Raw genomic sequence first — 144,179 nt, forward strand, 5'->3', positions numbered from 1 at the left:
AGTGTGGTAACATTCTCTTTACCCTTGCCTTCTATGCCTTAAACATGCTCTGGGTCCACCGAATGTCAAATTTTAAATCCTCATCATATCTTTCATACCCCCATTTATCCCTATTTCCATAACTTCTGACTTTCTAACAATCCAAGGCCTCTCTGTTCATTTAACACTTGTGCATCTTGGACTTGCCTCACTCAGTCATTGGTGACCTTGTCTTCTTCCAGTCAGCCATGTTAAGGAATCCTTCCCTAACCTCTCTGTATCTCTCTTCTCCTTTAAGACGCATGGTAGAAACTACTTATTTCACCAATATTTTATAATCAGTTGCCATATTAGCATCTTCTTTAGGTTTGGCCTCAATTTTCAGCTGATACTGTATTACACCTGTCATACTGGAAATGTGTTAATACATTATAGGTTGTAGATAATATTTACTGTTATTGCTGTTGCAGCTGGACTGTTTCCATATTTAATATCACCTTCTCTATGACTGCAGATGATGCCTATTAAACATACAAATGGTAGTTGTTGCCCCGCTAATGGGGAAACAGGCTTGCAGAGAGGACAGGCATGAGCTTTGGTTAAAGCATTGCAGATCTGCTTCAGTTCTGTATCCATGTAAGTGCAGCTATTCAGTGGGGAAAATGATTGCCATTGCCTTTTACCTCTTTCACATACTATGTTCAGAGGCACTTGGCTCCACAATGTGACCTTACCCTACATCCTCTTTCTGTTCAATGGCCTTTTCTTCAATACATTTTCTATTTGTTCAGCTGATGCCTTTTCAATTTCCTCCTCTTGCCCAGATGGTCTGTGACAATTCCCAATTATTAGTTTCCTTTTGCGTCACATTTTTCCACCAAAACTGACTCATATTTCCCAGCACCCCATGAAATATCACAACGTTTGATAACACTCCCTTTCTAGTACTGCTTCCTCTTTTCCATTTGATTTGTTGTACCACTTCCAATTTTTTTTAGTTTTATCATGTAAAACTTGTGATTGTTTTGCTGAAACTTGGAAAATGATAATTCCGATTCTATTCCTCTAATCCAAATAAAAAGTAAGGACCAAAGAAAGACACAAAATGCTGGAGTAACTCAGCCAGTCAGGCAGCATCTCTGGAGAAAAGGTGATGGTTCAGATCGAGACCCTTCTTCAGATTTTCAGTCTGAAGAAGGGTTTCGACCGAAAACGTCACCTTTTCCTTTTCTCCAGAGACCTGCTGAGTTACTCCAGCATTTTGTGTCTGTCTTTGGTGTAAACCAGCGTCTGCAGTTCCTTCCTACATAAAAAGTAAGGAATATTATTTCTGTCCTGTTTCTCACAACCTTGCGATATTCCAGCATGCGTTATAATAAAGTACTTCTAACGTTTGGGCACTGTTCTAACGTTGGAACTGTGACAGTCAAGTTACTCAGGACAGCGTCCTATAAACAGCATTGTGATAATTATCTTGTTCATCTAATTTAAAGATGTTGCTTGAGAGACAAATATTGGCCAAAGAACCAGGCGGTAGTTTAACGTTCTTCTTCAAAACAGCACCAAATGATCTTTTACATTCGCAGATATTTTTAAGGGTTTTCCACAAAAGGGTTATGTCCCGGCAGTGCTCAATGCTAACCCTCATTCTTTAAGATTGAGTCAGACATGGAAAGGCAGCAGTCCTTTTCATCACATTGGACATCTCAACTCATCATATTCTGTTTAATGTCCTAGACATAAGAACCATAGATCTTCTAATGGAAATCCATAGTGTGGATTATTTAAGTAAGAGGTTTCTTTGCATATTCCAGGTTTCTGAGGAATTTAACCTGCAAAATGATGAGCCGTGAGAAGGCCTACATCTGAATGGCATCACACAGCAAGATTACAGGCCCTTAGGTCCAACTCGTCCATGCCGACCAAAATGTCCATCTACGCTTGGCCCTATTGCCCAGGTTTGACCCATATCGCTCTAAACCTTTCCTATTCATGTACCTATCCAAATGTTTATTAATACTCGAGTCACTGCTGAATTTGTCAGGTTCTGAAATGAGCCCAAGTTTCATTTCCATATTATTTTGTGGCTCTCACAGCAGGTTCTGGACATATTAATCAGATTCATTTAAACTCATCAGAGTTTTTGTTGGGAAACTTCAACTATAATTCTTGGCTCCACAGCAGCCAGAACAGCAGTCCTAAAGAGCTGCTGGAGGTGGTGAAAGGTGCCCAGTTATGTGTTTTAAATTGCCCCTTAATATGGAACCTAGAGAAGCAAGGAGTATTCTCTTTGCTTCAGTGTGAAAGCTGCAGCTGCTGCTGGTTACTTCTCCTTCTTCCATGTTGATTGTTTCTTATCCTTTCCAAACCAACCTGTGAGAATTACCAGCAACCAATTATAAAGGGATGCATCCTCAGTATTGAGCTCTGTCTGGTGCTTGTCTGGTACATTCCAAGGCCTGAGGGTCAGTATAACAGGAACTTGGAAACTAGGAATGTGACCTGGAGTCTCTAATAATTTATCAAGATTATTGGTTCTCATGGGAGTTGTTGTGAACTCCTGAGCACCTGACATTGTAGTCGTACTAACGCCAATTGAAGCCTTTGACCAGCAGGTCAGAAGATAGTTTAAGAAGCACAACAATGTAGCATCATGTTGCACAGATTACTTGGATGCTAATAGACTTAGTTTAATCCAATAAATGGCCTGATGTTCATGTTCAGATCAGCTATTAGGTATAGAGCAGAACTTCAGCCATCTGCAAATAAATCACCAGGTTAGAATTATTGACAGACAACACCCTCTTGACCTGATGAGCTACTACAGATTGCTTTTTGGATAGAAAACTGTCAATTTACTCGGAGCATAGCATTTCTTAGAAGGAAAAGGAACATCTTGCAACTATGAGGGAAGTTATATATATATATAGTTAATGTGCATAAACCCAGCACAATAATCACCAAGTGATTAAAAGGGCAAGTACCTAATCATCTTCCCTGTGGATTGTTATAGCCTTAGTCCTACATGTGGCTCAAAAAATTCAATGAAATGCATTAAAAAAAAAATATTAAATATGTGATCTTATCCAGAAATTGTGAATTGGCTTTTATTTCCATTACCTAATATATTTGCCTCTGTTGTACAGGTATTTTTATTTTTGGAGGAAAAAATAATTAATGTCACAGGTCAATGACTTTTCAAGAGAACATTTTACACGAGTTCTGTTGCAAGATAACCCAGTTTTTTTCCCTACATAGTCGAGTCAAGTGGGGTTTATTGCCATAAGCACGTATGGTGAGGTTCACGTACAATAAAAATCTTGCTTGCAGCAGCATCACAGCCACATAGACCCTTTAACACACAAAACAAAAATTGTACGTAAATTCCACGAGAGTGAAACAAAAAAGATTGTGCAAAAAACAAGACATTAGAACAAAGCACAATTAGAAAACAAGTCCATATGAAGTTGTGTTGTGTTCCATTGCTGGGATAGGATCAGAATGGTTTAAGAACCTTAAGGTTGTTGGAAACTAGCTGTTCTTGTACCTCATGGTTTGGGACTTCTGACCTCCTGCCTGCAGGTGGCAGTGAGCAAAGGACATGCCCATATGTTGGGGGTCATTAATGATGGATGCAGCCTTCTTGAGGCAGCTCCTGATTGAGATACTTTCCATGGCGGACTGTGCCTTGATGAACCAGGGCGAGTCCACCACTCTCTGTGGCCTAAATGTGCAGGAAGGAATTGCAGATGCTGATTTGCAAAGATAGTCACAAAATGTTGGAGTAACTCAGTGGGTAAGGCAACATCTCTGGAGAAAAGGAATAGATGATGTTTCAGAAGAGTCTAATTCTGTGGTCTCTCTGTGGTCCCTTGCATTTTTGTTTATTGGAATTGCTACAGCTGGCCACGATGTAACTATTCAGCATACTTTCTACAGAGCACCAGTAAAAGTCTGAGTATTATGTTTAGTTTAGTTTAGAGATACAGCATGGAAACAGGCCCTTCAGCCCACCGATTCCGCACCGACCAGCGATCTTCATACATTAACACTGTCCTGCACACATTAGGGACAATATACACATACACCAAGCCAATTAACTTACAGACCTATACGTCTTTGGAGTGATTGGTGGAAACCGAAGATCTAGGAGAAAACCCACGCGGTCACGGGGAGAATGTACAAACTCCATACAGACAGCACCCGTAGTCGGGATCGAACCCGGGTCTCCGGCAAATCAAGCGCTGTAAGACAGCAACTCTACCGTTGCGTCAGCGTGGCCGCCCGCTTTGTACGTGCACAAAGGTACAGTGAGATTCATTTTTCGCATATAGATCAGTAACATTATTACCATACATAAGTACGATCCCTGGTTAAGCACATAATGCATAGAAAAAGCACACTGACTCTATGTGCAATAATTCACAAACCCAACTGCAACTGGCCATAAAGGCCTGTTTATTCATACCGTCCTTCGTCCAGCATCCGCCACCATCAGATTCAGATTCAACTTTAAATGTCATTGTCAGTGCACAGTACAGAGACAACGAAATACAGTTAGCATCTCCCTGGAAGAGCGACATAGAATATGATTTCAATAAATAAATCTATTTACATGCATACAGTCATAGTGTTTTTCCTGTGGGAGGAGTGTCCGGGGGGAGGGTGATTGGCAGTCACTGAGGTACATTGTTGAGTAGTGTGACAGCCGCAAGGAAGAAGCTGTTCCTGAACCTGCTGGTCCGGCAACGGAGAGACCTGTAGCGCCTCCCAGATGGTAGGAGGGTAAACAGTCCATGGTTGGGGTGAGAGCAGTCCTTGGCGATGCTGAGCGCCCTTCGCAGACAACGCTTGCTTTGGACGGACTCAATGGAGGGGAGCGAGGAACCGGTGATGCGTCGGGCAATTTTCACCACCCTCTGCAGTGCTTTCCGGTCGGAGACAGAGCAGTTGCCATACCATACTGTGATACAGTTGGTAAGGATGCTCTCGATGGTGCAGCGGTAGAAGTTCACCAGAATCTGAGGAGACAGATGGACCTTCTTCAGTCTTCTCAGGAAGAAGAGACGCTGGTGAGCCTTCTTGACCAGAGTTGAGGTATTGTGGGTCCAAGAGAGGTCATCGGAGATGTTGACCCCCAGGAACCTGAAGCTGGAAACACGTTCCACCTCCGTCCCGTTGATGGGGGTGTGCGTGCCGAGACTTCCTGAAGTCTACAATGAGCTCCTTGGTCTTCTTGGAGTTAAGGGCCAGGTTGTTGTCAGCGTACCATGCTGCTAGGAGCTGGACCTCCTCCCTATAGGCCGACTCATCGTTGTTGCTGATGAGGCCAATCACCGTTGTATCATCTGCATACTTGATGATGGTGTTAGTACCATGTACAGATGTGCAGTCGTAGGTGAAGAGGGAGTAGAGGAGGGGGCTCAGCACACAGCCCTGTGGAACACCGGTGTTCAGGGTGAGGGTTGAAGAGGTGTGCTTGTCTAACCTAACAGACTGGGGTCTGTTGGTTAGAAAGTCCAGTATCCAGTTGCAGAGGGAGGGGTCGATGCCCAGGTTACCGAGTTTGGTGATCAGTTTAGAGGGTATAATGGTGTTGAATGCTGAGCTGTAATCGATGAACAGCATTCTTACGTAAGTGTCTCTGTTGTCGAGGTGGGAGAGGGTGGAGTGAAGTGCCGTTGAGATGGCATCCTCCGTACTCCTGTTCTTGCGGTAGGCAAACTGATAGGGATCCAATGTGGGGGGTAGGCAGCCTTTGAGGTGTGCCAGGACCAGCCTCTCGAAGCACTTGGTGATGATGGGGGTAAGTGCAACTGGGTCGTTGAGGCTCGACGCAGTGGAGTGTTTTGGCACCGGCACGATGGAGGTGGTTTTAAGGTACGTGGGGACAACTGCTTGGGCAAGTGACAGGTTGAAGATGTCAGTCCAGACGTCTGTCAGCTGCGCAGCACAGGCCCTGAGGACGCGCCGGGGATGCCGTCAGGGCCAGCAGCCTTACGTGCATTAGTCCTACTCAGTGCCACGTACACGTCGTAGGGGGTGACTCCCTCCACTTCCTCTCTAGTTCCCTAGTCTTCGGGACAAGCAGTGGCTGGGCTTCGTGGCTTCACTCTACCTGGTTCCACAGCAGGTGGGTCAGGCCCGCTGTCGGGGAATCTCTGCTGCTCGCCAGGACCCTTCTGCCGCATGCAACAATCAGTTCCTCCATTTTTGTTGACATTGAGTAAGAGTTAGTTGTTGCGGCACCACTCGACTAGAAGTTCCACTCTCTCTTGTACGCTGACTCATCATGACCTGTGATTCAGCCAACAACAGTGGCGTCAACGGCAAATTTGCAGATGGCATTGGAGCTGTGCTTAGCCACACAAACATGGGTATAAAGAGAGTAAAGCCGCGGGCTTGGCTCACTGCTTTAAGGTACACCTGTGTTAATCAGTCAGTGAGGAGGCGACGTTATTATTCCACACTGATTGAGGTCTGCTGATGAGGAATACAAGTATCCAGTTGCAAAAGCAGGTACAATGACCCAGGTGTTGGATCTTGGTGATGAGTTTGGAGGGGATGATTGCGTTGAATGTTGAGCTTTAGTCGGTGACAGCACCCTGGCATATGTGTTCCTGGTATCCAAGTGGTCAAGAGCAGAATAGAGAGCCAGTGAGATGACATCTGCTGTTGACCCGTTGCGGCGAGAGGCAAATTTAAGCTGGTCATTTTTGAGGGAGGATGGATATAATCTGTGCCAACACTTCATTACGAGGAATGTAAGTGCTACAGGACCGTGGTCATTGAGGCAGATTTTGTGTCTATAATAGGAACACATACTCCAGGCTGCCTGGGCCCAATGTTTTGCATGGATTCTCTTGAAAGATGTTCTGATGTTGGCCTCAGAACATGAGATCATGGGACCGTGTGAGACTGCGGGGGCTCCAGAAGGTGTATGATCCTTGTCTCTTATACGATCCTTGTCCCTTATGCGATCCTTGACCCTTATGCAACATGTTATTGTTTTATTTTCAAGCTCCAGCACCTTTCTGTCCACTGTCAGAGTGAGGCCCAATGTAAATTGACGGAACAACACCTCATATTCCGTTCGTGTAGCTTACAACACAGTGGCATGAATTGGATTGCTCAAACTTTAAGTAAGCCTTACTTTCTCTCTGATTAGCTTCACTGTCCTGGTTGATCAGCTAATTTTGCTGATTGTATGCTTCGTTGTCACCATAAGTTAACAGCGATCCATTCTACATGAGCGGCACGGTTACCGTGAATAGAATCACCGCCTTACAGCACCAGGTTCGATCCTGACCACGGGAGCTGTCTGTATGGAGTTTGTACGTTCTCCCTGTGACCTGCGTGGGTTTTTCTCCGGGATCTCCGGTTTCCCCTCGCAGACATACAGGCTTGTCGGTTAATTGGCTTTGTTTAATTGTAAATTGTCTCTGGTGTGTGTGTGGGATTGTCTGCTTTGATCTGTGGTTTTCACATTTTACCCATCCACATACCTCCAGTTTCCCTCTCCCCTGACTCTCAGACTGAAGAAGGGTCTCAATTCCTGAAAGGTCTCAATTCCTGAAAGGTCTCAATTCCTGAAAGGTCTCAATTCCTTCTCTCCAGAGATGCTGCCTGTCCCTCTGAGTCATTCCAGCATTTTGTGTCTATCTTCGATGTAAACTAGCATTGCAGTTCCTTCCTACACTTTACATATTCTGTTGTGCTGCTGCAAGTAATAATTACATTGTCCTATCTGCGACATATGACAATAAACCACTCTTGACCTGACTGATGTAACAGGCTCCACGTTGGCACTTGAGGAGCCTCTCGGTGGGGAGGGGGCGGGAGCAGGTGATAGACCGTGAAGCAGCCGCTGAAGTGGCTGGTAGAATACGGCTCATCTCCCCGCCGTTACAACTCCGGGGAAGGGGGCGCCGAAGTGGAATAGTTAGCGAGAATTCAAAACTCAAATCAAACGGGCGCAGTTAGAATTATAAAGGTGTAGAGCGCGCGGGTTGTTTGCGGCGGGTGCTGACGTGTTGCAGCGTGAGGCCTAGTCCCGGGCCGGAGCCGCGGCCTCCGCTCGCCATGGAGACGCTCTATCACCAGACCAACAAGTAAGTGGCGGCCGCTGCCAGGGGAGGGGTGTGTGGGTGTGGGTGTGCTGGACGGGTCCGCTCGCTGCCCGGGGACGGCTGGACAGGCTGCATTTTTCCGGAGCCCGTCCATTCACTCTCCGGAGCTCGGCGATCTCGACCCCGGGGCCCGGCGCTCTCTACCCAAGTTTGCTGCCCCGGTGCTCGGCGGGCGGACAGCATTCACTCCCCGGGCCCGGCGGTGTCTACCTGGGCGCGCTGTCCAGGACCTGGCAGACTCTGCCCGGGCTTCCCAGAGTTATACAACATGAAAACAGGCCCCTCGGCCCATCTGGTCCATGCCGGCTCAGTTCTGGGCTGGGCCCACTTGGTTCATATCGCTGTAAACACTTCCCAATCTCAGCCTCTCCCTATCTCTCAAGCCCACAAGTCCCGGTACTCTCCTGGTTGGAGAGTCCTCTCAGCCCTGCCACAGATGGGAGCACGTAAACTGGTTGCACTAAACAATACTTGCAAGGCTGTAGGTCTGTAACCAATTCGAAATCTTGTAAGCACAGAACTGATGGGCAGAATGACTCAATTCTCCAGATTCAATGATATTGGGGCATTGTGTTATACAGTATGGAAACAGGCTCTTTGATTCAACTGGTCCAAGGTGACAAAGGTGCTTACCTGGTGGAGAAACTCAGCGGGTGAGGCAGCATCTATGGAGCGAAAGAATAGGTGACCTTTCTAGTCAAGACCCTTCTTCAGACGAAGGGTCTTCAGTTCTTCTGAAGAAGGGTCTCGACCTGAAACGTCACCTATTCCTTCGCTCCATAGATGCTGCCTCACCCGCTGAGTTTCTCCAGCATTTGGGAGCGGAGTTGGATACATGGGAGGTGGTCTGTGAGGGGAGGATGCGCCTCAAACTGCTGAGCATCCTGGACAATACAGCTCATCCCCTCCATGACACACTGATCAACCTGAGGTAGACAAAAATGCTGGAGAAACTCAGTGGGCGAGGGGAATCAACCAGAGGAGTACCTTCAGCAACAGACTGGTTCCAACAAAATGCAGGACAGAACACCACAGGAGATCCTTCTTCCCTGTGGCTATCAAACTGTACAAATCTTCCCCACCTTCTGTCATGGGGTAGACTGAGACTGACTCTCCTTCCCCCCCAATCTTTGCACATCCCACTCATCACTTTAATTTAATGTTTCATGCATGTTGTGTTTTTACGACTGTTGGCAGATCAATTTCCCACCTGAGATAAATAAAGTTCTATTGTATCGGGTCACCTCTCAGCCTCCTACTTTTCAGAAAGAAAATGTTGCAACCTATCAATCCTTTTCTTACAATTCAAGCCCTCAAGTCCCAGTAACATCCTTGTGACTATTTTCTGCACCCTTTCCAGCTTAATGGCGTCCTTCCTGCAGCTGCCGAACAAAATTGTGCAGAGTATTGCAAGTGCAGTCTCAGCACAACTTATACAGTTGCAATTAATGTGACATTCCAACTCCTGGACTCTGTGCCCTGAGTGATGAAGGCAAGTGTGCCAAATACTTTCTTCACCACTCTGTCTACTTGTGTCTCCACATCAAGGTGTTATGTACCTGTACTCCTTGGTCTCTCTGTACTACAATAATTTCCAGGTCCATTACATCTACTGTGTAAGTCCTGCCCTGGTTATGTTTACCTGTGTGCAGCAAGTTTCATTTGACCAAGTTAAATTCTTTGACCAACTTCACCAGCTGATTTAGATCCTATCGTATATTAGATAACCATCGTCACTAGCCATTATACCTCAATTTTGGTGTCGTCATCAAATTTACTAATCCTGTTAACTTTGCCATCCAGATCATTAATATAGGTGGCAGTGGGCCCAGCACTGTTCCCTGCAGCAGGCCACAAGTGACAGGCACCCAGTACCACTTCCTGACTACTACCACTAAGGCAATTTTGTATCCTATTGGATACAATTAGCTCACCCTGGGTCTCTTGTGATCTGATCTTTGGGACTGGCCCACCATGTGGTGCTTTGTCAAAGGCTTTGCAAAAGTACATTTCTGGGCTCTGCAATATTTTGTTAAGGGATACATGTTCCCAAAGGTTAAGTGAGAGAGTACAAATTGTGTCTCTTGGGTTACTACCTGTACCAACTTGTTTGGTCAGTGTTTGCTCGCAAAGGCACCCTCAATATGTGAGATTGTTGTGTTCTTTCTATTCAAATTTTTATAAAAGTTCATCTTTTTAGGGTGGTGCAGTAGTGTAGATGGTAAAGTTGCTGCCTCTCAGTGCCAGAGATCTGGTTTGATCCTGACCTCGGGTTAAGTCTGTATGGAGTTTACATGTTCTTCCTGTGGTTACGTGGGTTTCCTCTGGGTGCTCCAGTTTCCTTTCACATCCCAAAGACGTGCTGTTTTGTTGGTTAATTGGCCTCTGTAAATTGCCCATCTCCTGAGTGGATGCAAAAGTAAGTTTAACATATAACTAGTATGAATAGGTATGAAGGATGCTGCTTTAAACCAAAGATAGATATAAAAAGCTGGAGTAACTCAGCGGGCCAGGCAGCATCTGTGGAGAAAAGGAATAAGTGACATTTCGGGTCGTGACCCTTCTTCAGACGAGATCATCTGCAGAACGGTCTAGACCCAAAACGTCACCTATTTGGAAAGTGGTGAAATCATTGGACAAAGTCAGCATGGATTTACGAAAGGTAAATCATGTCTGACGAATCTGATAGAATTTTTCGAGAATGTAACTAGTAGAGTGGATAGGGGAGAACCAGTGGATGTGTTGTATCTGGACTTTCAGAAGGCTTTCGACAAGGTCCCACATAAGAGATTAGTATACAAACTTAAAGCACATGGTATTGGGGGTTCAGTATTGATGTGGATAGAGAACTGGCTGGCAAACAGGAAGCAAAGAGTAGGAGTAAACGGGTCCTTTTCACAATGGCAGGCAGTGACTAGTGGGGTACCGCAAGGCTCAGTGCTAGGACCCCAGCTATTTACAATTTATATTAATGATCTGGATGAGGGAATTGAAGGCAACATCTCCAAGTTTGCGGATGACACTAAGCTGGGGGGCAGTGTTAGCTGTGAGGAGGATGCTATGAGACTGCAAGGTGACTTGGATAGGCTGGGTGAGTGGGCAAATGTTTGGCAGATGCAGTATAATGTAAATAAATGTGAGATTATCCACTTTGGTGGCAAAAACAGGAAAGCAGACTATTATCTAAATGGTGGTCGATTAGGAAAAGGGGAGATGCAGCGAGACCTGGGTGTCATGGTACACCAGTCATTGAAAGTAGGCATGCAGGTGCAGCAGGCAGTGAAGAAAGCGAATGGTATGTTAGCTTTCATAGCAAAAGGATTTGAGTATAGGAGCAGGGAGGTTCTACTGCAGTTGTACAGGGTCTTGGTGAGACCACACCTGGAGTATTGCGTACAGTTTTGGTCTCCAAATCTGAGGAAGGACATTATAGCCATAGAGGGAGTGCAGAGAAGGTTCACCAGACTGATTCCTGGGATGTCAGGACTTTCATATGAAGAAAGACTGGATAGACTTGGCTTATACTCGCTAGAATTTAGGAGATTGAGAGGGGATCTTATAGAAACGTACAAAATTCTTAAGGGGTTGGACAGGCTAGATGCAGGAAGATTGTTCCCGATGTTGGGGAAGTCCAGGACAAGGGGTCACAGCTTAAGGATAAGGGGGAAATCCTTTAGGACCGAGATGAGAAGAAACTTTTTCACACAGAGAGTGGTGAATCTCTGGAACTCTCTGCCACAGAGGGTAGTTGAGGCCAGTTCATTGGCTATATTTAAGAGGGAGTTAGATGTGGCCCTTGTGGCTAAAGGGATCAGGGGGTATGGAGAGAAGGCAGGTACGGGATACTGAGTTGGATGATCAGCCATGATCATATTGAATGGCGGTGCAGGCTCGAAGGGCCGAATGGCCTACTTCTGCACCTATTTTCTATGTATGTATTCCTTTTCTCCAGAGATGCTGCCTGACCCGTTGAGTCACTCCATCTTTTTGTATCTATCTTTGGTATGGATGGGTGATGGAGGGTCAGATTGGAGTCGGTGGGCCAAAGGGCTTAATTCCATGTTGTACCTTTCAATTAATGCAGTCAAACACGCTCTGTACTTTATTATTGCGAGTCTTTAAATTAGTTTTTGAACTGTTGCAGGTAACTTATACTGTGTTGTTAAAAAGGACAGCAGAATGGAGCTGTTGGTAGTGCTGCTGTCCCTGGGTTTGGTTCTGAATGCTGGCTCTGTCCATGTGGAGTTTGCATGTTTTCTCTGTGACAACATTAATTTAACCCACATACATTGGTTTCCTTCCATATCCCAAATTTGTCACAGTGGGCAGATCACTGTATATTACCGCCAGCTAGGAGAATTAGGATGGTTTTGATGGGCATGTGAGAGAAAATAGGTAGACGGACATAAGCATGTGAGTGGGATTGCTATGTGTGCTGCCGTTGACTGTGAGTCTCGTGGCCTCCGATGTTGTTAAAAAAATTAAAATAAATAATATATGAGAAATAGCTTCAGTATTTCAGTAAAATTATAGGAGCAGCAGCAGAAAGATTCACAAGAGTAACACTGAAGTCTGTTGGAATTTTGAAATGCAGACTTGAAACCGTAATCTTGTGTGAAAATTGAATGTTAACCATGAAATTGAGAGTACCTTAACTTATTGTACGTTAGATATTCATAGTTTTCTCCTCTGTATGTGCTGTAATAAAGTGAATTATTGCAGCCATTCAGTAGTTGGAGTAAGGATTCTTCCAGACTGCCCAAACACATTTTTAACAACTTTCTTTTTACTGCACCTAACGACTCTTGGACCAAATCTTTGATTTAGCTAATTATCATATTTGACATAAAATAATTGAGATTAAAACATGAAAAAGCCTAAAAGTGCTGCACAAGGTGTATATAGAGATTGTTTTCTCAGGCTACCCCTAGGCTAGTTTCTAAAAGGATAGTCATTCATGGTTGAGATGAGATGACATTTCTTCACCCAGAGTGTAGTGAATCTTAGAAAGTACTGCTCGGTTGCTGATTGCATTTGAGATGGAGGTCAATAGAATTTTAGATGTTAAAGAGTCAAGACATGGGGTTTGTGTAGGAAAATGGGGCTAACAAACTATTTTATTTTAAGGTAGAGCGATCATGAGGATCTGAATGTCCAACTTCTGCTTGTCATACAGGACACAGGGTCTTTGGCCCAACTTGCCCATACTGGCCAACATGTCCCAGGTTCACTAATCCCACCTGCCCGTGTTTGGCTCATATCCCTCCAAACCTGTCGTATCCACGTACCTGTCTTACTTTCTAAAACATTGGGATAGCCCCTGCCTCAACTACTGGCAGTTCGTTCCATACATCTACCACCCTTTGTGTGAAAAAGTTACCCCTCAGATTCCTATTAAGTTGATTTAAGTTCAAATTCTATTTGTCAATTACCTTCCACAGACTCCCCCCCCCCCGCATCAGTCTGAAGAAGGGTCCCGACCCGAAAAGTCACCTATTCCTTCGCTCCATAGATGCTGCCTCACCCGCTGAGTTTCTCCAGCTTTTTTGTCTACCACAGATCGTTTAACGGTAACCAATAGAAATGCTTCTGGAGCCCTATGTTGATTTTATCAACCAAGTCAGAACCAATAGAACTGGAGCCAAATTAATTCTCAATCTTGAAGGTCTACCCAACAATAAGAATTATTGTACAGCAATAAGGAAATTATCAGCTGATAAAATGAAACAAAAGTTCTAAAAGTGGGCATTCTTTCTTCATTGAATACTTTTACCCAAATCGCTGCAATGACTAGTCACTAGTGATTAGCGTAAGTTATTAATTCAACTCATACTTATTATATGGCACTGATGATTATATTTCATTGGGCATAATTTGGATCTTGCACTTTTGGAGCAAAAGGGTTTCCAAAAAGATTGATTCTGTTTAGAGTTGGCTGATTTACGTAGTAATTGTATTTTGTTTTTCTGAGGAAGTAGTCATTCCACATCAGAAGTAGTTGTTTCCAGTAGCTGGATGGTCGTGAACCAGAGAGCATGGATTTAAGGTGGTTAGCAAAAGAATCGGGGAGGAGACAAGGTTAAAAAAATGTACACACTGAGTTGCAATGTAGAATTATATGTCTAAAGCAGTTTTACTCGTAATTCTCAGATTTTTTTAATATTGAGGGATTCAAGGAATATGGGAGTTAGAGCAGGAAAGTGGCGTTGAAGTACAAGATCTTATCCATTGGCAGATCAGGCACGTGAACGGGCTGCCTACTCCTATTTCTTCTATATAACTGGTTTGGAGGAATAGGGTAACTGTGGATGAGGAGAATGGAATTAATTAGATAGCTCTGATAGTGCAGACATCTGGATGCTGGACTGAATCAACTCCTCATCTGTGTGATTCTCCAATGTAACTCAGTAAATTAGGTAGACACAAAATGCTGGAGTAACTCAGCGGGACAGGTAGCATCTCTGGATGGGAGGACCGGGTGACATTTCGGGTCGAGACTCTTCTTCAGAACCTGAAACATCGCCCATTCCTTCTATCCAGAGATGCTGCCAGTCCCGCTGAGTTACTTCAGCATTTTGTGTCTATCTTCGATATAAACCAGTATCTGCAGTTTCTTCCTATTCAGTAATTTAAGTTGTGGTTTGCTCTTTCTTTTAAAACAGCAGGAACTTTGTAATTGAAAAGTAAGAACCCGGAAGTGTAAAAGCAGTGGCAAGTTCAGGCCACCAAATCACAGATTAAAATTGGGAAAGTACTTTAAGCCTCATTCTGGGTGTTTTGAGTTGATTTGTTTATAATGTCCTATCTTTAAAACTACAAATTGGTTGTGACGCAGTTAATAATTTGGCAGCACTGCGTTTCCTCTGCGATCTCTGATGTTCAGCTTTCCCACCTGTTTCCATGTAGGAAAACCTAGAAATTCCAAATGGTGTCCATTAACAGGAAAGATGTATGTCAACAGCTGGAGGAAATGCATGGTTAGGTGAGGAACAGTTAAAGAAGGTTAACTGACCTGTCAGTCCTGGGTCGTGTGATTCCTTTTTATTTATTCTTTTCATTTTTTCCCTTCATGAAGGTCTTACTTGGACTTAATTTACCATTTCCCCACCTTGCCCATATTTCCGTATGGCATAGAATGGGGCACGTTAACTGCAGGACCTCTGATGTCTATCAAAGTAATCCCGGCAGCCCATTCCCCCACTTATTTCCCTGTAACTTATTTTCTCCTACAGGTCCATCTCCCCACAATTCTCCTGCTGCTTCATTAAGGGTAATCTACATTTGTCGAGTAACCCACCAACTCGTACATCTTAGGAAGAAACCTGAGCACTTGGAACCCATAAGACGAACGTCGCACCCCACACAAGGAAGACCTAAGATCAGGATTAGACTCGGGTCACTGGAGCTGCGCATTAGCAGCTTTACGAGCTATGTTGCCATCTGTACTGCATTATGCATTATAGTACTCTGCAGCAGGTGTACATTTATTTGACAATGGGTAACATCAAGATTGAGCATGGTCAGATCTTCATAGATATCCAGCAGGCAACTGTGGATGGAGAATGAAAAATACACTGAATTTATTTTACAGCACCCATGCACACCACCCATCTCACCCATTGCTGAGATCAAATAATGTTATAAATCATAAGTGGAGCTTGTGGTCAACGTGATCTGTTTGGCAAAACCTCTCTTCAGGTTAACTAATTGAGATATCATTGGATCTCAAATTTGATTAAAAAAGGCATTTTGTATCAAATCTTTAACTTTTTCATTGGTGCACAACTATATATATAACTTATCTCTTAAAAAAATTGTACATGTTTCTGTTTTTGGAAACAAATATATAATGATGCAAGGGGATCCTTGGACTAATATTGCAACTTTTTGGTTTGATTGGGGTATGAAGAGTGATTAGGATGATTGGGAATTTATTTGCTTGGGTTTAGAAGAATAAGAGGGAATGTCTTTGAATTGAAACATATAATCCTGGCTGGACCGGGCAGACTGGATGCAAGAAGGATGTTCCTGATGGTATGAAGTCCAGAACGAGGGACCGCTCTCTCAGGATGCAAGATAGGCGATTTTAGGACTAAGATGAAAGAGTGGAGAACCTGTGGATTCGACACGACAGTTTGGTTACTTCATTAACTCTATTCAAGAAGGCATTGGATATAGTACTCATGACCAAAGAGATCTCGAGATATGGGGAGAAAGCAGGAAGAGGGATCGGAATGTTTCCACTAGGGCGGCACAGTGGCGCAGCAGTAGCGTTGCCTTTCTGTGCCAGAAACCCGGGTTTGGTCATGATTCCAGGTGCTGTCAGTGCGGAGAATCCGCGTTCTCCCTGTGATTACGTGGGTTTTCTGGGTGCTCCAGTTTCCTCCCACATTCCAAAGTTGTGCAGATTTGTAGATTAATTGGCTTCTGTAAAATTGTCCCCAGTGTGTAGGATGTGAAACTGCGATATCATAGAACCAGTGTATGGGTGAATGTTGGACGGTGTGGGCAAAAGTGCCTGCTTCCACGCTGTATTCCTTAAATAAAATTACTGTCATATAATTCCAATATTTTGTACGTGTTTTTGCCGTAGTATTTGCAGCCTTGTCATAACAATCTTTGGTACTCTTCCAATGTTCCCATTCAGCACTATCACCTTCAGCAGCTTAACATGTTTTAATAAAAACCTGCATGAATGTGCATTGGCTGTGAAAAAAGAAATTTAACCCTGCAGTTTTGGCATTCGAAAGTACGCATATTTTATTCCCAAAACACTGGAACAATTTTACTAAATTGCTTTAAATCCATTTTCTCCAAGAGTAGTCTTGGAGAAAATCTCCAAAATCTAATTCCTTGCTTGTCCTTGAGGCAACATGTTTCCTTGTAGTTTAATTATGAAAGAAGGCATTTTTTTTGCAGCAGTATCTGTTTTGAGAGATTTAATTCCGTTTTTTAATTGCTTTCATTCTTCAAAATTGTTAATTATGCCAAGAAGTATAATTAAAAAGTATGGGCATTGAGCAAGGATGGAAGGAATTCTTACAAGCACATCTGCCCATAGAACTGGTGCTAGAAACCTGGTGCAGGTACAGATGGAGAGTCGAGTTGCATTGGTTAAAGGGCCTGTCCCACTTGACGATTTTTTTTTCTGCGACTGCCGGAGTCATATCAATGTCGCCAAAAGATTTTGAACATTTCAAAATCCAGCGGCGACAAAAAAAATGTTGCGACACTTGAAAAAACTGAACTTGTCACAGACATACAGAGCTCTTCGGCTTACTATGTCCACACCAATTTACCCATCAATACTAGTCCATTTGCCCACATTGGGTTGTATGCCGTGCCTATATAAGTGCATGTTTAAATACCTCTTAAACATCGTAGTATCTGATTAGTATTTGATTTGATTACTACCACTTGGGTTTTTTTATTGCAAGTTACTGACTGCATCTTCCTTTTCCTGTAACTGCCGCGGGCCCCATTTGACGGACCTTCTCGCTTTCCCCATTAATGTCTGTTTTCACAGAGGCTAAGATCTATATGGGTATAATTTATTCAGGAAGAATTAGAGATTCGTCACTGTTTCAGACCATTTCTTTTTTTTGCAGTGCACGTATCCCGTCTCCAACTATCTTTCTCACCAATTGTGCTGTGAAAACTGAACCACTCCTTTGGCTTTTGTCATGTTTTTTTCCCAGGGCTGATACGGAGTCCTTGTACAACACAGTGCAAAAAATAAGTCTTTCCTTTCACTGGCCTTGCCCAGATGTTTGTAGATAGATGCTAATCCACCCATTTCCTTTGCGTCTCCTCAACAGGCAGATCCATGAGGTGCAAACCCACATGGGGCGGCTGGAGAAGGTGGACGCACAGTCTGTTCACTGTGAGTATTCGTAATTAAGAGAAGTAAACAGAGTCTGCCTGGTGCCAAGTCAGGGGATGGGGAGTGGTGTGGGCATAAACCTTTGCCAAAAGAAATAATGATAATGTTTTCCTCCTGGTGGGGTTCCTTATTACGTTGCATTTTACGAGGTGACGCATCCAACAACAATAACTTGTATTTGAATAGCGCATTTAATGTACTGAAATTTTCCGAGGCGCCTCACAGGAGCGTAGTCAAATCTTGTTTGATAAAGAGCCACAAGGAGGTATTTGGCTAGATGTGTGGCAGAGTTTAAATGCCTTTAAGGAAGGAAAAGAGGTGCAAACATTTAGCAAACAAAATCTGTGCTTGGGATTTTGGGGGGGGGGGGGGGGGGGCAAATACGTTCAGCATTGATTGGGAGGCCAAATTGGAGGAACACAGGAAATTGTGGAGCTTGCTAATTGTGCAGCAGGGGGTCTAAATTGGATAATTTCGAATCAAATTAAGATTTAACATAATTGGGGATGATGAGTAAAATGTACAGCGAGTTAGGGCGAGTACAGCAGCATTCTGATATCAATTTCGTAATGAGCAGAATGAAGGTGTGGACTGTGTACCCTTGTTATAGTGGACCATATGGGGTGGGTGGGGGGGGGGGATGGTGTCCTTTATTGCTGATTGTCCGCTGTAGCCAAGTAAGGGATAACCATTGTATCAGTTGTAGAAACAGCCAAAGGCAGGTGCTGGTTAATACACAAAAGGACACAAAGTGTTGGGTAACTGAATGGGTCATGCAGCATCCCTGGAGAATAGGGATAGGTGACGTTTTGGGTTGAGATTCCTCTTCAGACTCTCAGTCTAGAACTGGGCCCGGAATCCAGGTGAGTTGATGATCCTGGCTTGGTGGCAGCCGGGGAGAGGTGTGGGCGGCGGGGTCATTGGTCGTGGCCTGCGCGCAGAGTGCAGGCAAGGGTCGGCGGCAGCAGGCATGACCTAGAAGCGGCCAAGGAAGCTGTGAGGGCCGACGGTGGCGGTAGTAGATCTGCCTTCGCGGCAGCCAGGGAGGCGTCAGCAGCCCAGCCTGGTGGCAAAGGTCGGTAGCCTAGCCTGGAAGCGGCGTCAGCAGCCCGGCTTGGTGGTGAAGGTCGTTAGGTCCGATCACTTTATTGGATTCACGGACGGTCCTTGTTCCAGTATTATTCAGGCCCACTCGCTCAACTCTTCTGATGCATTGGTAACCATATTGGTGTTGCTTCCTGGACTCGTACAACACTTGAAAATGTCATTACTTTTGCTGCCAATTTGCACCCAGCTCTCACTTTCACATGGTCCAGATCCACAGTAGAAGCAAACCTGCCCATTTTCTCTTCCCACCATCAGGGACCCAAACATCTCTTTTAGGTGAAGCAACTACTCGCTTGCACTTCTTCCAATTTAGTGTGTTGCATTTGGTTGTCTCCTCAACATTGGAGAACCATATACCGATCAATTGTCCAGTTTGCTGAATATCTTCTTCAGTCAGTCTTTAAGGAGACTATCACAGGTATTCATTCTGTTCTGTCCACCCCTCACTCTCACTGCAACCTGACATGCTTGCTTGCTCGCATTTCTAGTTCTGATGAAGACCTTAACCCATTCTTTTCCCACTTATGCGACGTCAGTATTTCCAGGACTCCCCATCTTTGCTTATTGTAACTTGTAGAAGAAGTGGGACTGAACTGATATTATCCTTGGGTTTCCGGGCTCTGAAGAAAAAGCTTTTGTAACTGAAATTCGTGTACCTCAGTCTTATTTCACTATATAGACTTAAAAGAAAATATTACAAAGGAAGGTAATGGAATATTGAGGATGATGATTCTTTCTTCTTGGCAGGATACATGTTTTGATCTAGATTAAGATGAGTCTACATAGCCTGATATTCCAGCTGGACTCTGGAATAAACATCACTGACTGCACCAGTGTGAAATTTCCATTTGGAAGCAGAATATTGCAAATGCTGGAAATGGACAAAGGGTCATCAGCCTGAAATGTTAACTCTGCTTATCTTTCAACAGATGTTGCCTGACCTGCTTCTGAGTGTTTCCAGCATTTTTTTTCTCTCCTTTCATACTTGTGCTCAGAGTAAAATGCCAGTTTCTCCACTGCACATTTGTAGCTGAAAGGAAACCTCTTATCCTTGGAAGAATTCTTTCCCATATACTCTCCAGAACATTCAAATACATAGTGTGGTGAGCAGAATTGAGTGCAGCACTCCAACTTTGGCCTCGTCAATCTTTTATACCTCTTCAACATAACATGTTTTTCTATTCTAGAATTTATTTGATTCACCAATTTCTTCCTCAAAGTATCAAAGTGGTCTTCTCATTGTTCTTGGGTATCCCCACTGTCCACTATCCTGCTTACGTCTTATATCTGTTATTGCTTATGAGCCAATTTCTCATCCCTGCAATTGTTTTAATTCCATGTGCCTTATTATTCTTTAACAGCCTTTTAAGAGGGACTTTGTCAAGTGTCTCCCGATAATCCATGGAGATTCATTTGTTTTCCTCCTTCATCATCTGTTCAGATCATCAAACCAGATTGGTGTGACATGATTTTCCTTTATCAAATTGTGAATTAGTAACTCAGATTTCTACCAGATGCCTAATTGTGCCCACATTATTGGTTTTAAAAAATTCTACAACATTGAAATTAAATGGACCTAGTGATTAGGAGGCTTTTTTCCTGTAGGGATCATTTTCATGACTTTAAGGTTTATCTTGGACCTTTACAGCCACTGAAGTATTTTTCTTTAAGTGTAGTTCATTTTTCAGTTAGAAATATAGCAGTCAATATGTACAAAGTAAGCTCATTTGTTCAAACTTATTTGTAATGACTGGATAAATTACAGAGGAATTGGCAGAGGAATAAATAATGATGGGCAATAACGTCCCTATTTTTGAAGATAGTGGCGTAAAGTCCTTTGTGTCCACCTGAAGCATATGATATTGTTAAGTCTTATCAAAAGACTGCACCTCTGAATACAGGATCTCTTTCAACACTTGATTAGGAACGTAAATCTTCGGTTTTATGCTCAAATTTAACTTGTATCCATAACCTAACCTGAATATTACCAGTGATCAGCTACTATCATAAGATGTATACACTATTTTGCATTGCAGGTATACAGCTGGGTTGACATGGTGCTTACCTATAATATTAATTGAGGAGCTTGTGTAAATATCCCATTATTTCTTTCATTGTTTTAATAAACTGACAATTCTGATGCTTCTACAGTGGTGGAAAACGAAATCCAAGCCAGAATAGATCAAATATTTAGCAGTTTGGAGCGACTAGAAATATTGACAAGCAAAGAGCCACCAAACAGACGGCAGAATGCCAAGCTGTAAGTGCGAAAGTTATTTTATATTCTTACTTATTCAGAATAATTTTGAATATTTCCAACAAAAAAATCCTAGTCCTAAAAAAGCTGAATAAGTTGGTGAATTTTGTGGAGTTGTTTGAGTTTCTAGTGCATAATTTAGATTAAAAAATTATGTCAAAATTGGACCAAAATAAATCAATTTTATTTGTCTGGAAAACAAGGTTATTTTGAATGTTAGTTGTAATAATGGTGAAACAATCGACTTTACCTCCACAATGCAGTCACAACTGCATAACATATGTAATTGGATGCTGGATTACATCATTTTGTATGTGTGCAGCTTCCAACCATCTTGTGTTTTTGCTGAGTCCAAAGTGTTGTCTGAAATCTCCCTGATCAATGGGCCCTCCACAATAACTTTTGCACTGATGTTTTCACAATATCTGTTAACTTTGGGTTTTAAATGGCATTCAGTGCTTCCCTTCTCTCTTCTAGCCGAGTGGATCAACTGAAATATGACTGCCAGCACTTACAAACGGCTTTGAAAAATTTCCAGCACCACCGCTATTCACGTGAACAACTGGATCGAGAGCGCGAGGAATTGTTGCAACGCACGTTCACAACCAATGTAAGGATTAATTAATGCTGCTTTATCCTATGTGAAAGTGGTTGCTACTATTCATAATAGGAAAATTAGGTGGTACCCTACATTCGAATAACAATGTTTTCCATGTGGGATGGTGTAGATTTGCACCTCTGTTAGAGTTGGTGAGGCCTTCTGATGTTGCCCAAAAAGGAAGGAGGTACATCCAGCTTGGTTTGCCACATCTGTGGTGGCATGATTATCTCTGGTGATCGTCCCCTGCACTGGAGCGGATAGTGGGTAAACACAAGAAGAAGGGAAACTTACATGCAAGAGAATAAAACTCCCCATTCATCTAGTGAATGATTCTGCCTCTTTATTTTGGAAAGTAACCGCAGGTGTAAACATTTGTATGCCCTGAAATCAATGGGAGGAATGCATAGAGTAAACTTACAACCTGCAGCAAGTTTTCTGTCAAAAGGTGTTTATGAGCTGAGTGCTTGCCTTCAGATAGAAAGTTATCAGTTTTATAAAATTAGAGTACCTAATTAATCACATATTTTCTCCATTAGGTTGTGAGGAAGATAAGCGAGTCGTGTTAAAATAATCCCTTTATGGTATCTTGTATTATGAAGATATTTGTATGGATTGCTGCTTGATTCAGGAATTCACCTCTGCTTGTGCCTCTAAAATGTCTTCCTCCTCTTGAACACTTCGCTCTGCTATAGTGGACAGAACCCATGACTGCGTCTCGTCTTTCTCTGCACCTCTGCTCTCAACCCCTCCTTCAGTGCAGAGCAAGAAGCAAAGTTTTCTTGGTCCTCATTTTCTACCATGCCAACCTCCATGTTCAATGGATCATCCTTTGCGAGATTTCACTACTATGGGCACATTCCCGTCCCCTCCTCTTCCAGAACTTTGAATGGATTGTGATTCCCTGGCCTGATCTTCTATTTGCTACTTTGCATCATCTTTCATATGAACCATCCTCCTATCACCTCTTTTCCCACTGCCCTGGGACTCTTGCAGTCCTTCCAGGTAAAGCAGTGATTCACTTCTACTTCTGGCAATCTAGTGTACTGCATTTAGTGTTCACAATGTGGTCTTTGCAATAGAAAAAAAAAAAAACATGCATTGGGTGATCAGGTGTTGTTGAGCAGCTGAATTTAGTCCAACAGGAGTGTCTTGCTTCTGGTTGCCTGGCACTTTAATTCTCCACCCCGCTCTGATCTTGTGCCTATGCCCTCCTGCAGTGTTATGGTGATGCCCGATGCAAGCTTGAGGAACACCACCTCATCTTTTGTCTGCACGTTGCAGTCTTCCAGATTCAATATTGAATTCTCCAACTTTAGGTAACTCGCTGTTTCTATCTGTATCAGAGTTGCAATTTCTGCCTGTCATCATTTTGGCTTATTTTTTCTTATTCAATTAATATAATCTGGCCTTCACAGCCTTGCTGTTAACAACCAATTGCACAGACAAGGCAGCATAATCTGATTTTGTAATTGCTATATTAACTCATTTGGTTTTGCTCCATTAGAGTTATTTCCCCTTTCTCCTTCTTTGATACTGAAAACCAACTTGCTTTCACTCTTTCCCTGTTCTGTCTCAGACCTTCAATGTTAACTATATTTCTTTCGACAGGTTTTGACATCGTGAGGATTCCAGCATTTTCTGCTTTGGGTGTGGAAATATTAAAACAAGAAATATGGGGAAACAATTGGAACTGGGAGAGTTTTAGTTGATAACGCCAATTTATTAGAGGCATATCCTGCATGACTAACCTATGAGTTTTTTGAGAAGGTCAAGAATAGGTTGGTGAAGAGAATGCAGTGGATGTTATCAGCACACTTTCAGAAGGCAGTCTCAAACATAAAAATAAAGTTGGTTAGCAAAATAGAGGTATAGAAAAATTAAGCATCATAGGATGAAAATTGCCTCGAGGCTAGAAAGCAGAAAAGTGATAAATGTTTTTTTATTTCTGAGAACAGGATAACAAGTAGGGTCTTTCCTAGGGGATCAGTGCTTAGATATGGATACAAGTAGAATGTCCTTGTCTGCGGATCACCCAAAGCTTGAACTATAAACACTAAATGGGCATAGTGTAAACTGCAGGAAGAGGTGCATAAATGATCAGATACATGGACGATGAAATTTAATATTGAGGTAGATGAAGTAATGCATATTGGCAGAATAGAAACAATGTACGCCCAATGATATGGGTATAGGGAATGTATGGCAACAGGGCATGTTGAGAGAATGATTAGTACAGCACTTTGGATTCATTAATAGAATGATAGGATTAATGTATACAAATGTGTGTCTGGTGGTCAGTGTGTAGTCAGTGGGCTAAGGGGCCTGTTTCCATGGCTCTATGATGTCTCTATGACTCTTTAACCTTTAATTTGTAGAAACTGTGCATAGACTAATCGGAGTCAAAAGTGCTTGGTAAATATTCTCTACAAAGGGCCTTTACCATATTGTTATACTTGGTTTGGCTGACCATCATCTCACCCTTGCTGTGAAATCTGCTGTTTGTTATTGAAGACCTCTAGTTACTTTCTAAAATGGTGCAGGTGTTCTTGTGTTTAGAACAGGATGAAATAGATAAAAAGTCTATCCAGATGGGAAAATTATGGTTATAGGCTTGATTTGTGGGAAGAGATTAGAAGAGTAGCTGTAGGGAAAATTCTATACTACAGTGAGGTCATTGTGGACATGGATGCTTAGGATCATAGGAAATACACATCTGGAATGTTTTCTTTCCACTTGGTGTGTTTTTTACTTTCACTGATGTTTCTCCCCTGCCTTTCCCAACCTCATCCAATTGTCAAACATGGTTATCTTGACAGTCCTTGCTACCTTGAATGCATGACCCATTAGTATTTGATTTTTTTTTTCCGGCTATTAAACTCAAGCCAAACAGTGAGGCGTACAGACAGTGCTGCTCCACTGTAAAAGTCACAGGGCCATCAATCATTTTTCAGTTGGAGCTATATTATTGCCCATTTAACGTCAGAGTTTCTTTGCTTATATATTTTACTGAAAACTAAACTTGGGAAATGTAATTATTTAGTTATTCTCTCTATGATAGGATGAGGACATTTGCTGTGAATTATGAGCATTATCTGTGCATGTCACAAAACTATAGTTGTCTATACATCCTGGTATTTATTTCACAAACTATCAAGTGACAAAATTTTAAAAATGTAAGAAAGACAAAATTGGGCAATGAAAATCAGTGCTAGACCTTTGATAACACTTTATGTCTTTATTCTCCACATTTGAATGTACTTTGTAATCCTGGTGGCAAAATAATTGTGTAATATAGTTTGGCTGCTCACCCTTTTTGAGTGTATTTTATTGTCACGTGTACCGAGGTACAGTGAAAAGCTTTTTACATGCAAACCTCTTGAGAAAGATTATAATTTCTGGAGCTTTGCTGATCAACTAAAACAAAACTATACGGTTAACTTGGAGTATTGGATAACGTACTGAGTTACACATGAAGTTACCAGTCATGAGCCAAAATCACCTAATTAGTTTGGTGAAGAAGGCAAGAGTTATTGCAGTCACAGCTTCAGACTGTGATCTTATTTTTCCAGAATAACTACCCGGATGATCTCCCATCTCAGTGAATCTAAAGAGTCCATTTGGCTTGTGTTCGTCCGTATTATATGGTCGAACTAATTGTTGTGCATGTGTGAGGAAAATACTCTCTTTTATAACCCTGAACATGTCTTTTTATTTTTAAGATCACCCAAGTAAATCAGAAAATATTGTTAGGTTTATTTTTCTGACCCTGTACATCTTTTGAAATATCTCTTCATTGTTGAAAAAGGCCAGCCTTATAACATTTTGGTTTTCTTTTCTTTTAAATACCAAAAAGATTCAATCTTGTTCTCTCAGCAGTTTGGTTTTCACATTTGAGAGGATTTCAACATATCTCCCCACCATTTCACTCCCTATTATTCCTTGGGCCCCGTGTTGCTTGAGTAAGCATTTTTCACGTGAGGCTCGATGGTGGTGTCGGGTAGCAGGAATGGGCCTGGTCTTTTCCTTGGCAATGCCAAAATATGTAAACTTCCCACAGCAAACTGGAATATTTAACCTTTTCTCTTCTCACACTAAATGTGTGACCAGGTTTAATATCCTCCTTACTGCCTTGAGTGAGACCCAACACCGCAGTATGGAAATTCAACATTTTGGGACTACAAACTGGCTGCCATTTCTAGTTGAACTATTTTGACTTATTTTAATAAGATCCAAATCACTGGATCACCAAATCTAAATTAGCGAAAATTGTTTTTACTTTATGCAAATATGAGATAATGACAATAAATTGAATACAATACAATACAAAAATGCTAAAATGTATTGGCTGAGGTTAAATCTGGTTCACTCCAATGTTGTAATTGTGGTGTAAATTGAACTTTAAACATCACACATGCACTTGTAGTGTAAATATATATACATCACCCTCAATATTTAATTCACTCTAATGAAATATGGGTGTCACTGGCAGGGCGAGCATAGATTATTTATACCCATTTAGCCCCCAAATAAGAAAACTTTTAGACTCCCACCTGTATTATGAGGTCACATTGGATAAGGATGGCAAACTTCCTTCCCTGAACCAGATTAGTGAACCAGATAATCTAGTCATTTCATGGTTACAGTAGCCAGCTTTTTGTCTCCCAAATTCCAGCTTTATTTAATTATTAAATGTAGTTTTCCCATTTGCTGAGGTGGGATTTTTAATCCATGGTCCAGAGGTCTGATTGCTAGCTCACTAACCTAACCACGATAGTATTGTACCAAGGTGCTCGAGTTCTTGTGATCGCAGAGATAGAGACAAACTTCCTTTCACAATGAGCATACGAAGCAAAATAAGAAATATTATAAGTTCAATGGGTTTGGGAATGAATGGGGTTACTAGAAATAGCACAATCACATGGGTCCAGATGATTGTAGATAGTTAATGTTCTAATCCAGGCACTTAATTTTTGTTCTTTCATTCATTTATTTCTGCACCAGTCCTGTTTATTAAAAAAAAGACAAATTAAGTGATAATCCTAACTGAAGTTGTAATAACCTGTAAGCAATATTTCCCAGTAAGTAAATGTTTCAAAAGTTCCTAGTAGTAAAAATGTACATTGATACTGAGAAGAATTTGAACGGGTAATAAGGACCTCCCATTTTTTGTGCAGGATGCTGACACATCAATAGCAATAGACGAGAGCTTGCAGTTTAAAACTTCTTTACACAATGCACACAAAGGAATGGATGATCTCCTGGGGAGCGGGTCCTCTATTCTCACTGGACTACGGGATCAGCGGATGACTCTCAAGGTGGGACATTACAACGCATGTAGAATCTCTAAAAGACATTGCTGTCTGTGATCCTTCTATTTTGATTTTCCCTTTGCCAACTTCTAAAACTTCTAAAAATTTATTTCATAACTAATATCTCTTTTTATTGAATAAGATTGCTCACATGATTATGAGTCAAACAGATAAATGGACTGGTTGTTTCTATCTTGTACTTTGATCCTCCTAGTACCCATTGGTGTTAATAATCCATAGCATCTAATTTTTTGGTGGCCTTCAGCTTCAATTATATATCGGTGAATGTCAACAAAATAAAGTAGCTGTGAAATAATGCTAGATAAGCCGTACTACAGTTGCCTTTTAAAAATTGTATAGAAACTTGTAAATAAGACACTTCACTGATGACTCAGCGGGACAGGCAGCATCTCTAGAGAGAAGGAATGGGTGACGTTTAAAATCCCGCTGAGTTACTCCAGGATTTTGTGTCTGCCTTTTATTTAAACCAGCATCTACAGTTCTTTCCTACACTTCACTGATGACAATTTTTTTTTTTTAAGTACATCATCAATGCAAAGTATAATATAGCCCGCTCTCTTATAAAACCCTCTGGTATGTAAGGAAGGCCCGCAACAATGTCGCTGCATTCTAAAAATGATTAAACAAACCCCAGATGAAGGGAACACTGTAGAAACTAGGATAAGAATAACATCTGAATAATCATCTGACATGAGTCTAGGTATTGGATTTGATAAAGACTAGACCATCTGGGTCCTGCTCCTCACGAACACATGGATACATGCAAACATTGGGAGGTGGTCATAAGTGATAGGAGCAGAATTAGGTCAGTCTACTCTGCCATTCAGTCATGGCTGATCTATCTCCCTCCTAACCCCATTCTCCTACCTTCTCCCCATAACCCCTGATACCTGTACTAATTAAGAATCTATCACTGCCTTAAAAATATCAATTGACTGCCTCTGCAGACTTATGTGGCAAAGCATTCCACAGATTCACCACCCACGCTGACTAAATAATTCCTCATCTCCTTCCAAATTCCTCCTCATCTCTGTCCTTGACTTCCATTAATGGAAACATCAGTTTGGAGAGTGGGTCCTTAGCATTGTCTCCAGACTGTATGATGGTAAATGGGGTAGATTTAGAACCAATCTAATACCTTCTTTGGGTCACCAGATGCAGTAGAAGTTTATTCTAACACAATCCATGACTTCATGGGCCAAGAGAACCCCACTCTATCATCACTCAAGCCAGGGAATCATTTCTTGTTCAAACAATGTAGCACAGCATGCCAAGGTAAGTAACTGGCTTGCCTTAGAATGAGATTCAAACTTGATTAACATGCTGTAGGTTGACCTGAACATCCTGCCATGAGTGGTCTTCATCAAAGATCCATGGTCTGTATCAGGAAGAGTGAACAGTTGAACAGTTAGTAGGAGGAGAATTGTGACTGGACATTCCAATTCTACTCCATTTAATCATGGCTGATCTATCTCTCCCTCCTAACCCCATTCTCCTGCCTCCATGTATTCAAGAGAAAGTTAGATATATCTTTTAGGGCTAACAGAATCAATGGATTTGGGGAGAAAGCAGGAACATGGTACTGACTTTGGATGATCAGACATGATCATATTGAGTTGCGGTGCTGGCTCGAAAGGTCAAATGGCCAAATAGCCTACTCTTACACCTATTTTCTATGTTTCCCCACAACCTCTGATACCCATACTATTCAAGAACGGGTCTCTGATCTATCTGCTTTCTTCATTACCCCCAAATCTCTTGCCTCAAGAAGCAAAAGTGTGCATTTCTGAATACTCAATATTCTAAACAGATGTTCTATCAGATCTGATTATACTTTGATAAACACTACTTTGTGTCGCACTGTGGAAGAAGAAAATGGCAAACCTAATCTTAGTGTTATTATTCACACACACGCTCACACACATGCTCACACACACGCACACGCGCGCGCACACACACACACACACACTACTTTCCCTTTAACAGAAGTACGTACCATTGTCTCACAAATAGAAAGTGCTCCATAGCACCACACCCATAGTCAGGATTGAACCTGGGTCTCGCGCTGTGAAGCTGCCACTGTGCTGCCCCCACCAGTTTTTCTGCTGCAGCTTGCTATTTCTTTATCAGGACTAGAATATCAATCACATATGATGTTACCGCAGCGTCAAGATCTTCCTCAAAGAAATATAAACCATCTCAGTAATTATTCTTTGTCCATGGGACAAGGGTCATTAGTAAGGGGAAAATTAAATCTGTCCTTGCCAATCTACCCATTAATGTTTGATAAAACCATACTAAAAAGAGCACATGTTTAGCAATTAATTTAAAGACGAAAAGGTGAGCAATCTAATTTTAATTGTTCAGTCCTCGCCCTATTTGTAACCTACAAATGTTTGCTATATTCGTGTTAATTGATGGGCAGTGCAGTTGTCAAGTTTCCAAATTGCAAGTGGCCTGGTGTTGTTACCTGCAGAGTGTTCAGTCATGGAGTCATCCATAAGGAAACAAGCCCTTTGGTCCAACGCATCTGATCTATCACATTTTTCCTCCAGCGTCTCTATCAGCTCTTTCTCAAGTCCCTGTATTTAAAATTTACAGCGGCTGATTAACCTGCCACCCAGTTATTTGTTGGCATACAGGGGTATACTGCAAACTCAAATGCAAACTCAAGGGCTGGTAGAAGAATGCTTCAGTTTGATCAAACTTGTGTTTGAGGCCAAGTAGCCGATCCCTGCCTTTTACCTGAGGGTAACTGCATGCCTTTGAGGGTAATTCCATGTTTTGCCTTGTATGTCTGAACAGTGGGTTATTGAGCTGACTGGTTTTAACATTAGCTTTTTTTGCAGCCTGTGAACTAGTTCATAATTTGCTGTAGTTTAAATTGAGCCCCCTCTCCTGTAATCTAGATGTTTCATTTTGCCATGCCTGGTATTGTTATCTTATGGGAAAGTGCGGAATTGTAGGAATGGAAAAATTCCTTGGCCAGATGAAACATAAACTCGCCAGTAGATAAAAGAGACAAAATAGGAAAGTTTCCTAATTAACAACACTCTGGGAGTAACTTAACTACGCATACTACAGGAGTTTAAGAAGATGTCTCATCAACATGTTCTTAATGACATTTACATGCATTCAATAAACGTCTTCCTCATGTCTCCCGCATCGTGCAAATGTTTTTTTCGTAGTAGAGGAAGTTGTGTTATTTGTTATATTTAAATCCTTGATTGAATCGGTAACTCACCCAGTAAGTGTGCTCTATCTCCATAACTATTTTTATTGCCATATAGATTTGTATGGGAAAGTCAGCTGGGCACCTGCCCTATGCTCTTTGCGTGTTCTCTTTGTAGCAGAATGGTACAAGGTGCACATGACTGGATCAGAATGGTTGCTTGCCTTCCTTTCTTCCTGTGTGAACTGTGCACAATCATTTTTGAATGCATGAGCAAAAGGAAGATAGCATCTCAGATTTTCACTCCGGCCTGCAGATATCACATTCAGAATTAATAATTGGATTTCCATAGCTGAAAGGATAAGATCTACCTTGATAATTGAATGAAAACTGACTGCAATTTGGAGCTAATCTATTACTTGAGGCGTTTTTATATAGCTGTTAACTTTAATCGAAAAGTTCAAGCTTGATTGATGAGACCTTGTACTTTTCAGTACAACATTTGTGTCTTACACTTTCTACTTTCCTAACAATTATCCTGTTTAATAATTAACTGTATACACTGACCTAATACTTAGCTTGATTTTAGAATGCCTCATATTTTAAAGATAAACATTTCACATGCCAAATAAAGCTAATAAAAGATATAGTTTACAATCAAATGTTGTGGACCTGTACAAAAATGGAAATTGCTAAAATAGTTAGATGCAATCCGCAGATGTTCATTTATCCTTTAGTCCTGTTGCATACCGTTTATACTAGCAATGGGACCTCATGGGTCTTGTGTGTTGCAGAGAAAATGATCTTTTGAATTATTGTTTCTTTAATCAAATAAAATTTAAATCGGGCATGCCACAGCTCTCATGTCTGAGCAATCGCCAGAAACCCAACTGGAAGTTCAAACTGACTGATATTCTTGTTTTATATATCATTTCCCTTGAAGAAATAGTTATTGTTTAATTATAATCAGTGCAACATTGACAGTTTTGGCATGTGACCGTACTGCAGATTAAGATAGAGTAACTTTTATATAATTAGATATAAATGTAATTGTTTTTAAATGATCACATGTAATTGAGATCAACAAATAGTAAGCATACTCTCTGGGATGACAACGCTCATTCAATAGCAGTTTAAAATTCCCTTGAAGTTTTGCTGCTGAGAATAATTTTTGAGCAATCAGTTTAAGTTTACACAACTTGAGTGGAATACATCTTAAATCTGAGTTTTTAATAATTTGAAATAATGATTAAACAATCTCAAGACAATACACATGCTATGATTTAATCTCAATTGTTACTGATAACCTGTTTTATAAAAATAAACTCAAAGACTGTCGTTTATGAGAGTCTGGATTAAAATTTGCATTAATTAAAAACAAAATGTTCTTTTTGTTAAAAAAAGACACACAGTTCTGGAGTAACTCAGCGGGTCAGACGGCATCTTTATAGAACATGGATGGGCAATGTTTTGGGTCTGGACCCTTCTTCAGACTGATTGGTTGGAGGGAGGGAGGGAGAGAGGAAGGGCAGGACGATGCCTGGCAAGTAATAAGTGGATACAGAGGCTTTTGATGGGCAGGTGGATGGACAAAGGCCAGAGATGAAAATCCATAAGACGTGACATCAAAGGATTGAAGAGTTGCGAATTGTGCAGCTGGAGGAAGGAATGTAGGTGCAAGGGGAGAAGTTGGTACGTGTCCAGGTGGGGCACGGGAGAGGAGGGAGGGGGAAGAACGATGTGGGATTTGCTGTTACCTAAAATTGGAGAATTCCTTTTGATAAACTTTGGTATTGTTCAATAATTATTCAAAACCCCTTAACTTGAGTTCAAAACTCATCTGCTGGAACATATCGAGGCTGTCCAATGTGACTCTACTGCATGATGTGCTGGGATATGTATGCACCTTGTTTCACCTTTCTTCTGAAGTGTTGCACCTTCCTGTTTCATATAGGTTCACAGCCTTAATGTGATTTACTTCCCCCACACTTCTCACCATCTGTTCATTTCACTCTTCCCCCTATGACTGACTCATGTGGGTGTGCAGTTGCATAGATGCTGGCACCTCTCCATTGCCTTACTAAAAAAAAATTGTACATGAGCCAAGCTACATGGTGTGCTCCCTAGATGCCACATGTTATGTAGTGGTCACAGTAATGTACCTGATCAGTATCCCCTGGCAGTAGTCATGCAGAATGTAGAATGATATTGCCATCCCTGCCGCTTTGATCAGTTAAAACTGTGCAGATCACTGGAATACAATCCCTTGATTATTATTGACAGTAATCCCAATCCTTGGCCACTGAACTAGATTAAATGTAACCTATTTCTTGGACTCTCAAGCTAAGACCCTAAATCCTTCTCCTTTGCATCACCTCTAATGTTTCTTTTATCTAGCTTCTCTGCTATTGAAATTATCATCCAGGTCTAGTCTTTTTCCATGCTAATTTTCTGAAGACTCTGTTACCATTCTTTTGCAGGGTTTCATTTTTCTCTATCTCTATGATACTATTCCCCAAACTCTTGCAGCTATTTGAGATCTATGCTCTCTTCAGCCTGATTAATTCTGAAATAGAGTGAATTAATGTGTTTTAATAATCTCAATGAATTTTATATTTAATTTATTGCACAGGTCTTCTTCCTGTGCGTCCAAGCTCTTTTTGAATTCAATGGACCCTGCCTCCTAGCTGCAGGGTACTTTATCCACCTTGATATCCCTCCTATTGTCTTTTTGGGAATTGTTGGCTATCTTGACTTGTACATTATGAAGTCACGATATTCTGTTTTATGTGGTCTAATCTTGGCATTGTTATGAAATGTGCTGATAGTTTTATTGTAGGATTTGAATTATGTTCACAAGGGCAATATATATATTGTCTATCTCTAATTGCCCTTGGAATTCCTTAGCCCCTTTGATGAAGGTACTCTCACAATCTGAGTATGAGTTCCAGGATTTAAATCCAACGAGTTAGGAGGAATGACAATAGATTTCCAAGTCAGAATGTTGTTGTAGGGAATCCTGTGAGTGGTGGTGTTCTGTGTGCTTGCTGCCCTTGTTGTTCTTGGTGGTAGAGAATAACACTTTTGGAGAGGAGTGCCACACAACATGATGAATGTTGTCTTCATTGCCAAGGTGCGACTTTAGACAGTGGTCACACTTGCAAATTGTGGTCATTGATAGATGAATCTGTGGCTGACAAGCTTCAGTGGCTTTTTTAATATACACTGCAGATACAGACTCTCAGATGGGTTTTTTCCAAGACCTATGAGGCACAGTGGTGCAGTTAGTAGAGCTGCTCCCTCACAGCACCAGTTAGCTGTGTTCAATCTTGACATTGGTGCTGTCTGTGTGGAGTTTGTAAGTCCTCCCTTTGACAGCATGGGTTACCTTCAGGTGCCTTAGTTCCTCACAAATTTGATTAATGATTAATGATCAACATGGACACATTGGGCTGATAGGCCCTTTTTTCCACATTACATCTCTCTCTAGACTCTCCACCCAGTTACTGGTGGTGCTGCTAAGCTATTTGTGATGAACATTGGGAGTACTATCTGGGTGGAACTTCAGTGCATCTAGGTGCTATTCGACATTGAAGAGTAAAATTTGGTTGACTGAGGAATGGCAGTCGATTGTAATCAACAGCAGGATTTCCTTGTAGGTATGAACTGATACCATGGAACTTCATGAGGTCTGGCGTCGATGTTGAGGGTGGGCACTCTTGGCTGGCCACCATGTGTCCCCTTCATATGTGTGAGCATACAAAGTTCTCTCTGACCTATGCCAAATCCCTTTAATATATAGGAAGGATGTTAAGGGTTATGGGGTGAAAGCAGGAGAAATGAATTGAGAGGGAAAGATAAGTCAGTCATGACTGAATGGCAGAGTAGACATGATGGGCCGAATGGCCCAACTCTGCGCCTAGAACTTATGAACATAACTTTTGACCTGTATTGGCTCCTGGTTTAAAAAATGCCTTATTTAAAAAAAATTGTATATTTGTTTACAAATGCTACCATTTTCTCGCCTCCTTATTTTTGTGACCACGCTCCGGCCCTATAATCTGCTGAGATGTTGCGTTGCACTGATTATGGTCTCTTGGTCATTCTTGGCTGCCATTGTTCTAGATGTGATGGCTGTGATTCAACTCCTAATTCCTTCCCTGAAAACCTCTCTCAGATTTGAAAAGCTTTATGAAACCTAGCAGTTTGACTGGATTTTTGATCATCTTCCCTGGTCTTTTCACCTTCATGTTATTTATTTTTGTTTTTTGGATATCTTTGCTCTAATCTAATAAATTTTGCTGCTTATCTAATAAAGGTGCTAGATAAATGGAATTTGTTGATCATCTACTTTGTTCTCACCTCCATAACGACACCCTGGAGGTCTTAATACAGCCCTGGCCAGTGGTAACCAAGAGAAACAATCTAGAGATTAACTTGGGATGTACATATTTGTGAAATTCATTGTTACTCATTCTTAGTGAATCTGTAGCCATTGGGTTGATATTAAATTAAGTGAACTTGTATCTAGATATTTGGAAAGTACTTGTTCTGGGTAACTTCCAGTTTAGCCAATAAATTAAATAGTTAGGACAGTTTTTATTTCCAAGAAATGCTTCCATAAATTTCTGTTAATAACACAGAACTGCACAAATAGTCTATCAGTTCTACACAACACATCACCAGTACTAATCTCAACATCCCATCACAGATGGCCATATATTATCAGAAAAAGATGCTTATGTAAAGTTCTTTCTGCCTCAAATAAAACATATGGCAGTGTTAACAGTATGTTCAACCGTCTGCTTCACTGAGATGTCAAGCAGCGACTAGTATGGTTGATTTTATGTAAATCATGTTTGGGGCATCTGAAGCAATTGCATAAATAGTTTCCAAATAAGAAAAATAGAACGTGTTGATGGCACTGATATGATCCTTCAGATGTAATCCTAAAACAGGATACCGCATTTCCTTTGTCTTGCCAAGAATCTGCAACTAATGCCAGATGCCCTACCTTAATTGTCATGATGTTCCTCATCATATATACCACAGTAGTGTATCGGTCTGTAAATATTGTGACCAAAATGCACACTGACCTTATAGAGTTATGTAGCAGAAACTGTTCCATTTCAACCCATAATACCTGTGCTGTCTCTTCAAGAGTTACTTAGTTTCATTCCCCTGTTGGTGTTTCAGAGTCCAACAATGGATTCCTTTGCAAGTGTATATCTGATTCCCTTTAAAAGCCATTGTTGAATCTGATTCACATCAAATTCCCATTGACAAGTGATTCACATCACTTTTTATGTAAATATTCAAGATCAAACTTGCCTTATTTTCAAAAATCTGTTCCCTCTTGTTTTTTTGCCAGTTATCTTAAATCTGTGCCCTCTGGTTACTGACCTTCCTGTAAGGTTAAATATTTTTTCTTTATTTGCTCTACAAAAAGCCTCCCTGGTTTTGAACACTTATGTTGGACAGGCACTAATTTCTCTGCTCTAAGGAAAACTGTTGCAGCTTCTCCAGTTTCTTTGTAAAACCAAATTTCAAGTTTAAGCAAGGTCAACATTGATTGCACATCCTCACATGCCCTTGGAATGGTGCCGCTGAACCATCTTAAGTTTTCACAGTTTTTCTAAGGAAGGTACTGCTGCAATCTTCATAAGTTCATACGTGATAGGAGCAGAATTAGGCTATTCAAGTCTACTCTGCCATTCAATCATGGCTGATCTATCTCTCCCTCCTAACCCCATTCTCCCGCCTTCTCCCCATAACCCCTGACACCCGTATTAATCCAGAATCTATCTATCTCTGCCTTAAAAATATCAATTGGCGGCCTTCACAAACTTCTGTGGCAATTAATTCCACAGATTCACCGCCCTCTGACAAAATAAATCCCTCTTCATCTCCTTCCTACAGGAACGTCCTTTAATTCTGAGGCTATGACCTCTGGTCCTAGACTATCCCACCAGTTGAATGTTGTTGAATGGGTAACTTCCGAATATAAATCCAGCAACAGTGAAAGTACAGTGATGCACTTCCAAGTCAGGAGGATATGATTTGGAGATAAACCTACTATTGGTGGGTTCATTCACACTTGCATGTTGTCCTTGCCATTCATGGTGGAGGTTGTATGCTTAAAGGCACTGTCAGCTAAATTCAAGTGCATTTTGTACGTGATGAACACTTTCGCAGCATGTGTTGGTGATGACAGAAATAACTCTGGGATGGTGGCTGGGCTATTAATTAAACACGCTGCTTTTTCCTGGGTGGTGTTGAATCTTGCTGAAGCTGAATTTTTAGGCAAGTAGATTGCCTTCATTCTTACTCTTCTTATATGTCCTGTAGATGGTAGAATGGTTGGGGTGTTAGAAGGTGAATGTGATTTTATAAAGTAAGGAAGGACAAAGATGAGGATGGTTAAGACATTCCTGGAGCTGGGATGACTGACCCAACAATCAAAACAATCTTTCTTCAAACACAGGTGGGTTTTTGTTTCTTAATGCCCAATTACTTTAATTTCGCCAGAATGATTTGATGACATATTTGTTTAAATGTTGCTTTGATGACAAGGGCAGTCATTCTCATCTTAAAGGGCCTGTCCCACTATACAAGTTTACCCAAGAGCTCTCCCGAGTTAAAAAAAAAAAATCAAACTCGTGGTAAATACGTAGCGGGTACGTCGGAGCTCGGGACGTTTCTTAGCGGCTCGTAACGCTAACGGCAGGTACTTGGGGAAACGCGGTAAGCTCGTGAAGTTTTTTCAACATATTGAAGAATGTCCATGAGAGCCCCGAGCTCTTCCATGTTAGAGCAAGGATGTTGTCTTAAGCACCAAACAAGCTCTCAATAATTATACAGTTGTAAATGAAAGGAAAGAAACTGCATATGATTTAAAGCCTGATTTTAAAAAGAGAAAATATTCAACCACAATTATGTTTCCAATTTTTCTGAACATTACAGCAGTATTTTCTCACAGATATTGTACTCTATTTATTTAACCAAAGAGTAATTTTAATAGTGCTAAATCTCCACAGTAGATCATGAATCACAGGCAACACATTCGGTTAGTTTGATTTTTTTTTTCTGTCTTCTCTGAAAATCCGCTTTCTGTAGAGAAGAGTTTCACATCTGATATATATTGTATAGCATTTGTAAATATGGTAATACGAATCATTTGGGTTTTGTTTATTGAAAAGTACATGACTTCCTACCATCCTTTTAATTAGAAAGCATTAAAAAAGAATTAACCTAAAATAAATGACTAAATACCTCAGACAAACTGACTGAACTAACTAATATTATTGTTTGAATTCTTACTAATTGGGATGATTACTCCGGGGAATGGGTTATTAAACGAATGAGCATTGTATTTGATAGAATCGAATAAGCCTGTTCTATGGAATGAATGGTTGATCCCACAATAACATTGTTTTCCCATGTATTTATATGTAAACACATGATAATAGAGATCTTCTCTGCTACTCCGCTTATTTTTGACACAGCCCTAGTCCTTTTGCTCTCTATAATCTATCTTCATTATCATCTTGTTCCCTCACTCTGCAGTTATAATCAGTTATTGAGGGTGTAACAAAGCACTTTACAGCCAATCATGTCTTTCTGAAATGTATTCACTGTTGTTAGGAAGGAAGTTACAGAGTGGCATGCACAATATTCTCTTTTGGAGAAGCATATTTCTAAAAATACACTCTTACTGCATGCTGTATTTCGAATCCAAATGATTTTCACACAATGGCTTCTTTCAGTTCAGATATGGTGTGAAATTGTTCACAGTCACAGAGCTCTACAGCACAGAAACAGGCCTAACTCATGCTTGCCAAACTCATGGTGCACATCCCTCCAGACCTTTCCACTCCATGTACCTGTCTAAGTGTCTTTTTCAATGTTGTAATTGTACCCACTCCTACCACTTCCTCTGGTAGCTCAATCCATCAACACACAACCCTTTTGTGTGATAAAATTGTCCCTGGGATCTCTTTTAAATCTTTCCCCTCTCCTATCCATATACCTGTCCAAATGTATTTTAAATGTTTTAGTAACTGCCTCGGCTTCCTCCTCTGGCAGCTCTTTCCACATTCCCACCCCACTGTGAGCAAAAGCTGCCCTCAGATTCCTATTAAATCTTTCTCCTCTCATCTTAAACCTATGACCTCATGGGTTTTCACTCTTCTACCCTGGGGGAAAGACTGGTGATTCACCCCACCTATGCCCCTTATGATTTGATAAACCTACAACATCACCCTCGGCCTCCTACAACTGCAGGGAATAAAGATCCAGCCTCTCCTTACGACTCAAACCCTCCAGACCCAGTAACAATCTCATTAAAAAAAAAATCACCATTTTCAGTTTCATTTGAAGCCGAGATGTCCCTTTTTTTTCTTATAGCGTATAATTCTGCTGTTTAGCTCACAAGTAATTCACTTTTAATTTTGTGTCATACAAGAACATAAGAATTTCATCCTCTTGTGTTTCAAGTACTTCTTGCACTTTGGTGCGGGCAGTAGGGCCACTGTCACACAGCACCAGGGACCCAAGTTCAATTTTAACTTTGGGTGCTTTGTGTGGGGAAGTTGTACCACCTTCTTGTGACTACGTTCTCCTGGTTTTCCTCCAGCATCCCAAAGACGTGTAGTTTGGCAGGTTGATTGGCCACTGTAACTTGCCTGGAGTGTATAGGTGGAGTCTGTGTGGAATCGATGAAAATGTGGAGAAAATTAAAAATTGGGATGGATTAGGGATTAGTATAAATGGGGTTATTGAAGGGCATGTGTCTGTGCTGTATCTCTGTGACTCTCCCTTCGCCTTACAAATCCTCAAAACGTCCACCTCCACTGCCATTTCAGGAAAAGAGTCCCCAATGCTCGCAAGCTTATGAGGAAAAAATGTAATCTTATCACTGTTTAAATTGCTGGCTCATATTTTTAAACAGTGAACCCTAGTTTTAGTTTCTCACAGAAGTGGAAACATCCTCTCCACATCAAGACCCACCATGATGTTGGTTCGATATTTTCAGTAGTACACAGCAGACCAGAAAGAAGTACTATTGGACAAATAGAAAAGATATAACATGTGTGGTTAATGTATGAATCTAGCTTCAAATTTCATAAATTGTACCAATTGAAAAACAAAAATAAGTCCTTTCTAAGCCTAATCACGTGTGGCGCGCTAATATTATAGCCTCACTGCATGGTACAGTGGCACACTATGAGATAGAGTTGCATCTCTGCCTCTCAACCTCATTTAAATTCTGATTCTCTGGTTGATAGACACAAAATGCTGGAGTAACTCAGCGGGACAGGCAGCATCTCTGGAGAGAAGGAATGGTGACGTTTCAGGTCGAGACCCATTCCTTCTCTCCAGAGATGCTGCCTGTCCCGCTGAGTTACTCCAGCATTTTGTGTCTATCTTCGGTTTAAACCAGCATCTGCAGTTCCTTCCTACACATTTCGTCTGATTCTCTGGTGATGTCTGTGTGGGAATTTGTGCGTTTTTCTTGTGACTGCCTGGGATTCCTGAGTGCTCCAGTTTCCTCCCATATCCCAAAGACGTGCAGACGGGGAAGCAAATTGCCCAAAGTGCACGCGTGCATGTGTAGGTGACTATTAAAGCTTAGCGTAGCTGATGCGAATATGAGATGACTTAAATGGGATTAGTGTAGGATCATTGCAAGTGATTGATAGTTTCTGCGGGACGAAAGGTCTGCTTCTGTGCTCTGTGACTCTATATCCTTCTGTTTCTTTGCAACTTCAATTCCAAAAACCTTGAAGGTTTGGCTTGCCATTACAGGCTCCCCTTTGTAGCACTACTTTTAATCACTGTGTGGGCAGCAGTCTATGTCAGGTGATTGGAGCCCTAAGCTCAAGAATCCCTTGCCCAAACACCTCAGCTGCGCTCCACTTTTTAAGGTACTCCTTAAAACCTACTTCTCTGATCAATCTTCTGACAGACTGTCTAAATAGCTCCTTGTGTGGCACCATGTCTAGTTTTATTTAATAATTTCATCCGTGAAGTGCCTTGGGTTGTTTTGCCTTGTTAAATGCCATGTTTTGTTGGTGTCATGTGTGGTCAGTGCTTACGGCACTTCAAAACAAAGTTTTCAACATTTAGAGAAGGTACTTTCGAAGGCAGTTAAGTTTTCCTAAGTAAGGCTTTGGGAATGGTTGTATATGAGCAAAGAAAGAATTGGCTTTTCAAAAATTTAACTGTAGAAATTCCTTGTCACTGAAACAATTGCAGATAGGGAATTAAATGCACAGTATGTAATAGAAACATAGAAAATAGGTGCAGGAGGAGGCCATTCGGCCCTTCAAGCCAGCACCGCCATTCATTGTGATCATGACTGATCATCCCCAATCAATAACCCGTGTCTGCCTTCTCCCCATATCCCTTGATTCCACTAGCCCCTAGAGCTCTATCTAACTCTCTTAAATCCACCCAATGACTTGGCCTCCACTGCCCTCTTTGGCAGGGAATTCCACAAATTCACAGCTCTCTGGGTGAAAAATTTTTTTCTCACCTCAGTCTTTAATGGCTTGCCCTTTATTCTAAGACTGTGGCCCCTGGTTCTGGACTCGCCCAACATTGGGAACATTATTCCTGCATCCAGCTTGTCTAGTCCTTTTATCATTTTATATGTTTCTCTAAGATCCCCCTCATCCTTTTAAACTCCAGTGAATACAAGCCTAGTCTTTTCAATCTTTCCTCGTATGACAGTCCCGCCATCCCAGGGATCAATCTCGTGAACCTACGCTACACTGCCTCAATCACAAGGATGTCCTTCCTCAAATTAGGAGACTAAAACCGTACACAATACTCCAAATGTGGTCTCACCACCAATATTGGAAGAACTTGTGAAAGTACCAAAAACTCACCATTACAGGTTCCACATAAATTAACATGTCTAGTAATTGGATTTCAAACATTTTTGGTGCATAGGTCTGTTGCACAGTGCTGACATCAAGTCGGGTTCTCCTCAAAAGATAGCAAAATTAGTGAAATTCAAAATGTCTGCAGATGCTAGAAATCTGTAGCGCTGAGACCTGGTGTCAGCTGTCCACCTATTACTCGCCAAGCTTTGACCTGCCACTGCTCTCGTCCAGCATTTTCCCCCTCCCACCACAATCAGTTTGAAGAAGGACCCTAACCCAAAATGTCATATATCCATGTTCTCCAGAGATACTGCCTGACCTGCTGAATTACTCCAGTATTTCGTTTTTTTTGTTGTAAACTAACATCTGCAGTTCCTTATGTCTACAATGCTAGAAACACTCAGTGGATGTTAATTTGTGTTTATTGTATGTTTTGTTATTTATTATTATATGTATGACTGCAGGCAACAAAATTTCGTTCAGACCGAAAGGTCTGAATGATAATAAAGGAATCAAATCAAAAAAAAAATCTAAGTCAGGCAATATCTGTGGACGGAGGAACTGAATTTATATTAAATTCGCGATCCTTTGTCCGAACTGTGAACTTCACAAGAACTTTTTAATAGTTCCGACGAATGATCTCTGACCTGAAGTCAGAGTCATAGAGCTGTACATCACGGAACCAGACCCCCAAGGCCCACTCGTCCATGTCAACAAAGATGTCCAATCTAAGCTAGTCCCATTTGCCCACTTTTGGCCCATATACCTCTTTCTTTCCTGTTCATGTACTTGCCCTTCGAATTTTGTTATAGTATCTGCTGCAATTACCTCTTCTAGCAGCTCATTCCATATACCCAGCACCCCCATCAAGTTCCTATTAAATCTTTCCCCTCTTACCTTAAATCACTGTTGCCAGATTCTGTAAATTTATCCTATGTATTCCCCTCATGATTTTATACATCTCTCCAAGATCGTATTTCAACCTCCTGCACTCACAAGGAATAATATCCTACCCTACACAACCTTTCCCTATAGCTCAGTACCTCTACAGGCAACACCTATGTAAATCTTCTCTGCATTCTTTCCAGCGTAAGGACACTGTAAGGGACGTTTGTGCATCATCTGAGCTCTACAGTGCAGTGTTATTTATATCTAGTGTAGCTGTGCATAATTGGAGTGTTGAACAGGCTTTTGTAACCTTTCTCATTAACCTACCCGATGGAAGAGGCCGTTGATAGCCTGCTCAGTGTTCCTAGTTTTGATTACATAGGTGTTCAGGTTACGGTTCATGGATCCCTGGCTCCTGGTCAGTATGATGCTCTTCCACCAGCAGGGCCTGTTTGTGATCTGCTTGGTTGTGCAGCCTGCAGAACACCGCGAGGAACACTGCGCCTGTGGTTGACATGGACTGCGTACGGAATCTTATCTTCAGGAGAGCAGAATCTTATCTTCAGGAGAGCAATGGTGTTTCTCACTCCGATGCTCATGGTTGCTGTATTGTCACAGCAATGCTCGCTATTCCATTTGACATGAGAAACCTTGGTAGTAGAGGATAAGCCTTGTTCAGACAGGATGTGATGTCCCTGAGGACCTCTCTGAGAATTGGCACATCACAGATGGATATCTCTTTGTCTTCTGGCACAAGGGCCCTGAATGGCCCATCATGCTGGTTCCGAGAATGGGATGCTACCAGTTGTGTCACTGTAAAGGTAGCCAGTGAATGAGCATCTTAGCGCTAAATGCTGCAAAAAGCATCTGCTGCTGGTTATTGACATAGGGGACTTAGTAAAGTCTTGTGTTCACAATTGAACTGCCCAGTCAGGTTTCCCAATGCTTGTCGTGTGTCCCTTTAAACTGAGAATAGCCGGTTCTGAGTGATCCCAGTTCTACCAAGGCGATTTCTAAATGATTATAATGTGGGGCTTTGATCTCCAATTATGTTGATGTGGGTGAGAATGTGCATTACCATAAACAATGTCAGCATCAGAAATGTTTGATCCAGTTTTGCACTTGCCGCAATTTCATCCGGAGGTAGTACAATTCACTCCAGGCAAAATTGGTTTTGGATTGTTTAGCGCTTAATAAAACAGTGCCACACAATCCAATTTCTACTACAGAAGCTGAGCTAGCTAATTAAGGAAACTTGAATAAAATGAAACTGAAGGAAAAAATGGAAATTGCTGTGGATGTAGGTCAACTGATCTGATACAAGAGGGATGCAGTCATTATAAAGGGCATTGAGTTTGCAGGGCTTTTTTAAAATAAATTGTTCCAGCTTACAAACAATAGGGAAGGTATATGAGCTGACAGACTCGAGACAAAGCAAGACTTCTGTATGTTATTAAATGCATTGAATACGTAGAATACAGTTTTAGCTCGGGGCTCTGTAAAGTGCTAAGATGCCATTTCTCTTTATTAGAAATCAAGACCAAAGGTGTGCCGTGTCAGTTGGGAGCAGGTTATTGTCTCGTTTAATTTCACTGCCCTAGATATATACTTGAAGATTTGTGAACTATTTGATACAGTGGAGCAGATTGGTGCACAGATATGCATGATGTTCAGCTTTCATAATGTCATAAGTGATGGGAGCAGAATTAGGCCATTCAACCCATCAGGTCTACTCCGCCATTCAATCATGGCTGATCTATCTCTCCCTCCTAACCCCATTCCCCTGCCTTCTCCCCATAACCCCTGACAATCATACTAATCAAGAATCTATCTATCTCTGCCTTAAAAATATTAATTGACTTCTCCTCCACAACCTTCTGTTGCAAAGAATTCCACAGATTCACCATCTGGCTAAAGAAATTCCTCCTCCTCTCCTTCCTAAAAGAATGCACTTTACCTCTGGTCCTAGACTTTCCCACTAGTGGAAACAATCTCTCCACATCCACTCTATCCAATCCTTTCACAATTCCGTACATTTCAATGTGGTCCCCCCTCATTCTTCTAAACTTCAGCGAGTACAGGCCCAGTGCCGTCAATCACTCATCTTTCACCTTTGCCGTATGTGTTAGTGACTGCAATGTTGCTGGAAGTTGCTTAAGATGTATTCTTATACACTGTATAGATTGCAAATGAATTGAATGATAAGAATTATTTTTTTGTATTTGTTGTTGGTGGATTATCTATTGTCTGAATCGGACGTTACGTGTTGAAGTCCCACACAGACACAACTACACATTTCAACTGACTTTTCAAATTGTGAATGAGGGAGTGCTGCATTGTTGGAGGTGCCATCTTTTAGATGCTAAAGTTAGGGGCGACCGGCTCTTCCAAATGGTCATAAAAATAATCCCATGGCACCGTCTTGAAGAGCAACAAATTGTTCCCAAATGTTATGGCTAGCTTTATCTTTGAGTTAGTAGGGGAATCAAGAACCAGAGGACATGGGTTTAAGGTGAGAGGGGAAAGATTTAATAGGAACCCGAGGGGCAACTTTTGCACATAATGTGGTGGGTATAAGGAATGAGTTGCCAGTGGAGGTAGTTGATGCAGGTAATATAACATTTAAAAGGCATTTGGACACATACATGGATAGGAACGTTTTAGAGGGATATGGGCCAAATGCGGGCAGCTGGAACTAGTATGGATGGGGCATCTTGGTCGGCAAGGGTAAGTTGAGCTGAAAGGCCTGCTTCCCTATGACTCGGATCACCTTCTCAGATAAATGGCCACTATTACTACTAAATTGCTTTGTACCATCGGCATATTGATTTGAATACCCCATGATTGTTGTGCTTTGTTCACACTGTTCATCTCCGAGTTCCTGATTTATGCTATACCCTACATTAATGCTGCTGGTTTAGCTGTCTCCAATCCCTATAGTTCTGCAGCAGTTATTTCTGAGCAGATTGTCCAGTGGTTCTGCTTGCTAACTGAACTTTGTGAGCTCGACAATGGTCCCTAATTGGTGCATTTTAGTAAAGTAAAGACGAGTAATGTTCAACAATTATACTAATCTGCTATGGATCCCGATAGGGATTTGGTTTATGCTTTCCCAATCGATGGATGGGACGATGTTCATTTTGTAAACCTTCTGTAACAGATCGTGATAATATATTGCTGGCATCAAAGCAAACTATGAACTGACGTACTGCTTGCTATTATTGCAGAATTTGCTTTTGGGAGCATTGCCCAAACAGAAGATTACTTATCAAATGGAGTGAATATTTCTTTGGATTAATACTTGTAGGGCAAGAGTCCCTGTAAAAGGTGTCACATGCGCGATGGTTACTTTTAGCCTGTTTTGACAGACTTGACATGAATCTTGAATGTCAAACTTTGAGCGGTGCGTTCCACCCATCAACCTCAGCGATAAGGGTCATTTTACGCCTATCTAAAAATGTTTGCGGTAATACTTATCAAGCAATGTAACTTTCACACTGGTTCTCAACAATGTACTACTCATTTGCAGTACTTATGTTGCAGGCATTTTGCCGATTATGAAGACAAAAGATTACCTGAAGTTTGACATTTTTTTCAAACTTTCTATTGTAGCGAATACCAAAAGCCTCCCCAGCTGTAAAGGTGGCTTCATGAAAGTGACTTGGCGGCTTTTTCTTTTGTTTGTTCCACGTTCAATTCAATTTGTTTCCCTATTTGCCATTGCCCTTTTCTCTATCTATGTTGGCTGCCAGTGGAAATCATGTCAGCCTCTTTATCTAAGGTGTGGTCGCTGGGAACTGAAGAGCAGAGCGTGGAGCTGCAAGAAATACAAGCCCTACCCGCTTCTGTCGGGAATTAAGTAAAATCAGAATCACTTGCACTGAAGCTTCCACAGCTGGTCAGGATATTCCTGCCAATTTATATGCCCCGACTGTTCTCAGTTGCATGGTCAGGGATATACAAATAAGATTATAACAATATGAAAACCAGAATGCATACTTTCTGTTCACCCCACCCTTCCTAAAAAATGATGTTTTGAATTTGATGCTAATTTGTAATTGGATGGGTCAGATCCAGGCTATCTACTGATCACCAGAGCTTGGTTCCCACACTGATGTTTTATGTATCCTATCCTCCAGATAGAAAACATCTGTGTCCTTGGACTACATACACAGATTCACAAATGATCTAAGCACTCAACATTTCAAGCAACGGATAGCATTTAATGACAATTGAATGGGTGCAACACAATGTTTGCATATGGTTCATTTTACATTGGTCAGATAATATTTGCCATGAAAGATTTTCTGATACTTATTCCCATTTGTATTCAGTTGGAAATTGGTCATGCAATTTTTGAATGCAGGCAATCATTTGTTGCCTTTATTTTATCTCCTTGCGTGGCTGTCAGTATAGCCAAGTTTTTGGGGAAAGCTACTTGATGAGTATGCACACTGACATGTTTGTCAGCATTGTAGAAAAACACAATGATGTCATCTTCCACTTCCTTCATTCTGAGAAACGGCAGCGGCGTCTTTGCATCGTCAAAGATTGGTCTGTTTGAGTTAATTGAGTTAACACGGCAATTAACCCCGTGTTTCAGTCAAATGGAACCGAGTGCAACCAGATTGGTGCCCATGTAGCAATTTGCTTTGTTCTGCATATAGATCCACAATTATCAGGCAACTGATAATCCGCCCCCTTTAACTCGGACAAAATTCCCCAAAATGTGGCCGAATGAGATGGTTAATCTCGACCTCTTCAGGGACTTCCGCAGCTAATCGGCGGGTCAAATATGCCACCTGCAGCTGTGGTTCTAGAACTCGTGCCGAAGCCGACAGAACGGCTCTCGTTGCCGATTTCTGTGGCTGACTCTGCGGGCTGATATCTCTGCCTCCCAAGAACATGACCTCTGTGGTCCAGCAAAACGGATAATCCAGAAAGGCTCTGGAACCAAGGGTGGCAGAAAATCAGTGATGTACCTGTGCTGGAAATGGATATTGCAAAATGATGGGTAAAATGGGAAACAATCAGGTGGCACTCACTTCCACACAGCTGAAATGTGAGGTTGACTATTATGTTTAGGTGACCTGAATACCTTCCTTTTGTAGAGCTTTGAAATAGTCCCTACCTCCTAACAAATCCATGCCAACCATCAACCACCCATTTTCTCATCAATCTACATTGAGCCTTTTTTATTATTCTCCCTATGTTCCCATCGACTCCCACCACATTCCACCGATCATCTACACAATACTGGCAATTTACAGTGGCCAACTAACCTACCAACCAGTACGTCTTTGGGGATATGGGAGCATCCTTTGCATTGTGCCTTGACAGCACATAGTATGGAGCAAATTGTTACATGGGGAATTCTGGGATTGCTGCTATTGATGTCACCTCATTGATGGGTTTAAAGCTAGAGGTGATCCAGCAAATCTTCAGGATTTCATTGCTCAAGGATACATATTTTTGGCACTATCTAGTCACCCAGCTCTTCTTGTAATCAGTGTTAGCGATCTTGTCAACCTCTTTCCACATGTATGAAACCTGATGCATTCCTTGTCCCAAGGTGATTCAAGTGTAGCATACATTACACTCAAAGTGTTGTGCTTCTGGTTCTGATATTAGTTAAACAGGCTTAACATTTTGGGGAAGTTAGCTGAGGTTCTATTTACTTTAGTCCAAATATAATTGCTTTGATGCTTTATAATTCCATATCTATGGATTTTTTTTTTATTCTGCTGTGTTCAGCACATTAATCTTTTGTATTTCAACAAAATGTAAGTATTAAATGTCATACTTTTTCATAAACATTGAAGATGTTAGAGTCATGAAGCTCTGAAACAGGCCCTTCAGCCCAACTAGCCCATGCCAACTAAGATGCCCATTTGCCTTAATTTGGCCCATATCCCACTAAACCTTTCCCATTCATGTACCTGTCCAAGTATCTTTTACGTACTGTTATGGTACCAGCCTCAAAATACCTTCTCTGGCACTCATTCTATATACCCACTACTTTCTGAGTGATTTTTTTTTTGATACCTTAGGGGCAACCTTTGATTAATGGATAAAAAGCAATCTATTTATTCTGTGCTCCCTTTCTTCTAGTTTCATTAGAACAATCTACACCAGATGATTTGTATTATAGTTAATTGAATATTTACTGATTAATACTGGGTTTTTTACACCACTCTAGAATAATGCTGTGTATAATGCTCTTAGACCGCTATCATGTTGTAAAACACATTGTTTAATGTTGTGAGGCTATGAATGCTTTGACTTTGCCTTGCACTGTTTTGAATGCTGACTCTACTCTTTACTCCCAGTTTTTATGAAACTTTTTTTGTGTGAACTCTTGCTTTTAGTTCTGGTGTTCGGTGTGGGAACCTTTGATAAGTTACCAAAAATTGTAAATTAAAATAAGAGGATTAACAGTTGTGGCTCCCCCTCAAGCCTGCCCTGCCATTCAATATATCATGGCCTATTTAGCTCCAATACTTTTCTGTGCCAGTTTCCCAAAATCCTCAATTTGTCGAACTTCCAAATATTCATCTCAGTCCACTGTAAGTATATCTGGCCTCCATCATCCTCGGGGGCAGAGAATTACAGACATTCACTGAGGGCGGCACGGTGGTGCAGTGGTAGAGTTACTGCCTTATAGCGCCAGAGACCCGGGTTCGATCCTGACTGCGGGTGCTGTCTGTACGAAGTTTGTACATTTTCCCCGTGATCACGTGGGTAATGCTAGAGTACAAGGATTGCTGATTGACGTGGACATGGTGGGCCAAAGAGCCTGTTTTCTTGCTGTATCTAAACTAAACTAAACACTGCCATCTGTGAGAAGAAATGTCTATGCTCCTCAGTTTGAAATGACTGGCCCCTTATTTTATGTTCCCTTGTTTGTGACACTCTACCTAGATGTCTTCACTTGGTGAAAACTCAATATCTTCCCTATCAAGTCAGCTCATATATGTTTGAATAAGTTCATCCCTCATTCTTCAAAAACCAAAGGAATGTCAAAATGTTCCAAGCCATCTAGCCTCTCCTGATAGGATAATCAATCCTCTTATCCCCTGATTTAACCTGGTGAATTTCCTTTGGACTGCCTCCAATGTTACTAACGCCTTTAAGAGGAGCAGAATAATGCGCAGTATACCAGATCTGGCCTCACTAATATTCTGTACAACTGCATAACACAATCTTCCTATTCTTAAAACTCCAAACTCTTTACAATAAAGGCCAACATGTTTGCCTCCTTAATTACTTGTTGGATCTGCCTGCTAACTTTTTGTGATTCGTGCACTAGAACACCTCGATCCCTAAAATCACTTAATTCACTTATTTGCATTCTTTGTACATTTTGGTAATAATCTGCCATCTCCCTCCTACTAAAGTTCATGACATTGCACCCCCCCTTCCTGCCTCCCCTATTAAACTCTATTTGCCAGCTTTTTGTCAATCTTTCTACAGTGTTTTGCAGAATCAATGTCCTCAATATAATATGCCTTTGCACTTATTTTTTTTTGTATCACAGAAAACTTGCATTTTGCTTTCTCTGCCAAGACCTGCTCCTTGGGGTATTCTCTCCAGCTTGTAGAGTTGAAATAAAAATGTATTCCAACTCTTTGCTTTCCATGTGACTGCCAGTTTTCAGTCCACTTCCTCCAACACCTCAGGTTCTTAATTTATACACTATCTTCTTATATGGGACCTTGTCAAATGCCGTTTGGAAATTTAAATACATTACATTTACAGGTTTCCTTCTATCAACTCTGTCACATCCTCAAACAAATTGAGCACATTTGTCAAACATGATTTAACTTCCATAAAACCATGTGACTAGGTTTGGTTATAATCAGCTTTCCTGAATGATTCGTTATTTCCTCTTTGATTCTTGACTCGAGCCTCTTGCCAACAATAGACGTTAAACCAACTGGCCTATAGTTCCACTGTTTCCATATTCCCTCGTTTCTAAGCAAGGGAGTTACATTGGCAGGTTTCCAATCTTCTGGCACCCTCCCATATTACTGCATTTCCCATTGACTGTTCATTGGTGTTTGTAAAACTGATAAGGTTTACTCATTATTGTCTCACAAATTGAGACAATTTGTGAGAAGCCATTATGTGTTCCATATCTGGTATTAGTTGAAATGCAACTCAATGAACCTCATCCATAATGGCCCTGAATGGTGTCAGTAAGAAGCTTTAGATACTTGGTACTGTTAAACCTGTTACCTACCTGGCAAATATCAGTTGTAATGTTTCAAATCCTGGAATGGTGTAGCTGCAAGTCATCAAAATTAGTCATCGACAGAAAAGGAACATGCGGGGAAACACTCGGCAGGTCAGGCAGCATCTGTGGGTAGAGAAACATTAATGTTTCAGGTCTGTCACCCTTTATCAGACTTGGTAATGTAAAAAAGAAAGCAAATTAGATCTAGGTAGCAGAAACGGTGTTGGAGGAATGGATAGAACAAAGAGAATATTTCTGACGGCCTAGATGGCCTAATATGGTGGGTAACTGTTGAAAGTTGGACCTGAAAAGTTAACATTTTCTCTTTCCACAGATGCTGCCTGACCTGTTGGGTGTTTCCAGCACTTGGTTTTTGTTTTGGACTTCCAGTATCTAGTTAGATTTCGATTTTCAAAATAACTCTCCCCTTTAGACAGATCACTGTAGTATACTACCTCTATAACTTGAGGAATTATTAATAGACTTAACGTACTGAATAGGAAGAGTTTTCAAAACTCAGTATGAGTTGCGCTGATAAAACTGAAATGCTGTCCCGATGCGCTCTGTGCAACATTATTGCCAAGACAATAGAATAAAATATGTGCTATTCTGTTGAAGGTTTTTTTTTTTTACCTGAGTGTTAACTCTGTTTCTCTTTCTACGGTTGCTGCCTGACCCACTGAGTGTTTCCAGCATTTGCAGTTTTCATCGGCTGTGTGGCATTACACAAAGATGAGATTATTAAGAACACAAAACTGTGTCTGTAAGTGCCTAGGGGTTTACCAGGCTAAAGAAGAATATGTATTTGGCGAGGGGGGCATATAGGAAGGATGGTGGTTTCTGTACAGGATCTTTTACAGAACACGAGTTGGAGTCATGGACACAGATACAATATGGAAACTGACTTCTCGACTCGCCAACCATCATTTACCCATTTATATTAATTCTACGTTAATCCAACAACCACCTACGCTCAAGGGGACATTTCCAATGGCCTTTTAACCTGTCAACCCACACGTCTTTGGGGTGTAGGAAGAAACTGAAGTACCTGGAGAAAAGCCATGTAGTTACAGGGAAAAAGTATAAGCTTTACGGTCAAGACTGAATGCAAATCTCTGGTGCTGCAAAGCACCAGTTCTATTTGCTGCAACTGTGTGTTACCCCAGTATGTAGGGGTTTGCCTGTTAATGACTGCTGTCAGAAGTAAGGATATTTTCATTTATGTTTGTACTTATTCATTTCTATGAATAGTTTTACTCCTGCAGGTCATTAGCATTTTACACTATTTTAATGAGAATGAGGGGAAACTGATTTATGTAAAACACCAAATGCCATTGAAATTTATTAATAAATGCTTCATATCAACAGGATATGGTCTGTAGAGTAAACCATTTGTTTCAGTAAGATATACCTGGCACAGGTTGATATGGTTGTTCAGTGCAATTTTGTTCAACAGTTTTCTAATTTCAATTGATAACCGTCAGTCTAGAGTGATCAATACTGAACACTTTCGCCATTATATATATATTCTTCTCTGTTCCTTTGTGCGCAGCCTTGCATTCATCCACATCTGGATCCTTGAGTGTTGCAGGTTATAATTTATGCCAACTCATGATTTGTACTTTTTGCTGTGGGAAAAATTGGCAGTTTTGTTTGCTTTAAATAAGTGCAGATTTGGAGATAATTTTATTTGATGGATATAGAGTTCCATAATTGAACCCCAGCAAGAACGAATGAAGATTTGCCAAAATTAGTTTTAACAGCAGGAAGTCAGCAAATTGATTTACTTAATGACCTTATAATATAATGTGATTCTGCTGATAACTGAAGCAATCTAATAGATGTGAAGGACCTACATTGCTGAGGCATTTCATGTACTGATACGCTAAATTGAATCTTGACTTTACAAACTAATGGAAACACATTGAACGTAGTTTTAGTTGCATGGGGAAATATGTTTTTGTCAAATCTAAATTCCAAATATATTAAATAGTTAAGCAGACAATCTTATTATTGGTCCATTCAAACTATTTGCAAATGCAGTTGAATTTTGCATGATTTATTTCCATCTCGTGGAATCATGGAGCTTAGATGATCCGTGTCTATCTTCGATCCTGTCCATGTTGTTTGAATTATCAGTCACAAGCAGAGCCTACTATCCCCATCACCTCTCTAGCCATCAGCTATCAGGGCTTTCTTTTCAGCCAGTTCCCTTGGAGAATCATTTCTGTAGAACTATTTCTGAATACCAATCATTGGATTTATCCATCAAGGTGATGTTCTATTTCCCTTGCATCCAAAACTACAATCAATTTACTTCTATTAGTTTGTAAAGTTGAGATACAATTTAACATATCAGTATAGTCGGGTGGTGCAGCGGTAGAGTTGCTGCCTTACAGCGTTTGAAGCACTGGAGACCAGGGATCGATCCTGACTACGGAGTTTGTATGTTCTCCCCGTGACCTTGTGGGCTTTCTCAGAGATCTTCGGTTTCCTCCCACACTCCAAAGACGTACAGGTTAATTAACTTGGTGTTTGTGTAAAATTGTCCCCAGTGTGTGTGTAGGATAGTGTTGAATCTCGCTGTATTTCTGCGCTGTATCTCTAAACAAAACTATAGTCATGAATCCAGCTCACTGAGTCCACATCAACCATCCACTTACACTAACCCTGCATTATTCCCATTTTCTATGGATTTTATCAACTCCCCACCCACCCTCTTCGTCTCATTCCCCCCTCATTCGATTCTACCCTTCACCTACCCAATAGGGAAATGTATACACACACGCATGCGTCAGATTGAACCCGACACTCTGGGTTCTACTAGCTGCGCCTGGTGTCACCCTGCAGACACTTTTTTGCACAATTAATTCAGTGCTTTGACAAATGCAAACTTGCCTATTAGTATATCCACCTATTGTACTCAATAGCTTATCACGTGGAAACATAACAGATGAGCTGATTCTTCCCAACAGTGTATTTTACTGTGTTATGCTTTGGTTTTTCAAAGTATGGAGCCATGCAAATGCAATATGTGTGGGTGTTATTTTGTTAATGGTTTCTCTTTTGTGATGCTGAGCTTCAGGGATCAAGATTAAATGTGCTCTTCAACTGGAATTGGGCTCTAAATGGTTGATCTGTTCCTGCCTTCTGTCCTTAATATACATATTATGTCTGCATTTATTATGAATACTTGTCTTACTGTTCGGCCACTGACAGCCAATTTCTCTTGGGAAGGATACACAGCCAACTCAGACATTTTCATTGTAGGTTGAAGAGTAAATATGAAGAATGGCAGGAGAAATTTGCCTGAGCTTTGAACCAAATGGTGCAAGACACACCTGAGCTGCTGATTTATGGGATTAAATTGATTGTAAGTATGTCTATTCATTGTGTTCTTTTGTTACAGGGAGCACAAAAGAAGATCCTCGATGTAGCAAATATGTTGGGAATGTCGAACACCGTGATGCGTCTGATTGAGAAACGGGCCTTCCAGGACAAGTTCATTATGATCGGTGGAATGGTCGTGACCTGCATCATCATGGTCTTGGCGTTCAAGTACTTGACATGAGCAGATGCCTTTGTGATGCAGTCTGCTACAGGAACCAATCAGTATTTCCTTGAGAAACTGACCAAGTCTCTGTCTGACTCATCGCTGTCTGATCTTGACCCCTCTCTTCAGCCCATCCATCTAAAATAATTTACAGAATGCCGATAAACTTGATGAACAATCCAGTGCACGCAATTAGCTACACAGCTTCCAATTGTTTCTGAGAGGAAGACTGATCAAAGACATGGTGAAGACTAATAATTCTGATTAGAAATAATAAAATATTGAATTCCAATGAACTTTATTTCCTTGTACCTGGAAGAGAAGAATGTATCGGTCTGCACATTGATAAAGATTTTTTTGAGGCAGGCAGCTACCTCTTTGCCCAACCATCCCCATATAATTGCAACTAGTGGCAGCTTCAAAAGCTGTACTTCTCAATAGAACCCTTTTGTCCTTGAATCTGTCAAAGGTAGAATTCTATGAATGCTGTGACACATGCTTCAGAAGCTGGCCAGGCACTAACTATGCAATGCTCTATTTTCTTGGAGTCCAAATTCCAAGGTGTAAAAAAGGTTCCTGTTCCAGAGTTCCTTTAGGATCCATTCCGAGTCTGACTTGTGCGGTTCATGTTATCTCACCTCTCAATTTTGAAGAAAGCGTGAGAGTTCCCTCCTGCCTTCTTGTGTCATGCCATTATTTATTTCTCCTTTAACATTGCTTTGAATACAATTGTTATGTGTGGGACCTCGCTTTAAGCAATTGGCCAGCAGTGGCAACACAGTGACACCACTGGCATCAGGCTGTAACTACAACATGAATAATTTTAAACAATACGAGTTGAGCCTCTGGTCTGGCACCCTTGGGACCTAACTGGTGCCTGACCACATCATTTGCTCCCAGATCATCTTCCTCCAAGTAGGAGAACTGTTTTTAAGTACAGACCGTCCCTGGGGAGTGGTTCTGTAAACCAAAGTTTCCATAAAGTGGAAACACTGTCAGCTGAGATTGCAAAAATTGCATTACAAGGTTCATCTAGCTACAGATTTAAACAGATTTTAGTTCACTTTTAGATTTTCATTAATTCATAGATAGAATTAGTTAATTAGTGCAGATCTGAACCACAGAATCGAAACATGCCAGACCACAGTTGCCGGACCATTGACCAGAGAGTTTCAACCATATCGCAAGATACTCTATAACTGTTACATCCATCCATCTGCCATAGCTCAAATGGGTTCCTAGCAATGCTGCTTGGCATGTGTGCAAGATATCCTAATCCCCACCTAATATAGTTCACTCAACAATTGTTCTCAAAGAAACGTTACAATGTATGAAATGGGACTGTAAATATACTTTAAATTTCTCCTTTAAAGATTTTTCATTGTTGCTGTTTGAGCCAGTATTTATTATAAAGCAGCAAATTGCCTTTTACAGTTTTAATGGTCTCCAGATGTCATCAATGTGGCTTTGGGAATGTTAAAAATGGTGTTGCGTTGTATATCTCCACCTACAGCCCACGCGGTTGATTTGGATCAAGTATGTGCTGTGATTGAAGCCCTGATTGAAGCAACCAGTTTGCTGACTGTGCATCAGACTGTGACCACTTCCAACAGGAACATCTCTTGCTTGGCCTGCAGAGTACTTTGAAAAGTGTCTGTTGTACTGTCAATTAAAAAGAGCCTAAATTGCATCTTTGCTCATTACTCCTTTGTCTCCAGTGAATATTTTATTACATTTAGTGAGCGAAGAGTGAGCACTTTCCTTTCTCATTGGAGAGAGGCCTCAAATTGCATTTTAAAAACATTAAAACCTCCACCGTATGGATGGATGTCCAGAGACTAATGTAAAGTTACTAAAGCCCAAATGTGCTTTAAATTCATCAACCATTAAAATATACCATGTAGTTTGTGTAGTTTGTGCTTTGGAATATATCAAGCAATGGCTAGACTGAATGGATGGATGTTTGTCTTAATCCTGCTACTACATTCAGTACAGTTTGTAATTTATGCTGATAATTCATCCATCAGACTGTGAATCCTGCCTTTTTACCATGATATTTTTTTAATGTAACCTGTAGATTTTAATCCAAATTTAATGAGGCAGATTTTCCTTTTCCTGTGCCTGGACCACTGAATCACCTGGGCTGAACGGAAGTGGAAATAGGTGAGTGCACACTCGTATGAGAGCTTGATCAAACTTGGGCCTGTTTTAAACTCGTTTTTAGGCAGACCCCCAGATCAAAGCTGATTAGCTTCCACTCCAGTTTTATGGAATCTATGATGGCTAAGGAGGCAAATGCGTGGCCTACAGACTTGCTGGTGGGTTGGGGCAGGAACTGCCTGATGCTGCGGCTGGCTGGGTTGTCCGTAACGTAGCTTGCTCTATCCAATGCATATACAGTGTCTTGCAAAAGTATTCATACCCCTTGAACTTTTCCACATTTTGTCACGTTACAACCACAAACGTAAATGTATTTTATTGGGATTTTATGTGATAGACCAACACAAAGTGGCGCATAATTGTGAAGTGGAAGGAAAATGATACATGGTTTTCAAATTTTTTTACAAATAAAAAACTGAAAAGTGTGGCGTGCAAAAGTATTCAGCCCCCCTGAGTCAATACTTTGTAGAACCACCTTTCGCTGCAATTACAGCTGCAAGTCTTTTGGGGTATGTCTCTACCAGCTTTGCACATCTAGAGACTGAAATTTTTGCCCATTCTTCTTTGCAAAATAGCTCAAGCTCAGTCAGATTGGATGGAGAGCGTCTGAACAGCAATTTTCAAGTCTTGCCAGAGATTCTCAATTGGATTTAGGTCTGGACTTTGACTGGGCCATTCTAACACATGAATATGCTTTGATCTAAACCATTCCATTGTAGCTCTGGCTGTATGTTTAGGGTCGTTGTCCTGCTGGAAGGTGAACCTCCGCCCCAGTCTCAAGTCTTTTGCAGACTCTAACAGGTTTTCTTCCAAGATTGCTCTGTATTTGGCTCCATCCATCTTCCCATCAACTCTGACCAGCTTCCCTGTCCCTGCTGAAGAAAAGCATCCCCACAGCATGCTGCTGCCACCACCATGTTTCACAGTGGGGATGGTGTGTTCAGGGTGATGTGCAGTGTTAGTTTTCCGCCACACATAGCGTTTTGCATTTAGACCAAAAACTTTAATTTTGGTCTCATCTGACCAGAGCACCTTCCTCCACATGTTTGCTGTGTCCCCCACATGGCTTGTGGCAAACTGCAAACAGGACTTCTTATGGCTTTTTTTCAACAATGGCTTTCTTCTTACCACTCTTCCATAAAGGCCCGATTTGTGGAGTGCACGACTAATAGTTGTCCTGTGGACAGATTCTCCCACCTGAGCTGTGGATCTCTGCAGCTCCTCCAGAGTTACCATGGGCCTCTTGGCTGCTTCTCTGATCAATGCTCTCCTTGCCCGGCCTGTCAGTTTAGGTGGACGGCCATGTCTTGGTAGGTTTGCAGTTGTGCCATACTCTTTCCATTTTCGGATGATGGATTGAACAGTGCTCCGTGAGATGTTCAAGGCTGCTTTATAACCTAACCCTGCTTTAAACTTCTCCACAACTTTATCCCTGACCTGCCTGGTGTGTTCTTTGGGCTTCATGATGCTGTTTGTTCACTAATGTTCTCTAACAAACCTCTGAGGCCTTCACAGAACAGCTGTATTTATACTGAGATTAGATTACACACAAGTGGACTCTATTTACTAATTGGGTGACTTCTGAAGGCAATTGGTTGCACTGGATTTTATTTAGGGGTATCAGAGTAAAGGGGGCTGAATACTTTTGCACGCCACACTTTTCAGTTTTTTATTTGTAAAATAATTTGAAAACCATGTATCATTTTCCTTCCACTTCACAATTATACACCACTTTGTGTTGGTCTATCACATAAAATCCCAATAAAATACATTTACGTTTGTGGTTGTAACGTGACAAATTGTGGAAAAGTTCAAGGGGTATGAATACTTTTGCAAGCCACTGTATGTGCCTCCCTTTTGCTCCCGGTGCATGGACTTGGGATTCTCAATACGATCCCAAATGCTGCTTCACCAGTTTAAGCAGTCTGAGATTCCTACGACTCCGTCAGGATATTCCACTTCATTAGTTCATTGGTGCACAGATATACTTGATGTTCAGCTTTCGTAAGTGATAGGAGCAGAATTAGGCCATTCGGCCCATCAAGTGTACTCTGCCATACATTCATGGCTGATCTAACACTCCCTCAACCCTATTCTCCTGTCTTTTCGCCATAACCCCTGTACTAATCAAGAATCTATCACTGCCTTAAAAATATAAATAGATGGCTTCCACAGCCTTATAAGGCAATTAATTCCACAGTTTCACCACACTCTGACTAAAGAAATTCCTCCTCATCTTCTTCCGAAAGGAACATCATTTTATTCTGAGGCTATGAACTCTGGTCCTGGACTCTCCCACTCGTGGAAACATCCTCTCCACATCCAACTAAGCCTTCTTAGTTCATGCGTTATAGGTGCAGAATTAGGCCCAATCATGGCTGATCTACCTTTCCCTCTCAACCCCATTCTCCTGCCTTATCCCCATCCTCCCATTCTTCAAAGAAGTTTTGAACACCTTGTGGCACTTTTTTCATTTCATCTGGAAATCTCTTCACATGACGGAACTCAGAGTGCAATTCCGACTGGAAACTGTTACACTGATGCTGCCTGACGTGCTGAGAAAAAAGTGCTGGAGTAACTCAGTTGGTCGGGCAGTGTCTACGTAGGACATGGATAAGTGACCCTTCTTCAGACTATGTAAGATGCAGATGTCAGCTGAATTTCAGGTAGGTGGTCTGTTTAAATCAAAGGCACTAGTGTGAAAAAGACCATTCATGGGTGGTGTCTCCCATGAAGTTATTGTGCGAAGAGCTGGGCTTCTGCTTTGATGGAATCCAGACTGATTTGTGGAACAGTCCTTCATGGCTGAGCGAAGCTGTTTTTTGGGGATCTTGGCAATGACCTTTGTTGGTGGAGAGCAGGGAGATCCATTGTAGTTCTTTGCATTTGTACCCATTGCAAAATTATGACCAGTTAAGCATAAAGCTGATAAGGAACCTTGTATTTAAATGAAAAGGAGAACACTTTCGCAAAATGGTGAGGCACAACTTTGGCCTACATTTAACAGGAAGGTGCTTGTTCTATCCTGGCGAGAGGGCCTCTGTTTTTTGGCATTGCTCTTTGAATATAATCTTTAATAGCTTTTCGAGTTATCTCAATTTGGTTTTCATTCTGCCTTGTAATCAGTCTTTAAGTGTTTGCTTTCAATATTTGGCTTGTGAAAATTGTAACTGAATGCACTGAGCAAACTGAATAAGGAAGATATATATTTTGATAAACTCATTCACATGCTTGAGCTTGCTACCATAGTTTCAAAATTTCAAGTGTCATCGAGCATGAGGACTGAAGAAACGTGGCTGATCTATCTCTCCCTCCTAACCCCATTCTTCTGCCTTCTCTCAATAACCCCTTACACCTGTACTAATCAAGAATCTATCTATCGCTGCCTTAAAAATATCCATTGACTTGGCCTCCACAGCACTTTGTGACAAAGAATTCCACGGATTCACTACCCTCTGGCTAAAGAAATTTCTGCTCATCTCCTTCCTAAAAGAACGTCCTTTAATTCTGAGGCTATGACTAGTCCTAGACTTTCCCACTAGTAGAAACATCCTCTCAACATCCACTCTATCCAAGCCTTTCACTATTCTGTATGTTTCAATTAGATCCCCCCTCATTCTTCTAAACTCCAGCGAGTACAGACCCAGTGCTGACAAACGCCCATCATAGGTTAACCTACTCATTCCTGGGATCATTCTTGTAAACCTCCTCTGGACCCTCTGCAGAGCCAGCACATCCTTGGATATGATTCCCAAAATTGCGCACAATATTCCAGATGCGGCCTTACCAGCGCCTTATAGAGTTCAACAATACATCCCTGTTTTTTGTATATGCCCTCTTTAAATAAATGCTAACATTGAGTTTGCTTTCTTTACTACCGATCCCATGCTTCACTCCAGTATATTGTGAATTGTAGGCACTTTTTACTCAGGTTTTAATCTCACGTCTAAATGTGGTTTTCACTTATCACCCTAAATTGCTTAATTCCCCCCTGACTGACGTTTTGGCCTGGTTGACTATTGATTTATAGAATTCCATAGTTAAATTGAAAAGGAACATATTGATAATTTCTTTATATAATAAAGTGCTGCAAAAATGTTAACAGCAGTGGTCGTGACCCCATCCACTTGATGGGTTTCAATGTGAGTCAATATACTTTAACTTTGTTGTTTTACTATGACTGAGAAAATATTGGGACCACATATTACTTGATAATTTCTGGTGGAGAATAAAAGCAGAGCAAGTTTAGGCAAGGTGGTGAATTGATAATAACCTGGGCAAACAGCGCACTCAGCACAGTGGCTCTATGGATGTGAAATTAGCTTATTGTTTGAAACTTTCCATTGGAAGCAAGTACCATTGAGTTCATGCATGCTGTTCTTCTTTAATTCCATCATTGAACTCTGGTATAGCTGAGAGATACAGGCCCTTCGGCCCACTATGTCTGTGCCGACTAGCGATCACCCGGTATGCTAGCGTTATCCTACAGGCTAGGGATAATTTACAATTTTACATTCTGCTACTTAGCCTCCATTTCTGGCATCATTGCTACTTGGGCAATTTATATATTGCACTCAGACAGAAGTTTCAGCTTGGAAACCAAAAACATTAGTACTCAATATACAAGCTGATGTCTATGGAGTAGCACATTTTGCAGAATAATATTGGGCAACGTAATCGTTTTTCAATTAAAACCTGGTTGGACACTTATCGAGGTTGGTCTGCTGACTTCTTATTGTATTAAACTTGTATAAATGTTTGTGACAAGACACTTATTCTAAAGAAGGTTCCTTCACTGAACCGTCGCCTGTCCATTCCCTCCACAGACGCTGCTTGACCTGCTGAGTTTCTCCAGCATTTTGTGTCTGCTCAAGATTCCAACAACTGAGACTCTTGTGTCTGCTACTTATTTTTTCAAAGGAGTTGGGAGACAGCAGGAAATTGCAGACCAGTTAGCTTAATATCTGTCAAAGGGAAATATGTTAGAAGCTGTTATTAAATATGTTACTGCAGGGCACTTAGAAAAACATCAAGGCAATCAGGCAAAGTCAACTTGATTTTATGAAAGGGAAATCATGTTTGACCAATTTATTAGATTCTTTGAAGAAATAATGTGCTGCACCTTAAGGCAAATAGATGGAAAGTTTTTCAGAAGGCATTGATAAGGTGCAACATCAAAGATCATTTGAAATAATATACGCTCATTGTGTAAGAGGAAATACAGATGGAATATGGGCTGGTAAATAGAAAACAGAGAATAGGCATTAACTAATTGTGTAACATTGTGTAGGGCTGGGACTCAAACTTTACAATTAAAATGTAGGGATGCTTTCAAATGGACAAACAACATGGTGACTGGAAAGCAAGACACTCGAATGTAGACATGGAAAGTGTCCACAAAAGCTTCCAACCAATCACACGTAGCTGGACTGTAAAACATGCACTTCTTTCGTCAATTAATTCACTGCATTCCTTGCACTCCTCTGTCTGGTTTGATCTGCACATTCTGTTATCTTGAAAGAAGTATTTTCCAATCGCTTTGAAATGATTTGAACCACCAAACGCTGCCTTTACTGGCTGGTGGTACTCCTGTTTACTGTTATACTTTGCCTGAATTGTCTTTGATGACAACTAATACTACCACAGCAGCTTTTGCCATTTATATGCGTACCCTAATTCACATAGCTCAACCTTGTAACATCCTCATCCTTAGAACCATGCGGTAGATCATAGATGCACACAAATTGCTGGAATAACTCAGCGCGACAGGCCGCATCTCTGGTGAAAATGGATACGTGATGTTTCGAGTCGGGACCTTTCTTCAGACTAACCCCGACCCGAAATGTCACCTATCCATTTTCTCCAGAGATGCTGCCTGACCCGCTGAGTTTCTCCAGCATGTTTATATCTTTGGTATACACCAGCATTTGCAGTTCCTCTACGTTACATGTGTAGATCATATTTGCTTAATGACTCTGCTGAACTCGTTAAGGGAATCAAGGATTATGGGGAGAAAAAGCAGGAATGGGATAGTGATTTTGGATGATCAGCCTTGAACATATTGAATGGCGGTGCTGGCTCGATGGGCCGAATGGCCTACTCCTGCACCTATTTTCTATGTGTCTCAGGAAATGTTCACCTCACCTAAAAGTATGCCGTTCAAATTTTTAAAGTAATTAGCTATCCCTTGTATCTCGCACAGCACAAACGGTCAGTTCAGCAGCTGTGTCATAATTCACCATGTTCTAGATACAATTCATTCATTTCTATTACTGACTGTCTTTTTAATGTCAAGCCATGTTCTTATTCAGTCCAGCAGAAGGCTTCTGATCTGAAACGCTGTCTGTCCATTTTCCTCCACAGCTGCTGCTTGACTTGTTGACTTTCTCCAGCAGTTTGTTTTACAGCTGTAGTCTCTTGTGTTTCCTTGTTCCAATTCAGGTTGCTATGGAATTAACAGAAAAATGCAGAGGTGTGCAATGAATATCATAAATTCCACTACTCAAAGCTCCCGTGTGCAATGCCTTATCTTATGATTAGTTTCAACCGAAATTCAAACCTTGCTCAATATCACTCAGACCTCTGTTTCAGTCACCTCAAACCTTGAACACTCCTCAACTGGAGTATTGTGTGTGGTTCTGGTCACCAAAGTAATAGAAGGATATGATAGTGTTGAAGAAGAGGGATATGCAGGATGTTGGTTGGGGTGGATTTGGTCAATTTGGTTATGTGGAGATACTTGAGAAGCTAGGTCTGCAGAGGAGGTTCAGGGGGGAGCTGATTGAGGTGATAACATTCGGAGGGGTGTATTCATGGATATCTTTAATCCCTCCCCACTCCCTTCTGAGATCCCCACATGCTTTAAGAAGACCACTATCATCCTGATGGCCAAATAAAGTATGTTAGCGTGCCTTAATTACCACAGCTCGGTGGCACTGAAGACCACCAGGTTTAGGGTAAGGGGGAAAAGATTAGAGGGGATATAAGGAGGGCTATCTCACCCAGAGAGTGTTAAGCATCTGGAATGCATTGCCTGGCAGAGTGATTGAAGCTGGGTAACTGAGAGCACTTACAATCAGTTTTATCATGTAATCAGTTTTATTCGTCACTTGCACATAAAATGCAAGTGAAATGAATTTGCCAGCAGCGGTACAATGAAAAAGAACACACAAAAATACAATACAAATTTAACACAAACATCCACCACAGCATTCATCACTGTGGTGGAAGGCACAAAATTTGGACAGTCGGGTCTTAACAAGTATCAAAACGACCGCTTGCTTCTCTTAACATGAAGAGCTATGGACCAGTGTTGGGCGTAAAGAGTACCCACTGGTCGGCATGGACAGGTAGGGCCGAATGGTCTGTTCTGTATTGCTCGGCTCTTTCATTCAATGCTGCTCCGCGGTCTCCCTCGCTCTGAGCTGAGGCCTTTGCTAGTTTTCTCCATAACTGCAAATATTTGCAGAGCCAATCCCTCCGTACTCTTTGATATAATATTCTTCAATATTTATTTTTGTGTTTTTTTCAAACTCTGGCTCCTGGTTGGCGCGCTGGCTTGGTTGGTTTACTGACTCTCCTGTCTGGGAATAGCTGTGTGATACTCCAGAATTTGAGCTTTCAGCCAATGCTTTATTGAGGAGTTCTGTGGATTCAGTAATGGGTGCCATCCCATGAATAAGGGATACATTGGTTATCATAGGTCGTACTTGCCTGTTGTTTGCGCATTGCGATCTCACTGCGATCTCTCCCCCAGTGTTTAGTTTAGAGATACAGCTTGGAAACGGGCTCTTCAGCCCACTGAGTTGGCATCGACCAGAAATCACCCATGCACTAGTTCTATCCTACACACTGTGGACAATTTACAGAAGCCAATTAACCTACAAACCTGCACATTTTTTGGAATATGGGAGGAAACTGGATTGTATTCAAAACAGGAACATCTCTGTGGGCTCTGGCCTTGTTCACAATGCTGGATGAGCTCCTGATGCACTTGGTGAGCTGTGAAATGTTCTATAGCACTGGTGGAAGCTATTCAGTCCATTGGCCCTTGCTAGCTTCCAACAAGACACTTTCATTAGTGCCATTCCCAACTCCCTGTTTCCTCTGATCACCACAACACATTCCTTTTCATGTGGCTATCGACATCCCTTTGATTCCTCTGCGACTCAGCTGCAGTAATGAAACTAACAGCATATCTCTGAGATGTGGAGCACGTGGAGGATATACTTATTGACAGCACCCAAGGTGTCACGTTTAAACCTGGGTCCCTGGAGCTACGAGGCAGCAGTTCTAGCTGTTATGCCCTCATGCCACTGTAGATGGATATTTGAAACATCGATGAAATTTTAGTTTAGTTTAAAGATACAGCACGGAAGCAGGTCCTTCAGCCCACTAGGTCCACGCTGACCAGCGATCCCCGCACATTAGCGTTACCCGACACACTAGGGCCAATTTACAATTTTACCAAGCGAATTAATCTGCAAACCTGTGTCTTTGGAGGTATTGTTGATTATGTGGGAACTGGCACAAAAGAGGAGTTGAGGCCAGCACAGATCAGCCTTGATCATATTGAATGGCGGGGCAGGCTGGAGGGGCCTGGCTAGACGACTCCTGCTCCTACTTATTTCAGCTCTTGTGACACATTCAATTCCCGAGATGGACATTTACAGTATCTTTAAGTGAATGTCTGGCTGAAAACTGCAGAAAATTCCTACCATTCGATGAGCAGGTTTACAGCCTCAGGGTTACTCTCTCAGACTGTTTATACCACCCCTCGAGATGAAAGATCAGACTGTCCTCCTTCTGACTGGAGAGGAATTTGTCTTTGATTTTAGGAATTAAAAACATCAGTTCTTGAGGATTACAAGTTTGTCATTGTCCTTCAGCTCACTGTTTAAATGTTCAGGTCAGCCCATTACTGGCCACGAGGGCAGTAAGCATTGAGAGGAAGAGGCTACCCCTTTACTCAATCACCAGCCCCAGTGTGAAATATTCAAATGTCCGATTATTTGCAGCTAATTATCCCCCCCAGATCCTGGCCTCTCCAGTAACTTGATATGAGGTATTGTCAGTGAAACGGCCCGGGGAAAGCTAAAAATCAAATTGCAAGTAGATGCTGGATTCAAGAGGTAGAGGGTTGTCAACATCAGACATAGGCAGAGCATGATGACACAGTGCAGGCACAGAACAGTACCACACCTGGCACAGGTAGAAGGCCATGCACGGTACAGGTACGCTACCGATTTTCCAGCACCCTTGGTTCCAGAGGCTTGCAGGATTGTCCCTTTTGCTGGACCTGCAGAGGTCACGGCCTCCGAGAGGAGTCGAACGGTACCGGGAGGGTTCGCTTAGGCCGTAAAGGGGGCGAGATACTGGCACGCAAATTCAGCTTCAGAAGTCGGCGATGAGAACGGCCGGGTCGGAGTTCCAGAGCCCCGGCTACAGGGGGCCAATTAGACTCAGATCGGCCGCAGAACTCCTGATGAGGTCGAGATCGGCCGCATCACCTGTCCTCGGCACCAGATTTTTGGGGGGACTTCCAGGGGGGATTTTTCTCCTAATTTCTCCTAATTTTCATAATTTTGTCTGGATTAAAGACTGGGCCACCAGTTGCCGGAAAATCGGTGATACTGGATACAAGCAGACTCGGGTGCAGTCCTGTTACAGGGGCAGTTACCTCGCACAGTGGGCCAGAAATATATTCAACAGTCCAGGAAAACACTGTGACATGCAGGTTGCATTAACCTGAACGAGATCTACTGTAGGTGGTGCTCTTTGCCATTATTACTGTTGTCTGGGATTCTTATTACCCATTTTTCGTGGGATTTTCTTTCTTCCAAGCACTTTAGTTTCCAGTGTAAAACACCTCAAATATCAATAACTGGAGCAGATTGAGATTAATTTATTGTCAAATACACCAGGACGTTCTTTTCGGAAGGAGATGAGACATTTCTTTAGTCAGAGGGGAATTCTTTGCCACAGAAGGCTGTGGAGGCCAAGTCAGTGGATATTTTTAAGGCAGAGATAGATATATTTTTGATTTGTACGGGTGTCAGATGTTATGGGGAGAAGGCAGGAGAATGGGGTTAGGAGGGAGAGATAGATCAGCCATGATCGAATGGCAGAGTAGACTTGTTGGACCGAAGGGCATAATTCTACTCCTCTCACTTTGACCTTATGAAGAGCTGCCAACTCTCACGCATTGAGCGTGAGATTCGCGCATTTTGCCCAATTCTCGCGCTCTCACGCTGATCACACAGTTTTTCACGCTCTTGTCGTGAGAAATTCTGTGATCAACGAGAATTTCAAAACTAATATCAACTGCATGGGCCGCGGCTTTTGGCGAGCTGGAGCGGAGGGAGGGATGGAAACAGAAGCAGCGGCGGGGGCAGATGCGGACGGGGAGCCGGGGCTGGCGAGTGTTTGCCGAGTAGACTTGATGGGCTGAATGGCCTAATTCTGCTCCTATCACTTATGACCTTATGAGACCCATTAGTGATGATGCCTCCTTGGTTTACAGTCAGGAAGGGGTGGTCCAGGAAGCCTCAACATTGGCTCCAGACCCCATGGAACTATTCGGCCCATCGGGTTCATGCTGTCTCCCAGGGAGAGCAATCCCATCCGTTTTAATCTTTCTTTTAATTTCCCTTTACTCCAGCATCTTATTCTTACCTGCAATGCTCATTAGCTCTTTAATTCCATTTGCTGTTTGGCTCCTCAGAGGGGTAAGTTACTGCGTGTATTTTGGGTGCAGGAGGAAGCTGGAAAACTCATGGGAAAAGCTACAAGGAAGTGAGAGTGGGGAACAGCAGAGCAGTAGGAACTTCAAGCAGCAATACCTCAATGCCTGACTGCACTGCTGGCACAGTGACTGGTGATGCAGATAGGGAATGATGCAAGAGGCTCGTGTCAGACAGACAGGGAAGCAATTATAAAAATACTTTGATGACATAGATCCAAAGTACTAGCAGGAAATTCTGGAGATAGACACAAAGTGCTTTAATTACTTAGCGGGTCAGGCAGCATCTTTGGAGAAAAAGGATTGATGACACTATGGGTCGGGACCCTTCTTCTGAATGAAAGGAGAGGGGAGGGATCTGGGGGTAAGAAAAGGCCAGGACAAAGCAGGACTGGCAACAGATGGCCAAGGAAGGGTGGAGCCCATAATGGCCCATTGTTGGCTGGGGAAGAGGTGATAACAAAGAGATACAAGGATGCGAACAGTGGAATTAGTAGAATGACTAGGGTGGCGGAGGAGCGAGGGAAGGAATTCACGGGTTACTTGCAGTTAGAGGAATCAACGTTCATATCGCTGGGTTGTAAGCTGCCCAATCAAAATATGAGGTGCTGTTTCTCCAATTTGCGTGTGGCCTGACTGACAGTGGAGGAAATACCCAGGAACTTAGGCAGTTTCTGTAAACAGATCAGTTTCAGATTTATAATGCCTGGTCAGTCCCCACTGACAATGTAACCTTGTCTTCCTCACTTTGTGGATGTGGCCAGACAGAGGAGTTCTGATGGAGGGACCTTAGGGCCTGAGGGGGTTACAGATGCGGAAGGGAGAAGGGTTGAGCAACAGTTTACGAGAACGATCACAGGAATGATTGGGTAACCATAAGATGAGCGTTGGACTGCACTGGGCTTGTACTCACTAGAATTTAGAAGGATGAGGGGATGGGGGTGAGGGGAGAGGGGCTCATTGAAACTTACAGAACAGTGAAAGGCCTGGATAGATTGAATGTGGAGAGGATGTTTCCACTGGGAGAGTCTAGGACCAGAGACCATAGCCTCAGAATAAAAGGATGTGCTTTTAGAACGGAGATGAGAAGTCAGACAGTAGTGAATCTGTGGAATTCATCGTCAGTTGATATTTTTAGGGCGGAGATTGACAGATTTTTGATTAGTAAGGGTGTCAATGATTATGGAGCGAATGCAGAAGAATGGGGTTGAGAGGGAAAGATAGATCAACCATGATTGAATGACGGACTAAACTTGATGGGCCGAATGGCTTTATTCTGCTCCTAGAAACTATGAACATGAAATTCAGCAATATATCGGTCAGTTCCATGATCAAAGATTTGTCTGCACCGAAGTGTTAGAACCCTAATGATCAGAGGCCAGTCTGCTCTGAAATTATATGCACACCTGGTGTAAAGATCGGGATAAATGTAACTTCGAAGAGAGATATCATATGTCTGGAGAAAACCAGACATCCTCTGGAGAGGGAGGAAATGGAAGCACAGAGAAACTGGGCCCAAGCCTTCCTGTTTATCGTGCTTTGTTTTGAGAATTACTTTATCTAGAAACCGCCTTGTTTTGAGAAAGGCTGATGATAACTAATTAGAAACTGATTGTGCGGCAGAAACACAAACCCTATCTCTCCATTCATGCAGATGGACTCACTGTAAAACCCAAACAATCATCAACAGCAGTCTGAAGCAGTGAGGCGTTTATCAGAGCTTTCCCAGCATTGGGCTTATTGTGGACATACAGGGGAAAGGCGCGGTAAACTAGCTGAACATATTTATAAGGGAAAGTTCAGGGGCAATGCTGATATCAGAAAGTGGTCAGTCATAGAGTCACACTGTGTGGAAACAGGCCCTTCAGCCCAACTTGCCAACATGTCCCAATTTAAGGGGTTGGACAGGCTAGATGCAGGAAGATTGTTTCCGATGTTGGGGAAGTCCAGAACAAGGGGTCACAGTTTAAGGATAAGGGGGAAATCTTTTAGGACCGAGATGAGGAAAACATTTTTCACACAGAGAGTGGTGAATCTCTGGAATTCTCTGCCACAGAAGGTAGTTGAGGCCAGTTCGTTGGCTATATTTAAGAGGGAGTTAGATGTGGCCCTTGTGGCTAAAGGGATCAGGGGGTATGGAGAGAAGGCAGGTACAGGATACTGAGTTGGATGATCAGCCATGAACATATTGAATGGCGGTGCAGGCTCGAAAGGCCGAATGGCCTACTCCTGCACCTATTTTCTAAGTTTCTATGTTTCTATCTACAACATGTCCCATCGACACTAGTCCCAGGCCCATATCCCTCTAAACCTCTCCTATCCATGTACTTATCTAAATGTTTCTTGAAAGTTGCATTAGTACCTGCCTCAATTACCTCCTCCATCGGCTTGTTCCGTACACCTACCACCCTTTGCGTGAAAAAGTTGCCCATCAAATTCCTCTTAAATCTTTCCCCCCTCACCATAAAGACTGTGCCCTCTGGTTCACGATACCTCTACTCTGGGCAGGAGACTCTGTGGGTCTATTCCTCTCACAGTTGTAAGACTTTCCTTGTGTTCAATATGTACAACAGGTGGTGTTGATAGCTCGTGACCAGAGTGACCCAGATTCGAGCCTGTTCTCAGGTGTTGCCTGTGTTGAGTTTCACTGTCACTGTTATGTTTCATCCGTGTAAAGCCCTGGCAACTCAACTGATGGAATGGCGGGGTAGGATTGTAGGTCTTACTCTTGTTCTTATTAACTTGCGTTCTTGTGCACAGGTGCTCCAGTTTCCTCTCGCATCCCAAAGACGTGCTGCCTGGTGGGTTAATTGCGGTCAGTAAATTGCCACTTGTGTGTGAGAGGTGAGAGGAGAACCAGGGGAGAGTTAGAACATAAAACATAGGGCGGCACAGTTGCGCAGCGGTAGAGTTACTGCCTTACAATGCCAGAGGCCCGGGTTCAATACTGACTACGGATGGAACCAGGGGCCCCAGTCTTAGAATAAAGGGGAGGTCATTTAAGACTGAGGTGAGAAAAAGCGTTTTCACCCAAAGAGTTGTGAATTTATGGAATTCCCTGCCACAGAGGGCAGTGGAGGCCAAGTCACTGGGTGGGTTTAACAGAGAGTTAGATAGTGCTCTAGGGGCTAACGGAGTCAAGGGATGTGGTGAGAAGGCAGGCACGGGTTATTGATAGGGGACGATCAGCCATGATCACAATGAATGGCGGTGCTGGCTCGAAGTGCCGAATGGCCTCCTCCTGCACCTGTTTTCTATGTTTCTATGGGTGCTGTCCATACAGAGTTTGTATATTCACCCTGTGACCACGTGGGTTTTCTCTGGGTGATCTGGTTTCTTCCCACATTCGTGTTTACATGGAACTTGCATGCTGTCCCGTAACCATTGCCTTCCCACTGGCCAGGGAAATGCCGATGGGTGATTTAGACACTGCAAATTGCCCCGAGAGTAAGTGCACGGAAGGAGAGTAGGGGGTGGTTATTAGGAGCGGATGGGCAGATGAGGAAAGTGATAGGGAAATGTGGGCATTGAGATTAATTTTTAGTTTAGGTTAGAGATAGAGCGAGGAAACAGGCCCTTCAGCCCACCGAGTCCACACCGACCAGCGATCCCCGCACATTAACACTCTCCTACACACACTAGAGACAGCTTACACATACACCAAGCCAATTTACCTACATACCTGTGCGTCTTTGGAGTGTGGGAGGAAACCGAAGATCTCGGAGGAAACCCAGAAGGTCACGGGGAGAACGTACAAACTCCGTACAGACAGCACCTGTGGTCTCCAGCGCTGTAAGTGCTGTAAGGCAGCAACTCTACCGCTGTGCCACCATGGCCGCCCATTAATGAAAGTGCTCTGCTGGATGTTTGCACAGACTCAAGACAAGTTGAGTTTATTGGCATATGCATAAATACAGACTGCCACAAATACAATTAAAATCTTGTTTGCAGCAGGATCACAGGTACACAGACTCAGAGAACAATGCATATACTCAGAGAACAGACAAAGGCATAAATTGTTAATAAATCGCAATTTTTTTGGTAAAAACAACAAAGGACTGAAAAAACAAAGCATTGGTGCTAAACATAATTTGGAATTGTGAAACCAGTCCTTGGTGGTGCTAGAGGTGATCTGTAGTGTTCCGTTGTCGAGCTAGAACTTGGGTTCAAGGACTCGATAGTTGTAGGCAGGTAGGTAGCGGTTCAGTAGTTGAGGCTGGCACTTTCACAGCGTTAAAAACACATTTGGACAAGTGCATGGATAGGATTGGTTTCGAGGCATTGGGGCCAAATGCAGAAAGGTGGGACGAGTTGGTGTGGGCAAGTTGGGCCGAAAGATACTAAAGCACTTGTTTAAGAAGGAACTGCAGATGCTGGAAAATCGAAGGTAGACAAAAATGCTGGAGAAACTCAGCGGGCGAGGTAGCATCTATGGAGCGAAGGAAATAGGCAAAGTTTCGGGTCAAAACCCTTCTTCAGACTAGATACTAAAGCACACAAAAATGCTGGGGAAACTCAGCGGGTGCAGCAGCATCTATGGAGCGAAGGAAATAGGCAACGTTTCGTCCCGAAACGTTGCCTATTTCCTTCGCTCCATAGATGCTGCTGCACCCGCTGAGTTTCTCCAGCATTTTTGTGTACCTTCGATTTTCCAGCATCTGCAGTTCCTTCTTAAACACCAGATACTAAAGCACTTTGTGTCTCTTTTCACAGCTGTGGCCTGAGCTGCTGAAGCTTTGCAACTTTATCTGTTTTCAGTACTAAACAATGCATTGGCGGAGGAACTCAGTGAGTCAGGCGACATCTGTGGAGGCGAAGGAATGGGAATGTTTTGGTGAATTCGGTTTGTGACTCTGTGCATCGGGGACACCTTTTAGTTGGGATTTGCAGCATCAACAATGTTTTTGATTGTCAGCTGGGATTCAGCAGCTCTCCACAAGAGGGGGCCCTTTACCGCACAAAGCATCTCGCCGCAGGACCCAGCTCCCGTGCGGAGAACCTCGGCCCGTAGAACATCGAAGATAGACACGGAAATGCTGGAGCAACTGACGTGGGGAGGAGAGAGGGGCTTTGTCTTGCAAAGCCTAAGTCCTCCCTCCACCACCTCCAGTTTAAATTCCATTTGGAATATTTTGGAGGACCAAGAAACCAAGAACCAGCAGGGAACAGAGCCTGTGACAGAATTGATTCAGGTAGCAAATTGTCTGATAACTTGGATCACAACACGAAGAAATGACTACACAGCATCCTCTAACATCAATGAATGTGAACCGTGAGTGGGCCTTTGCAACACTGTCGAGTCCTCCTGTTAAACTCTGATTAGCAGAACATTATAGAAGTTACTGTAACTTTAATGTAACGGGGAGGATTGATGAGAAGAGTTTTGTAACTCACCACATAATAAGTTGATCTGATATAATACTTATTTGATTAAACAGAAGGATTGGCATCTAACTAAATGTAGGGAGTTATGGTACAATTTGCTTTGCAGACTTGCAGGGAAATGTAAATTAAATTAAATTTCTTTATTTATATAGCACATTTTTAGTCAACTTGCATTGACCCCAAAGTGCTTCACATAATTACATCCACACACACAGGTAAAGGTGGGTGAAGTGTAGACTTGTATCACCACTGCAAACCTGTCCCCCACCCCACATACCACTCACTGCTGTGGCTTCTTCTCGGCACACCTGTATCCACATCTCAGTACATCATCTCCTCCTCAATAGATCTACAGGGACTTAGTACAGCAGCGGTTTCCCGAAATAAATCCAATTGATCTGTACATTTGCGGTTTCTCTGCATTGCTTTAATTTCTCGGTACAGCTACAGCTTCAAAAGCAGACACAAAGTGCTGGAGTAACTCAGAGGGTCAGGCAGCATCTCTGGAGAACACCAATAGGTGATGTTTCGGGTCGATACACTTCATCTATCCATGTTCTCCAGGGATGCTGCCTGCCCTGCTGAGTCACAAGTTCACAAGTTATAGGAGTAGAATTAGGCCATTCGGCCCATCGAGTCCACTCCACCATTCAATCATGGCTAATTTTTGCCTCCTAATCCAAATTTCCTGCCTTCTCCCCCTAACCCTTGGCACCCATTCTAATCAAGAATTTGTCGATCTCTGCCTTAAAGTATCCACTGACTTGGCCTCCACAGCCCTCTGTGGCATTGTTCTCCACAGATTAACTACCCTCTGACTAAAGAAGTTCCTCCTTACCTCCTTTCTACAAGAGTGCCCTTTAATTCTGAGGCTATGCCCTCTGGTCCTAGACACTCCCACCAGTGTAAACATCCTTTCCACATCCACTCTTATCTATGCCTTTCATTATTCTGTAAGTTTCAATGAGGTCCCCCCTCAACCTAAACTCCAGAGAGTACAGGCACAGTGTTGTCAAACCCGCATCACATGCTAACCCACTCTTTCCTGGAATCGTTCTTGTAAACCTCCTCTGGACCCTCTCCAGGGCCAGAATGGCCTGCCTCAGATATGGGGCCCAAATCTGCTCGCACTACTCCAAATGCAGTCTGACCATTGCCATTATAGAGCCTCAACATTACATCTGGAGTCATTCCAGGACTTTGTGTTTTTTTGTAAACCAGCATCTGCAGTTCCTGTTTCTACATTTCTCAGCACAGATGCAGTTTCTAAGGGCAGCTGCAGTATCTTGGTACTCTGGCTGTATCTGAGCATTGTATGAAATATATGCAATTCCATATATACAATTATGAGAGGCATAGATAAGACCGACAGTCAGAAGCTTTTTTCAGGGTGCAGATGTCAAAGACTAGAGGGCATGGCTTAAAGATGAAAGAGACAACGTTTATAGGATATGTGCGGGGCAAGTTCTTTACAAAGAGAATGCTGGGTGATGGTGGAGGAAGATATGGCGGTGGCACTTGAGGCTTGGATATGCAGGGAATGGAGGGAATGGATCATATGCTGGCAGAGGAGATTAATTTCAATTGGCATCATGTTCAGCATGGACATTGTGGGCTGAAGGGTCTGTACCAGTGCCGTACTGTTCTATATTTTAAGTTATGTAGTATGGCTTTAACTACTGCTGTTGGAAACAACTCACACTCCTACTGGCCCATTGTAGCCACTTGACCAGGCGATTAATCTGTAACTATGTAACTAGTTTAGTTTAGTTTGGTTTAGGGATACAGCACGAAAACAGACCCTTTGGCCCACCGAGTCGCGCCGACCACCGATCCCCACGCAATAACCCTGTCCTACACACACTAGGGACAATTTACAAATAGACCAACCTACCAACCTGTGCCTCTTTGGAATGTGGCAGGAAACCAGAGATCCTGGAGAAAACCCACAGAGGTCAAGCACCCTACAGACAGGATCAAACCCAGGTCTCTGGCGCTTGTAAGGCAACAACTCAACCGCTGCGCCACCGTGCTGCTCACTAAGCGATGGGATCTAGGGAGTTGTGTTGAATGTTGCTTTCCAGACTTCTGGGAAATGATCCATGCAGACCACACCATAGAAAATAATCATCTTTGTTTTTATTAATCAGAGTCTTTGGGTGAAAGTGAATTAATGAGGAGTGATTCAACTTGTGCTGTTGTTGGAAGGAGAACACTCGTGATTCCGGGAACAGACAATTGAAAAATGAAGCCATTACACTAAACCACGTGGAAATCCAGTGGTTGCTTGATTACTTGAGGAACGGGGACTAAATCAACATGCCAGCCCAGAACGGCCTCATTCTTCACTGAAATGTGAAAAGACAAATTGCCCTTTCCTTGCTTGCTTAGCTGGTGTAATTAATTCAGGTAACGCAATCACTCTCTGTACGAAAAGGACTGCTACATTCTTCAGCGACACTGCTCAATTCTATGAGCCTGACTGTGCAGCGTAATCGGTGGAATGAAACAATTCAACCATTGCTAAGACAAAGGCAAAACGCAGCAGATGCTGGGAATCTGACATCAAACCAAAATAATGGTGGAAATACTCAGAAGGTCGGGCAGCATCCGTGGAGAGAGAAACCGAGCCAATGTTAGACGCAAAGTGCTGGAGTAACTCAGCGGGTCAGACACCATCTCTGGAGACAAAGGTTGGGTGACAATTCGGGTCAGGCTGGAAGTATAGGGGAGGGAACAGGCCAGAACAAAGCAAAAACTGACTTGGTCAGTGATGCCCGTTTCCTTAGATCTCAAAGTGTTGAGTAGCCTGTTATTTTTAACATCTCTCGCAGCATTTGACTAAGTGTGGCATTGAGATGCCCTCAAATTGTGCAAGTGTCTGTCTGTATGTGTGTGTGAGTTCCTTCCTTTCATCTGGGGTCCTACTGTACACATGGGAGAGTGCAACAGAGAATTCCTTTAATGATTGAAATCATTGTTGTGAATGCTCAGATGGTCAGGCAGCAGGTGAGAGGAGAGAAACAGAAATAATGTTTCAGGTCATTGATATTTCAAGCTGCTTGAGGGAAAAGCATCTTCTGACTGAGGTTTTACAACTTCAACGATGTTACATAATAAGACATCCCAGTGTCCCATTCCACCTTCCCAATATTCAGTATTCCCCATCTCATCTTCTGCTATTTCAGGCTTCAGATATCACCCCTCTCACTTACAGACACCCCTTCTGATATCCACCCATCTTCGCCACTCTCTCCCAGTCATGCCACCCCCAGTCATACTCTCTCCCCATCTCCAATCTATCACACATCTTCCCCCTTGATCTCTCCATCTTCCTTTCTCTGCATTTGTAAACACATTCATTTCCAATTATTTCCATTTCTGACCATACATCAAAGATCTGGAACACTGGGTAGATTGTGGGGGTATCACGGGTAGACAGGGTGGTCAAGAAGGCTTTTGGTACCTTGATCTTCATCAGTCAGGCTATTGAGTGTAGAAGTTGGGATGTTATGTTACAGTTGTACTAAATGGTGCTAAGGAGCATTATGTCCAGGAGGGAGCTGCAGATGCTGGTTTATACCGAAGATAGACACAAAGTGCCGGAGTAACTCAGCGGGTCAAGCAGCATCTCTGGAGACAAAGGGTGTGTGATGTTTCAGAGAGGGACCCTTCTTCAGACACAAGGGTCCCGACCCGAAATGCTCCAGCATCTTGACTCAGGGATGCTGAATGAGCAATGATGTATTTCTAAGTCAGGATGGGATGCAACTTGAAGGGGAACCTGCAGGTGGTGGTGTTCTCATGCACCCACGGGGTTTTATCCTTCTTGGTGGAAATGGTTGTTGGTTTGGGACAATCACACTGCACCAGGAGTTGACAGTTCAGGATGATGAATGAGGTGCCATTTAAACAGGTAGCTTTGTCCTGGATGATGGTGATGAGATTATTGGCAAGTATTAGGACCATAATCATTTAGGCAATTGCAGAGTATTCCATCATATTCCTTTCATGACCTGACCCACATAAATAGTGGATAGGTAGAAAATGAAGTATGACCCTTCCTTTAAAACTCTGATTATCATATATGTTTGCTACACTGCATTGTAAGCATGTCCATTCTATTTAACTTTCTAAACTTCCCCTCATTTGTTTCCATTTACCTACATCCCCTCCGCCACTACAACCACTACCAGACCAACATTTGAGTTTAAAGTCCTATCTACAGACCAAACTATTCAACTGGCCAGGTTCCTGGTCACAGACCAAGTCAAGTAAAGGCCACGTCGTCCGAACTGTTGTCACATTCCTCCATTGCCACGGCAACTGCTGCATCAATCTAATTCCATTTATCCAACATCAATCTTTGACCCTCTGATATTCATGACCCAATGCCAGTTTTCACTTAGCTCGGTTATTACCTTTGTGGTCCTGCATTCTAACTTAGAGCTCATCCGCAGCTGAACCACTTCTTGGCCCCACTTAGAGTCATGGCATCATAGAGTCGTACAGCATGGAAACAGGCCCTTCGACCCAACTTGCCCACATGTCCCAATATGTCCCATCTACACTATTCTCACCTGCCTGCGTTTGGCTCATACCTGTCTTATCCATGTACTTGTCTAACTGTTTCTTAAACCTGTCTCAACTACATTCTCTGGCAGCTCGTTCCACACACCCACCACCCTTTGTGTGAAAAAGTTACCCCTCGGGTTCCTATTAAATCTTTCCCCCTCACCTTAAACCTATGTCCTCTGTTTCGCATTTTCGATGTTAAACCATTCAGACCTTTCCCCATCCATGCATATACAATTTACACCTGTATATAGTTCCTTTAAACTTCAGCTTTTGTCACCAAAGCACATTATCTGATTATTTTCACTTCCCTATTTCTTGCGAGAAATGTTATCATTTGTTGAATGGCAATTGACTGACACATTCATTATAGTTCAAATATAGACTCAAAAATACTTTTGCTCTACAGCGTTCTTTGGCTTGTCTGGAGGTTGTGAAGGACACTGCATACATGCACATTTATATCTCACCTTTATCTCTCATTTCCAGAACAAATTGCAAATGGATAATAATAAATTACCAGGAGCATTTTCTCTTCTGTATTTATTCTTAGTTTTTCTTAAAGGTACTTAACTGTAATAGAAATTTGCCATCTATAAAGCCTATCGATTCCAAGCAGCTAACTCCAGTGATTAGCTGCAGAATGTCCTGATCATAACTGTCCACTGTCCATTCCACTGTAGCTGCTGGAAACTTGAACAAAACTCATAGTCTGTGGAGGGAATGGATTAGGAGATGTTTTGGGTCAGGCCTGAAGAAGGCTCCAGACCTGAAATGTCACCTATCCATGTCCTCCACAGACACTGACTGAATTCCTCTCGCACTTTGTGTTTATCTCAAGAGTCCAGCATCTGCAGTTCCTTGAAATCCCAGTCGAGCCTCTTTAAAGGAGGGGAGGGGTGGGGGGGTGGGGGGGTGGGGGTTTGAGTGATACTTCCATTTTTTAACATTAACCCAGTGAAGGGCTCTCCTGATCCCTTAGCCAAGCAGGAGATTGCAAGATTACCTGGAAAACTGGCTGAGATGTCCCTTGCTCCATGGCATTAGACATTCTCTGCAGAAATGAAAAATAAACCTTGTTACTAAGGTTATTTTTATTTCTGTTCCAACCTGCAACTTCCAAAAAGGCCAGAATTTGTAAAAGCCTCTGATAAAAGGAACAATTAGCTTTGCAATGGCATTGTCCCATTTAATGAATAGGTTACAAAATGACATTAAAAATAAATCCTTAACTTCTTGTTCCCAGGGTGTGACCAGCAAGGTTAGTCTCCTGAAGGTGAAGTTAAGCAGCAATTATTAGCTGTCAGCATGATGCTGCACCCTGATTTACCACTCTTAAGAGTAAGGTATTTCTGAATGTCCACGCATGAGTTAGCTGATATTTATATCTGCAGATGGATTAATCCAGCTCGATGTTTTCCATGGCTTGACTGAGAACATTTAATTCCTCCGAGTTATCAAATCCAATTGCTTTTCAAATGATCAGATTTACGATCCCTGAAATCATAAACCAAAAGACTGCCACAAATATTGCCGTACAATTAGCCATGGTTCCAGTCTGCCTTTTCTCCTGAGATTAGACAAGAAGTGCTGGAGTAACTCAGCGGGTCAGGCAGCATCTCTGGAGAAAAAGGATGGGTGACGTTTCGGGTCGAGACCCTTCTCCAGACTAATTGAAGAGGGGGGAGAAAGATGGGAGCAGGGTACAGACCTGAAATGTAACCCATCCTTATTCTCCAGTGATGCTGCCTGACCCCATTGAGTTACTCCAGCACTTTGTGTCTATCTTTGGTGTAAACCAGCATCTTTGTTTCTACATTTTTCCACATTTACAGTGGTTTGATCAGTCTGCAAAGGAGCTCTGGACATTAAATGAGAAGGATGGAGAGAATGTGATTTCACAGGAATATGCTTCGATATTTTCCAAAATGTTACCATTGCCCTGAATTGCTTGCTCCTCGCTATTTCTCCTTCCTCACACATTGCAACCTTTGTGATTTTGTTAAAATACCCCTTTCAAGTAATCATGATATACACAACACATTAAGTGGGCTGTAGCTTGTTGTGGATACCAAATACACATCAGTTAAACTATGGATAGAACACTTTGTTTTTGTTATACTTAGATATGTTTCAGAACTATTAAATTAAAAACTTCTGTATTTTTCCTCTCACTGAATGTCCTCAACGCAGCCACGGTATTAATAATTGAGAGCATCGGGGCTGGCTGAGTTTTAATAAAGCGATGTTGCAGCAGTAATGCATTGCTGTCTGTTCTTTTATATTGAAACTCGCAAGTAAATGTCACTGAAGTGTTTGACCTTTTGACAAATCCAAGAAGGTTTCCAGCACAGGACAAAAACGGATTGAAAATGGACCATGTAAAACTGGATCTCCATCGGTGTTCAACAGAAGGAAGAGGTTCGATCCTTTGCAGAGCATCAACCGGTTCAATGGGCCCAGAGCAGAAGCGTCCACGTCGCGGGGCTGGAAACTGGAAGTATCCCGAGCTAAATCTGCTACCACCATCATCTACTGCGACAAGCGATGGCTTCCACTGATTAGAAACATAGAAACATAGAAAATAGGTGCAGGAGTAGGCCATTCGGCCCTTCGAGCCTGCACCGCCATTCAATATGATCATGGCTGATCATCCAACTCAGTATCCTGTACCTGCCTTCTCTCCATACCCCCTGATCCCTTTAGCCACAAGGGCCACATCTAACCCTCTTAAATATAGCCAACGAACTGGCCTCAACTACCTTCTGTGGCAGAGAATTCCAGAGATTCACCACTCTCTGCGTGAAAAATGTTTTCCTCATCTCGGTCCTAAAAGATTTCCCCCTTATCCTTAAACCGTGACCCCTTGTTCTGGACTTCCCCAACATCGGAAACAATCTTCCTGCATCTAGCCTGTCCAACCCCTTAAGAATTTTGTATGTTTCTATAAGATCCCCCCTCAATCTTCTAAATTCTAGCGAGTACAAACCGAGTCTATCCAGTCTTTCTTCATATGAAAGTCCTGACATCCCAGGAATCAGTCTGGTGAACCTTCTCTGTACTCCCTCTATGGCAAGAATGTCTTTCCTCAGATTAGGAGACCAAAACTGTACGCAATACTCCAGGTGTGGTCTCACCAAGACCCTGTACAACTGCAGTAGAACCTCCCTGCTCCTACACTCAAATCCTTTTGCTATGAATGCTAACATACCATTCGCCTTCTTCACTGCCTGCTGCACCTGCATGCCTACTTTTAATGACTGGTGTACCATGACACCCAGGTCTCGTTGCATATCCCCCTTTCCTAATCGGCCACCATTCAGATAATAGTCTACTTTCCTGTTTTTGCCACCAAAGTGGATAACCTCACATTTATCCACATTACACTGCATCTGCCATGCATTTGCCCACTCACCCAGCCTATCCAAGTCACCTTGCAGCCTCCTAGCATCCTCCTCACAGCTAACACTGCCCCCCAGCTTCGTGTCATCCGCAAACTTGGAGATGTTGCATTCAATTCCCTCGTCCAAATCATTAATATATATTGTAAATAGCTGGCGTCTCAGCACTGAGCCTTGTGGTACACCACTAGTCACTGCCTGCCATTGTGAAAAGGACCCGTTTACTCCTACTCTTTGCTTCCTGTCTGCCAGCCAGTTCTCTATCCACATCAATACTGAACCCCCAATACCGTGTGCTTTAAGTATGTATACTAATCTCTTATGTGGGACCTTGTCGAAAGGAATTGCGATTGTCGCTGGTAGCTTGCGTCCTTTTCAGGACGGATGTTGACAGCGAGGTCAACATTTGAACTGGTTCGATGATTCAATGAGATTTTATTGTCACATGTGCCTAGGTACAGACAAATGCTTTGATTTGCATACAACCCAGTAATGTCAAGTAGCAGACCTCCCCTAGGCTAGCTACGACTAACTTCGGGAAAATTGGACACCTAATAGTGAAGAATGAAGACGACCTCCTTCGACCTCCTTTCGACTATGATGAAGACTGTCTACGACTATCTTCGATTACCTTTGACTAACATGCCGACCTACTACGACTAAACCTACGAGTTAAAAAAAATTTCGACTTTTTTCCATGGCGACCTTTTTTTTGCACGTGGGAATTTTTCAACATGTTGCAAAACACGCCGCGACCTAGCTGAGGCCTGGAGTACACGGGGCCTGGAGTACACGGGGACTACTCTCGAGCATGAAGGAGAGTTAAAAAGACCTCCTACGACCTTGTGTCGATCATGCTGCGAGTATGAGTCTAGGGGAAACACGCCAGAACTCGCGGATTAGGTCGCCCAAGTGGGGCAGCCCCTTAAATTCTCCAATTTTAAGTAACTTCATCTTACACACCCTTCCCCTCCCCCCGCCCTCCTTGCCCCCTTTCCTCCACCCTAGTCATTTTACCAGTTCCACAGTTCTCCACATAGTTTCTCCTGAGATCACGCCTTCCTTAGCCAACAATGGACCTACTGGGTCCCGATCTGAAACGTAACTCATCCTTTTTCTCCAGAGATGCTGTCTGACCCGCTGAGTTACTCCAGACTTTGTGTCTATATTTGGTATAAACCAACTTCTGCAGTTCTTTGTTTCTACATATAATCTCTGTACGTACAGGAATTCTTGATTATGTATAACTATTTTATGATACTAACCTGTAGTTAAGATCCAGTAACAGCTGTATCAAGATACATTATGCTATTGTTGCTATTTATGTTTAATACTAATTATTAGGTAGCAGTTAATTAATTTGCTAGGCTGATGTTGTTTTCCTTGGAATGGAGGAAGTTCTGGGGACCCTGACAGAAATAGAGGATCAGAAAAGGTGGACAGTGAGAAACCCTTCCCGTTGGCAAACATTGACAAGACTTGGGTTTAAAATGTTGCAGCTTTGAAGGACCTTGGTAATACTGCATTTGGAGTATTGGAGTCATAGAGAGATGCTGTGTGGAAACAGGCCCTTTGGCCCAACTTGCCCACACCCGCCAACATGTCCCATCTACAGTAGTCCCACCTGCCTGTGTTTAGTCCATATCCCTCCGAACTTGACCTGTACATGTACCTGTCTAATGAATTGTTTACAGTTCTGGTCATCCCATTGCAGGAATGAAGTGGAGGCTTTGGAGAGGGGGCAGAAGAGTTTTACCAAAATCCTGCCTGGATTAGAGGGTATTCACTATAAGGAGAGGTTGGACAAACTTGGATTATTTTTTATGGAGCATCAGAGGCTAAGAGGAGGGCTGATAGAAGTGTATAAAATGATGAGGAAGATAGATAGGAGAGATAGTAAGAACCTTTATCACAGGGTAGAGATGTCAAAGACTAGAGGGTATAGCTTTAATGTTAATGGGGAAACATTTAAAGGAGATATGTGGGACAAGTTTTTTTACACAGAGTGTTTGTGATACGCTACCAGGGGTGGTGGTGGAGGCAGATGCTATTGTTGTATTTAATAGGCTTTTGGATGGACACATGGATATGCAGGGATTGAAGGGATTTGGATCATGTGCAGGCAGAGGAGATTAGTTTAACTTGGCGTCATGTACGCCATGGACATTGTGGGCCTGTTTCCATACAGTACAACTCTCTGTTTTGTGGGCAGTGAGTAGTGTGGAGGGAATCTATGAAGAAATCTTTTCATTTGAGGTGGTTTGGAAAGCACTGCCTTGGATGTTGGCCGAGGCAGGTTCTTGTGCGGCATCTAGCAAACATCTGGATGAACACCCGAATCAACAAGGTAAAGAAAGCTCTGGACCAAGGGCTGAAAGGCTTGTTTCAGTCTGCATATCGCCATGACTCTGGAGCTGAACTGCTATGAGTCACAGTCCCCCAGGCACAGCATCTTCCTTGGAACTGCCTATGATCAAGATGACCGAAGATAGTCATGAGGTGCTGGAGTAACTCAGCGGATCAGGCATCATCTCTGGAGGAAAAAGATGCGTGACATTTTGGGTTGGAACCCTTCTTCAGACTATCAGTCTGCAAGGTGACCTCCTGTTTGCAGGCCTGGTGTTGTTGCTTCCTGTCCTATCTGCAACTTTCCCTTGTATGGCCCCTTCATTTCTGGGGCGCTGGGGTTGACGATCCCTATCCTGTCTGCAAGATTGCAGTGGGTGGTCCCTGTGCTCTCTGAAGCCCTGGAGTGGGCAGTTCCTGTCCTGCCTGGACCCTGAGCTGGATAGACCCTCTCTTGTCTGGAGCCCCTGGCTGATCAGTTCCTGACCTGTCTGGATCTCTTTCCCCCAATTTGAACACATTTGATCCCGGAACTTGCTTCTTGTGTATGGTGTGCGCAGCCTAAACAGGACAACTTGTTCTATTTGATCTTATTTGATAGTGCATGCCAGGTTGATTGCATTCGTCGAAACACATGAAGGTTGCAATCCCCCCACCCCCCCCGAAACTTGCTCAGCCTCTGAATCAACCTCAGGTATGTGGGTAACTCCGTTATGTCACACTGCACAGACAATGAAGAATGAAGTGTGTTTTCAGTGTGTTTTGCAATATCCTTTGTATATTTGCATGTCCCATGGAGACATCTTTTCCATTAGCCTGGTGACCAAGAATCAACTAGAACACCTGATGTGCAATTAATCATTAGATCGGTATTCAGGCCGATGATTGCTTTCACCTTGAGAAGAAAAGGAGACTAATTTGGAGCAGATAGAGAGAGTGCCTGCCTGGCTGAGGGAATGAAAGAAGATAAGTCCATTTGCCATCTGAACAAACATGAAACGGGCCAATTGCAGATATCAGCCCTGGGAGCACCAGCTTCCTTTGCATTGCCAGGTCCATTGCCTCTGATATCATCAGATCTAATGATCCCTCGAATCACTAACTTAATGTTCCTCAATCACAGCGTATGGTTTGCAAAACAAAATTTCTTTGACCTCCTGTTGCGTTGGGGACAGAACTTTGTACAGGACCTGTGGGAACGGTCCACTGGCTCTTTCACCTAAATCTCCGTTAGTTGTATAGGAGTGGCCTTCCCCTTCCTCTGATTCACCACCCTGTCAGACCTGCCCGACTCACAACACGATACATAGAAACATAGAAACATAGAAAACAGGTGCAGGAGTAGGCCATTTGGCCCTTCGATCCTGCACCGCCATTCAATATGATCATGGCTGATCATCCAACTCAGTATCCTGTACCTGCCTTCTCTCCATACCCCCTGATCCCTTTAGCCACAAGGGCCACATCTAACTCCCTCTTAAATATAGCCAATGAACTAGCCTCAACTACCTTCTGTGGCAGAGAGTTCCAGAGACTCACCACTCTCTGTGAAAAATGTTTTTCTCATTTCGGTCCTAAAGGATTTCCCCCTTATCCTTAAACTGTGACCCCTTGTCCTGGACTTCCCCAAATCGGGGACAATCTTCCTGCATCTAGCTTGTCCAACCCCCTAAGAATTTTGTAAGTTTCTATAAGATCCCCCCTCAATCTTCTAAATTCTAGCGAGTACAAGCCGAGTCTATCCAGTCTTTCTTCATATGAAAGTCCTGACATCCCAGGAATCAGTCTGGTGAACCTTCTCTGTACTCCCTCTAAGGCAAGAATGTCTTTCCTCAGATTTGGAGACCAAAACTGTACGCAATACTCCAGGTGTGGTCTCACCAAGACCCTGTACAACTGCAGTAGAACCTCCCTGCTCCTATACTCAAATCCTTTTGCTATGAAATACCTGACTGATGGAGCCCCCACCCTCAAGACCCTTCAGACTCAGTCCTCGGTCCAGGATGTACCTGTTGCTCGTGCTCTAAAGTGTTGGGAGTTGACAAGAGAATGTAGGTCAGAGCACACTGCCTAATGTTTGGAAAACAGTGTTGTTCTTTACCGATTTATTTGCCTAGTGACCTCTGCTGGCACAAACTGAAGTAATCTTTAGGCTTCTAAATACATAATGTGCATCAATCTGCTGTGTGGAGGGGCTGGTTTGTTCAGTCTAATTTTCTCCATTGTTTGCTTATAATAAGCTCTGGAAAAATACGACTGAACAAAGTGTTGTGTTTATTTACTCTCTCTAATACTGTTTACAGGTTGCCTACTGCGATTTAATGAGCCCATTGGAAATGCAGGATTTAGCACCTTGCTGTTCTCTGCTGGAGAAAAACCAAAATGAGACAATATCAACCTTTAATGTGGCCTTCTGCTCTTGAGCATAATGCTGTTGTCAACGTGTTATGTTGACTGTACAGCGGGGATGAGCAGCGGAACACGAGCAGCATGAGCATGTACATTCTCCAGTCTCACACACAGACAGGCATCCTCTGGTTCTGGAAACAAAACTTAAACAAAACTGTGCCGAAAGTGAAGAATGACAATTTGTCAACCTGACGTATATCAAAAGCAATAGACCATTCAGAAACTCAGTGTCACGGCATTCTGGTGCCTTGGATTTCAGGCAAATGTATCATCAGCAACTATGGGGACTCAATGGGACAGAACACCACCAGTTCATTGGGTGATCCAGTTGAATGTATAGTTGCAAATGGCCAAAGAATATATAATGAATCACACATTCATACTAAGCCATTTCTCCTAGGATTTCTGGAATTGTTTCACTAAGATTTTATCGTTTTCTTTTTGCAACTTTTACAATTCTCCATTTTCATTGATTTTATCTCTCGGGTTTACAAGAATTTCACAGGGATCCGGAACCTGTGTTAAACAGAACAAGGGATGAGGGCAGAGGAATGCTCAGGAATGAAGGAGGCCTGCGATCATTGCCAGGTCACCGCGGATATTGACCTCCCCACCGTCGAAGAGATCTACAGGAAGCGCTGCCTCGAGAAAGCAGCTAATATCATCAAAGATCCATACCACCCTGGCCACACTCTCACATCATTGCTACCACCGGGAAGAAGGTATAGGTGCCTGAGAGCCGTAACCTCCAATTTTTTGTTGTTGTTTAGTTTAGTTTATTGTCACATATGCTGAGGTACAGTGAAAAGCTTTTGGTTGCGTGCTACCCAATCAGCAGAAAAACTATACATGATTACAAACAAGCCATCCACAGTGTACAGATACTGGACAAAGGGAATAACGTTTAGTGCAAGATAGTCCAGCAAAGCCTTTCCCACCGAGTTACTCCAGCATTTTGTGTCTGTGGTGTAAACCAGCATCTGCAGTTCCTTCCTACACAATATGATGCGCTTCCTTTAGAATAATTATATAAATAACTACTTTATCCTTCTCTCTCCTCCCCTTGTGCCTTTTCTTTCGAAGTTCCCACATAATCCATCCCAAACAAATAGCCCGAGACTCATTAATTAGATTCCCTCAGGCAAATAGTCTGAATGCCTAATTGAAGAGAAAACTTTCATTGAAAGCCTTTTGTAATTCTGTTGATAATTTAAAGCATAGAATATAATCCAAGGATGCACTCGACACCTTGTAACTTAATATCACCAAGATATTTATCAATGTCCTACACCAAGCAATCCATAAAAGCAAGACAACAAAAATAATCAGAAAGCATATGTAGAAAGGAACTACGTACGCTGGTTTATACCGATGATCGAGACAAAGTGCCGGAGTAACTCAGCCGATCAGTAAGCATCTGTGGATGGAAATGGACAGTCAACGTTTCAGGTTGAGACTCTTCATCTGGTCTGAAAGGGTAGAGGGGAGATAGCCAGTATAAAGAGGTGTGGGGCATGAGTTAGCAAATGATAGGTAGATCCAGGTGAGGAAGTAATAATAATAATAATAATAATAATATATCTTTTATTGTCATTGCACGTCAGTGCAACGAGATTTAGTGTGCAGCTCCACTGATGTACAAGAAAGGTAAATAAATACAATACATAAATAAGCAAGCTGAATTGATTGACGTGACCATCTGAGGGAGACTGTCCAAAGGGAGTGGGTGGGGGGGCACTCATTAGGGCCGGTTCAGAGCCGCTATAGCTCTTGGGATAAAACTGTTCCTGAGTCTAGAGGTTCGGGCGTAGAAGGCCTTGTAACGTCTGCCGGAGGGAAGTAGTTGAAACAGACCGTGGCAGGGGTGTGATGAGTCCTTATGGATGCTGAGGGCCTTCCTGAGGAGGCCTTCCTTAAGGAGGCCTTCCTTAAGATTGGGAGATGGAGTTTGATGGGGCAGGGAAGGGTGGGGATCGGGAGAGAGGTTGGGAGGTGATATATGGGGCCTTCAAGGAGGCTGCAGGTGATGGAATTTGATAGGAAAGATGAAACATGGAATGAATGGTGGTACGATGGTTCTGCGGTAGAGTTGCTGCCTGAGACCTGATTTTGATCCTGGCTATGGGTACCGCCTGTATGGAATTTGTATGTTCTCCCCGTGACTGCGTGGGTTTTCCCCAGGTGCTCCAGCTTCCTCCCACACTTCAAAGACGTTTGTAGGTTAGTTGGCTTCAGTAAAGTTTGTAAATTGTCCCTATTGTGTAGGATAGTGTAGTGTACGGGGATCACCGTTCAGCATGGACTGGGTGGGCCGAAGGGCCTGTTTCCACGCTGTATCTCTAAACTAAACTAAACTAAAACGAAATTACGAGAGATAACCGAGGCACTGCAATCCACAAGGATGTGACTGATCTGAGGATATTATGGAAAGGTACAACGTATGAAGCAGCATCTTGGATTTGATGATTCTCAAGAACAAATTCCAGTTACAAGATCATGTGCTTAAAGTAATGAAATGCGTTTAAAGTAATAAAACCTGGAGCAGACAATTAGGAGAATATCTTCGAAGCACGACTGACCACTATTGAGAGGATAGTCTTGGTAGAATTATGAAGTTCTTCGATGCATTTCATGCAACTCAAAACACTTGAACGTTGCAATGGAAAGCGATAAAGTCATCATTATTTTGGAAAATGAGATGAGAAAAGCTAGTTCGTCTTCCTACCCACCGTACATCTCTCTAGGGATACACTAGATATACTACATAGGGTCGGATTTAGTCATAGTCATTAAATCTTTGAATTTTCCAATTTTCATCATCTACCTTTAAACATCCTAGTCAGGCATCACATTTCTCTTTACACAGAGGGATTTCACTGTGTGCACTTCTCAACAAACTCAGTCTGTCTGTGAAGTTTGTGTTGTCTTTGGTTAACCCAAACTCTGGAGTAAACACAATAAGTGCTTCAGAGAAATGCTTTGTCTTTTGGGTACTTGAACATTCAGGGATTGCTGTAAATTCCTATGATATCTAACGATCAGGTACAAAGCAGTAATCAAAAGAGAGATAAAATCTGTAATGCTGAACTTTTGCACAATTAATATTCTACTGAAGTCTGATAAATGAGGGCAAGTTTCTGCCAACAATCACATGACTAGTGTTTGTAGTTTGTTCCATTGGGATGTCAACATTTTCTACAGCAACATGAGTCTTAAATTTATGCTACAAATTTGTCTAAACTCTACCTAGTCAGCAACCAACTAATCAATTAACCCCCGGGTCTCAGTTTCTTATTTCATATGGAACATCAACTTATTACTGTTATTACAAGATTTTGCCCAGCTTGAATTCCTTCTAGGCGTTATGGCAGGACTTTGCACAAGAGGTGTGTGTGTGTGTGTGTGTGTGTGTGTGTGTGTGTGTGTGTGTGTGTGTGTGTGTGTGTGTGTGTGTGTGTGTGTGTGTGTGTGTGTGTGTGTGTGTGTGTGTGTGTGTGTGTGTGTGTGTGTGTGTGTGTGTGTGTGTGTCTGTATGTGCGAGCGTGTGTGTATGTATGTGTGTGTGTGTGTTTGTGTGTGTGTGCGAGAGCAAGTGTGAGTTTGTGCATGTGCGGGTGTGTGTGTATGCGTGTATGTGTGCATGTGTGAGCGCGAGTGTGTGCATGCGTGTGTGTGTGCATGAGTGTGTATGCGTGTGTGCATGTGGGAGGGGGCTTGCTGTTGGGGGGAAACAGCGTGCATGTTCCTGGTTTTGGAGATTGAAGGCTGGGTTTCAGCAATAGATCAAAGTGGGTGTTAGAGGACAGTGGCCATTATTAATGGGAAACTCTGCCATGGATGACTAATTTACTGCCAATCACCATTAAAGTCTTAAATGGATACACAAATAATCACTCAGATTACTTCCTCTGTCAGTCTTCCATTATGCCCTCCCAAACATCCACACCCTGTCCATTTTTTGCCTTCATGCTTCTCTGCACAATTGTAAAACCTGTTCAACAGCAGCATTGGTCAACCCTTGTAATTCACCAATAAAAGTAGAATATCCTGGAAGACTCAGCAATTCAGGCAGCATCCATAGGGAGAAAAGCAGAGTTAATGCTTTGAGTCAATGACCTATTGAGTGAGGAAACAAGTGCATTTTAAATTGCAAGGTGGTGGGAGAGCACAGAGGAAATCAATGTGTTGTGGGGAGACCAAGAGAAGGCAAATGATATAAATGCCATATATAAGAACTGTAGATGCTGTTTTCCACCAGAGATAGACACAAAATGCTGGAGTAACTAAGCAGGACCGGCAGCATCTCTAGAGAGAAGGAATGGGTGACGTTTAGGGTGGAGACCCTTCTTCAGAGTGATATAAATGCCATTGTTGCTTGCTGAATGATGATGGTGGAGCTTCTTCTTCTTGCGTATGGCGTGCACAGCCTAAAGTTGTAGGACAACTTGTTCTATTTGATCTTATTTGGTTGTGCACGCCGGGTTGATTGCATTGGTCGAAACAGGGCTGACCACGTGAGGTTGCAATCTTCCACCCCAGGATGGTGGAGCTGACCTCTGAAGGAGGTGTAAATAGACTAGGATGAACGAGGACAGAGAAGTGAAGGAAAAAACAATATGCTGAAAGGGTGAGTTGTGGAGCAATTAGTGGAAATATGAAAGATATCAGGCCGGGCGGCAGGTATAGCGCAAAAGAATGAGTTAATTTGATGGATGGATGGCTTTACATCAGAATGAACCAGTTTTGGCACAAACAGAAATGCTGGTTATCTGAAATGCCCGCGTCATGTCGAGACAGAAAGCAAATTTTTGTTACTCAGTCTTTTGTTGGGCTTTGCTAGAATGGTGTTACAGAACAAAGAGAGAAGTAGGGGTGGAACTGGGTCAGAGAATTTAAGTGAGAGACAACAGGATGGTTTGGGATAAACTGACGGACTGGTACTGTTTCTCTTTACAAAGATGCTGTCTGACCCGATGACTCTTGCCAGCTTTTTCTGTTTTTGTTTCAGATTTGCACTCTTCATAGTTGATTGCTTTTAGGTACCGAACTTAACCACTTATTACATATGTTGAGAAATGCAGTAGGTCATCTGATTTATTTGTCCTCGATAATTTAGCGCATAGAATCACGGAATAGTACAACACAGAACGAACACACTTTATGTCAGGGCTATCTCTTTGAAAGGACTATCCACATTGTCCCACTTCACCTCACTCCACTTGCCTCCTATACTCAGCTTGTGCAATTGCCCTAGCAAGGGTGGCACGGTGGCACAGTGGGGGCAGCGTGGTGGTGCAGTGGTAGAGTTGTTGCCTTACAGCACCAGAGACCCGGGTTCGACCTTGACCACGGGTGCTTGTCTGTATGGAGTTGGTATGTTCTCCCTATGACCTGCATGAGATTTCTCTGGGATCTCTGGTTTCCTCCCACACTCCAAAGACATACAGGTTTGTAGGTTAATTGGCTTGGTATAATTGTAAATTGTCCCTAGTGTGTGTAGGCTGGTATTAATGTGCGGGGATCGCTGGTTGGTGCGTACTCGGTGGGTTTCCTCACTGAATCTCTAAACTAATCCTAAACTAAACTGGGGTTATTTTAGAATTGATATGTATGCAAAATTATGTCCTCAGTTTGCACACGAAACAACAGCAATTAGATTCGAAATGTTTATGATCACAGTTTAAGAATAAGGGGTAAGCCATTTAGGACTGAGACGAGGAAAAACTTCTTCACCCAGAGAATTGTGAATCTGTGGAATTCTCTGCTGCAGAAGGCAGTGGAGGCCAATTCACTGGATGTTTTCAAGAGAGAGTTAGATTTAGCCCTTAGGGCTAAAGGAATCAAGGGATATGGGGAAAAGGCAGGAACGGGGTACTTATTTGAGATGATCAGCCATGATCATATTGAATGGCGGTGCTGGTTCGAAGGACCGAATAGCCTACTCCTGCACCTATTTTTCTATGTTTCTATGTAATTATAATAATAATATTAATAATAATAACTTTATTTATAGAGCACTTTAAAAACAACCACAGTTGCAACAAAGTGCTGTACATGACTAATCATGGACAAGAAATTATTACATAACAATAAAAACATTAAACAAAAGAGTAAAAATAATAAAATTAAAAACATTAAAAGCACTAAAAACAGGAGCAAAGTCTCAAGCAGTGTCAAAAGCCAAGGAATATAAATGTGTTTTAATACTGGTTTTGAAGATGGACAGAGAGGGGGCCTGTCTGATGTGCAACGGCATAGTGTTCCAGAGTGCCGGAGCAGCAACAGAGAAGGCTCTATCCCCTCTGAGCTTCCGCTTAGACCTCGGTACCTCCAGGAGTAGCTGATCAGTTGACCTGAGGTACCGGGCAGGAGCGTATGGGTGGAGCAGTTCAGAGAGGTAAGGCGGGGCGAGCCCATTTAGAGATTTAAAAACAAATAAAATAATTTTAAAATGAACTCGAAAGTACACCGGGAGCTAGTGGAGGGAGGCCAGAATTGGTGTTATGTGCTCCCTCTTTCGAGTTCCAGTTAAAAGGCGAGCAGCAGCATTTTGAACCAACTGGAGACGAGCCAGTGAAGATCGTGCAACTCCAAAATAGAGTGCGTTACAGTAATCCAGCCTAGACGTGATAAAGGCATGGATCACTGTTTCAAAATGCTGCCGCTCGAGAATGTGCTTCACCTTTGCCAGCTTCCTTAGGTGAAAGAAGCTGGACTTAACCACCGCGCCTATTTGATGATCTAATTTAAAATCGCTGTCCATCCTAAAACCTAGGTCCAAAACTGTTGGCTTCACGTACCGTGCCAGTGGACCCAAGTCAACAAGGGGAGGTTCACGGCAGCCATTGGGGCCAAACAATATCACCTCTGTCTGTGAAACCTTTTAAGATAAGGCAAAGGTGTAAAAGTTCTTTATAGCTTCACTTTGTTCTTTCCAGTCGTACTCTGATGAAAAATTAATATGAGAAGCTATAAGTGACAACATTTTATGATGTGGTGCAGCTGGGCCATTATGTTGTCACAAATGGCTAAGGACATTCATCCCAACTGCCTGAATTAGTTTCAATATCAAGATCCAAAGGTTAAAGACAATTAATTAGGTTGAGCAAATTAGCATCGCCCACCCATTCTATTACAAATTCTGAGCACCGTGACGAGGTCCCCAATGTACCATCGCATATAAAAGAGGAATTAATCCATGCTTAAGTGACAGGCTGCTCCAGCTTCTCAATGCATTCTCATCGATAAGAGAGCTGTAATGTTTTAGTCGTAGCACATTAGTGAATGAAGGAAGGTTTACTACCTCTGCTCGGAGGGAGGAGTTGGCATGCTTTCAGGGACAGATCGTTGCTGATGAATTAGAAGTTTGGCTTTTCTTCTACACTGCCCTTGTCGGGTGATGTGGAAGTGGCAGGGAGACAAAGGAAAGCGCCTGCGTTTGTTTCTAACCCAATGAAAAGACAGCCGACAAATGCCGCACTGGGTGACTTGATAGAGGGATGCTGAATTAGAGATACACAGTCATACAGCATGAAACAGGCCCTTCAGCCCGATTCATCCTTGCTGAACTAATCCCATTTGCCTGCGTTTGGCCCCTATCACTAATCCATTCCTGTCCATGTACCTGTCCATTTAAATGTCTTTTAAATGTCACCATTGTATTTCCCCGACAGCCTCCTCAGGAAGCTCATTTCTATACCGACACACCCTCTGCATGAAGAAATTGCTCCTCAGGTCCCTTGTAAATCTTTTTCCTTTCACTTTAAGCCTATACTTCTGGATGACTCTACCCTTGGAGAAAGACTGTGATCATTCACCGTATCTATATTTCTCACATACTTCTATAAGGTCACCCCTCATTCTTCTATGTACCAGGGAAAAAGCCGCAACTTGTCCGGACTGTCCTTACAACTCTAGCCCTGAAGACCTGCTATCATCGTGCTGAATCTTTACTGCGCCCTTTCTAGTTTAATGACATCCTTCCTATAGCTGGGAAAGCAGAACTGCACACAACACTCCAAATGTGATAATCCCGAACATGAGACAAAGCCTCGAGCTGGGCATTTGAAACTGAGGTGTGTAGAAATGACTTCTCTCATGTAGTGGTTAATCTCTGGAATTCTCTGCCCCTGAGAGAGGTGGATGTCAGATTATTAGATTTATTTGTGGTGAAAATGCATAAGTGTTTGGAACATCGAAGAATTGAGGGTTATGGCATACAGGAACAGATGAGGAGTTGAGGGCAGCATAGTTCAGTCATGGTGGGGCAGTTTTGAGGGGCCAAATGGTCTACTCCCTGCTCCTATTTCCTAGTGCATGGCCATTTTGGTGTGTGGCACAGAGGGACCGTTGCTGGTCTGGAGCCTGTGCTTAAACTGGGCTCACTTGCCCTCCCTGGCAAATGTAAAATCAGATTAAATAAAGAAGAACTTATACTTACATAACATCTTGTAAATCCTCATTACATCCCAAAGTGCTTCACAGTTGATGAATTACAATGATTATCTGGTCGCTCACCTCTATGGTGTTTGAGGCACCCTGCTGTGTGTAAAATTAGATGTTGTTTGCCTAAAGAAAAACAACAGTGATTACACTTCATAAGCAATAAGGTGGGTGCACAGTGCCTGGAGACATCCTGTGATCATAAACGTAAGTTGATTTCTTCCTTCTGAGGGACGGCTGCATTACCTAATGGATGACGGCTTGAATCAATAATACCAACAACAATTGGAATGATGCACTGCTTTAATATGGCGTTATAGCTCAAGGCGTAGGATCTGTCAACATTTAATAACTTTAAGCCACTGTAGAGACCGAGTGTCAAATCTCCACTGAAAATCTTGGTGGAAGAGATGGAAAGGATCACCTCAGGGGGCAGAAAGACCATCAGTGAGACCAGATCTCTTATTGAAGAAAGGATGCTAATGCATTGGAAGCTAGTCAGAGATGATTTACTAAACTAATATCTGGAATGGGCAGGTTGTTGCCTCTTCTCTCAAAATAGCTATTTTAACATCATAGTGGCTGCCTAGTTTGGTAGCAAAAGGTGAGGGCAAGTTTTATATCCACTGGACTTTTAAGGAGTGGGAGACAGCTTGACTGAAACATAAGATGCTGAGGGATCCTGACAGAGGATGTGGAGAAGATGTTTCCTCTTGTGGTAGAATCTAAAACCAAGGGTTACTGTTAAAAAATAAAGGGTTGCCATTTAAGACAAGGATAGAAACAAATAACAGTAGATTCTGGAATCTTGCACAGAACACAAAGTGCTGGAGAAATTCTGTGGGTCAGGCAGCATCTGTGGAAAACATGGAGAGATTATGTTTCGGGTTGGGACCTGCTGAGTTACTCTGGTTACTTTGTGTTCTAAGACAAAGATATGTCGACATTCTTTTTCTATTGGAGATTCCTAAATCTTTGGGACTCTCTCTTCCTTCAAGTTTGGTGGACCATGAGCCTTTGAATATTTTTAAGACATAAATAGACATGATAAACTGGGATGTCAGGTTATTGAGGGGAGCTGGGCATGTGGAATTGAGGTTAGAATCAGATCAACCTTTGTCTTATTAAATGGCGGAACAAGCTCGAAGAGATGAGGGCCAACTTCTGTGTTCCTTGGGCAAAAGAACACGATAAGGTACCATCTATTTTACTTTTTGCTACCCTGGTAGTCTGGGACTAATGATGCTAATTGAGTTATTTTCATGAAATAAATAAAATGTCATGTATGGAATTAGCTCCTGCACTCTTTACGAAGGAAGTTGAGCTGTATGTGACACTAGTAATGTAACAAATGCCCATTCCAATTAAAAAGGGATTGAACCCAGGAAGAACGAACATACAGAAGATGCGAAGCAAACAGCTACAGACAGCAGTGGGCAGTTGCCAGCTACAAGCCTGTCGAGAGTAATTATGCACCGTTATACACTGATTGAATAAGATGTGACATTATGTTGAATGAGGTGAAAGTAAATAAGAAATGATCATATTTTAATAATTCACAATTGTCTACAGCTTACAGATTACTGAAGCATCGCTGGCAATGATTTGCACTGGCTCGGACATGAGTGACTTCAAGAGGAAGCTGGGAACCCCTGGCCTGGTTAGCATTCCTTCCACCTACTTAAACATCGTAGAGTTAGAGGGATGTTCAGGTCAGCTAGAAGGATTCAGGACAAACCCTCTCAGAGATGAGCGCAGCAGGTTTTACCCTGGGCTTGAGGTGGTGAGTGGGAAGTTAGATTGGATGATGATAAATCTGCCTGACATGTGCCCCAATCTCAATGCCCACATTCCTCATTTATTTGTTCTTTTCAATGTTGTAATTATGCTGGTTTTTAAGTTGTTGTTTCATTGAAGGATGATATTTAAATTGAAAGTATTTTAGAAAGCATTTTATCGGGATGCACCACAGCTTGGTTTGGCAACAGCTCCATCTAAGACCGCAAGAAATTGCAGATAATTGTGGACGCAGCCCAGACCATCACACAAACCAACCCCCCTTCCATTGACTCTCTTCACACCTCACGCTGCCTCGGCAAGGCCAACAGCATAATCAAGGACGAGTCGCACCCTGGCCACTCCCTCTTCTCCCCTCTCCCATTGGGCAAAAAGTATCGAAGTGTGAAAACGCGCACCTCCAGATTCAGGGGCAGTTTCTTCCCAGCTGTTATCAGGCAACTGAACTATCCTACCGCAAATAGAGAGCGGTCCTGATCAATTATCCACCTCATTGGGGACCCTCGGACTATCTTTGATCTGGCTTTGCTGGCTTTTATCTTGCACAAAACGTTATTCCCTTTCCGGTGACTGTTTAGCACTCAACAAAAGCTTTTCACTGTGTGACAATAAACTAAGCATAAGTGAAACCGAGTTGAAATTTCGGCCGCAATCCCAATGCAAAATGCCTGAGTAGAAATCCATCATCCCCTGAATATAATAGGAATTAGGCAAAGTTGCTACATGTGATGTTGATGGGACATTACTACTAGATTTTCTCTTTGTTTATTCCATTAAATAAAAATATGTCCTGCTAGCAAGCAGAGAGAAGATCAATTTGAACACATATTACTGTTAATGACAGAGCGTGACAGAAAAGGCTTCATGCAATTTGAGATGATTCATCTATTTTTTTTTAAACCTTCATACTTAAAAGACATTTATTATATTAAAAGGAGCAAATGAAGTGAAGTACATGAGTGGGAGGCGACCTTTCTAGCCTAGCAAGTCAGCAAGCTAAAAGCTATTAGTGTTTGTCAGCTCGAGAGATTGCATTCAATTGTGGGAGGAACGAGCCGTTTAACTCTGTGATGTGAAATGGATCACAGCCAAAGTGAACCAGAAATAGAACGTCAACAACAAATTACTAATGAATTCTATAATAATCTGCTTTTCTAAATAGTGTGTGTTCAAGAACCCTGTTCCAATTGTACATGGGTTTTGGTTCGCTGTTCTGTTATGAAGATGGATCAGTGACTATGACCTAAGATAGTCCACTCACTAATCTCAGTTTGATCTCCCTGATGTTGCCCGACTCAAAACATTTCCTCGCAAACTCTCATTCATATCTTTATTACAGCCAGTATTTGGTTATTCCGTACTCCCTTGTCCAGCATCACACCTTGTAGAGTCATGGAGAAACAGCATGAAAACAGACCTTTGGCCCACGGAGTCCATACTGACCACCAACCATCCACTTCCACTAGTCCTATTTGTTTTCTCCGCATACTCATCAACTCTGCCTAGATTTTGTCAAGTACATACTCACAAGGAGCATCCAGTAGTGGGCAATTATTTGTGGAAGCATCCCGAGCTCACAAGACCAATATGCAAAATCTACACTGACAGCACCCAAGGTCACGATTGAACTCTGATCACAGAAGATTTGAGGCTGTATCTCTACTAGCTGTACCACCGTTGCACACTGTATGAATGAGTGAACATTCTCACAACCGGAGTCACCTCCTGCTAGGTTCTTTGAATGGAGGTCTGGCAGGTCCTGGGGGGATCTTCCTCTTGGCATTCATCTCACTGATAAGAAGGTCAGGTCCCTTTCACTAAATCGGGGGGTTCTCTCTGTCCCCCATGCAGCCCCTCTCTCATCCATGGCGATCCTTGTGTTGACGGCATCTGATTACCATGGAGAATGTGCCTCTGAAAGACAAAGCAAATTAAAGGAATCTATTCAGTTGAGTCTGGAACCACTTGGGAAATCTTTTCAACGCACGGATCTGTGCATAAACCATGACAACAGTGTAATACAACACAAGATGCCGGAGGAACCCAGTGGGTCAGGCAGCATCTGGGGAGGTGAATGGACAGATGATGTTTTGGGTCAGAACCCTCACAACATTGTGCTTTGGCCAATTTTTAAATAGTTTTGTCGCAGATTTGGCTGAGCACTGGTTCTGTGAACGTCACGGGTTTAAGCACACCCAAGCATTTAAAACCCATGTGCGTACCATCGTCAAAGTGCCTTAAAGAGGAAGTTAAATAGGGATGGGTGCGAGGAAGACCCAAGTTGTCGCATGAATTCCCGACCACCAGTGGCCTGGGAACAATGTGCTCCCAGTTCCCCCCCCATGCTCTGAAAAGAGAGTTGCAGAAAGACACCAACATCCCTTGTGACCCAACACAGATGTGCTCCCAGCTGGACTGGAGGGCGGCAGCTTCGACCACCCCCGGGCCGCGGAGCTTGAACCGCGGGACTGACTTACCATCACCCGGTGGAGTATCGCCTCAGCGCAGAGGGAGAAGAGGAGGGAAGAGACAGTAACTCTAAGACTTTTGCCTCCATCACAGTGAGGAGGTGCCTGGTGAACTCACTGTGGTGGATGTTAATTTGTGTTTACTGTGTGTTGTTATTATTACATGTATGGCTGCAGGCAACAACATTTCGTTCAGACCGAAAGGTCTGAATGACAGATAAAGGATAAAGGATTCAAAGGATTCAAGATCCAACAGCAGGGTTGCACGCATGGCTCTTCACCAGAAGTGCGCTGCCAAAATGCCAGATAGGAGTGCAAAGATAGTAATGCTCAATTTTGCCTTTCACACTGGAAAAAGATAATAATTTTGAATTGCATATCACGAACAAATGTCCAATGGAACATTCGTTTGTGATTTGCAAGTTTCTAGATGTTTGTGTTCTGTAAAGAGAGAATGAGACAGATGTAACAAATGTTACAGCATCTGTTACATCTACAAGTTGCTACAGGCAGTGAAATCTATCTACGTAGACATGGCCTTGATTTAATATCTCAGCTTACAGATGACACTCAAGTTGATTGTATTTGAATAACATGGGAATGATTTGTTACACTATCCCTAAAAATGGGCACTGTATTTGGGGAGAACGTACCAACAGGGCCAGAAGCAACTGGGGATATTGATCACCATTCATGAGTTGAGATCTGAAGCCCTGGTGTGAGGAGCTTCGTGTCTCCTCCCATGGTCTGGCTGCATTTCCTTCCACTTTGACCAATATTGTTCCGTCATGGAACACCAGGGCCACTCTGCCTTCATGACAGTGTGCTGCAAGCACCATCCTGGGGAACACTCTGCAATGCACAGCAGCCAGGGTTCCAAGTGTAAGAACCTACGCCAGTGCAAAGAGATCAGAATGCAAGAGAAGCCAAGGCAGCTCTTGATTCCAACATCCATCCCACAGCCTGCATGATCCTGACATTCTCCCATGATCTAGATTAGATTAGATTAAACTTTATTAATCCCCTTATTCAGGGGAAATTCTGATGTCCTTGCAGCACACTAATAAAAATACAACATAGATTCAAAAAGAAGTTCAACACAAAAACATCCCCCCACAGTGATTCCCACTGTGGGGGAAGGCACAAAGTCCAGTCCCCATCCTCTTGTCCACCCAAAGTCGGGCCTATTGAGGCCTCCACAGTCGCCGCCACGGCGCCCGATGTTCTCGCCGGGTGATGGTGCTCCGGCGTCGGGAGAACCCCCAGCGGCTTGGGGTGCCAGGAACGGCCGCCTTCCCACCGGAGACCGCGGCTTCCAAGCCAACAGACTGCGCCGAACGGAGCTCCACACACTGGCGATCTCAGCAAGAGATCCCAGGCTCCGGGATGTAACGTTCAGCGTCGCAGCTGGCCGCTCCACAGAATCGCGGCTCCACGATGTTCTCATCTGCGGTCCCAGCATACTGGAGTTCCAGCACGGCGACCCAGGAAAGGCATCGCCCGCTCCGCAACAGCGCTCCAGCGCTGCGCCGCCGCCAAAGCCGATGTTCTGCGCCGCCGCCAAAGCCGATGTTCTTGCCAGGTCCCCTCAGGGAAACGTCGCTCCAGGACCGGCTGGTAGGCCGCGAGGACAGGTCGAAGTCGCTGCTCGGAGGAAGGCAACCCCTCCGACCAGGTAGGGACTCGAAAAGCAGTTTCCCCCTTCCCCCCCACCACCCCCCACACATAAAAAGATTAGGCCCCCTGACTACACACTCAACGTACTAAAAATAATAAAAAAGAAGGGAAAAAAAACGGACAGCTGCAGGACAGCGCCTCCTCCGGTGTATTCCTCATCAGCAGATCCACAGAAGTAGATCCTTTGGCCAACCGAGTCTGTGCTGACTAGCAATCACCCCATACACTTGCATTGTCCTATACACTAGGGACAATTTACAATTTACAATTTACAGAAACCAATTAACCTACAAAACTGCCTTTGTAGTGTGGGAGCACCTGGAGAAAACTCACACGGCCACAGGGAAGGGATAAACTGCAATTATATAGGGCTGAGGTGAGATTCTATCTGGGTTGGTTTTGTTTAGAGTCACGGCGTGGAAACAGGCCCTTCGGCCCACCGAATCCGCACCGACCAGCGATCCCCCCCCCCCCCCCCCGTACACTAGCACTATCCCACACACTAGGTACAATTTACAATTTTTACCGAAGCCAATTAACCTACAAACCTATACATCTTTGCAGTGTGGGGGAAAACCGGAGCACCCAGAGAAAAAAAACCCACACGGTCACGGAGAGAAAGTATTAACTCCGTACAGACAGCAGTCGTAGTCAGGATCAAACCCGGATCTCTGGCACTGTAAGGCAGCAAATTTACCGCTGAACTACTGTGCCATCCCTTAGTGACAGCTCTTCAGTAAAACCAATTCACATCTTGTCAAAACCAATATAGGTGCAAACCAATATTAATTATACTCAAAGAGCAAAGATTTAGATTGATATAGAAACAAAGAAATGCAGATGCTGGTTTACAAAAAGAGATATAAAGTACTGGAGTAACGCAGCAGGTCAGGCAGCATCCCTGGACAATATGGATAGGTGAGGTTTCGGGTTGGGACCCTTCTGGAAAACACATTTCGGGTCAGGACTTCTATTCAGGCTCTTCAGATTTAGATTGATATCACTCTTTTAACAATGTGAACTAGTGGGAGGGATATAAGACAAAGTTTCACACTTAGCACAATTGTGATCGCAATGCCTATCAATTTTAATCTCACTTACAGCATGTGCTGATTTCCCTCTAATCCTTCTCTATCCGTGTACCATTCAAATGATTTTTTTAGCGCTCTGATTGGATCTGCATCTACCACTCTGGAAGCTCATTCCATGCACCCACCACCCACTGTGAAAAACGTGCATAAATGCATGTGTGTTGGTGTCAGTATTTGTGCATTTGTGTGTGTGTGTGTCATTGACCTATGTGTGATATATAACCTTTTAATTTTGACTTGTTTTTCCTTCTGAATGTCACCCGTGCATCGGGAATGTTTAAGATAGTTGGCTCTGGGTTCAATGATTAAACTCCTTGTGGCTCAGATTTATCTGTTGGAGATGACATTGACCATATTCTCAACCTCTTTGCTTGGCTCCTGCTAAAGAGCTGCTTCACTCACTTATCCTGAATACACTCATCAGGTGAGGCAGCATCTGTGGAAAACTAAGCCAATTTCATTCTCTACATGTTCCCATGAGCCTTTCCCAAATACCACCACTCACCCACACAAAGGGGCAATTTCCAGATCTGCATGTCTTAATGGATGTGGGAGGAAACTGGAGCACCCATATAACCATATAACCATATAACCATATAACAATTACAGCACGGAAACAGGCCATCTCGGCCCTACAAGTCCGTGCCGAACAACTTTTTTCCCTTAGTCCCACCTGCCTGCACTCATACCATAACCCTCCATTCCCTTCTCATCCATATGCCTATCCAATTCATTTTTAAATGATACCAACGAACCTGCCGCCACCACTTCCACTGGAAGCTCATTCCACACCGCTACCACTCTCTGAGTAAAGAAGTTCCCCCTCATGTTACCCCTAAACTTCTGTCCCTTAATTCTGAAGTCATGTCCTCTTGTTTGAATCTGAAAAGCTTGATCACATCAACTCTGTCTATCCCTCTCATCATTTTAAAGACCTCTATCAAGTCCCCCCTTAACCTTCTGCGCTCCAGAGAATAAAGACCTAACTTATTCAACCTATCTCTGTAACTTAGTTGTTGAAACCCAGGCAACATTCCACGCGGTCATAGGGAGAACATGCAAATTCAGTATTTTTAAATCTCCTCATGCTGTGAGCATTATTATTTCTGAGATATTTTCTGTATCTTATACCGTGCGAAATATTAATTTTGTTTCCCGTGTCCTCATTCCATAGTCAATCATTCTCTGTGTGAATTAATAGCTTGGAAATGGTACTCTATGAGGAGTCTTTCAGAGTCCTGAGCCTTGACTTTACTCATCTGGTACAGACATTCATTACAATACAGCCGACAGCGATTTTTACAAAACATTGTTCCTGTTGGCCTCACATCCGACCAAACTCATCAATCTGCAACAATTAGATTCTCAACTTGAGCCATTTAAAGTGTCACAAAATCGGTAACCGGGCCTTTGGCGGATTTCTGCAGACACTAACCAGAAAGTGCATTGATTTTTCCAGAATGATTCATATAAGAACCAGTCTGCCCAATTGCTGCTGAACTAAGTGACAAAAAGAGCCATTTATCTGCTCCGGGACCATCCCAGGAATCAGACTGGTGAATCTTCATTGCGTTCCATCAGTGGTGAGATCAAAGTCGTAGAAAGACAACAGGCAGCACGGTGGCGCAGTGGTAAAGTTGCTGCCTTTCAGTGCCAGAGACTCGGGTTTGATCCTGACTATGGGTGCTGTCTGTACGGAGTTTATACCTTCTCTCCATGACTGCGTTGGTGTTTTTCTCAGGGCGTTTCCGGTTTCCTCCCTCACTCCAAAGACATTTAGGTTTGTAGGTTAATTGGCTTTGGTACAGATTGCAAATTGTCCCAAATGTGTAGGATAGTGCAGGTGTACGGGGGGATCGCTGGCCGGCATGGACTCGGTGGGCCGAAGGGCCTGTTTCCATGCTGTATCTATAAACTAAACCAAACAATAGAAGATACAATCTCATCTCGGCCCAATATAATTGCAGTTTATCAGACTGATGCATGAGGCAGGCTACTGAGTGCAAATTAATTGACATGTGAGATAGATACAAAATGCTGGAGTAACTCAACTGGTCAGGCAGCATTTCCTTCAATTTCACTGGGTCAAAATCCTGAAACTATCATCCTAACAACATTGTGGTTAAATCTACGCCTCAAGGACGACAACAGGCCAAGAAGGAAGCTCCCAATCTCCTTCTCAAGGGCATTTAGTGAGGTGCCATCAAATACTGGCTCAGCCTATGAAGTTCACATCCCTTGATGATCTGGTAAAATTAAAGTCAATGGGCATCAAGGGCAAAACACTCCAAAGGCTCCTCATACTTTGCAAAACGAAAGATAGTTGTAGATGAAAACTTTTGATCATCTCTACACTGGAACATTGCAATTTCATCAACAACCTCGCTTCCATCATATGGACAGGAATGGGGATTTTCATTGTTTGTTGAGCAGCCTTCAATTTCTTTCACAATTCCTCAATTAATGTGGCAACGTGTGATTGCATGCAGCAAGCCAAGGCAGCATTCAGGCACGGGCTCATAAGTAGCGAGTTGCACTTACACTGCAAATGCATGAGGCAATGGTCATCTTCAGAAAGGGAAGTCTAACCACCTACACATGACGTTCAACAGCATCACCACCACTGAGTTTGTACGTTCTCCCCGTGACCTGCTTGGGTTTTTTCCAGGAGCTCCGTTTTCCTCCCACACTCCAAAGACGTTCAGGTTTGTAGGCAAATTGGCTTGGTATAATTATAAATGTGTAGGGTAGCGTTAATGTACAGGAATCACTGGTCAGTGTGGATTCAGTGGGCAAAGGGCTTGTTTCTACGATCTATCTCTAAACTAAACTAAACTAAACTTCAAAAGCTTTTCATTGGTTTTGAAGTGTATGGGATGGCCTGATGGGAATGTGGGAGATGTTTACAAATGCCACATCTTCCATTTATCTTTCTGAACCTGTTCACCAAGCTTGTTCTCCCACCTGCTATTGAACTATATTTTTGAATTACCTTGTGATCATAAGGTAACATCAGTAATCAGTCGCCTGCATTAAAGACCCAAAGCAGAGATTTCGCAGAGTTGGAGAATGAGAGAGGCTGGAAAGAAGCCATTCGGCCCCATCATTCCTGTGCTAGCTCTGTGAATGCTCTATCTGCTCTATCCCAGCCACCCGCTCTTTGCAGACAGATCTGCAAAAACAAACTCTTCAAATTTTTACTAAATACATTTTCGGAAAGTGAAGAGTGAATCAGTCTGAATGAAATCAACCATTTCAGGCTGTAACAACTTGCTGGGTAAAACTAAAGCCTCACTGGTCCTTTTGATGTCCTTGATGTCTGTAGCGTTAAACATGTAATGAAGTGGCAGCTGTGTATTGGACTCCTCTGAAATTTGTGTGCATGCATTCACTTCAGCAGTCTGTAGGAAGCTCTGGTGATAATTGGTCCAGTGCTCAACAATCTGTGAGGCAAAACCCCTGAGAGATTACATCTCGCTGCACTAAAGTGAACAATCTGACGCCTGCATGATTCACCAGCCTGTGCCTATCCTTCGGGAGTCTGTTACTGTCCCCTGTTTACGCATTACCTGTCATCAGCAAACTTTACCGTTACGTTCCGTCAACTTGGGTCCAGTGTGGAGAACAAACATCTGCCAGCAGTCTGCCCACTGGTGCTCAGCAACTCCTCCTGTATCCACACTCCCCCTGTAATACAAAGGGCAACACGTTTTAGCTAGCAATTCCATAAAGTGATGCCTTATTGAATGTCTGTGAAGATTTATTTACTCAAACAATGCATTCCATTGGGATGAAGTTGTCCGTATCAGCTCAAAGTACAAAGACCGCCGCTAACGCAGGGAAGGTTTAGCTGCTATTGTCATCTTGGTTTCAGCTTGACGTTCCCAGGAACCTGAGTTTCATCAGCAGGAGCGAAATCCGACTAAACTTTCTCCATCCTAAAGCAGGAAATAAACTAACATAACGTCCAGACCTAGTCTGAAGAAGGGTCTCGACCCGAAATGTCACCGGTTTCTTTTCTCCAGAGCTGCTGCCTGACCATCTGAGTTACACCGGCATTTTGTGCCTCTCTTCAGTGTAAGCCAGCAGCTGCAGTTCCTTCCAACATATACGTCCCCTGAAATAACACACTTAGTAGCAAAGAAAACTGAACCTGTGATCTTATTAATCTGTACATTTGCTGGTACTTGCTCAACATAAGCCTTACTTACAGTTGGATGGCATGAGATGAAGCCCTTCTTCAGTGAGATGTTTCTCTTTTCTCAGATGTTGCCTGACATGCCTCGTATTTTCATAATTTTCCATTTTCTGTTTCTGTATCATGTTGGCTCAGTGTTGTTTATCCTACGTGTATAAGTCTAACCTTCCGGGCAGGTCACACAACCATTAACAACTTGTACACAGACTGACAATAGATAATAGGTGCAGGAGTAGGCCAATTGACCCTTCGAGCCAGCACCGCCATTCAATGTGATCATGGCTGATCATCCCCAATCAGTACCCCGTTCCTGCCTTCTCCCCATATCCCCTGACTCCGCTATTTTTAAGAGCCCTATCTAGCTCTCTCTTGAAAGCATCCAGAGAACCTGCCTCCACCGCCCTCTGAGGCAGACGGTAAAGCATAATTAAAGGGACAAAGCGCTGGTCTAACTCAGCGCGTCAGGCAGCATCACTGGAGAACATGGATTGTCAAAGTTTTTCTTCAGACTGATTGTAATAGTGGGGTGAGAAAGCTGGAAGAGAGGTGTGGACCGGACAAAGCATAATGTGCTGGTAACCACTGTCATTTTGAGTCACAAACAGTCCCTTTGGTCCTACACTTCTCTCTGCCATCTTCCCTTCTACTGAAAACTAACTTGCATCTCTCTCCCAGTTCTGACAAATGGCTGCACACTCAAAATATTGATTTTTTTCTCTTTCCACAGATGCTGCCTGACATGCTGGGTTTTCCCAGCATTCTGTTTTTGATTCACAAAGCCAACCAGGGCACAGGTTTAAGGTGAGTGGGGTCTTGTTTTTTCACAGAGCGGTGGCCTTTTGGAATTGGCTGCCAGGGAAAATGGTAGAAGCAGATACGATAGTAATGTTTAAGAGGTATTTAGACAGACATAGAAACATAGAAAATAGATGCAGGAGGAGGCCATTCGGCCCTTCGAGCCAGCACCGCCATTCCAAATCAATAACCCGTGCCTGCCTTCTCCCCATATCCCTTGATTCCACTAGCCCCTAGAGCTCTGTCTAACTCTCTCTTAAATCCATCCAGTGATTTGGCCTCCACTGCCCTTTGTGGCAGGGAATTCCACAAATTCTGAATTGGCAGGGAACAGAAGAACAATGTGCAGGATTGCAAGTAGGTGGAACTAGTTTAGAATTGGCACTACGGTTGGTGCAGGCATGGTAGGTCAAAGAGCCTGTTCCCGTGCTGTTCTGATTTATGTTCTAAGTGACACCAGTGAGAGAGCAGCAGTTTCTTCTCAAGTCTCCAGTCTCCAACCTGTCCTCGACCAGCAGCAATGAAACAGATGGACCAGGATTTGAACTGAGTGGTTTTGCTAATGTTGCAATTAGCAGGAGATCAAATGAATGTTTCATTCCACCACCTGCTGCTACAAAATTCATTGGCGCTAGAGGCCGAAAGAGGGGAACATGCCTGTACGTAAGTAATGGGCTTTTCATATACATTTCTTACCCGTGGAGGAGAATGTAAAATAGCTCAGCCATGTGGGGACCTGGGTCACCGGCAACTGAGGGAACGTCAGGGAATTGCTAACTGAAGAGGATCTGGAGAGGATCCCTGAGAATGGCCAAGCATCTGCTGTGAAGCGGGAAGTGGTGTTAGGCGCTGGGGGTTAGTAGAGGGGTCAAAGTAAGAGTCAGCTGATGGAATTGCCGGGTGAGCTAGAGTTAGTATCTGTGATGGGAATGTCCTGGGCCAGAGATTAGTCGGGCTTTGGTCATGGGGATCAGGCTCGGGGGTTAGTTTAGCATGGTGGAGGGGTCTGGAACTTTGGGGTAAGGTAACAGACAGGTGTGGATAACGGTTCAACAAGTCTTGCATGTTAAGGTGCATGGGCTCACAATTGAATGGGTACATGGAGAGCCAGATAAGATATCCAATGGGACAAGTAAGTATCTTACATACAGATGACATTCCTGAGTCAATTTTCGAATGCTAGTCTCTGTGGTCTGGGAATAATGGCTGAAGCAACCCTCATGAACATTGTCAAGGGTGGCTATTGGATCCAGGTGGTGAATCTGTGGAATTCTTTGCCACAGAAGGTTGAGGAGGTCAAGCCAATGGATCTTTTTAAAGCAGAGGTAGATAGATTCTTGATTAGTTTAGGGGTGTTACGGGTTATGGGGAGAAGGCAGGAGAATGGGGTTAGGAGGGAGAGATAAATCAGCCATGATTGAATGGCAGAGTAGACTGGATGAGCCTAATTCTGCTCCTATCAATTATGACCTTATGACCTATTGAGTGAGGGACCCACAATATCTGCAGTTTGATGACATTCAGATTCAAAATTCGAGTTGTGGTATCCAGATGTTTAATGCCTCTGTAGCATGTCCAAACCTCTCCATGCATTCAAACATTAATCTTCAAGAGAATTCAGAAATAAAAGCAGTCTTTATGAAACCATTAGTAAGTCAATTTAACTTTACAAGTAATTGTTTTCATTGAAATTGAATCACAAAGTATACCGAACAGTAATATTAACTAATCCAATTTATTGGCATCTTTCTGGTAATAATGATACCAATACTATCGTGGAATCTTGTTGTTTGAAATGTAGCTCTCCATTGCCAACATTATTAGGTAAAATCCTGAGGGGTCTTTATAAGGTGAATGAGAAGATATGTCGTTAGTTTTCGAGATACAACGTGGACAACAAGCTCTTCGGCCCACCAGGTCCATGCTGACCATGGTCACCCATACACTGGTTTTATCCAACACACTAAGGACAATTTACAGAAGCCAATTAAACTATAAACGTCACCCATTCCTTCTCTCCAGAGATGCTGCCTGTCCCGCTGAGTTACTCCAGCTTTTTGTGTCTACCTTCAGTTTAAACCAGCATCTGAAGTTCCTTCCTACACTTACAAACCTGCACGTCTTTGGAACATGTGAGGAAACCGGAGCACCTGGAGAAAACCCATTTGGTGTCAGACACCAGACAGACAACACACGTCCCCGTCCCTTTTCATCTGTGCATTAATTGCCTCATACTGTGTTTTGTATTGAATTCTGTCTTTACTTTGTGTACTAGTCATGTCTCTACTATTTATTTCATTCCCCTTACATGTTTTTCCTCTACATGCTCAATTTTTGTAAGGTGTCCTTGAGACTCTTGAAAGGCGCCCATAAATAAAATTTATTATTATTATTATTATTATCATGATCGAACTGGGTCTCTGGCACTGCAGGGCAGAAACTTCACCACTACTACACTCTCTTCTTAGAAACATAGAAACATAGAAAATAGGTGCAGGAGGAGACCATTCGGCCCTTCGAGCCAGCACCGCCATTCATTGTGATCATGGCTGATCGTCCCCTATCAATAACCCATGCCTGCCTTCCCCCAATATCCCTTGACTCCACTAGCCCCTAGAGGAGCAGTTCTTGTAGGAGAAACTGGAACCAAGAGTTACTGCTTAACAACAAGGGTGTTTCTATCATAAGTCTGAGATTAGGTTATTTTTTCTTCTCTCAGAGAAGAATATTATTAAGACAGAATTAGAGAGATTGTTGATGAGTAATGGGATGAAAGGGTAGGCTGGATTGTTGAGTTCAGGTTAGAATCAGTTCCAAAGTGATCTTACTGAATGGAAGCAGCCTACCATTGTCCCTAACTGTATGCACATTGAAGTGACCACACTTGAGAAGTATCTTATAGGCGAGTAGCACTTTGCGATGTCCTAGTATAATAAAAGACATTTTATAATTGTAAATTTGGTCTGTCTGAAGAATCTATGTGCTCACTGGGCCATTCGTGAACTTATTAAATCAGAACAACTGATAAAAACAGTTTGAGCAGCTAATTTGTTTTGTGTTAGAAAATCCATGTTAGAAATAACTGCAACAAATTGATTTTTTTTGCATTACACTGTTCAAGCATAAAGGCTTTTGACAGTTCATTTTCAGATGCATTTTCTTAGAAAATACTGGAGGATTTATCCAAGTGTCATTGATTTTCTGGAAGGCTTGTTTTGAACTCTTGTCCATCACCACAGGCCCTGTGAAGATTAAAAAGGAATGGAAAGAAGGAAAATGAACTTAAGGCTGATCTTCGCTGAAGCAAAACAGCTCTCACAGCGAGCAATTATCCTGTGTGTCTGGTACATCGAAAGGAATGTGGAGGCTGGCAGAAATACAGCAATAATAACTCATGGGAAGATGTATGAGGTTCTGTATTAATGGAGGACCTCACATGGGGCATCTGGAACATGTACAACCTTAGGCACAGTCAAATATGTTGAGCTTGAAGCGTTATTTTTAACAGTGTTTTTACAATCAGTGTGAATTTTATCCTGGGGAATATGTTCTATGTGACATTTCCATTTTTAAACCTCAACTTCTTTATGCCAGTTCAGAGTGTGGTACAAACCCTGAGAGAGCTTGGAGGGCGTGTTGTTGCTTAACCATATGGTTCAACATTGACCTAATGTATCGTTTAAAAAAACATAAATCATACATAAATTACACATACGTTTTCCAAGGCAGCGAAAATAAAGAAACTGTGCAAAAAACTGTGCAAAAACAAAAGTGCAGAATTAGAAAACAAGTCTATGGTAGTGGAAGAGGTATTCTGGAGTGATCCGTTGAGAGGTAGGATTAGGACAATGCAGGTCGGTTCAAGAACCTGATGGGTTATAGGAAAGCAGCTGTTCCTGAAGCTGGTGGAATAATAATAATAATGGATGGGATTTATATAGCGCCTTTCTAATACTCAAGGCGCTTTACATTGCATTATTCATTCACTCCTCAGTCACACTCGGTGGTGGTAAGCTACTTCTGTAGCCACAGCTGCCCTGGGGCAGACTGACGGAAGCGTGGCTGCCATTCTGCGCCCACGGCCCCTCCGACCACCACCAATCACTCACACACATTCACACACAGGCAAAGGTGGGTGAAGTGCCTTGCCCAAGGACACAACGACAGTATGCACTCCAAGCGGGATTCGAACCGGCCACCTTCCGGTCGCCAGCCGAACACTTAGCCCATTGTGCCATCTGTCGTCCCGCAATAGGACTTCAGGCTTCATTATCTCCAGGTTTAGAATCAAGAGGCTCATGGAAGCAGGACTTAGGAGGAGTTCATGGATAAGATGAAGCTGGTGACATATTGGGGGGGAAATGGGAAAGTAAACGGAGAAAGACTTAAGTTCAAGACAAGGACAGGGGAGGGACTGGGAGGGATATTTCAATGGAATAGGAGAAGGGAGGAATGTGCCAGAGGTAACTGAACTCACAGGCTGTCTTAGCAACACCAATAGCTGCCTGCTGAAGACGAGGGAATTGTCCTTGCATCCCATAGCCTTTCCTGAACCAACAGCACCACCAACAAAATCACCAGACACTACAATGTGGTAATGACTAGTTTATCAGCACAGTAATGTTAACAAAGTTTTCAAGTTTCCACGCAGAGCCACTACTCTGAAATATTTAATTGAGTTGTTAGATTCTATTATGTGAGCAAATATGTGCTTTCCAAAGTAATGGTAAATGCAGCTCTGCCTCAACACTGCAGTATTGGTTTGAAGCTTTCAATTAAATCAAGTGACCATTTCCAGATCTATCTGTTCAGCATAATAGCATAGACAAGAAATGATAATAACCATTTGCTCCATCAACTAACAGCTTGAGACCATGGAGGTGAAATAGATGATCTTAATACTTGCATTGTACATCAAGCTTATAAATATTTGGGAGGGACTGAAGGGTACTAAACCAGACCAGGACAGCAATGAACTGAACCGATGCTGAAAACCTCTGCTCTGATCCCACAGCATTTCAGTACAACTCTAACAACTCAAGTGAACACCTCGATAGGGAAAGATTTGACCTTAATAGGAAAATGTAATTCATACTGAACGGATAGATCTGCAAACGATCACCCGAGTACAGTACTTTTAAAGATGAAAATGACCTCTGTGTGAATGCACCCTGCGGCATTTAATTGAAAGTTGCAAACTACTCCTGCAGTGAAGTGCTGCATTGTCAGATGTGGAGAGTTTTGAATAGGGTCTTTTAGTTTTAGTTTTAGATACAGTGTGGAAACAGGCCCTTCGGCCCATCGAGTCAGTACCGACCATGATCACCCATATTCTGGTTCTATCCTACACACTAGTAGCCAATTAACCTACAAACCCACACATCTTTGGAATGTGGGAGGAAACCGGAGCACCCGGAGAAAACCCATCCGGTCACAGGGAGAACGTACAAACTCCAAACCGACAGCACCCATAGTTAGAATCAAACTCAAGTTACAGGTGCTGTAAGGCAGCAAATCTACCGTTATGCCACTGGGTCACACTTGCTCACTAGGGACAATCTGACAACTCAATAAATTATTTCAAAAAAGTGGTTCTGTCCGGTGTCCGTGAGAATATTATTAATTCGTTTCTAATATTATTATGAGATCAGTTAGTCAGATTTTCTTATGATGTAGGAGAGCATTTGACCCATTTAATCTATGCCAGGTGTCAGTTCATTCCCATCAAATCCCATTCCCTGGAACTCATTCTCCCTCACATGACCATCAACTCCCATTCTCCCATCCAGCATCAGCCCCAGGAGTAGTGTACATTAACCTACTAACCAGCGCATGTTTGGGATGTTCAGTTCAGCTTATTGTCAAGGTGCAGTGAAAAGCTTTTGTTGCATGCTAACCAGTCAGCCAGAAAGACAAAACACGATTACTACCGAGCCATTTACAGTGTATACAAGCATGATATGGAATAACGTTTAGTGCAAGGTAAGCCAGCAAAGTCCAATCAAGGATAGACCATGGGGTCACCATTGAGGTAGATAGTAGTTCGACACTGCTCCATAGTTGTGTGGATGTGTGTGTGTGTGTGGGGGGGGGGGGGGGGGGGGGGGGGGGGGGGACAGGACACCCATATGAAGACTGCAACTTAACACAGACAATGCCTACTGTCAGGATCGAATCAGGTTTTCTGGAGCCTTGAGGCAGCAGCTCTACCTGCTGTGCCACGGTGACACCCTTTATTGTATGTGGAATCCCAACTATAAGGATCGGGTCTGATGTTTCTTCTCCACGATCAGGTCTCAACAAAACTCGGCTGTCTGGAAAGCTTTTCGGGATGCCCTGAGGCCATGGAAAGTGCTATATAAATGCAAGAAGGTTGACCCAAAGTGCTGGAGTAACTGAGCGGGTCAGGCAGCATCTCTGGAGGACAAGGATGGGTGTGTTTCCGGTCGGGACCCTTCTTCAGACTTTGGTATAAACCAGCATCTGCAGTTCCTTTCTACACCATGTAATTGCAAGATCTTACTTTAACATGAGAAAGTAATGCCAAATATACATATTGGATTCTGTAGACACAAGCAGATCTGGAATGAGATTCAAAATTCAAGCTGTGACAAAATCTTTCCTAAAATATAATTTTTTTGAATATCCATCTGTCACACTCCTAAGCAAATTATGATCAGTTAATGAGAATTTCTGCTGAATACTGAATGTTCAGTAAACACCGCCTGTCTCTCCCACCTGAAGGAGGTCTGAGATAGTCCTTGGTCCTGCCACAGAATGGCACCAGATGAGAGTGTTACCTGACTCTACTCAGGCCTAACTCTACCAATAGAGGAGGAAGCCTCTGTCACTGGCTGGTTGGCATTGACTAACCCACAGATCATTGCTTCTGTTTGCTCTCCCCATCTGTTTTAGAATCTCCTGCGTTCTGTGAGAAAAGCTGTGATACCGACTTGTGGGGCCCGGGGAGCTGTGTGTTACATCAGCTGTCTGTTTCATACCTTGATCGCTTTTACTCTTCATTAAATCCATTTAATGTAGAGGGGATATAAAATGATTTTTAACTGTGGAAATCATGAAAATCTGATCCTGTAGGAACATTATGGCTGGAGTGTAAAACAGAAGAGATGTGAATTAAGAGGAAGAGTAGTGGAGAATCAAATAGGTGAGAGTGTAATGGATGTGCAATTGCCCACATGTTTAATGCATGGCATGCAGGTGGGTGGTGTGAATAGTGGATGTTATGTACAGCAGTGGGTTGTGTGTATTGTGAGCGTATGCATGGTTGGATTGTAAGATGGACATGCATTAAATGCACAGAGTGCTCAGTTGGTAGATTGAAACAAAAGTAAGATGTGCAATAGATGAGGGGCATGCAGAACACGATTTACAATGGATGGGCTGCACAAACAATGGGTTGCAATGATATGTGAGGCATACAATGGATGGGGTAAATATTGGTAAGGTTGATATTAGTGGTCTGATTATACAAAGGCTGAGGTGTGCAACGTGGGACGTATAAAAATGGAGTTGTGTACAATGAGTGGGATGCACAATGGCTGAGGTGGATGAAAGATAGGAGTTGTGTAGTTATGATGTGAAATGGGTGGGTATTGGGAGAAAGATGGTCTCAATGGGTGAAGCGTTCAAAGGGTTAAATGTAAAATTTGTTAGTGAACTGATTGTGCAAAGGATGAAAGCATATTGGAGTAGGTGTACAGCGGCTGTACTGAGCAATGGATGATTAGTGGACGAGGATTCCAATGATTGAGGTGGGGAAGGGTCAGAGTGCACAATGGGTGAAGTGAATAGTGCATGTGATGTACATTGGGGTACAATGGTTAGGTGAGGTATAACGTGGTTGTACAATACTTTGTGAGTGCAATGGTAGTGTGTACAATGGCTTGGGTTATAGTGGTACACTGTACAATGGTTTGGCCGAACAACGTTAGCGTGTACAATAATTTGGGTGTGCAGCATGAGTGTGCGCAATGGGTTGGGTGTATAATATTAGTATATTCAATGTTTGGGTTACAGTGGTAATGTATACAATGTTTTGGGTGTGGTTTGGATGGACTATACATTAGAACACAAAAGCTACAAGCAAGAGTAAGCCATTTGGCCCCCTGTGGCTGCTGGACTATTCATTAATGGCAGATTTCTTACCAGGACATATTGTCCTGCACTAACCTCTATTTCACCTGTCATTCACCTACACTCAGAGTAATTTGCTGTCATCAATGAATAGACCTTCATATTTTTTTGAATAGAGTCATAGAGTGAAACAGTGTGGAAACAGGCCCTTCGGCCCAACTTGCCCACACCGGCCAACATGTCTCAGTTCCCACCAGCCTGCGCTTGGTCCATATCCCTCCAAACCTATCCTATCCATGTACCTGTCTAACTGTTTCTTAACATTGGGATAGTCCCAGCCTCAACTACCTCCTCTGGCAGCTTGTTTCATAGACCCACCACCCTTTGTGTGAAAAGGTCACCCCTCAGATTCCTGTTAAATCTTTTCACCTTCACTGTGAACCTATGTCCACTAGTCCTCAATTCCCGTACTCTGGCCAAGAGATTCTGTGCATCTACCCGATACATTCCTCATGATTTCATACACATCCTCTGTAAGATCATCCCTCATCCTCCTGCGCTCCAAGGAATAGAGACCCAGCCTACTCAACCTCTCCCTATGGCTCAGACACTCTAGTCCTGGCAACATCCTCGTAAATCTTCCCTGAACCCTTTCAAGCTTGACAATATCTTTCCTATAACATGGTGCCCAGAACTGAACACAATATTCTAAATGCGGCCTCACCAATGTCTTATACAACTGCAACACGACCTCCTAACTTCGATATTCAATACTCTGTCTGATGAAGGCCAAAGTGCTAAAAGCCTTTTTGACCACCTTATCTACCTGTAATGTGGGAGGAAACCAGAGCATGCAGGGGAAAGCCAGACAGTCATGGAGAGAGCAGGTGAACTCTGCCCACTCTGGGGCCGTGGCCAGGATTGAACCTGATTGCTGGAGCCCCGAGGCAGCAGCCCTACCAACTGTTCCATCATGCCGCCATTGACTTGGGCTTAGGCTTGAGCTTGATGCCAAGAGTATTAATCTCACGCAACTTCTGAAATTCAGGTATTTGGGGTTATAGCTGTACTACTGTTTGCAGCTAAAGGCTTCCAGCAGAATACAAGCTGAGCATCGAAGAACGGCTTTAATGTAATTCTTGCCTGATTACGCCCACATATTCCTTCCATTGCCTGCAGGTGATTGTGAATAGGCTGATGGGTGGTAATTGATTGGATCAGATTTGTCTTGCTTTTTATGGGCAGACTGTATCCAGACAATTTTCCACTTTGTCAGGTGGAGTTTATTCTAGTAGCTACTGGAACGGGAGACACAGTGGTGTACAGGTAGAGTTACTGCCTTTCAGCGCCCAGGGGCCGGATTTAGATGAAGAGAGGCCCTAAGCTATTTCACTTGTGAGGCCCCCCTCCCTTCCCAATCCCCCACCCCCACGATGAGAGGACCATGACTACCCGACAGTGACAGTGTGACACTTTTAGATCCTACTGTATGTTGTCATTAAACAGTTGGTTTTAAAATCCATATTGGATTCACCGCGGAGCGAGTGATGCCTTACCTGGATCGCCGTTTGAAGCTCCGGAGTGTTGGGCTTGCTGCTTCAACATCACGGAGATCTGGTTGGCGGAGCTCCCAGCCTTGGGCCGCGCTGATTTTAATATCGCGGAGCCCTGGGAACCCTTTGCCGAGGGCTGCCATCGTGAATCTCCACCCAGCTCAGCCTGTGGACTTCGGGAGCCGTGGTCTCCATAGGAAGTGACCGATTTGGAAGTCCAAGCTGCTGAGAATGTTCTCCTGTTCCGACGTCGGATGGTGACCCCCAAATTTCATTGTACCAATGGCCATGAGGGGGGGTTTCAAGAGGAGGGGGTCCGTTGGAGGCGGGCTTAGTATAAATGTAAACAATTGTCCCTAGTGTGTGTAAAGTAGTGTTAATGTGCTGGTGGGTGCGGAGTCGATGGGCTGAAGGGCCTGTTTCCGTGCTGAAACTCTAAACTAAGCTGCACCAGACCATCTCAGTAAAGACTCATCTACTTTGTGAGCACGAGTAGTTGAGTCGACATGGCTGTCAGAGCAGAGTCAAGAATAGCCAAACAACTCATTAAGTCCAGTTCCATGGCTCATGAACAATCTGGCACGTGGAGTCCTTGCAATGAACAAGCTGCTGCTCATTTGCTGGAGTAATGGATAATCTCATCTAACAGGCACATTTGAAGCCTACATTTTGTGAATGGTTGGATCTTAAAACAAATTGCAATCACATCACATTTGAAAATCAAAAAAAAAAACTCCAAATGCTGGAAATCTAAAATAAGATCAGAAAATGCTGGAAACGTTGAGCAGGTGAGGCACAATGGTGTAAAGAGAAACAGTTAATGCGTAAGGTCAGGAGTTTTCATCTGATTTCCTGCATTATCTGTCTTTATTTAACATCATGGATTAATTGATCATTATCCTGTGAAATGCCATTTTCTCATGCTCTTAACAAGCTATTTGTAAACTGGCTCCCTGATGGCACAGATAGTCTTCAGGAGTGCACTGGAGTGTGAGCCTTTGTCATACTCATTGGGTGTATATGCCTACAGCTCCCGGTTCTGTCCAGTCCAACTCGATAGATCACAGGGTCCTAGTGCACATCAGTTGGTTGTTGATTTGTAGTTTTAGTTTAGTTTAGTTCATAGATACAGTGTGGAAACAGGCCTTTTGGCCCAGCGAGTTCATGCCGACCAGCGATCCCCGTAAACTAGCCCTATCCTACAAACTAGGGACAATTTACAATTTTTACCAAAGCCAATTAACCGTCAAACCTGGACGTCTTTGGAATGTGGGAGGAAAACAGAGCACCCGGGGAAAACCCACATGGTCAATGGGAGAACGTACAAACTCCGTACAGGCAGCATCCGTAGTCAGGATCAAACCCAGGTCTCTGGCGCTGAATAGCTGCAGCTCTACCGCTGCGCCACTATGCTGCTGAAATTGGCAGAATTGTCAGAGCAAACACCAGCAGAGGGTAAGCTCAAGGGTTTCATGGAGAGACTGGGACCAGCCAGACGCTGGACAAGAAAGTAAAAAAATTAGAGATGATGAAAATGCTGTTAGGTCAGCATCTGCAGAAAGAGGACCAGAGTTAATATTTTGGAACTGGGAAAGGAGATTGCAAAGGTTTTTTAAGTTGTAGAGAAATGGCAGGAGGGATGGACTGGACAAGGGACAGACGTGGTGTAACACAGTTTAACAACACTGCAGCTGTTCCTATTGTTCCATTCAAATGAAAATGTTTTAATCTATATAAAGGAACAGCAACCAATAAGCTGGATATGTTAGCAGATAAAATGTGTAGGAATGAACTGCAGATGCTGGTTTAAACCAAAAGTGGACACAAAGTGCTGAAGTAACTCAGCCGGACAGGCAGCCCATCTCTGGAGAGAAGGAATGGGTGACGCTTGTAGTGGAGACCTTCTTCAGACTCAAGAAAATGAAGGGTCTTGACCCAAAACGTCACCCATTTCTTCTGTCCAGAGATGCTGCCTGTCCCGCTGACTAACTAGCATTTTGTGTCTTCCTTAAGTTAGCAGACATTTGAATTTGAGTTTAGTTTATTGTCATGTGTAACGAGGTACAGTGAAATGTTTTTGTTGCGTGCTAGCTAGACATTTACAAGTTAGCTGGTTTAGAGGGTTATGGGCCAAGCAGGGGCAGTTAGGACTATTATAGATGGGACATTTTGGTTAGCGTGGGTAAATTGGGCCAAAATGCCTGTTTCCAAGCTGTATGACTCTCTGACTATGACATTGTGGAGAGCTCTGAAAACTAAAGAATATACTTTCCCCGAGAAAAAGATGCAAATAGAAAAGGAGTGCTTTGAAGGTATTCATTTAGAAAATGTGTTAAAGACCACTCTTGTAATCAGTAAATAATCAAATGCATAGAACCCTGATATTCTAAAGCAGTGCAGATTAAGCCTAAACTGTGGAAAAACACCTCACTAATTACATTCGGTTTGCAGCGTTTGCAAGTTACTAATCAGCAGAATTCTGCCTGTTCCAGTTAATCAGCCCGCCGTGGTCTATGCTTGAAGATCCGATTCGAATGACTTCCCTTCCTTTGACAGCAAGAAAAGCAGATGGCTTCAATTAGCTGGAAACACATTAAAGCATTGCCAAGCTTATTAAATCAGAGGTGGAAACAGGCTTTCAGCTCCAAAGGATGTTTCATTTGTATTAGTATATATTTAATTTCAGAAAGAAAATATTGCAGATGCTGGAAATCTGAAGAATGAACAGAAAATGCTGGAAATATTTAAGTCAGGATGCATCTCCAGAAACATAGTTAATGTTTCTCTCTTCACATTTTATTCAATGTTTCTTTCAGACTAGGTCTAACAGTTCATCATTTTGTGATGTGGACAACATCCCATACATCTTTCCTTAGATATAGTCATGGAGTAATACAACACAAAACAGATTCATCGGCCAACTCATGTACGAGGCGATTGGTGGCCAATACGGACTTAATGGGCCGAAGGGCCTGTTTCCACTCTGTATCTCTAAAGTGCAAAGTAAAGCCGACTCCATATCGTGTCCAACCAAGGATCGCTATCTCCAGCTTACGCAATGGAGAATAACCCATTCAATCTTGCGCCAAATTTCACCTTCTGGCTTTTTTGAATGATTTGAATATTATTGGAAGTTCAATCATTTTCTCAAAGAAAAAGGTATAACCTAAAATCTGTGGTTTACTTGGATTATATAGATATTTGAAATAAAGGATATTGTGAAGATATAAGCAGAGGCCTCACAGCTCCAGTGGCCTGGGTTTCGATTCTGACCTCCATGTTGTCTGTGTGGAGTTGGCACATTTTCCGTGACTGCATCAGCTTTCTCCAAGTGTTCCGGTTTCTTCCCATATCCTTAAGATGTGTGGGCTGTTGGTTGAAATTGACCACTGTAAATTGGCCCCAATGTGTAGAAAAGTGGTAGAAACAGTGATGCAGCATGTTAGTGCAGCGGTAGAGCTGTGCCAGAGACCCGGGTTCGATCCTGACTATGGGCGCTTGTCTGTACGGAGTTTGTACGTTCTTCCTGTGACCTGCTTGGATTTTCTCCAAGATCTTTGGTTTCCTCCTACACTCTAAAGTCCTACAGGTTTGTGGGTTAATTGGCTTGGTATAGATGTAAATTGCCCCTAATGTATATAGGACAGTGTTAATGTGCGGGGATCACTGGTCGGTGCGGACTCGGTGGGCCGAAGCACCTGTTTCCGCGCTGTATCTCTAAACTAAAATTGAACTAAACTAAACTGGGGCCAATTGATGGGAATTTGGGGAGAATAAAATGGGATTCAATCAAGATTAGTGTAAATGCATGATTAATGACTCAGCGGGCTGAAGAGCCTGTGTCCATTCTGTATCTCTTTATGATTCTTATCTATTGACAATATCCATTAAAGGCAGATGAGACAGGTTGTGAAACTGTCTGTGTTAAGAACCTGTCATCTCATTACAGGCAACCTTAGCTAGAATGCTAAACTATTTATCAGCTTGTCCCAAACTGTCGACAAATATTCACACTAATCATGATGAGGATGATTCTAGGTGCATTGGCAAGCTGTGACATAGAGACAAATAAAATACTCCTGGAGACAGTACACCTGGCAGGTGCTGATTTTCATGACAATCCTCCATGTGAAGGTGTCAGAGGCACAGCCTCTCTCCGTTCATTCCTCGGTATTAATAGAAATAATGAGACATCTGGCGATAGCTTTCTCAGCAAAGGACTGCAGGACATTAGCTCAAGTCCTGGAGGTGGAAAAAGATTCTGCACTGACGTTGGCCAGAAAGAAACGCGTGCCAAAAGTAAATCATTCCAGAGAAGAATGACAGTGTGTACACTTCATTATTGCCAGAAATACAGCTAAGAATTGGTTTGCCCTCTTTTCCTAATCAAATCCCAGCGTCGGACTGGGATCTACTGTGAGATGTGAGAAGCTTATCCAAATTAAAACAGATGTTGACATGGTTATTGGCCATAATGAGATCAAAGTCAAACAAGTTTGGTCTGAAGATTGGTGGCTTTAGTGTGAGAACAAGAGAAAACGAGAGAGAAACATAGGGTCGTAGAGCACTGAGTATTGAAACAGGCCCTACTGCCCAACTTGCCAATGCCAACCATTATATATTCCATCTACATTAGTCCCACCTGCCTGCTTTTGGCCCATATTCCTCTAAACCTGTCCTATCCATGTACCTGTCTAAGTGTTTCTTAAATGTTGCAATAATGCCTGCCTCAACTACCTCCTCCAGCAGCTTGTTCAATACGCCCTCTACCCTTTATGTAAAACAAGTTACCCCTCAGGTTCCTATTAAATGTTTTCCCCCTCACATGAAACCTAAGTCTGCTAGTTCTCAATTCCCCTGCTTACTCTGGGCAAGAGACTCAGTGTGTTTACTTGATCTATTCCTCTCATGATTTTGTACACCACTATAAGATCACCCCTCATCCTCCTGCACTCCAAGGAATGGAGTCCTAATGTGCTCAACCTCTCACTGTAGCTTAGGCCCTCGAGTCCTGGCAACATCCATCTAAATCTTCTCTGCACACTTTCCAGTTTGGTGAGTCCCAGGGAATGAGACCCGTTATTTGCTTGCTGGATCAATGAACATCATCCCCACCTGCTCCTCTCACCTGGGCTCCTTGCATCCCGGTTCAGGAATAGTTACTTCCCCTCAGCCATCAGGCTATTAAATCTGGCTCGGACAAAACTCTGATTATTACCAACCACTTTCTGTTATTTGCACTATCAGTTCATTTATTCATGTATGTATATATTTATATCATGGTATATGGACACATTTATCTGTTTTGTAGTAAATGCCTACTATTTTCTGTGTGCTTAAGCAAAGCAAGAATTTCATTGTCCTATACAGGGACACATGACAATAAACTCACTTGAACTTGAACTTGAACTCATTCTCCATGTTGCCTCCAAAAAGATGTCAAATGCATCAAATGCATCCATATTCCGATGAACTGGCTGGACGCTAGTGCAACACCATCTGAGCCCTGTTCCACTCTCTCAGGCTGAAGTAAACAATCCAATACGCTCTCCAATTGGGTGTCTCAGGGATGTCATCTCTTTTTCCTTAATTATGACTCCACCGTCACAGACAGAGCCCTCGACCACACCTCATGTATTTCCTGCACCACTGCTCTCTCCCCTCTCCTCCTGATTCAGAACATGGACGTGCTCTCTGGTTCCTCACTTTCCACCAATCCACTATGCTCAACGGGTAGCCCTTTGCAATTTCCTCCAACTTGAATGAGATTGCTCCACCAGACACATCTTCCCCTCCCTCCCTCTTCGGAATACTGAGGGAGTAATTTCCTCAGTGACTCGCTGGATCATTTCTCTAGCTTCACCAGCCACTCCTTTCCCCACAACACTTTCCCATGCAACCATTGGGGGTGCTACACCTGCTCTTTGTCTATTTCTACGTTGCCTATTTCCTTCGTTCCATGGATGCTGCCTCACCCGCTGAGTTTCTCCGGCACTTTTGCTCTTTTACCTCACTCCCTTTTAAGGACCTGTGCAGCCCTTTCAGATGAAGCAGCAAATCACTTGGACTGCTTCCAATGTAGTGGACCACATGGACACACAATACTGGAGTAACTCGGCGGGACAGGCAGCATCTCTGGAGATAGACACAAAATGCTGGAGTAACTCAGTGGACCACATTCCGTGTTCACAATCTGCATTATAACAAGCCAATTAACCTACAATCCTGTACACCTTTGGAGTGTGGGAGGAGACTGGAGCACCCGGGGAAAACCCACGCAGTCACGGGGTGAACGTACAAACTTTGTACAGCCAGCACCCATAGTCAGGATCGAACCTTGGTCTCTGGAAGGCGGCAGCTCTACCGCTGCGCCATCGTGCCGCCCTAAGATACAGAAATGCCACCTTGCCGCCCGGACGTACACCTTAGCCTGATCCATCCCTCCCTTACACTGACTGGCACGTGAAACAATCGTACGTACCCACTTACCCAGTGCTGGTGAAGGATCTTTGATCCAAAACTAGAGGGCAGCATGGTGGCGGCAGTGGTAGAGTAGCTGCCTTACAGCGCCAGAGACCCGGGTTACGAGCCTAACTATGGGTGCTGTCTGCACGGAGTTGGTATGTTCTCCCTGTGACCATGTGGGTTTTCTCCGGGTGCTCTGATTTCCTCCCATACTCTAAAGGTGTGCAGGTTCGACATGGAAACAGACCCTTTGGGCCAGCTGAACCATCAAGTTTCGGTGTGCAAATTCAAAGAGATATCAAGAGGTGGAGCACAGAAACACGACTTCCTTCTCACTGGGTCTATGCAAACCATCAAACACCCATTTTTACACTAATCCTGCATTAATCTCATTTTTTGACACCCCCCAGATTCTGCCACTCACCTACACACTAGGTGTAATTTACAGTGATCGGGTTAACATAACAACCTGCATACTCAGGGGATGTGGGAGGAAACTCTCTTTTCAAGAGAGAGTTAGATTTAGCTCTTAGGGCTAAAGGGATCAAGGGATATGGGGGAAAAAGCACGAACTGGGTACTGATTTTAGATGATCAGCCATGATCATATTGAATGGCGGTGCTGGCTCGAAGGGCCGAATGACCTGCACCTATTTGTTTATGTTTCTATGTTTTTTTCTATGAAACTACAGCACCTGGAGGAAACGCACAGTTACAGGGATAGCGTGCAAACTCCACCCAGATAGCGACCAAAGTTAGGATTTTAAAAGTGTAGCTACACCACCGTGCCTCCCTATCTGATAAAATCTGTGAGAGTTCAGCAATCAAACATTGTTTTTTTGTGCCAACCATGGCATCAGGTAAAAAAACCTAAACCTCCTCAACACCCCAAACCATATTACCATCCCCAAGTACCTGTGGAATTCCCAGTCTAATCATGACAATTTATTTGCATTCCCACTAGTGAAGAAGATCTCACAATTAATTAATTGCTCTGATACTTGTGAGTTACAGGCTATCTTATTCACAAGAGCCAAGATTGAACGAGTCATTTCGCTGAAACTTTTGCATTATGGAAAATCAAATCATTCTCAATAATTCTGTTGCACCAAGCCTTCAAATGCTGGTAGATGGTTATACTTTGAATGAAATCCCTAATCAGAAAATGAGGTTCAAATGCAGGGGCCATCGATCATCATTTCACAAATGAATAATTAAGACACTTTTTTCCTGAGAAACCAGTGAATGCTCCAAGGATTCCTTTGTGCTGCATTTGTCACTAAGGTCAGTCAGTTACAAGAAAAAAACCTCAGATCCTCATGTGTTCGTTCAGCTCAGCTAACCACGGACAGTTGGCAATCACTCAAACACTTCCAGCATGGGACGGGCATTCGAGAACTGTCTGTACTTAATAGTGGATGTGTTTTAAAAAATCATCTTTTACCCCACTGCAATGAGCATGATCAAGGATCATGATTCTATGAAGAGCTTTATGATCTTTGAGCAGAATATCAACGATTCAATGATACTCAATGATACTTTATTGTCACATGTACCTAGGCACAGTGAAATGCACCTAATAATATCATGTAGCAGACTTCACCTCGGCAGTACACAAGTGTCACCTCGTTTTGGTGTCGACAAAGTTACAAAAGCTCACTGAACAGTCCTATCTACTGTCTGCCGCCGCACATGGCAGCAGCCCCACACCTGGGTTCGATCCTGACTACAGGTGCTGTCTGTACGGAGTTTGTACGCTCTCCCTGTGACCATGTAGGTTTTCTCCGGGTGCTTCAGTTTCCTCCCACACTCCAAAGACGTACAGCTTTGTAGATTAATTGGCTTCAGTAAAATTGTGAATAGTCACTAGTGCGTAGGATCGTGCTGGTGAACAGTGATCACTGGTCGGTGCAAACTTGATGGGTTGAAGGACCTGTATCTCTAAATGAAAGCCTAGAAACTCTCCAACAAATGCAATAGTAGCTCACAGTTGTAACTGTGTGTCATACTTAGATTTCAAAGTGATTCCCATATTTCTGATCACATAGGTTGGGGAGAGTGTAATCTATATTCCGATGAACTTGCTTGAGGCTTTTAGATAAGCATGTGGATATGCAGGGAATAGTCAATAGACAATAGACAAAAGAGGCAGAAGTAGGCCATTCGGCCTGTCGAGCCAGCACCGCCATTCACTGTGATCATGGCTGATCATCCACAATCAGTACACCGTTCCTGCCTTCTCCCCATATCCATTGACTCCGCTATCTTTAAGAGCTCTATCTAACTCTCTCCTGAAAGCAACCATAGAATTTGCCTTCTGAGGCAAAGAATTCCACAGATTCACAACTATCTGGGTGAACAAGTTTTTCCTCATCTCTGTTCTAAATGACCTACCCCTTATTCTTAAACTGTGGCCCCTGGTTCTGGACTCCCCCAACATCAGGAACATATTTCCTGCCTCTAGCGTGTCCAATCCCTTAATAATCTTACATGTTTCAATAAGATACCCTTTTATCCTTCTAAATTCCAGTGTATCCCAGTCGCTCCATTCTTTCAACATATGACAGACCCGCCATCCTGGGAATTAACCTCGTGAACCTACGCTGCACTCCCTCAATAGCAAGAATGTCCTTCCTCAAATTTGGAGACCATAACTGCACATAATACTCCAGGTGTGGTACAACTGCAGAAGGACCTCTTTGCTCCTATACTCAACTCCTCTTGTTATGAAGGCCAACATGCCATTGGCTTTCTTCACTGCCTGCTGTACCTGCATGCTTACTTTCAGTGACTGATGTACAAGGACATCCAGATCTCGTTGTACTTCCCCTTTTCCTAACTTGACACCATTCAGACAATAATCTGCTTTACTGTTCTTGCCACCAAAGTGGATAACCTCACATTTATCCACATTAAACTGCATCTGCCATGCATCTGCCCACTCAACGAACCTGTCCAAGTCACCCTGCATCCTCATAGAAACATAGAAATTAGGTGCAGGAGTAGGCCATTCGGCCCTTCGAGCCTGCACCGCCATTCAATATGATCATGGCTGATCATCCAACTCAGTATCCTGTACCTGCCTTCTCTCCATACCCCATGATCCCTTTAGCCACAAGGGCCACATCTAACTCCCTCTTAAATATAGCCAATGAACTGGCCTCGACTACCTTCTGTGGCAGAGAATTCCAGAGATTCACCACTCTCTGTGTGAAAAATATTTTTCTCATAGCATCGTCCTCACAGTTCACACTTTGTGTCATTGGCAAATTTGCTAATGTTACTTTGAATCCCTTCATCTAAATCATTAATGTACATTGTAAATAGCTGCGGTCCCAGCACCGAGCCTTGCGGTACCCCAACTAGTCACTGCCTGCCATTCTGAAAGAGACCCGTTAATCCCTACTCTTTATTTCCTGTCTTCCAACCAATTTTCTATCCATGTCAGTACCCTACCCCCAATACCATGTGCTCTAATTTTGCTCACTGATCTCCTATGTGGGACTTTATCAATGGCTTTCTGAAAGTCCAGGTACACTACATCCACTTGCTCTCCCTTGTCCATTTTCCTAGTTACATCCTCAAAAAATTAGTCAAGCATGATTTCCTCTTCGTAAATCCATGGAAGAACATGCATTGTATTCAGGCTGAGGAGATTAATTGAACCGGCAACAGACCTTGTGGGTCAAAGAGCCTGTTCCTGTGCTCTAGTGTTCTATGTTGTATAACAATCTATCCTCATGGAGTAATCAACGTGACAAAGACGAGGTGAAGGATTATCACTCTGTTCACTCTGGTTTTGACAAGATCGCTTGTGTTCGCCTGTATGAGAACTTCCTTCAATATTTTTGATTTGTTGTCATCCCCTATCCTGATTCCATCTACACTATAATTACAAGCCGTCTCGTTGATTCAGGTATAATTGGAAGTAATTGTACTTTTTCTGAAAATTTCCCCGGTTCCTGAGGTGGTCCCTGGTGAAGTGAGCACTCTGGAGGGATGGACTTGAAGCTTCTACATGTTAACCGTCAATTTTATAAAGGAGAAGGCGGCGAGTCCTGACAGCGACTGCAAAGATTGAGAAGCTGAACAATGACACAAGTAAAGTCAGCCCTGAGAGAAAAAACACTGGTTGTTGCTGGAAGATTCACTTCGACTAGGAATAGCTCACTGCTCTGGAGAGATGAAATTTGAATCTTTACCGAAGATAGACACAATATGCTGGAGTAACTCAGCAGGTCAGGCAGTATCTCTGGAGAAAAAAAATAGATGACATTTTGGGTCAGAACCGTTGTTCAGACCCAATTCAAGAGTCTAAAGAAGGGTTCTGACCCGAAACAACACCTATTCTTTTTCTCCAGAGATACTGCCTGACCTGCTGAGTTACTCCAGCATTTTGTGTTTACGGTATAAACCTGCACCTGCAGTTCCTTCCTACACATTTTGATTCTTTACTGATAGACATCTGAGTGTGTGTAAATACATTCATATTTTCTAAATTGCTGCTTGACTACAGAGGTTCAGGTAACCTTCATTCTGGTGTGTAGCCTTTGTAGGTTGAAATGTTTCTCAATTATCCTGAAGATTAGCTTCACTCAGCGACAATTTTGGTGGATGTGAGAGGCAACAATGTTGTGAGTAAGACTGAGAAAAGTGTTGGTCAATTACGCACCTTGTTGGACCCTAGTCTTCACTGATACTGGTTCAGCACACCTGTTGGTTAGTATTGCGGCTGGCATGCAGGCATGCAGCAAACATAAGGTTTGGAGGAGGTTTTTTTATGGGCAGCCCAGTTTGACAGTGTCCGATATTTCCTCCCGGCTGATGGAGTCAAAGGCTTTAGTGAGTCTCTGACTGCATTTCACTTGGGGTTGTTGCACAGTGAAGATTATGTCCAGTATGCCCACACTGTGATTCATTGAGTAACACTTTGACCACTGGATGCAGATGGTTGAAGTGGCTTCTGGCAATGCTATTCACTGCAGTAAATTGATGGGAGACTCATCTTTAGTTACTATAGTCAGACCTGTCTCGTTTCATGAAGATGGTAAGAATTACAGCATCGTTGAAATGCCTTAAAATATCTCTTAAAATATCATATGTTCGTTAGATCATACATTTTCTGCTGGATGTTGGGATAGCAAAGAACTAGTGTGAATGGGTGACCGATAGTCAACATGGACTCGATGGGCCGAAGGGCCTGTTTCCATGCCATATCTCAGAACTAACTAAAACTAAACTAAACTAATCACGAGCATGTAGAGCTGTTTTATTTCTCTTAATTAAAGATGAACTATCCATTCCAGGAATGGCTTAAGTTTGTGGTAAATTAGTTCCTTGACCTCCTGAGCGTTCTCATGGCACCAGACCTAGATTTTTCCTGGTTCTGGCAGATTGCAAGGCAGTGGATCCTTTGCAGGTTCTGTAGGCTGGGGATTGACAGGGTGTCTGTGAGGTGTTGTCTGAGAAGAACTGCCTTGGTGGGAACCTTGAGAAGTTCAGCAAGAGCTTCAACACTGATTTGATTGCAATGTGTTTCTGTGGTAGGGAGGTGGTCCATATTTTCCAGTTTTTCAGTGTGAGCCGTTGTTGTCAGAAGGCTGTAGGAAGCACCCAAGAACAATTCAAAGAAAACCAATGACTTGCAAATGTTGACGTGTTGGATAGTGCAGATTATGTCATGTTTAATATTGGCCAGTGATGGCTTCGGCCATGGGATGGATGGTGAAGCCTTCATTAATGTTTTCACTGAGGATTATGAAAGGAAGCTCCTTCCATTCAACATCCTCAAGGCAGTGGTCCTCTTCCAAACTGAACCACACTGTCGTCTAACAATAGGTTTAGGTTTATTAATGTCACATGCACCAAGGTACAGTGAAAAGCATTGTTTTGTATGCTATCTAAACAGATACATAAATACAATCAAGTCAGACTCAAGTACAATAGATAGAGCAAACGGGAAGATACAGATTGGAGAGTATAATTCTCAGCATTACAGCGCACCAGTTCCATTGATGTCCACAATGGTGTAGAGATGAATCAACAGTACCCTAGGTTATGGAAGGACCATTCAGAAGCTTGACAATAGAATGGAAGATGATGGATTGGGCTGCATCCACACCTCTCTGCAATTGCTTGGTGCCTTGGGCAAGGCTGTTCCCAATGGTGCATTGCCTTCTTATGCCACTAGCACCATGCGATGAGGACCTTGCCAAAGTGATTAGGGGCAATGACCAGTGATGGTGAAGAAACGGTAATATCCATCCAAGTCAAGATGTTAAGCGTCTTGATGAAGGTTTCGGCCCGAAACTTTGCCTATTTCCTTCGCTCCATTGATGCTGCTGCACCCGCTGAGTTTCTCCAGCACTTTTGTCTACCTTCGATTTTCCAGCATCTGCAGTTCCTTCTTAAACATGTTAAGTGTTTTGCATGGGTTCTTCCTCTGTCGGTATTGAAAGTGCATCAAGCAACATCCACATGGTTCCTGAGAAGGAGAATCTACTTATTTGCCTTTGGTCTGCCTCAGTTCGTAGTGCGATTTTGTTATCTCCATTGCTTTCAGCTCCAATGTGCTTTAATGTTTTTTTCATATTTTCATGTACTGATAGATTCTTGTATGAAAAAGAAATATAATAGACAAAAAGCCATAACAGGTCACAATATAAAAGAGAAAATTGCAGAGCTCCCGTGTACTAAAATTGCCAGCTCAATGAGCCCAGGCAGATTATATTGTCACCCTGACCCTAACACTGTCGCTGATATGTATACTGTCAGGCAACTATAATGCTGTAAATTCAAATTGGTTATGTTTCAGTTTTCTAGCATTTATCAAACGTGGTTCCATATTTGAGGACGTTTCAATACAATTTACAGGCAAGGAATTACTTTCCAAATTGTAATTGCCTGTGAAATCAATGTACACAGCAACTAATTTTCACTCAGTGAAGTTCCACAAACAGCAGTACAGCATTGAAGGTTGTTAAGGGTCAATATTGATCAGAGTGCTCGATTTATTGGCACAGCTACTATAAAATACTATTACTCTCAATAGAGACTTGCGCTCTCTTGAGAGTAAGTTCTAGAGATTGTTCTATCGCTAGCCTTGTGTTCGAACGAGTCATTGGCTTGATCAAAACGAGTAGGAACATACTGCCAGGGAAAGAGGCATATGCAGATAGCAACATTTAAGACATTCGGATGACGGATGCTATCTGTATGGGATTTGTACATTTTCCCTGTGACCGTGTGGGTTTTCTCTGGGTGTTCAGGTTTCCTCCCACATGCCAAAGAGGTACAGGTTTGTAGGTTAATTGGCTTTGATAAAATTCTAAATTGTCCCTAGTGTGCAGGATAATGTTGGGGGTAATCTCTGCTCGGCGCTGACTCGGTGGGCCGAAGGGCCTGTTTCCACGCTATATCTCTAAAGTCTTAAAGTAAATGTGTAGGGCGACATAAGAAACAATCTCCATGGTTTCAAGTCAGTCCGAGTGAGCTGCTTTATGTGGCTCTCTGCCATTCTCTTCTAAAACAATCCCCATTGATATCAGCACAAGTGACAAACTCACGTCCTTACCCTGACATGTGCCAGGAATCGTGGTACTCAAATTTTAAAATGATTCAAAGCTTATTTGGTTCCATGTCCTCTTGTAGGCACGAGATTTAATTCAGCATAATGAAAGTGATGCATTGTTCGGTAATTAGTGATTTAATCACAGTTCACTTGAGGGAAATGAACTAGGCATAATTACCATGTGAATGACTTGTCCATTAATCTGACAGGACAGGCTCCAGTTGCAGATGTATGATCCCGGCAGCAAGTTGTGGGTACCTGGAATCAGAGCTGGGAATCATTCCCACTGTAATGTTGTGCCTTAATGTAAAATGGTCAAATCGACAGGCTGGTTAACATGTGTAAGAAGGAAGTGCAGATGCTGGTTTAAACCGAAGATTGAAACACAAAAAGCTGGAGTAACTCTGCGGGACAGTCAGCATCTCTGGAGAGAAGGAATGGGTGACGTTTTGGGTCTCGACCATTCCTTCTCTACAGAGATGCTGCCTGTCCTTCTGAATTACTCCAGCTTTTTGAGTCTATCTTATGCCCCTGTCCCACTTAGGAAACCTGAACGGAAACATCTGGAGACTTTGCGCCCCACCCAAGGTTTCCGTGCGGTTCCAGGAGGTTTTTGTCAGTCTCCCTACCTGCTTCCACTACCTGCAACCTCCGGCAACCACCTGCAACCTCCGGCAACCACCTGCAACCTCCGGGAACCGCACGGAAACCTTGGGTGGGGCGCAAAGTCTCCAGAGGTTTCCGTTCAGGTTTCCTAAGTGGGACAGGGGCATTAGGCTGGTTAATATATCTGGAGGCTCTCAACATATCAGGCAGCATCTGTGGACAAAATGTAGTTTAGAGATACAATGTGGAAACAGGTCCTTTCCCCTCCGAGTCCGCGCTGACCAGTGATCCTCGCACACGAACACGATCCTACACACAATGAGGACAATTTACAATGTTACCAAGCCAATTAGCCTGCAAAGCTGTACGTCTTTGGAGTGTGGGAGTAAGCCGGAGCACCCGTAGAAAACCCCACGTAGGTCACGGGGGGAACGTACAAATTCCATACAGCCAGCACCCGTAGTCAGGATTGAACTGGGTCTCTGGAGCTGTAAGGCAGCAACTCTACTGCTGCGGAACTATGCCACCCAAAGGTCAGATGACATTCCAGATCAGAAACCTTTTTCAGACTCGATCTGAAACATGGTTTGTCCATTCTCTCCAAAGGTGCTGCTGGACCCATTGTATTTCTCATTGTTTTTTCCCCTCAAGATTCAAGCAACTGCTGTCTTTTATGTCTCTGGAAAACATCTCTCTTCATTGACTTTCATAGCTGTGAAAATGATAGATATTAAACAAGCTTCCAACTTGTCACCTTGTGGGTCTAGACTCAGCCCGTGAGACAGAGACCCTGGGGGATTCGGGCAGACTGGGGTCAGAGGTCCTTTGGATTTAGGGTACCATGGAGTCAAATGTCACGTAGGTTTAGGGGTATGGTGGTTCAAATTTCCTGTGGATTCAGGACAGTGTAGGTCAGAGGTCCTGTGGTTTAGGGCAGTGTGGGGCAAAAGGGAGATGGCTAAGGTGATGACTCGACTCCTAAAATGTGGGCAACCAGTCTAAGCACCATGTGGAGATGATGCGTTGGCACCTGGCAACACCAGTTGAGTGATAGTCTTCGAGAAGCTTAGAGAGGCTAGACTGTACAGTGAGTGGAGTAGTTGCCTGCATTTGGCCCATATCTCTCTGAACCCATCCTATCCATGTCTAAATGTTTATTGAACATTAAGACCAATTTCCCTCCGGGGATGAAAAAAGTTTTATCGTATCGTTTCGTTTCGTATGGAGATAGTACCAGCCTCAATGACTTCTGGCAGCTCGGTCCATACACTCACCATCCTTTGCGTAAAAAAGTTGCCCCTTATATTCCTATTAATTCTTTCCCCCCTCCACTTAAACCTACAGTATGTCCTCTGGTTTTCAATTCCCCTACTCTGCACAACAGATTGTGCGTTTACCCGATCTACCTCTCTCATGATTTTGTATACCTCTATATAATCCTGGCAACATCTCGTCAATCTTCCCTGCACTCTTTCAAGCTTCACAACATCTTTCCTATGAAATGGTGTCCAAAACTGAACGCGGTACTCTAAATGTGGCCTCACCAATGTCTTATATAAATGCAACATGACCTCCCAACTTCTTTACTCGATACTCTGACTGATGAAGGCCAATGTGTTGAAAGCCCTTTTGACCGCCGTATCAACAACCTGTGACACCACTTTCAAGAAACTACAGTATGAAGCTGCACTCCTAGATTCCTCTGCTCTTCCCCAGGGCCCTACCATTTACTGTGCAGGTCCAGCCTCATGTTAGGCTGTTGCATAACATGTTCTTTGCTTAAATTTATAAATAAAGGTTTGTTATAATTTGACAAAACAAAATGAGAACTGAATATCATCCCTGCCAAGGTCAGGCTGCAGGATATTCAAGGGAACAGGTTAAAACCAGTCTGCCATTAAGTTCGAGTCTGGGAACAAGATTTCTGCAGAACTAAAATATAATAGGAGCTGATAAATTGCAGCAAGACCTGAGCCATTGACAGTCATTTAATGAGCATGACAAATGCACAGGGACAACAAAAGCAACTAGAATTCTCTCTCCCCCATCTCATTTATGGCTGCAACACATATTACATGATGTACCAGCCATGTGTAAACTGATTTTAAAACCCGAGCTGAATTGATGCTATTTTTATCCCAGTTTTAGCCCTTGGGGATAATTCAGTGAACAGCATCGCTTGGTACATCGCTCACATTGCTGAGGTTAAGTGCACCAAACACTCAAAAGTAATGTAAGCACTTCATTGCCAATGTCCTGATTATTGCATTCACATGACCCACTCGGGTATGGCTGCCACTCCACCAGGTAGTCAAATAACCAGCATATACCATGGCACAGTCAATTATCATCACTCCATGGGCCAGGCAAGCAGTAATTGGCCCAACGAACAGGCAACAAGCAATCACATTTGGCAGAGGAGTTCTTCTTCTTGCGTATGGCATGCACAGCCTAAAGTTGTCAGACAACTTGTTTTATTTGATCTTATTTGATTGTGCACGCCAGGTTGATTGCATTCGTCGAAAAAGGGTGAAGGTTGCAATCTCCCACCCCGGCAGAGGAGTTCATTGATCCCCACTCCATGAGTGCAATCAAATGACTACCATTCCACAAGACAGTTTGGAAAAATGCATGCTGGAATCTCAACGACACCACCATACATTTTTCAAGCAACCTGGTCTTTATTTTTAGCATTTGCTCCACCAGTTTAGTTTAGCTTAGAGAGACAGGGTGGAAACGGGACCTTCGGACTCAAAACACACACACATAGGTATTTCTTCCACCACTGAGGTACAGGTACGGAAATCAGGTAGGTTGTGGGTTGTGGGGTGGGCAGAGGTGAGAGAGGACCGATCAGTAGAATCAAGAGGACTGGGTTTGGAGTGGGGAGATGGGTTGAGAGAGACAGGAGTATTGTTGGGGAAAGGTCCAGGACAGAATCATTGAGGAGGGGGATGCTGAGGAACAGACACCGACGTGACTCTGGGATGAAGAATGGAGAATCCAGGTATACTTGCCACAGATTCAATCCTGGCGGCACAGTGGCACTGCAGTGGAGTTACTGCCTTACAGCACCAAGGACCAGGGTTCGATCTTGACTACTGGTTCTTGTCTGTAGGGAGTTTGTACGTTCTCTCTGTGACCATGTGAGTTTTCTCCGGGTGCTCCGGTTTCCTCCCACACTCCAAAGATGTGCAGGTTTGTAGGTTAATTAGCTTGGTAAAATTGTAGATTGTCCCAAGGGTGTAGGATAGTGTTTGTGTGCAGGAATCACTGGTCGGCGTTAATCCCAAATCTGCATTAATTCCAAATCTCTCTAAGTTATGCCCTGCTTATTCAAGTTTCTGGCCTGGTGTCTCTTAAATGTTGTTACTGTTCCTGCATCCACCACCTCCTCTGGCAGATTATTTCACAAACCAACTATCTTTGTGTGAAAAATGTATCCATCTGATCTCCTTTAAACCTTCTCCCTCTCAATTTAGAGAGAGTACAGAGGAGATTTACTAGAATGTTGCCTGGGTTTCAGCAACTAAGTTACAGAGAAAGGTTGAACAAGTTAGGGCTTTATTCCTTGGAGCGCAGAAGGTTAAGGGGGGACTTGATAGAGGTTTTTAAAATGATGAGAGGGATAGACAGAGTTGACGTGGAAAAGCTTTTCCCACTGAGAGTAGGGAAGATTCAAACAAGGGGACATGACTTGAGAATTAAGGGACTGAAGTTTAGGGGTAACATGAGGGGGAACTTCTTTACTCAGAGAGTGGTAGCTGTGTGGAATGAGCTTCCAGTGAAGGTGGTGGAGGCAGGTTCGTTTTTATCATTTAAAAATAAATTGGATAGTTATATGGATGGGAAAGGAATGGAGGGTTATGGTCTGAGCGCAGGTATATGGGACTAGGGGAGATTATGTGTTCGGCACGGACTAGAAGGGTCGAGATGGCCTGTTTCCGTGCTGTAATTGTTATATGGTTATATGGTAACTTAGACCTGTGTGCTCTAGCTTTAGGCACGCTCTGCCACGGAGAACAGACTCTCGCTCTCTATCCTACATGCGCAAACATCCAACTTCTCATCAGCTGCAGCCCCAGACTCAGGCAGACAGCTCTTTAATTTCCTTGGTCAGGCTTTCCATTTCTCATTTTCCTTCCCAAATAAAATGAACTGCTGTGAAGATTGCACTGGCATTTCCTTAATTGCTTTAGAATCAATGTCGCTGGCTAGTTTACTGTGCTAATGTCAATTTATTTTGCACTGAGCTCCCTTGAGGCCCTGAACCATCTCAGTAATGAGAGGATTTTGCACCACTGCTAATTTAAGCTTCACTTTGGGAATTAACTCTCCGAGATCAAACAGTCGACTAACAATTCCTCTATCAGTGACTGTGGGACCAATCTCCACAGGAACGATGGCTGTTACTGTTAATGTCAATGCTAGAAGCTGGGAAGAGTGGGAGCTGTGGTGATTAATAGTCACGGCTGTTTGCAGACTGGATCATTTAAGTAACATTTTTGTCATAACAAAAAAACATTTTGCAAATCGACTGTACCATGACTTTATTATTTATCTCGAAATAGTGCGGACCACTGGCTTATGCTGATCGAAGAGGATACATTCTTTGAGCAAACATCAGAGGTAAATTATCTTAACTGCTGGAGTACATAAATCAGTAAATTTTACTCTTAATATTCTGCCGCATCAATCACACGTAGGATTCCAGGATTCAGGACACGGTTTAAACAGTAGGAACAAAGAACTGCAGATGCTGGTTTATACCAAAGATAGACACAAAGTGCTGGAGTAACACGGCGGGTCAGGCAGCATCTCTGGAGAAAATGAATGGGTGATATTTCGGGTCAGGACCCTTCTTCAGAGTGGGTCCCGACCCGAAACTTCACCCATCCTTTTTCTCCGGAGACGCTGCCTGACCCGCTGAGTTACTTCAGTACTTTGTGTCTTTCTTCAGGACATGGTTGGTAGATTAGGGATAAAGTACCATTATTCCACCTTTTATATGTCAACCAAAGCTCGTGCTTTCACCAGTCACTTGTATGTGCGTGAAGCTTTAATATTATAATCTAACTCCTTCTTAGGCATGTCAAGAAAGGCAATTCTGTGTCCAGGAAGAAGACATTAAGACAGTTTTGGTTAAACAGCAGGGCAAGCAGAAAGATATTTATGGAGCGAAGAAAAAGCAAGGGTAGGTTTAGGAGCTAGTTCAAGGGAACGGGGCGAGACATATGATGAGGGCTGTAAGCTGGAGTCAGAGGAATGAAGAGCTCAAGTCAACACAGTGGGCCGAACAGTCTCCTGTGTTGCAAGACAACAAAGGCTTGTTAGATGGAATGAGACCTTCTGTCCCAACTTTGTTAATGGCAGAACAGGCTTATGGCACTGCAGCCTGGTCCTGCTGCCTTTTTAGACTTTCTTCTGTAAACTCTCTTGTAAATTATAACATTGGCTAATGTTAAAGCTGCAACACTGGTCTATGCTCTCTTTGAACATAACTTAGTGTCATAGAATCATACAACATGGAAACAGGCCCTTCAGCCCAACTCATCCATGCCGACCAAGATGTCCCAACTAAGCTAATCCCATTTGCCTACATTTGACCCACATCCCTTTAAACCTTTCCAATCCATGTACCTATCCAAATGTCTTTTGAATGTTGTTATTGTATCTGCCTCAACTACCTCCTCTGGCAGCTCGTTTCATATACCCACCATCCTCTGAGTGAAAACGTTGCGCCTCAGGAGCATATTAAATCTTTCCCCCCTCTCACCTTAAACTTTTCCCCTCTCATCTTGCCACTGGAATTAGAGTTAATCCTCACTTAAATGTTATATTCGTAATGAATTGACTAATCAATCAAGAGGGATTTATATGATAAGCTTTATTGATACAACATAATTCCCAGTGCTGTTTCTCTTCTTGCAAAATTTTTAGATTATTTCCCAACCAGTAAACATTGAACAAAATGTACTTGAAACTGAAGTACTTGAATTTGGCTGTTTAAATAAAAAATAATCCAGTTGTTCTACATATCAGAACAAACAAACCTGCATCTTCTGATCATCAGTCTGCAGGTGAATCGAATGCTGAGGAGGCTGAAGTTTATCTTAGTTACTTCGGACTGTTGTAATGTTTGAATCATTTCTGATTCCGAGCTCAGATATTCACCCCCACACTCTGCCGGCCGCTTTCACTCCAGGAATGTGGGGCTCAGCAGACGTCACTGTGAGAAGCACCATCTGCTCGGGAAACTCCTGAAGCTCTCAGAGGGTAGCCGTGAAGTTTGTTACTGGTCCGCCTGTGTTGTCTGTATCAGTGAAGGTTACTAAAAGGTGCCAGCTACAGTACTTTACCATAGAGTAAAGGTAAGTCTAAGAAGTCCAATTCCTTCCCTGTTGGGTCATGCTTCCTTTATAAGAAGGGGCATTAGAAAAATGGACATCTGCAATATAATCAGCAGAACAGGCAGCGTCCATGGAGAGAGGGAAGCTGCGTTAATATTCGAGATAGACAGGGATTTATCATTTGATCAGTTCTGTCAAAAATCTAGCCAAGACTGGGAATGTGAATTTGGTGATTTAAACACATTCCCAATGGCTGCAGCATGGCTGTAGGGGTAGAATTAATCATATTATTGGGGTTTTTACAACATGAATGGGCACTCATTGCAATACTGAGTCACTTAGAATGGCTACATCAGATTCTCTAAATAATTTGATTTAATCCTATCAATGACAGGCCATTACTATTAAATTAAGGAGAACCAGTAAGCCTATGTGAAGTATAGGAAGGAACTGCAGATGCTGGTTTACACCGAGGGGAGACACAAAATGCTGGAGTAATTCAGTGGGACAGGCAGCATCAGGTAAGCCCATGTCTTACTTTTAATGCATTCTAATGCAGGGTTGTAGGTCAAGCTGCCATGCCTGAATTGGCTCCAAGCTGCAATGCAGGGTTTATATCAGAGTTGGAACGTCTGGCAGTTTAGCACTCTCTTAGTATTGCACTGGAGTCTCTGCCGACATTGTCTGAGCATGCCTTTGAAGTGGGACTTGCACCACAAGCAAGAAAGCAGTGAGACATACTGTTGCTTGATACAAATGATACCGCTGGAACTGAACCAGGGAAAGAGTAGAGGCAGTAAAGTAGCAAGAGTAGTAGCAGAAAGTTGATTCTGAAACTGTTCTCTCAATAACTGGAGGCTTTAAGTTTACAGGAAAATCTGTTTTACGTCATTTGTTTTGTTCTGGGCATAACATCAGAATGAAACCTTGTGATATTCTACTGTCTTGAGCTTGCAGACGGTTACATTATTAAATCTTGTAATTTATTTGCCAGTTCAAGAAAATTAAATGACAAGATTAATTAGCGACATTAGTTGCCCTTGGCATCCAGTGTAAATGATTCATGAGACATTTTTTGGGGGCGCAAGAATGAAAATAATGATTCAGATGTTTTAATGAGCTGAAGTACGAGGACTGAACAAATGTCAATTATTTGTAGCGCAGCTTGGAGCCAATTCAGATGTGGCAGCCTGATCTCTAAAGATTACATTGGGTTGTATTAAAGGCACTACATCACCTAGTTGTGGTTTTAATATAATTGTAATTGCTTGGACTAAATCGAGCTATAACATACAACAGCAGCCACAGTGAGGGTCTAGCACATATCAGCCCAAACCCAAATTTATGACCTTTCTACATAATCCAGCAATATCATCAGCTGAGCTACGATGCACCATTCACTGTCAGTGGAAACAGCTGTCGAGTTGCTAGCTTTATATTTGTTCACATCTTTGGTTGCTAATAGAAACCAGGATTTATAGTTTCATAAACAATCAGATATTGCATTGTTTCAGGGCAGTTGTTTTTCACAGTGTTCTATCATTGGTGTGGTTCACCATGGTTCAATCGTAGCACCTAGAACTTCAGATCATAAGGTTGAGGTCCTGCGCTCCACACCAATAGTTTATTTACAGATAAAGCGTGGAAAAAGGCCCTTCAGCCCACCAAGTCCATGCTGACCATCAAACACCCCTCCACTAGTTCTATGTTATCCCATTTTTGTTTCCTATGCAGTAGGGGAAATTTACAGAAGCCAATTAACCTACAAACCTGCATGTCTTTGGGAATGTGGGAGGTAACCGGAAAACCCAGGGAAAAGCCACACGGTCACAGGGAGAATGTACAAACTCTGCACAGACGGTGCACGAACCTGGGTCTCTGGCATTGTGATGACTCTTTGACTCTCTTTGACTCTATTCCCCAAATAACAATAGCCACCCATTAAAAACAAACTGCACCATTATTTTCATTTTACCAAACAGTGTTCTCCTGCCTCAATATAACAACGTCTTGTGTTTGTATAGTACCTTTAACCTAATAAAGATCGAAAATGCATCTGCACAAGGCAAGCTTAAGAGGCACTGACAAACTTCTGTACATATCTTAACTAAAGTTTGCAACTAAAGTTAGCACGTTTTTTGCACATAAAGATATGAAGGGATGTAGAGAAAAGGTGGGCATTTGGACGTGGGTTACATCTCTTCTGTGACCTTATCGAAAGGTGGAAGATAGACATAAAGAGCTGGAGTAACTCAGCGGTTCAGACAGCATCTCTGGAGAAAAGGAATAGGTAATGTCACCCATTCCTTCACTACAGAGATGCCATCTGACCCGCTGAGTTACCGCAGCTTTTTGTGTCTATCTTCGGTTTAAAACAGCATCTGCAGTTCCTTCCTACACATTATTGAATGATGGAGAGGGTTAAGGGGGTGAATCTATGTTCCCAATGTGCTGTTTGGATTTATATACTTTTGTGAGGACTTTTATACAGTAAGACATCCCAAAGTCCCCAACCACTGAAAGTGATTGTAGGAATTTTCAACAGATATTCCCCCTTGCTGTTCTTCAGGGTGAATTTTTACCTTGAGATAAGATTTCTTTCCAGGGGGAGAAAGGATTGAGCCCTTTGCATTTGGAGTCAAATTGAAATCAGTCCAGGAAGAGAACAAAGTTGTTAGGCTCAGTGGCGTTTGATGTTCCTGGATAATACCACTATCCTTCTTTGTTGTTTTGTAGTCATTTCTTTTAACACCGTCCCATCTCTTAACAGTGGTAGTTGCATCTGTGAACAGAAATGTATTCTAAAAATAGCACTCTCTTTCGCATGTTGTCTATGTAATTCATGGCTGATCGAACTCCCTATTAATTACAAGACTGTGAAGTTTCTGCTAGTTTAACCTCATCTGAGGTCTATTAGCAGAAGATAATGATTCACCTGGGATTGAAGCAACGGCACTAATGAAGCAGTTTTTTATGCTTTGTCTGCCAGAGATTGTTCGTGGAGCAGAAACCTTGATTCCTATTCAGCCCAAGACTACTGACGTTCAACTCCGACTGAGTCTGATACCACTTACCCTACAAGCATGTCAAATGCTTAAACTAAGTTCTGAGTATCACAAATATTCTTGAAATTATTCAAAGCAAGCCAGGGTTAAACGAATTAGCTTCAGCATATTTTTTTTCCTTTGGTGTCATTGGGTCCAATTTGCACAATTTCAGAACATGTTTTGACTAAAATGTGTGTTCTGATTGGTGTTGAGGGTGTTGGCATTTCAGATCTAAAGCACAATCACGATTACCTTGAGAACATTCTGAATCCTGGTACAGCTTGTACTTTTGTGATTGCAACCATTCACTTTATTAGGATAATTATGCACACGTTTTCGAGGCTTCAGGTCCGAATGCAGAATGATCTGACAGACTACTTTTGCTGAATTGTTACCTGCTGTAACATTATCTGATAAAATATAAGTCCACTTTAATGAATTAGAGCTTCACATCTCTAGCTATGATGTCACATCAATATTATTCCCCGAATAGCGTGCAAGCAGTTACATTATTCCTGACTCTAAAAGATCATGAGCACCATTGAAATATCTCATGGAGGTGGAACCCATTTGGCCCATCATTGCAGTGCTGGAGTTTTGAAAAAGCTTCACAATTAGTTCTACACAGTTCCCTTGTTCCCCATTAGGAGCTAGATAGTGCTCTTAAAGATAGTGGAGTCAGGGGATATGGGGAGAAGGCAGGAACGGGGTACTGATTGGGGATGATCAGCCATGATCACATTGAATGGCGGTGCTGACTTGAAGGGCCGAATGGCCTACTCCTGCACCTATTGTCTATTGTCTATTGATGGTGGGGAGACGGTGGAGACAGGTCCGTTGGCGGCACTTAAGAGTCTTTTAGATGGAAACATTCAGAAGGAACTGCAGATGCTGGTTTACTCTGATGCGGACTGACACGCTGAGTTACTCCACAACATGCTGGCGTAACTCAGTGGGTCAGGCTGCATCTCTGGAGAAAAGGAAGAGGCGATGTTTTGGATTGAGACCCTTCATCAGACTCATCAGAACAGAGGGATATGCATCATGTGCAGGTAGATGAGATTAGTTTATCTTGGCATCATGTGCAGCACAGACATTGTGGACTGAAGGGCCTGTTCCAGTGCTGCACTGTTCTATGTTGCATGTTTCTCTCCCTGCCCCACACAAACATGCATACCCATAATTTTTTGGTGGTGGTTTCCACATTCAAATATTTATCCGATTTGTTTTTTTAAGTTGCTCGTGCTTCCATCATTTCCTCAGGTTCGAGATTCCTGGGCATGATAATTAGCTGCATAGAAAAAATTCTCCACTTCTCCCAAATCTGGTTCCTGGCACAAATTTGTCTGTCAACGGAAACAGTACCCCCTCTCTCCTCCCCCCCCCCCCCCTCCCCCATCTCCTTTACTTGTCAAAAAGCTAATGGGGGTAAGTTTACAGCAAGCCAATTGATCGATTACGACACAATCAATAATTTAAGTGGTGGGAATTGTATTAGTATGTATGTGCTTCTGTGTAACATCTTCATTGAAAAGCAAGTTAATCTGCTCCATTAACTGTGCACAACATTCAATAAGCCTATGGTGTTACCCATATCATCATTTAATTCCCAGATAATGGGCTGTCTGATAAAGCAGCAGCATTCTAAAATTACGTCCCACTATTCCCCTGAAACATCGGTAAAATCCATGCCCGAGCTGGCGACTGGTGCAGTTGTTATCTGACATTATGCTGAAGGGTTATTGGGTTAAAGCATGAAATGTAGGTATGAAATGCATGCACCTGAACAATAGATAAAGCCTGAGGTGATTATGTAATCTGCATCGACTACTGAGGCAGGAATGGAAAATAAAATCGGACTTTTACAAATTAACAAACCTGAATTAGATTATATGTGGGTGTGGGAGTCTGTGTCATAATTTGTTGCGATATTTGGATATGTGAAAATCATGCCACAGCTTGCTCAGTATTTATGATCATGAATTATATCGATTTAGCTACGGTACTTCAGGGTCCCACCTATTTTATTGCCTAAAAAAAGGATAGTAAGGATGTAAAAGGTACACAAAATTGCTGGGGGAACTCAGCGGGTGCAGCAGCATCTATGGAGCGAAGGAAATAGGCGACGTTTCGGGCCGAAACCCTTCTTCAGACCTGAGAGTGATCCTGAGAGTGCATTTATATTTAATTAAATATAAGTATGAGCAGATAGGTTTGAGCAAATAGCAAATGGATGAAATCTGGGCAAACACATATGTGAAAAAAAGCAGAGGAAAGGGTTACTCAGTCTGCTTGCTTTCTTTGCTGAAGAAAGATTGCCATGGTAACCGTAGGCACAAAAGCTACCAAACTGAAAATGACTTGCGGTAAGTCATCTCAAAATAAGTAACATTTCTTCTCGAGGTACAAAAATACACTAGAATTCACAGATCGCGATCTGAATCTTTGAATTAAGCCCAGTACATATCTGATGTATTTTTATCTCATCATTAATTTTGAGTAACACTTACGACACAATGTTCATGAAAGCGAAAGGCGATGGTCAAAAGTTATATTTTAGAACTCTGCATCATAGGTGATGGCTGGTAAACCGGTTAGTAATATCTTCCCTTAGCCCAGGGTCATCGGAGTTGCAGGTTAGATACAAATGATTCCATTAGAACTCATCCATCAGGGCTGTCAGCTCTGTATGAGCATGTCCTTTGCTTCTTCAATAAACAACGCCCTGGCTCCCACTCTGCCATGACCACACCAACTGAAAAACCATCTCTATGTTTTACTGTTTTCCCATCCTAATTGGAAGGACCACCCTGACTCAACTGGGCCTATTTTCTGCCTCTGTCTGAATGGCAGAAGTGTTGATTGTGTCAGGCAAAAAGAAGTGGTGATAGAGTCGAAAGATGAATCCAGAAGAGGTGTGAACTGCTAAAGTGAATGAGTAGGGAGAGAGTAGGGCCGGATTTACATATAAACTTCACAAGCTTAAGCTTAGGGCCTCGAGATCTAGGGGAGGGGCTTGGCAGGGCCGGATTTACCTATCGGCTTCATAGGCTCAAAAAACTAGGGCCTCAAAATCTAGGGGTCCTCCGGCCAAGGTGTTTTTTTCCCAGAATAAAAAAAATCCCACGAAAAAAAAATTTGGAGCGCAATCAGCGTTTCCACTTTGACGAAAATTACCTGAAATTCTGGTTCCAGCGGGTCGCTGGAAGTTTTGGGGGGAAAAATTGCGACCATCCGCGCCTGCGCAGTTGGGGGAAGCCAGTGACGCAGTAGCGATGCAAAATGACACTGTCTCTCCGCACGTGCGCAGCGGTCCCGGGCGGGTTCAGATCTCCATTTGCACTCCACACAATCACCTCGATGCCTCATGTCTACCAAAGATCCTAGGTGTCTACTCCAGGTAGGTAGTGGAATATTGCGTTGCGGGAATGCCGTTTCTCCGGGCCGGGGGGGGGGGGGGAAGGGGGGCTGAGGTGTCTGCGGCGTGGAGTTGGAGCCTTGCTGCGTGGGAGGGAGAGAGAAGGGGAGGGAGGGAGAGAGAGGGGGGGATGTGAGAGGGGAAAAGGGGGGCTTGAGACAGAGGGGGAGAGAGAGGGAGGGGAGGGGGAGAGAGAGAGAGGGGGAGAGAGAGGGGGTAGAGAGTGATGGGGAGGGAGAGAGAGGTGGAGGGAGGGGGAAGGAGGAGGGGGGGGAGAGGGAAAGGGGGATTATCTTTAGTGAGATTGCAAAATTAAGGTAGGTTTTGGACCATGTTGTCTCCTCCATATGAATAATATCAAACAATTGGAACTGCTTTCTTTTCCTTGATAACAATACTGAAAAATATGTATTCCATAGTTTGCGACTTTCATTTTGCATCATATTTTTAATGTGCACACACTAACACAGTCGAACAGTAACAGGCAATCAAATCAACACACAAAACATTTTCTAAAAAAAGGGTTATTTACTGCAAAAACTTACAGTATTTTATTTGCAATGTTTGCATGCTCCTTTATAACATTTTACATAACATTTTACAGTACAATTTGATTATTAAAACAAGGACAGCTTGAATTCTTTATTTAAAAATATGTATACAACAATGACCCCAATCATCCCATTCCAACCACTCATTACTCTTGACTCAACCAAAATTATCTCTGAAATATTGGTCATAAATTTGGTGCAAAAATGCTCCAAAATAAGGCTCAGAATGCACCAGAGAGCATCTAAAACCCCAGAGCTTCCAGGGTCCGCTTAAAGGATCCCGGGCTCAAGGGTCTTTGAGCTTCGCGCTTATGATATGCGCTGCGAGCACTTATTTCACATGCATTTTTTGTAATCCTGCCATCCACCCCCGTTTTTGAAAAGCTTCGTACGGGCCTGGTGTATAATATTTTTGACACTGTCATAGGCCTTTCTTACATATGCTATCACAATGCACTGTAGTCTCTACGCAACACTTCAGTAATTTTCCTTGCCCTCCATTTCAGAATAATAGTGTTTTAAGCCGATAACTCAACACTAGCACTGGCAATAAATAAAAAGCGCAGCTTTCCAGCCCTTATCTCATTGACAATGCTCGGCTGCACATTGGTGTCAATCTGGTGGACTCTTCCATCTTCCTCTCGTCGTGGGGGTGGGGGATTGGGAAGGGCATCACAAGTGCAATAGCCTAGGGCCTCTCTTCATCTAAATCCGGCCCTGGGAGAGAAAGATATAGAAAATCTGGTGATGTCTCTGCAGTTTTCTTTTAATTTTCAGACCTTATAGGACTGCATTAAGGGAGACTCTCATTGAACAATATATTAATTCTAAATGCTGCAGGTGCTGGCAATCTGAAATAAAGGCAGAAAATGTTGGAAGCATTCGGTAGATCAGACAGTAAATGGTCATCAGATCATTGACCTGAAACACCAACTGTTTCTCTCCCACAGATGCTGCCTGACCTGCTGAGTGCTTCCAGCACTTTTTGTTTTTATCTCATACAAAATGACATTGGAG

The 144,179-nt window shown here is 42.9% G+C and overlaps 1 protein-coding gene across 3 annotated transcripts; it reads left to right on the forward strand.

Moving 5' to 3' along the window:
• The first annotated feature begins 7,772 nt into the window (after nt 1-7,772).
• On the forward strand, nt 7,773-55,727 carry gosr2 (golgi SNAP receptor complex member 2). 3 transcript variants are annotated; one of them, XM_033035103.1, is made up of 6 exons: nt 7,774-8,090; nt 17,927-17,991; nt 21,250-21,358; nt 21,833-21,965; nt 27,131-27,271; nt 53,881-55,727. In XM_033035103.1, the coding sequence occupies exons 1-6, from the start codon at nt 8,062-8,064 to the stop codon at nt 54,040-54,042; spliced, it is 639 nt and encodes a 212-aa protein (XP_032890994.1). In that variant the 5' UTR covers nt 7,774-8,061; the 3' UTR covers nt 54,043-55,727. The 3 variants fall into 3 exon arrangements, with proteins under 3 accessions (XP_032890997.1, XP_032890994.1, XP_032890995.1); XM_033035106.1 differs by lacking the exon at nt 27,131-27,271 and having other exon boundaries at nt 7,773-8,090; XM_033035104.1 differs by lacking the exon at nt 17,927-17,991 and having other exon boundaries at nt 7,791-8,090; nt 53,881-54,140.
• Nucleotides 55,728-144,179: the final 88,452 nt, after the last annotated feature.

The sequence above is a fragment of the Amblyraja radiata genome, chromosome 16 (assembly GCF_010909765.2).
Source record: "Amblyraja radiata isolate CabotCenter1 chromosome 16, sAmbRad1.1.pri, whole genome shotgun sequence".
Taxonomy (NCBI): domain Eukaryota; kingdom Metazoa; phylum Chordata; class Chondrichthyes; order Rajiformes; family Rajidae; genus Amblyraja; species Amblyraja radiata.

Bases quoted from the DNA above. Each gene is read 5' to 3' on its own strand.
- gosr2 (XM_033035103.1), top strand. From the start codon at position 8,062: ATGGAGACGCTCTATCACCAGACCAACAA. The intron at 21,359-21,832 runs GTAAGTGCGAAA...TCTCTCTTCTAG, and splicing joins AGACGGCAGAATGCCAAGCT to CCGAGTGGATCAACTGAAAT. The intron at 21,966-27,130 runs GTAAGGATTAAT...TTTTTTGTGCAG, and splicing joins AACGCACGTTCACAACCAAT to GATGCTGACACATCAATAGC.